The sequence below is a fragment of the Aphelocoma coerulescens genome, chromosome 29, assembly GCF_041296385.1.
Source record: "Aphelocoma coerulescens isolate FSJ_1873_10779 chromosome 29, UR_Acoe_1.0, whole genome shotgun sequence".
NCBI classification, from domain to species: domain Eukaryota; kingdom Metazoa; phylum Chordata; class Aves; order Passeriformes; family Corvidae; genus Aphelocoma; species Aphelocoma coerulescens.
The window spans coordinates 2750592-2885799 of NC_091042.1; the positions used below are offsets into that span (position 1 = coordinate 2750592).

Sequence of the window (135208 nt, forward strand, 5' to 3'; positions counted from 1 at the left end):
GACGCTCTGCATGTCCCAGGCAGCGCTGAAGTCTGGCCCAAAGCTTTTTCCTCCCCCTCCCTTTCCTTCGGCTCCAGGAGCATCCCGGGATGAGGCTGTCCCCAGCTGCCTCCTCGGGGGAGCATTTCCAGCAGCTCAGCAAGAGAGAAAGGCTCAGCGTGGGGGAGTTATATCATTTATATCATTCTTTATATCATCGTTGTTAAGAGTAGCAGGTATTGATGTACAATGCATCTGTCATCTTATTGTGCTTCCTATGAAAATGTGTGTACATAGTACAGATACCGGAGAGAATTCCACACTTTATACACTTGAAGGCATTCAGAGATCAGTAACAGAAAAAAAAAAAATGGCACAAGAACAAGGCCTAAATGCTACTGGATGGGTATCTACACTGGCATGATGCATATAGATATATATATATATATATGTACACATATATATATAGTCATATATATTATATATAAGAAATATAAAATGCCGATGACATAATAACAAAAAAAGCATTTTCTTCAACAGGTGAGCCTCAAGGTCAAATCCCAGCCCCATCTTTAAAAGCTTGAATGGGAAAGAGAAAGAAAGAAAATAAATAAATGAAACGCGATGAAACATTAGGAGAAATCCATAAGAAAATTTATGGATGTGGCTGACCCGTTGTCTTTGGGTGATCGCTGGATACAAAGGACTGACCCCCAGTTCCTAATTTTGGTCAGGAAGCAAATAATAAGAATAAAAATGACAAGAATAAAAACAAAACTGCAGTTTAGAAACAAAAATCACTAAAAAGACTTATTGCAAAAGCTCTTAAAGATAAGTAGCACTTGGGCCCGGGGAGGGCTCTGGCCTGGGGGCTGGGAGATGGGCTGGGGGGGCCAAATGGGGACCCCAGGGGGGAGTGGTGGGTGCTGGCAGGCCCGGGGGCCAGCGACTCGGCGGCCACGGACCCCCAGCCAGGGCAGGGCTGTGCCGGGGAGGGGCAGCGGCAACCCTGGGAACCCACAGACACCCCAAAGCCCCCGGGGCAGCGGCTGTCGGGGCTCAGCGGGGCTGGAGCTGTGGCCCCAGAGCCCCCTGTGAGCCCCGGGGGGGTTGGGGCTCTGGTGCCCACCCAGCCACGGTGGTGCCAAGGGGGTGTCCCCGGCTGGGCCGGGCTGGGGGCTGCAGCCAAATGGGGCCAGGGGTTTCCTTCTGCCTTTCTCCCCGAGGATGGCTGGGTTTGGGGCCACAGGGTTCCCTGGGGACGGGGAGGGACTGCGGGGCAGTGCTGGCACTGGCCAGGCTGCCCAGAGCCCAGGAGGGGTGGGTGGGGAGGGACAGTGCCCGGTGTCCTCAGAGCCGAGGTGGCAGCTCCCAGCTGAGCCCCCTCGGTGCTCCCAGGGCTGATCCCGGGGCTGATCCCGGGGCAGGGAAGACGTTCTGGACGGGTGGAGGAGCTGCGTCTTCGTGCCGGGAGCACCCGGGCGAGGCTGGGCTGCGGGTCCCGGGGACAGAGGCGCTCTCCTGGAGCTCCCGGCCTCTGCCCCGTGCCGGGCACGCCGGGGGCTCCTCGATGATCCCCCCACCAGGCACAGGGGGCCCAGCAAGCGCGGCCAAGGCGTTGGAGTAGGATGAGCATGGAGACGACGGAGGACAGACGGACAGGGCTGTGGATGGAGACTGCGGCCGAACGGCTGCTTCTTCTTGGCTTCTGGGTTTTAGTTAAAAAGGCCGAGGGGCGCCAAGGGGGAGCCGGGGCAGGCCCGTGCCCTGGCCCACTGTGCGTGTCGCTCCCGCTGCGCGGGACGGCCGGGCTGGAGCGTCCTGGAGTCTCTGAAGGAGCAGGGCAGGCGCAGAGCAGCTGCTGCAGCGGCTAAGCCGGGGTCTGGCGTTGCCCGACCCCACTGCCCGCCCCGAAATCCGAGGCCGTCGCTCTTGTCCGTGTCCCACCGTGCCGAGGAGCAAAGGCCCCCTAGATGTGTCTCTCCGCTGGCGCTGGCGGGGAGAAGGGCAGCTCTCGCAGGGCTTTGGTAGCTCAGGTTGTACATCCAGACGTCGGTTAGCAGGTGAAGTCCTCAAAGGTGCCCCGGGCCGGGTGGTGAGGTAGGATGTTGGCTGCGTACGTCATGCCTGCTGGGTGCCCCCGTATGCTTTCACAGGGATTCTGCAGGATAAATGGGATGTTGGGGTCGCTGGTTTCATCCAGGTCCTTGCACAGAACCCGGCGTTATCCTCCCCAGCATCTCTGCCTGGCCCCTCTGCGCCTTTTCCAAGCGCTGCCCAAAATGGTGACTGCCCACCCCACAGCAGCAGGAGGGGACAAGCAGGAGGGAACAAGCAGGAGGGGACAAGCAGGAGGGCACCGTGCTGTGCCCCACACTCACGTGGCGCTTCACGTCGTCCATGCTCAGCGCGACGCCCTTGTCTGTGTTGCTCCTCTTGTGGTTCTTGCGGCACTTGCCCCGCCGGCACAGCCGGTGCTTTATCACCTGCCAGAGCCGCATTTCAGCACCGTGGGGCTCGGGGGTGGCTCTTCCCCATGTCCCACACGAACACAGCCACGGGATGGAGGAGACGCTCACCTCATAGGCGTAGTCAAACAGCTCCAGGACTGTGAGGATACTGGCCCCAATGAACAGCCCCATCTGCCCTCCAATGTCACCTGCAGAGGAGAGGGAAGCCATCAGGGTGGCCTGAGTCCAGAGTCGGGTGGCAGAGGGAGCAGAGAAAGGGGCAGAGCTCGTCACCGCTGTGACCAGTGCCTGGTCATGGCAGAGCACACCCTGCTCCACATCCGTGCTGTCGGCACATCCCGGTGCCTTGGGAACAGGACCACGGTGACAGGGACAGCACCAGACCCCCTCGCTGGGGGACTCTGGCTGGGGACTGTCACAGGGCTCCCCACAGCCACCAACACTCACCCAGCAAGCCAGCCACCTCGTACGCCTTCTTCTGCTCGATCGTCTCGTAGTTCAGGGCTTCAAAGAAGATATCCAGCACCAGGATGTTCTCCCTGTGCAGGACAGAAGGGACATCAGGCTGAGGTTTGGGGTGGAGGGACCAGAGGCTGCCCCGCCGCCGCGGCCGCAGCGCGTTACCCGATGTACTGCTCCGACTTGTTGTACTTCTTGGCCAGGTATTTGGCCGAGGCCTTGCTGGGAATCTTGACCATGGAGAGCTCTTTGCCGTAGCGGGTCATGTTGCAGGGCATCTCGCAGATGCAGTACTCGTTGTCCTTCTCCACCAGGAAATCTGTGCAGGGAGAGAGGGGGATGGAGAGATGGAGAAACCCAACACCCGCAGCTCCGTCCCACGGGGCCGGGCAGCCTCACCTAAGGCCGGATCCGCACACTCCTTGTACTGCTCCGGGGTGCAGTAAGGGGCATCGCCTGGGGAGACACAGAGCAGGTTTTCCAGGTGGGACCACACTGGAGGGCTGGGCCAGGGCCGGGCTGGGCGCGGGGCTCACCTGGCATGTGCACCATGCGGCAGTTGCAGTTCTCCACCAGGTAGCGGGTCTCGCAGTCGATCCGGCAGGCCGTGATGCTGTAGGTGTCGTAGAACTCCGAGTCACCCGCCACGGCCTTGCAGTCGCCCCAGGGAGGCGGCAGGTAGATGAGCTGGAAGGGGAGAGAAGCCAGGAGTGAGGAGAGAAGCCCTCCCAGCCCTCCCAGCGTGGCAGGGGACAGACACCCTGGTGGCATCGGTCCCCAGGACCGGCTCCTCCTCTGAATCCAGTGTGGGGACAGGGGCACAGCGAGGAGGCTCTGCTCCCTCAGTGCAGGGTGGAAGGGGCCATCCCAGACCTGCCCAGTTCCTACCCGCTGCTCCTGGCAGGACACAAAGGTCTGGAAGCCGGGGGCCACCCCGAAGCCCAGCTGGTCGATCAGCGGGGGCTCGTCCTGGCTGTGGATCTGCACCTTGATCCCGGCTTCGAACGAGGTCTCATCTGTGGCAGAGAGAAGCGGGGTGAGCGTGGCACTGTCCCTGCTCCGAGGGGCTGTGCTGAGCCTGCTGTGAGAGGCACCACAACTTCTGCCTCCCACGCTTCCCCTGGGCCAAGTCATTCATCCACGTGTCCATCCATCTGTCCATCTGTTTGCTGCTCCACGTCCTTGCCCCCTCCACTTCACCCCGACCCCCCTGCTCCACACCCAGGAGCGTGGCAGGGAAAGTATTTGCCTCTATTTATAAACAAGTGATGGCTGCGTGTCTAAACGATGGGGAGTTGCCATGGCAAAGAGCAAAGACAAGGAGGAAAAGGGAAAGAAAAGACCAGAAGTGATGAGAAATGGAAGGAGGGAACAGGAGGGAGCCTCAGGGATGTGGATCTGTGGTCTGGGGAGCTGGGAAGGGGCTGGGCAGCACCCCAGGAGCTGCCGGTGGCTGAGTGGACCTGCTGGGGCAGTGGGTTACCTGTTTCCCCCCACACCGGCAGGTACTCGTCCTGCTGGATGTCCAGCATGATCTCCAGGCCATTGCCAGTGCCCCCCTTCATGGTGATCAGCCGGGGCTTCCCGTCCTGCCCCGCGTTGAAGGTGTAGCACTTCCCGTAGCGGGTGAAGACCTGCAGGAGAGGACACAGGGCTGAGGCTGAGCCCCTCTGCACGGAGCCAGGAGAGCGTCCCCAGCCCCAAAACTCAGCCTTCCCAGCCTGGGCATGGTCCAACCCGGGCTCCTGAGCCAAGGGATCTCTCAGTGTTGGAACTGCCCATCTTGGCCTTGGTGGAGGAGGAGATGTTCCCACAGGAATGGACTCAGAGGAGACACAGCAGATTTACAGCACCTCGGCCCCAGAGAGCCCACGGCAGCTGTGGCTCCCCGAGGTGGTGGCACTCAGCCTGATGCCTGCACCGGTGCCTCCTCCAAGCCCTCCTCCATCCCTACAGAGGATGGGGCTGGACAGGATCCTGCACCCTCCCATCCCTCCTCAGCCATTCCAGCTCTCACCTCCGGCAGCCAGCACGGCCCCAACACCACGGAGCTGCTGCCAGCCTGGGCAAGGGGCATGTGAGGGCAGAGGGCTCAGACCACATGGTGCCCCACAAGCCCTGATGCCACCAGGATGGAGGTGCCAGGCACCTCCTTAGCAAGCACAGCCCCGGGGATACTCTCCATGTCCTGCCAGCGGGTCTCCACAGCCGGTGCCATCCCCAGCTCTGAAATATCAGCCTGTCCCTGAGCAAGCTCCAAGGGCAGCATCACCTGCCGTGCCTGATCCGACACCGATCAGCTCCGGAGCTGCTCCCCATGCCGGGCCACCCTGGGGCTACTCACCGGCGCAAAGTCCCTGGGGCCGCAGCGCTGGCCGCGGTAGCTGCAGCTCAGCAGCATGTCCTCCAGCTGGTGGCAAGTGCGGTTAAAAAACCCGTACAGATTTAGGGGCTCGTCCTCCTCCCAGGGGCCAGGCTGGGCCGGGGTGAAGCCCAGCTCCATCCCAGGCTCGTAGTCGACCAGGGGGGCCAGGTAGAGCAAGTCCTCGTGGCTGAGCTGCGAGAGCCGCACACGGTTGATGTTGCAGAAGGTGACGGCGGGGAAGGTCATCTCGGGGCTGTCCTCCTCGCTGAGCAGCGTGACGTGGTGGTACTCCAGGTAGTAGGCGATGCGGTCGGCCACCTGGTAGAGGAAGACGGAGAGGGAGAGGAGGAAGGCCAGCGCCCACAGTGCCTGCCGGGCGCCCAGGCTGCCCTCCACGAAGATGTGGCTCAGCCCATGCAGGGTGCAGCTGCTGGCAAAGGCCACGAAGTCCGTGGTTGCCCCTGTGTCCTCCTCGTCCTCTTCATCCTCGTCCTGCCCGTATAGGAACTCGTCTGCTCCATCTTCTCCCTTCCCAGTGGCTGCAGCATCTTCTGGTCCTTCCTCACTGGAGAAGGAGATGGTGCAGAATATCTGGAGAGGCATTGCCTGGCCTGGGGGTCCCAGCTGTAGTGTGGAGGTCCTGGCTCTGGTGTGGGGGTCCTGGCCCCTGCCCTGCCACAGCCTGGGGGTCTTCAGTCAGTTCCTCAGTGGAGAGGGGCTGGGGAGAGCAGGGGAGGGGGAAGGGGCAAGTTCAGAGAGGAGAAACGGCGAAGGGAAAAGGAGTGAGGCGAGCGGGAGTGAGGGAGAGGAGCAGAGGGATGCTCGGGGTATATCAGGAGCAGAAGGAGGGGAGGAGGAGCGAGGGGCGGATCCGCGGGCTCCCCAGGCCCCCCGGGACCGGCCGGTTGCGGCTGCCAGGACGGAGCAGAGACGTTGCTGGCTCCAGAAGCGCTGTGAGAGCTCCCAGTGCTGCCTGGGGGCCCGAGGGGCTGCCGGGCTGGGGGCACACAGTGTGTGCGTGTGCAGGTACCCGGCACTGCGTCCCCACGCCATGCCCTCCATCCTTGCATGGTCTGGCCCTGGCAACCCAAGCGGCTGCTCCAGCCAGGCCCTCCCCGCTGGGTCCCCGGCTGTCTCCAGAGCCGCCGTATGCCAGGCTCTCTGCACTCGTCCTCAGGGCAGCTGGAGCCAGAGGTTTTCCCAAAATGCCTGTGACACTGTCCTGGTTCAGGAAGGATGCTGTGGTGTCCTCAGGCTCCTACGATGCTCCTCCCGCCCTGGCAGTGCCCATCCCTGCAGGCTCATCCTGCTGTGCCACATGAGAATCCAGCAAGTCCAACGTTTCGAGCGGTGTGAGGTCCGTCCTCCTCCGAGCAGGGCTGGTCTGGGCAGGATTTGGGCGCTGTTCAGGCAGTGAGTCCTTCTGCAGAGCCCAGGCTATGTCACCTCGTGCTTCGGATCCCAGTGGGGCACAGGGAACCACCTCTTCCCTCAAGGAATGGCATCCAGGCCTTGTGCTGCTGAACTGGCCGGGCTGGGGGTCCCAGGGAGCAGCTCTGGTGCAGGATGCTGGATGGAGCTGGCGGCTGCCAGGAGCACGGGCGTCTCCTCTCTGCAGCAGCGCAGCCCCTTCTCGTGGTTTGCTCTTTTCCTGTACTCAGCACTTTATAAAAGCATCCAGAGACCACAGAGCAATCTCCAGCCCCATCCCGGCACTGCCGTCACCGGCCCGGGGAGAGAATCTAAATCCGGCAGCACCTGGCTGTGCAGGGGCTGGATGGGAGGTTTGGGCTGCTGCCCAACCCCTTGGTTCGGCTGCTGTGTCTCCTTCCCCGTGCACCCTGCGGGGTTCCCAGTCCCTGAGCACATCCCAGCGCAGATGGACATCACAAACTGGGAGAACAAACCAGTCAGGAACTCGGTAAAAATCTGACCTGATACCAGCACAGTTATCTGCGATTCCTGGGCAGGTGATGCCAGTGGAACAGGCACTGGGGATCCCTGCCGGGGACAGTGATCCGTGATGTGACAGTGGGTTGTCCCATCCTGGGGCTCCCCAAGCTCAATATGCCCTTCAGTAGGGCCCTTGTGTAAGAGGGACACTGGCAGATGCCACTTGGGGGCTTGCAGAAAGGGTGGATGACCTTGGGGACGAGCACCAGAGCCACAGGATGAAATTTCATCAAGCCAAGATCAAGGTTACACCTTTTGGGAGCATCCCAGAGAATCTGAGATGAAAACTCCTGCTGGGAAAGAGGGTCAGGAAGGTGGATTGGGTGGCTGGGAGCCACCAGGACATGGGCGCCAGGTCACAAGTGCCCTGTGGGCACCTGATGGGGATGAGCTGCAGCTGCAGGGAAGGGCTGGGCTGTAACAGCAGCTCCTGGGAGGGGGTTTGGGAGAGCTGGGCTGGTTCAGCCCTGTGGGAGCAGGCTGGGAACACGCGGGGCTGATCCCACACAGACTGGCACTGGAGGATGCTCTTGACAGGGAGGAGCAGGTAGGAGCTGTCTGGGGCTGGGGTGGGATTTCTGGTGCTCCCAGCTCTGGGACTGAGTTCCTGTGCCATGGCTGTAGCGGGGAGAGGAGAAGGGAAATGGAATTAAGGAACTGCAGGTTGAGGGGGTTGTTTAGCCCCGTAGGCGAGCGGTGCTGCCCGGGACCAGCCGCCAGACCCTGAGGGTGCGAGCGAGGGGCGGATCCGCTCCCTCGGCGCGGGGAGGTTTAATGTGTCTTCTTGGGAGCAATTGCAGCAGGGAGAGAGCGAGAAAGATGCTGTAATGAAAACATTCCATCATCGACTGGGGCCATTAACCTGCCTCGCTCGGCTTAAACAGCTCGCGGGGAGCGCCAGGGCCGGTTCGCAGCGGGGCGGGAGGACGAGCGCGGCCCGGCTCCGGTTACCACCACCTGTCCCAGCGGCGACACCCGAGCCGGGGTGAAGGTGACCGGGGACGGCCGCAGCCCGGAGCGCGGAGGCACCAGCGCCAAGGGGAGAGTGTCCTGACCCCCAGATCGGGGACAAACCGCGGCCCCGTGTTGCAGGCAGGGGGTTGCGGCCCTGGTTTGTGCGAGTTTTGGGGATGCTGGAGGAGTCCTTGGGCTCGTTCCAGCTCCTCCCTCGCCAGGAGTTATTTTTACCCTCTCTCAGGTAAAGCTTTGGCGGGGGCGAGGGACGGGGGATGCTATAATTAGCCGTGACATCAGCCCCCGTGGCGGGTGCTGGGATGATGCCGCCGCACCCGACCCGGCGCTGGGACCGGGGAAGCTCCGCGCCCTCCTCCCCGCCCCAGCGAGAGATGTGGGATGGGAGAAGGAGATGGGTTTTTCCTGCCTCCAGCACCGTGTTTGGCCACTGTCCCGGGGCGGTTCGGCCCCGCTCGCTGTTCTGCAGCTCCTCACGGGCCTGGGAAAGGAGGTTCCCCGGAGCGGGGGAGCACGGAGGCGGCGGGGGGGAAGCGGGAGCGGGATTTGACGGCAGCAACAGCACATTTCACAGCCTGTCACGCTTTAATGGCAGAGGAGATCAAAGCCGGGATGGAGTTATTCATAGAGATAAACCAATCCCCGAGGAGGCGAGGAGAAAACAACATTGCGAGCTCTGTTATCCCAGGTCTCCGAGCCCCGGGGAGGCTGTCGCAGAAAGCGCCCCGGGAGCTGGACGCGCTCGGTTTTGTGACGGGCACTGCCCGTCCCTGCCAAAGACTGGCTGAGCCGGGGCTGAGCTGCCCACGTCATCCCTGGGGGTGCCCGGAGGTCGGAGCTGGCTGCTGGGAAGGGAGGGGGATGAGGTGCAGCCCCGGGGCAGCCAGAGCAGCACGTGGGGATGGACATTTGGGGCAGATGGAGACCCCACAGCTGGGCTGTCCTGCTCCCACCACGCACCCGGCTGCGCGAATCGAAAGGGAGAAAAATGAGGTTTTCCACGTGTCTTGGCCCAGGGATGCGCTTTGCAGCTCCCGGAGCTGCCAAGATGGTGGTGGAGGCACCGGCAGTGCTGCCGCCGCCGCTCCGGGCGGGATGAGCCGCTCTGGGACGGCTCCAGGGCTGCAGATCCCTCCCTGACCCTGGCGAGAGACAGAGCAGAGGCAGCCAAGCAAGGTGGGATTGCCCCGGCAGGCGGGATCTGTGCCGGGACTAATCCTGCGCCCCTTATCAGATGCTGCCACCTTGCCTCGGCTCGCTCCGCCAGCCAAGCCGGGCGCAGCTTGTGTTATCCGGCCCTTTATCCCCCAGATTAGACGCTTCACAGTGGATTAGCATGTCACATTCTAATGCAGAAAAATTGATGATTAAAAAGGAGTTTTTCCTCTGTATTATTCCCCACCTCCGCCTCTTCTCCACCCCGTCCCCGCGGGCCCACCAGCCCCAGCCGCGGGGACCGGTGATGCCGCAGCGCTGGGGATGCCGGAGTCGCATCCCTGGATCAAGCAGGGGATGGGAAACGGGAGCCAAAGGTGCCTTTTTCACGGCGCATCCCGGCTGCTTCTGGTGGCGGGGTCCGGTACTCCAGGTCCCTGTGCCATTCCAGCCCCGTGTCCCCGGCTGCAGACTCAGCACCTGCAGCACAGGACTTTAATAAAAAGCACATTATGGTGAGTAATGTGCTAAGTGGACTTCATTATAGAGCCAGGGCCTCCCTGGATCCCGTTGTTCCATATGATTTCATATCAGATGAGCCTTATCTCCTCTCCAAACGCTTCCATTTAAACTCTATTAATCTCTGAAAGCTTTCCTTGGGCAAGTTCTTTCCAGCCAGCCCTGCCGGGTGCCAGTGCTGCTGCCCCGGGCACTGAGGCCACCTGCAGCCACGCTGGCTGGCCCGGAGTCCTGGGGACCTCAACCGGGACCCCCCCGCAGCTCCGTGGGCAGTCGAGCGCGTCCCTGGAGCCTTGGCTGTGATCCGCCGTGACGGCTCCGCGGCCGCCGCGTCCTCCTCTCCAGGATCTGTTTATGCTCCTGTAATTGAACCAGTTTGTGCTGCTGAGAGCTTCCCGGTGATTTGCCCGCTGGCAGTATCCCTTTGTGCCACGGAGGGGTCACCAGGACTCTGCCAGGACGCGGAGGGTGCTGCCGAGGTGTCGCTAATTCCCGTGCATCCGGGATTATTCCTGTGGACCCTGATCCCGACGCCTTCCCGTGTTTCCTGCCGATCACGAATTCCCCGTAAGCAGGTTGCAATTTTTTCCGACATCCTTCACAATCGCTCAGGCAGTTCATGCAGGCAGATTCGAGCCGGCGGTTTTATCGGAGGGGGGAAGATACCCACGGTATTCCGGTCTGGTTTCCTTGCTGTGCTCGCTCGCTCCGGTTCCGCACGTATCACGCTTTTCAAATCTAATCTAATCCAAGCAGAGCAGTCACACAGCCCCGGCATGTGGTGGCTCTGGAGGGGTCTCCCTGTCCCTGCCGGCAGAGCAGGGGTTTAAAATCCCTGATAAAGCACAGAGTGGGTGGGAACAGCCTGCCCCAGCTCCGTCCTTGGGGTAAGAGCCTGGATGCAAACACACCAAACCCTCCATACAGAAAAAAACCCTCCAAAAATAAATAACTGGTTATAATATCCAAGTGTGGGGGCTGTATAAATAAATAAGAGCCAGCGAGGAGCTCCTTGAGCCCTGGCTGGAGCAGGAATTGCAGCGCTGCCTCGGGAGCCCCGGCCAAGCTCCACAGGCGATAAAACACAGGCGGCTCTAAACAGCCAGAGAAATTAAACTGAGGCAAAAGGCCATGAGACAGTTAATTTTCTGGTCTCCCTGTGGAGATCTGTGGCTCCAGAGGCTTGGGGGATCTGCCCCCTCCAGCCCGGCTTCTCCCCACTTGATATCAGGGAGAGTGGGAAAATGGCACCAGGAGGTTCCTGGGCAGGTCCTTTGGAGTCCTCAGAGAGCACCTTGCTATTGCCCAGCCTGGGGCTGGGAAAAACACCAAAGGGAGGCTGAGGGGAACAACTTGGAGCCCCTCAGATGCTGGTGTTGTCCAGGGCTGTGCTTCCAGCCTGTGGATCCCTTGGGACACACGTGCCCAGAGTGCCCTGTCCTCAGCCGTGAAAGCCTCACCTCCATTGCGGTCGGATACCACTTGAAAGCCTCCTCATCTCTTCCAGCAGCCACAGATGCCATTACAGCTTATTAATAATCATTAATAATTCATTTTTTAATGAGTCTTTATGTGCAAAGGCATTGCAAGAGGAACAGCAATGGCCAGAGGTGAAGCTGAGATGCTCTGAACTCTTGGCATGACACCTCCGGCTGTGTTGGACCCCTCCGGGCGTGCCAAGTGCTTTGGGAGTGTGCTGTGACACCTCTGGGTGTGCAAAGTGCTTCGGGGTGTGACATCCCCAGGTGTGCAAGGTGCTTTTTGTGTGTGTGACTCTTCTGGGTGTGCACAGAGCTTTGGGGGTGTGTGACCCCTCTGGGTGTGCACAGTGCTGCTGTGCAGGGGGAGCTGCTGGGGCTGGGCACAGCCCCTGGGCAGAGCCAGCGACTAAATTACACTGGCTGAGCCTGGTCCTGATCCTGCAAGTCCTTCTCCTCTAATCCCAGCGATGTCCAGAGCTCTGAGGTTCAGGTGGTGGATGCACCATTCACAGCTCTAACAAAGTGGCTGCGAGGTGCAGGCACGTGGTGGCCTCTTGCTGTGCCATGCCAGGGCTGTGTTCTCATCCCTCTTGTTCCTGACCCTCTTTTGCACCGTCTTGGCCAAGATCAGTCGTGGTGGGCTCAGTGGTGCTGGTCCCACACAGCCACGGCGCCGGGGCCGTGCTGTGGCATCGCTGTCCTGCCGCAGAGGGAGAGGGAAGTGCAGCCGGCTTCCCACAAGAGTTCCTGTCCACGTTCGTGTCGGTGTGGGGTGAGCAAAGCCACAAGCAGCCGAGGGCTCCCCAGTCCTCCCGCCTGGCCAGGTCTGGGAACGCTCGGGTGAAGCTGGGGCAAGGAGGCAGCCGAGGAGCAACGCGTGAGTGTCTCTGCTCCGTGCCCGAGGGCGAAACAGCTCACGGCTGCTTTCTGGATGATTTGCTTTGAGCAAAATACAGTGATGCCGGAAAATCTCTGAGCTGCCGAGCTCAGAACAGAGTCGGGGCTCTCCCAACCCGCTGCACTTCCCGGGAGAGCCGAGTCACCACCAGCAAACGGCTGCGGTCCCGTGCGTGGCGGCTCCTCTGCTCCATCACCTCCGATTATCTCGCGCCAGGCAGCCCATGTCCCGCTGGGTTTGCTTCATTCGTCTGGAAATCGGGGCAACCTCTGGGGTCAAACTCTGCTGCTGTTCGGCTGCGGAGAGAGGCCGATGTGGGGGATGAGCCCGGGTGGAGTTTGCCGATGATCCAGGTGGGGATGCTCGGCTGGGCCCCCGGGAGCACCACCAGGATGCCCGAGGTGAATCAGTGCTCGGAAACAATGGATACAAGCCAGCAGTTTCCAACGCTTATAAGTTATTTAGGAGCCTGTGTGCCGCTTTAAAAAGTGATTTGCATAAATCACTCAAATGTCTTACAGAATTTGTAAACGAACCGGCTCCGCTGGGGACCGTGGCGGGAGCTGCTGGGGCTCGGAATGCTGCTGGGAAGCAGCCCCAAACCAGGACGGGACTATCTGGGGCCAGTGGCCGTGCCTGGTGCCCACACGCTGTCCCCAAGTTGTTTTTCCAGAGCCAGATGGACCCATGCGGTTTGTTTATTAACTGTCAAAAGCTCCAGGAAATGTCTGGGTATCAGTAATTCCCGCGCCCGGTCTCTCCAGCTGTGTTGGAGATGCTTCTCACTCCGGCTCCGTGATTATCCACTAACGCTGCGCCGCGGGGGAGCTCCGCTCGCCACGGGGCTCCGGGGCTTGTGACTGCCGCGGGGCCGCGTGGGGCCACGGGGGGCTGTGGCTGGATTTGGGGTCCCCTGGAAGGGGCTGGCGCCTGGATCCTGCGGGGCTGAGAGCCAGGGGAGAGCAGGGGCCCGGCAGCACCCCCGGGCTGAGCACCCCTGAGCGTGTCCTACCGTGCCCGTCCCTCTGAGCTCCCACGGGTGCTGCAGGACACCCCAGCACCCTCCAACGGGGCAGATTTGCAGCACACAAGGGGTTTTTTTTTCCAGGGGTGTTCCCGGGGTGGCAGGAACAGAGCTCTAACAGCCCCCGGCTAGAGCGAGGTGGGCTGTGGGCTGAGCAGGGCCACAGGGGTGCAGAGAGGTTTTGGGGGAGCAGAGGGGCACACACTGGGGCTTAGCAGGGTCTGAGGGGCCCAGCAGGATCTGGCGGTGTCTAGTGGGGTTCACCAAGGTGCAGTGGGGTCAGAAGGAGGGTGGGGAGGCTCAGCAGGGAGCAGTGGGGTGCTGTGGGGAACAGGATCTGTTCTCCACCACAGGAGCTCCTGCACTGCTCTGGAGATGGGAGGAAGGAGGAGCGTGGTTGGGCTTTGCTGGGACTGCTGCAGACCCTTCCCGCTCCCTCCCTGCCTCTGTCTCTCTGTGCACCCGGTGTTTCCAGGGCAGAGGATGCAGAATCCAATGCAAAAGGCAGCGGCATGATCTCCACGTCAAACTCAATTCTCCCTAGTGCCAGCTCAGCCCTGGAGCCTCATGGAAACAGTCCAGAGGTCTTAATCCTCTCCAGCTCATCGAGGCTGTCCCGTGCACACTGCCCAGGGCTCCAGGCTCAGCCACTGTGCCCCACAGCAGGACGGCGACAGGGAGCTTGGGATGGGGCTCTCCCTGGGATGGGTTCACGGGGTGTGAGAAGGAAAAGCTGCAAATGCACATTGTGCCACCCCAGGCACGGCTGCTCCTGTCCCCCCTGGCTGCACCGACCACCCAAAAGGGGCTTTCCAAGCACAGGGCACCTTCCTGAGGTTTCCTGCAGCCACAGCTCCCATACCAGGGAGGAGGCTCATCCTCTGCCTTTCTCCTTTTTCCCTGGGATGAAGAGAAAATTCCTGGGGTTTAGAGTCCAGAGATGGGACCCCTGGGCCTTCCTATTGCTGGGTGAGACACAGATCCCTGTGGATGTGCGAGGCTCCAGGGGAACCTCACGGTGCGGGAAGGAAGAGCGAGCAGGGAGCCGGCGGGGCCGCGAGTTCCCGCAGCGGAGGGAGGACTCCAACTCATAAATAATGAAGTAGGAAGAGGGAAACATTGATCCGTGCTGCTAATGAGGGCATCAGGGAGTGTGGCCCTGAGCCGGGGCGACAGTGAAGGCCAGCCCCCTCCTGCAAAGGAAAACCTGTCTGTCCCCTGCCTGTCCCCTCCCTGTGTGAGGCTCTGGGCACGGCCCTGGGGATGGGGACAACTCAGCCCATGTCCCTCGGGGCCGTGTCCTGAGGGAGGTCAAGACTTGCCCCTCAGCTTTGTGTTTGCCTCTCCAGGCTTTAAGGTCATGCCAGGATTTTGGGACTGAGGGGAGGAGATCACAGCACCTCCCTGAGCATCCTTGTCCCTGTCCTGGGCTGCTGCAGGGGGGGAGCTTTGGTGGGCACCAAACACCACCCTGGTGCTGGAGGGGCTGTGGAGAGCCAGGGCAGAGCTGGGGTGGGCCAATGGTCCCCCCCGGTCTTTTTAGAGGGTTCACTCTCCAGTACGGGATGAGTCTGAGCCTGGTCAGCTCCACTGGAGTGTCCCTGCACAAAGCTCTGGGGAACACCGGCCGGGGGGCACATGGAGGGGGATGAGCAAGGCCGGGCCCCCTGATGTGGCTGGTGATGGTGTAGGATGAAAGAGGAGGTGGGAAGAGCTCACATCATCCCAGGATGGGCTTCCCCACAGCATCTGGCACGAGCCCCGTGTGCCGGGGGGCCCTGTCCTGGCTGCAGGTGATGCTGAGAGCTGACCTGGGGGGGCTGAGACCAGCCCACAGGCCCCCTGGGCTGCTCCCGAGCGGGTGCTTTGGGGGGCACACGGGCAGTGCCCCCAGCACGGGGGGTCCCTGCTGCGGTGCCGCTGCTCCCCCACCCCGGCAGCGCGAGGGGGGACCCGGGCAGGAGGCGGCTCCTGCTCTGCCTTACGGTCACCCCAGGTATTCCGGCTCGGTAGCCCCTCATTTGCACTCGCCACGGCTGCCCCGAGCCCTCCCTTCTGCCAGACACAGATGAGGCGGCCCCGCGGCGTTGGGCCCCGGCCAGCAGCGTGCGGCCGGCATCGCGCCCCCCGGCCGGCCCCATGGACCCCGGCTGGCCCCACTGACCTCCAGGCTGTCCCCATTGACCTCCAGGCTGTCCTCACTGACCTCCAGGCTGTCCCCATCAACCCCCTGCTTGTCCCCATCCGCCCTCGGCTGTGGGGTCTGGGCAGCCCCCAAAGCCTCCCTGGAGAGATCTCTCTCCGTCCCCTCTGGATCAGTGACAGGACAGGGGCAGCCCTGGCTGGAAAAAGCATCCCCGGACACTGACGGGGCTTCCCGAAGTGCAGAGGGGACCCAGCCCCTGTGTGAGAAGGTGAGGCCCCACCAGGGTGGTGTTGGCTGATGCTGCATGCCCAAGTGCTGGTCCCCAGCACCCCCCAGCCTGGCCGGGGCCACCAGGCCCAGAGCAGCACCGAGCCTGGCTCAGCCCGTGGAGGGAGCAGCAAGGCAGCAGGAATTTCCTGCTGAAACAATCCCCTAAAAGCTTCTGAGAGTGCCAGGACCCCATCCCAGCACCATCCCAGCCCCACCACGCACAGACCTGCCTGTGCCGGGCTGCAAGGGGACTCCGAAGAGCAACAGAGACGTAGCACAGAGCCAGCTTCCTCTAATCAAATCCATTAAATCCTCCCAACCTGCTTGCAAGGAATAATCCAGGCAGGAATAACAAACCAGCTGCGAGTCTGTTTGGCTTTTGCCGGTTGAAGGGGACGCAGAACGCAGGGATTTGGAACCACCAGATGAAGGGAGGGAGCTGGGATGAAGGTCCCTGAAGATGGTTCCGCGCAGAAAACGTGACCGTGCCCCGGGAAGAGCCGGCATCAAACAGGGCACAGGCTGGAGCTGGCCCTGCTCACCGGCCCCGCTGGAGGGGATCCAGCCCCCTCCAGGCTGCAACGTGCCTCCATTTAACAAATAAAATGCCTCATGGCTGACAACAGACACCTGCTCATGGAAAGAGCCCGTCACGGGAATTTAATGCCGGTGATTAAAACCACCCGAAGTGCGCTGGGAGCTGGGCAGCAGCTCCGCATACACCCAGCTGTGCTCGGCGTGGGGCACAAGTGAGACATCCCTGGGCTGGTGACGAGGATGGGGACCCCGAACAGCGCAGGGACACAGGCTCCACACCGGAGCTGCCCGGGAACAGCCGTGGCGGCTGCCGAATTGATTAGGCAGCACCCGAATAGCCGGCACTGTTTCATTCCCAGCTGGATGGGGCCAGGCAGCCGCAGGGATAAAGGCTTTATTGTGCGCTGGATCCACCAGCGCAAGAACAAGCTCCATGGCAGGGCACAGCGCTGAGCCACTGGGACCTGTGTTCCCAAGGGATTCGGCCATCCGTGCTCTCCCTGCTTTTGCACTGGAGCCTCCTCGCCATGGCAGCTTCCAGCCCGGCACGCACAGCCCTGCTTTGCAGAGCCCAAATGAGCTCTGCCCACGTGGGAGCAGCCCACGGAGCTGTACGGAGCCGCACGTGCTCCTGGGGACAACCTGGACCTCCAGAACCCAGCGGCATCCCCTTAGTGATGGTGCTGCCAGTCCTTTCCGAGCTGGAAGGAGGCAGGAGCAGCTACAGGTGGACAAACACCCTCCTTGCATGGGGGAAAGGTGGCACCGGGCAGGGCCCGCAGGTCACTCACCACTTTGAAGTCTTCGGGGGTGCACTGCTCCCCACGGAAGAAGCAGGACAGCAGCATCTCCCGGATGTCGTGGCCAGCCCGGTCGTAAAACTCCAGCATGTTGAAAGGTTTGGGCTTGAAGTTTCGGAAGTTCGCCTTGTCCTGCAGGATCTCCAGCTGCTTCTCGTCGGCCGTCTGGGTGTCTGGGATCTCGTATCTTGGGGGAAAGAGCAGGGAGAGGCTCAGGCCTGGCTGCGGCGGCTGCTCCCAGTGGCAAAGGCCATTTGGGGTTCCCAGGAGCTACGCCCGCCCTGACCCCGGCATGGGCTTAGCACAGTCCCACTTGGCATTCCAGGGCATCCAACAGCATAAGCTGGCCCAGAGGCACACGAGAGATGGCAGAGGAATGGATGAGGAGAAGCTGGGCAGTGGCCACGTTCCAAACCCATCCCACTTGCCCCATTGCTGGTCCAGCAGCACCAGCCCTGGTTGAGGCCACCCAGGCACCTGCCCTGTGCCTTTGGTGGCGTCATGATGAGGTGGTGGCCTTGCTGGGACATGGGCTGAATGTGCTGGGCCTCAGCTCTGCTGTCATGGCTGAAAACCCTTCCCTGAGGCAAGAGTGGGGACAGCGGTGAAGCCCCTTGGCGCTGGCATGGGCAGGGAGTGCACCAGGCTCTCAACAGCGGCTTGGCAGCACCAAGGAGCTGCCACAGCCACGGGTGTGAGGCTTTCACAGCCCAAGGAATGGCACCATCCTGGGCTTCACCTGCTGGCACCCCTGGCCTCGCTGCATGGACATGGCACTGGAGCCATGTGTGAAGGCACCCAGGACATGGAGCCAGGTGTGCTGGATCAGCCCCACAAGAACCCAGGGTGGCCCTGGCCTTGTTGCATGTGCTGCACGCTGGGGACGGGAGCTGTGCGTGCTGGATCCATCTGGGGCAGCCCAGTGAGGGAGCCACAAGCCCAGGAGCATCAGCAGGACCTGGTGGCTCTTGGCTGCATCCAGCTGCAGAGCTGGACTAACTGAGATGTCACCTGGGGCCACCTCAAGGCACCGGCACCCACCTGTTATTGAGCAAGGCCAGGAGCTCGCCAGCGTGGTACAGGTCATTCTTGGTCACTCGGCTGAACCGAAACTCGTTGAGGTTGCAGAAGGTGACGGCGGGAAAGGTGAGCCTGGTGGCCGCCACCTCGTCCAGCTTGGTGACGTGGGGGTACAGGAAGTAGTACTGGATGCGGTTGGTGCAGACGAGGGCGAGCAGCGCCAGCGAGCCCAGGAAGCAAAGTGCCCAGACCACGCGCTTCAGCGACAGCCGCTCGTACGAGAAGATGTGCGAGAGCCCGTGCAGGGTGGAGCTGCTGGCGAAGGCCTGGATGCTCACCGGTTGCCCGCTGTCCACCTCCTCCTCGTCCACTTTCAGGTCCATCATGGTCAGTGCCAGCACCCCGGGGTGGCCACTCTGCCGAGAAGGGAGCCCGTGGGTGCTCGGTGCCACGGTGGCCTCGTGGGTGCTGCGGGAGCCCAGCCCACGGCAGCCCCGGGCAGGGACGCGCCCGGCAGCGCCCGCGAGGGGCAGATGCTTTGCTGTGCCCTGCTCTTGCCCCCAAGCCTACATATATATATATATACACACACAGAGACACGCATTTATATATATATATATATATATACATAAATGTATTTCTCTGGATGCAGCCTCTTGCATTTCCTCCCCTCCCACCTCCTCCCTGCCCTCCCCATCCCACGGCAGGATTGGGGTGCTGTGTCCCCCCACCCCCCACGTTATCTCCCCCTCCCCTCCCACCTGCCCCCGCTCCCCCTCCGCCTCCCACAAATGGCACCGTCGCATCGACAAACAGATGAAGGAATCAAGGATGCAAACCTGGAATCAGGGCCGGCGGCCGTGGCTGGAGCTGGGTGCGTGCTGCTGTCGCTGCGCCCTGGGAGCCGGGGCTGGGATGAGCCTCTCGCCACCGGCTGGGAACACGGGAGCGGGAGACGTGCAGGCACCGAGAGTGCTGAGGCACCGAGCCCGGCAGCGGCGGGTGAACCGGAAAAGAAGGGGGGGGAATAAAAATAGCCTCGTTGGTACCTTGGTGCAAGCGTGGGAGCGGGGATGCGCCGGGGCCTCGCTCAGCGCCGCGCGGGGGGACCGCAGGCGACCATCGCTGGAGAGGAGGCAGCTGCCGTGTGCGAGGAGATAAGAGGAGGAGAAGGAAGGCGAGCAGGAGGCTGCTTCCCTGCCAAACACATGGATACCTCCCCCTGTGGCTATCTGGGAGCTGGTGATTTCTTCAGATGCATAATCCGCATGAAGTCATTGTCTGAGCGCTGGTGGGGCCGGAGGCCGCGGAGGGGTGAGGGGTGCCGCAGGCCGGTGGGCAGCGAGGAGGAGAAGGAGGAGGAGGAGAAGGAGGAGGAGGAGAAGAAGGAGGAGGAGGAGGAGGAGGGAGAGGCGCAGGAGCGGCGCTCCAGCGATTGCAGGCGCTGGCAGGGGCTGTTGGTGCTGCTGCCGTGTGCATGTGGGTAATGTGTGTGTGCGTGTGCGTGTGCCGCTCCCATCCCCCAGCGCCTTCCAGGGATGCTCCGGCTCCTCGCTCTGCCGGAGCCCCCCCGGTCCCCCCACTCAGCCCTGACCCGTCTCTGCCGGGCCACGGCCTCCCCCGCCCTTCAGGCTTCACCCGTGGTGGCCCCAGCGCCGGGGCGCGTGCTGGGACACCCTGGGGTTGGTCCTTTCGGGGGGCACCGGTGGCCTTCCAGCCCCTTTCCGGCCATGGGGCACACGAGTGTCCTCGAGTGTCCACCCCGGGCTCACCCCGTGCAGCCCCGCTCCGCTGCCTGTGGCTGGTCCCTGTCACGCTTGTCACGACGACAGGAACTGACCCTCCTGGAGGCGCTGGGCCCTTGCCCTGCTTCCGGACACGCTGCCCCTTTCCCAGTATCGTCCTTCTGCCGCTGTCCCCGGGTTGCTCCCGGGGCAGGAGGCACCGGCTGCCGGGTGCTCTGCTCCTCCCCGGGGCAGAGCGGGGGGGGTTGCACAGCACTGCCCAGATTCCCCCCAGTGCCAGCACATCTCCCACTGCCTCCAGCTGCACCCGTGACTGCCCCGGAGAGCGGGGTGCCCTCGTCACCCGAGCTGAGCCCCCGCGGCAGCGGCTCTGGGTGCGGAGGCTGCAGCAGGCGCCCGCCCACTGCTCCCAGTAAGGTGGCTGCAGTCAAATGGAAAAGGATGTTTCAATGTCCTCTACAAGTGTGATGTTGGAAAGGGACAGCCAGACCCCAGGGCTGTCACGACAAGCTGTGTCCCTGACCAGAGGTGCCTTCCCAGCACGGTGTCCCCACCTGAACCGCAGCAAACAGGAGCACGGGCACTTTGGGATCCAGCAGGGTGAGGCACACGTACCCCTGCCCCCGAATCCCACGGCTTGGACACACTTGGTTTGGTCCTTTTCTGGAGCATCCTCTCCCCTGCCCGAGCAGGAGCCCTGGGTTTTACAGTGGGACCTGCTCAGGCGATCTGCGGTGGGGCACAGGGACGCCCCCTGAGCCAGTGCCCCCCTTGCTGGGCTCAGGGACAACCCTGCCAGTGCTTGGGGATGTGGCTGCGAGGCTGGGAGAGCAGCATTAGCATTCCCAGTTGGCACCAGCTCTGCCTTTCCCTTCCCGCTCCGTTCTGCAGTCGGCATCGCTCCTTGCCGGGCCGACAGCTGCCTGCTGATAGCTGTCCCTCCATTAGCGCTCCTGATGGGAGCCCGGAGAAGGATGTGCTGCTGGGGTAAGGGATAAGGACATTTAGAAAGTGGTTGTTCCCCCCCTCCTTCTCTTCTTCCAGATCAGAAGTCGCTCTCTGCAGTGGTTTTATTGACGGTAAATCCCCCGGCAGCGCGGGCTGGGCAGGGAGGGAGGAGGTCTCAGGCTGGAGCAGGTGAGCACGTGGACGTTCTTGGGAGTCCTTGACTTCCAGGGCACAAGAAACCCCAGGGAAGAGGCTCTGCTGAGTCCCCTGGATGGAGAACGTTTCCTGGGGGTCTTGTGGAGCTGTCGGGACCCCAGATACCGCAGGACCCTTTTCTACAGGAGCCAGGGTGGAGGAGAGCGGCCAGAGGAAACTTCCTTACCGCTGGCCCTCGGCCAGGGAGAATGCAGCTGCATCCTTGGAATCGAGTGGAGCGTGGGGACTGGGAGCGTTTCCGTGTTATTTTTTGGGGAAGCCACGTGAGGGTTGTGTTAATTCCTGCTGGGAGAGACAGCGGAACCAGCCGAGGGCTGTGGGATGGGTGAGGAGGTAACAGCCCCAGGTGATAACTGCAAGACACGAACCCTTAAAGGGGTGGGTTAGTGAGGGCTGGCGGGATGTGAGTGGCCGTGGCGGAGTCCTCCTGTTATAAATGGGTGCTCAGAGCACGGATTCAATCGCCAGGGCTCCCCTCAGCGTGCCCTCAGATCTAATTAACGTGAAAAAAGTAATTAAGGGAAGGTGCTGCAGAGCTGAGGCTCCCAGAGCAGGCTCTGGCAGACAGGCAGGAACCCCGACGTGTCTTGGGAACACCTCGGGAGCTTGGGCCAAGGGATAACTCAGGGCCTGGGGCTCTTTCCTCACCTTCCCAGCAGTGCTTGTCCCTGCTCCACCACACACACCCCAGTTACGGAAACCAGCTCCCGTCCTGCTTCTTGGAAGAGCATCCCCAGGGTGAGGATGGATAAGTGATGCTTTTCCATGCTTTTTTGGGGTTGTGCCCTGCTATTGCTCCCTGCATGGAAGCAGCCCTGGCTTGCAAATTGCTTCTTTATCTGCACCCGCTGCTGTCCAGGAGGCAAATTAATTAATAATGGTCAATTAGTCCTGTGGGTGCTGGAGGTGCTCGGCACCGCTGTGTTCCTTCCTGGAGCGTGAGGCTCTGGGGCTGCCTGGCCCTGCAGTCCGGGACTGAATTTGTGTGTTTGAGAGATTTAATTCAGAAGCCACCATTGGCGTGTGGCGAAGCTGCTGGGGCTGCAGAGGCAGCGCTCAGGCCTTCACTCCATCCAGGACAAAAATTCCAAAGGAGAGGGGGGAAGAATTCCATCCCCCCTCAAACCTGGACTGAGTGATGTGTGAAATATCTTCACAGCCGATCCCCGCTAATGGGTTGCAAATTGCTTCCATCAGCTCCAGCATTACAGATTGCCGTCTGAAATTGCTTCCAGGAGCCCATTTTGGGGCCAAATATTTCCTAGCTTGGGGAAATAACCATCAGCAGCATTAGTGACAGTAAATTGTATTCAAATGAGGCACCGTGGGGCCTTATTAGGACTTCTCACATGTGCCTTTCTCGCTGGTGGGGCAGCTCCAGCATTAGGGACTCTTGCATCCACACAGAATCCTTTAAGTTGGAAAAGACTTCCAAGATCATCCTTCAGCTGCTGCCCCAGCACTGCCAAGGCCATGACTAAGCCACCTCCTCAAGCACCACATCTACATGTCTTTTAAATCCCCCCAGGACTGGTGCCTCCACCACCGCCTGCGACAGCCTATGCCAGGGCTTGGCAACATTTTCCATGGAGAAATTTTTCCTGTTTTCCAGCCCCAGGTGTTGGGTACCTGGAGAACAACTGGTTTTGCCATTAAAGACTGGGGCAAGGAAGGCTTCTGCCAGTCCCTGTTGGCCATTCCCATTGCTTTGTGCTGCTCCTCGAGGCATCGCCTCGCTCCAGCTCTGAACCAAGAGCAGCTCCGTTGCCTCCACAGAGATCCTGGTAGAGGTCCAGGGTTTCCTAATTCATGAGCACATCGTTAATTATCTGCTGGAAGCCAAAGCCCCAGCATCTTGGTGAGACTAACGAGGCTATTAACAGAGCTGATTCTTGCCATGCTGGCTTGGGCTGGCCCAGAGCATGGTGCCGTCCCGGGCGGGTGAACAAAGGCAGAGACAAGCTTTGCGTCGCATCCTCTGGCACTTATTTACCTTCTAAACCACATCTGACCATTGCTGAGACCTTTCCAAAGGAAACCACCACATCTAAATGCCGAGAACAGAGAACCCAGCACGGGCAGCTCGGTGAATCCGTGGGATTTCTAAATCGAGCGCATCCCCAGCGTCCACATAGTGGTAGCTGGGGAAGGGTCACAGCCAGCCTGGGTGGAGGGTTGAGCTGCAATGCCCAGAGCTGCTGCTCGCAGGAGGTCCCCACGGGGTTATCCTGAGTGAAAACACCACTGTTTAAACCCAGCAGTGGCTGCTCCGAGCCGCTGGGTCAGCGGGCCCCGTGAGCGGTATCTCCGTGTGATTTATGCTGTGTTGTGCCGTGCTCTTGCTTGCACCCGCTTGGCTCTCCCGGCGTGAGGAGCAGCCAGTCCATTAAACACTGAGTCATCCTCAGCAGCATTTAATTTTGTGAGGGGCAGCAGTTTGGATAATTAAAGGCCTCCATCGCCAATGCCAGCGGCTGTGGAGCGCGGGGCTGACGGGGAAGGCGAGGACACCCGGCAGCACCGGTTAACCCGCCACCGAGGAGGTTCAGCTCTCCCTCCCTCCCCTCTCCCCCTGCATTTTGGAGTGGGTTTTAACCTTTTCCTGCCTCAGACAAGGGCTTCCTTATTCAGGTGAGTGTGATGATGCTTTGTGCTGTTTCTGCCTGGATTAACCACATCCTGATGGGATCTCCCATGGGCAGATCTGCTATCTGGAGGCCTTGGCTTATTAAAAGGACAAGCTGTTCGGGGAGCTGGTAATAAAGCGATGAAAGCTTTTACGAACCAGAGTTGAAGGCACTAATATCGCTGTGCTCTGCGTGGGTGAGAAATTAGACAAGAGTTCCTCTGTGCTGATGGGGTTTTTTCTCCCCCCTATTCATCTTTCTCAACAATTATCTTTTATTTTGATATCTTTCTATTTAAACCTTCAGAACTGCTCTCGGGATGAAAAGGAGGTTGAACTGCTTAACAACCATGCACCTTGCGGTGCGGGGGACCTGGAGGCACAGAGCCATGGGGAAGGTGGCTCGGGCTCTCCTGGGGTTTTGGCAGCAGGAACCATCCCCAAGAGCCAGGCAGCAAACTCCCTGGGGATGGTATCCTGTGGGAGGGCAGGAACACCTCCTCACCAGCAGCCTTGGGAAGAGCCATAACGCTGCCTCTGTGTTGCACCAACACTGTACACCTGGGGCTGGATAGCTGGGAATTCCTCCTCCTGCCGCTCGTCAACCTCGCATCTGGGTGCCCCTCACTTACTTTGGGGCCGAGTGTATTTTTTGCAGCCCCTTCAGGGCTGTTTCTACTCTTTTTCCATCCCGGAATCTCGCAATCAATCAGCCGCATCTTTCCGGAATTGTGGACCGCACCTTAAAAACCAAAGGCGGATGGAAACCCTGTGGAAAATCACCAAGATGGGTGTGTGGCTTCATTAGCTCGAGCAATTAGCATGAGGCAATGCAAAGGCACTGGCTCCTGCTCAACCACTGTCCTGAAACACTTCCCCTGTGCCCAAATTCCACCTTGGCTGGCTCCTGCCATCCCCACTTGTTTCACCCAGTGTCCAGAGAAAGCATCTCCTGGGACACACAGAGCCCTGGGGCTGCTGCCCTGGACTGAAGGGGCTGAAGATGCTCAGGCTGGATGGGACCTGTGCCTGGAAGTGGGGGGCAGAGACTAAACAAAATCATTCCACAGGATGCTGGGTCAAGCAGGGACCTGGGTGGTTGCCAGCGGTCCTGCCGTGCTGCCCAAGCCCATCCCTCCTGGCTCCTCGCTCTCTTCCCGCTCTGATATCCGTATCAGGAGCTGGTTTGGAGCTACCTGAGCAGAAATGCCCCTGTTGGGCCACGCTGGTGCTCCCAGAGATGTGTCCAAAAGGCACCTTGCTGCAGCCCCAGGCCACGAGCAGGTCATGGCGCTGAGTGTGTGCGCACGGGGGAGATCCCGGGATGTGCCACGTGTGACAGGACAACAGGAATCCCCAGCCCCTCTCTGGGTGCGGATCCAGCCCGTCCCCTGTGCTGCCCCACTCATCCCACAACATTCCTCCACCCACGCTGCCCTGGCTTTGCTGGCGGCTGTTTGTCCTCGTGTCCTTGTCACTGCCGTAGAGCCCATCTGGATGACTTTTTCTTTTATTCCCTCTGACACTGGTTGTGGTCACAACAAAACTCATCTCATTACCGAAATGCTGAGGGTAGCTGGAAGGGGAAATGGATCCCTCCGTCTGGGAAGTGCCAGGTCGGCTGCGGAGCCGGGTTGGAGGAGGCAGCTCGTGTGTCTCGGGTGTGCAAAAGCTGCTCCAGCAGCTCGGGGCTGTGGCAGCCAAAGGGTTAACGCTGCCGGCATCCTCAAACGGCACCGATGGGAGCAGGAGCTTCTCCATCTCCGAAAGCTGGAAAACAAATTAAAGCAATGTTGCAACTAATGCGTTTCTTTGCAGCAGAGAGGAGGGGAAGAGCAGCTCCAAGGCTGCGGAGACAAAGGCGGTGCAGATGGGTGCTGGGGGACCCGCGAGCGCCACGTGCGCTGCTCCCAGCTAAGCTCGGATTTGCTGCTACGGCTCCGTGACAGCGGCTGGAATAACCTGGGGAGGATTTATGGGAGCCACAGCAGGGCCAAAGGGGGAGCCTGCCTGGAAAGGGCTGTAGCTGGGAATTACTCTGGTGTTGTTGCTTCTCGGTGCTCGTGTCCCATTTCCGCAGGAGGGATTGTGTGGTGCAGGGAGGGAATATGGCACTGGATGCTCCAGGCACAGAGATCAGCGCATCTTCTCCCCAGCAGCCGCCTGATATCCGGCAGTCCAGCATCTCCCACTTGGCTTCCTGGGCTCTTATTTGCGTTGACGAGAAATTAAACAGAGAGATGCAAATCCCCTTGAATGACATAAGGAAGATGACGGCCCCAGTGGAGCCAGGTCTGGGGCTGGTGGGTGCCCAGGGGGAGGAGGCTGGTTGGCAGAGTTTGGTGTGTGGTGAAAGGGCTGGGGGAGCTGGGCAGCTGGACCCACAGCCATTGTCCAGGGGCTGCTGCTGCTCCCCAGCATGGCCTTGTCCTTGTCCCCTGTTGGCAGAAATGACACATTTCTCACGAAGAAGGGGCTTTATCCCCTCCCGCAGCAGCCAGGCCCATGCAAGGAGCAGATGGAGCCCATCTTGAACGTGCAGTCTCAGCAAAAGAAAAGCCAATAATCGAGTTAATTACAGACGTTATGTGATCACTGGGGATTCCCAGGGGATGCTGGCGATGGAGCAGCCCTTTGCTCGCCATCCGCAGCCAGCGGGGCCGGGGCACCTGGCCGGGGGCTGAGCTGCCCTCCCTGGGGATGGCTCGTGCACAAACCCCCTCGATGGACTGACTTGGAGCTCCGTGGTTTTGGGCGTCGTATCCATCCCTTCCCCTGTGTTTTTCCTGGCTGTGTCTCCTGAGGCAGATTCACGGGGTGGCTGGAAGTGCCGAGCAGTGTCTGCTCTCCCCAGGAGCTGTGCCTCTGACTGTGCAAAACGTGACTGTCCCGAGGGCAGAGCATCGTCTGCCTTTGTCTCACTGCTGAGAAAAACTAGGAGAGAAAGTGCAGCAGCTCCTAAACTCCTCGGTTTAAAAGTGAATTTTAATTCGACTTGAAAGACCACAGACCCCTTACCTGGAGCCTCTGGGGCAGCTCTGCCACGTCCCCCAGCCGTGCAATGTCTGACCAGGGACACAAGGGACTTTCCAGCGGAAATGCCTGCCCGGAGGCAGCGCTCAGCTCTGGCAGCCAGAGGATGTGGATATGCTGGTTTGCCCTCTTGGTGCTTCTGCTCTGCTCCCCATCAGCTGAGCTAATAAAGTTTGGACTCGTTAAATCCACAAATGGTTTCAAAGTCGATTGCCCTGGGCTGGCTCGCAGCTCCCGCCCACCCCTCCCTTCGCCTCTCTGCTGGGGAGATAAGGATGGCAGTGGCTTTAATTCCTCACTTATGCATCGACTGCCAATTCTCCTGTCCGCTCACCCTTGATAAATATTGCACAAAGATTTGGCGGCCAGTGTGCCAGAGATAAAGGTCCAGTCCCACCAGATCTCCTTCCTCTGTGCCTCTTGTCTCGTTATGTGTCCAATTTGTTAAACAACCCACCTGCTGCAAGAGGCTCTTCCCGTCCCGGCTCCTGCCTCGGATTATTGCTAAACCTCTGCGTGAGCCTCCAGCCTGGGCTGGGAGCTGAGGACCAGGGAAAGGCGCTGTCATTTCCAGGCCTTGAGCTGTCATTGATCGGGGATCGATAGCGGAGCTGCCTTGGCTCAGAGCTCTCCAGGCCTGGCAGGATCCCCGTCGCTGGCGTCGTGCGGGGGCCGAGGTGCTGCCGTGTCATCTGTGAGCCCATCCCTGGCAGCAGAGCCCAAACCAGGATTTGGGGATGCTCGTGTGCAGCAAACCTACAAAAGAGAGTGTGCCAGGGGTTCTGTCTGGGTTTAGCCTTGCTAAAAACCCCCTTTGCACCAGGGAGGCCAGGCTGGGTGAGCACAGCGTGGGGTGCCAGGAGCGGGGCTGGTGCTGGGGCCGTGTCACTGGGAGCTGTGCTGTGTCTCGCCCACCCACCACGCCTGGGTTTGCTGGAACTGGCTCCCGCAGTTCAGAAATTCTCGAGGGGCTGAAAGCTGCCCTTGGGGGTGCACAAATATCTTACGGAGATGTGGCGCTGACGGAGCTGCTCAGGGGATGGGGTCGTGGCACAGGGAGGGTGCCCAGCGCTGCTGGTCTCCTCAGGACCACGCAGACAAACGCCCTGATGCTGCAGCTCCTGCCCAAGCCTCAGATTTCAGGGCTGCTGGAGGCGAGGGGACAGGCAGAGGCCATCGATTGGGGTGGAGAGGGAGAAACAGGACGGAAGGTCTCAAGAAACCTGATCACTGAGTATGAATATAGATCTGGTTGGTGGCATGTTAGAGCTGATATCCCCCCTTTGCATCCTCATCCTGAGTGTTGTCTCTCTTATGAGAAGATCAAATTAAAGAAGAGGTGCGTGTTGCTCAGGTCTGGATGTCTTTGAGCTCGATGTGGCACAGAAGTCTGCTATTCCTGCTGGAAGAGCAGCTGTCCCAGGCAGCTTCAGGTGCTGTTTAGCTTCCAGGTCTCTGGGCTCCGCAGTTTGCAGTGGCTCTGACAACACGGTTTGATCACTATCGTTTCTAAATCCATGAGAAATGTCATCTGAAGTGCAACAAATAACGGTCTGATTATCTGCTGGATCCTAATGCTACTCCCTGGAGATAACAAGCTGCAATTTTCCCCCTGGGCCATACAATAATCGCCCCAATTACTCCCAAGCAGTGGTCATTAAACTCACGGCATCGCTTTCGTTTACAAAGCAAAAATCATTAAGCAGGTGTGTGTGTGCATGTTCACTGCTTGGCTGGGAGTGACCGAGGCTGTTCCTGCTTTGTTCTGGGAAAGGAACTCTTGGTGGCTGTGGAAAACCTCCATGGTTTTCCCGCTCTGTGTGGCACAGTTCTGTCAGGAGCGGTGCAGAGGAGCCTCCGGATGATCGACCAAATAAAATGCAGTTGGTGTCTGTTAATGCTGGGGTTGGTATCCCGGAGGATGTAACCTCTATCCAAGTGTAACATGGAGGGATTTAGGGAGACGGCGTGGTTAGCGGAGCTGGGATGTGATGGGCATATCAAACACAGCCCAGGCCCTGCAGGAGCAGATGTGCTGCTGTGGTTTGCCTGGGGTGCAGGTGGCAGTTGCAGGGTGTGCACAGGACACCGGCGTCCCACGCCAGCACAGGCTGTGGGGTGCTACCCCTGTGCTCCATCAGCCTCCAGGTAGAGGGGACAAAGTCCCCGTACCTTTGTCCCAACAAGACCCACGCTGTCAGTGAGGTTGGCTGTCGCTGCCGTGTCTCTGCACACACACACACGATGGCTCCCACACGAGCGTGTCCTGCACCCACCGCACGCTCGGACACGGAGCTTCCAGCTGCTCCAGGAGGAGAGCAGAGAAAGCAGAGGGAGGGATGACCAGGACGAGGGAGGCAGTGCTGGTGAATTATGCATGACTCCAGGAGGGGAGCGTTATCTGCACGGACAAAGGCCTGTGCCAGCAGCCCGGCTCTGCTGTACCTGTGCCTTCCTTCGCCCGCGCTTTATCTCCGCTCCCAGCTTGTAATTCAGCCCAAATATCAGAGGAAGCTGGAAGATTAATTTTCTCTGTTTGCATGGCAAAGGAGAGGGGACACGCTCTCACTCCCGGCTCCCAGCTGTTTAATCCTCCACCAAGGCCTGCTGAAGGAAAAGGCAAAAAATTTATCAGTGTTGGCAAGTCGCTGGTGTGGGGAGGGGTGTTGGAGCCCGGGGTCCCCCGCAAGCGGGTCGTGGGCACTCACAGCAGGCTTCATGTGTGGGCAAGGTTTGGGGGGGACTAGGAAAATGCAAACCCTTCCCCCCTCCCCAGCATTCGGGTCCAGAGGAGGGTGTGGGGTTGGGAGAGCCGGGGTCATCCTCACGTGTCCCTCCGGCGTGGGAGCGTTCACGGCTGAGAGTCGCTCAAATATTTAAGAGATGACAACTGTATTAATACAAAAACTAGATAAAGATCCCTTGAGTCTAAAGCCAGAACCATCAGCTCAGCTCTTCTTTTCCAGCACTCTCCCTTAGCTTACTCCCTGGCTTAAATGAAATCATAAATATCAGCCCACAAAGCTCCTTTGTCACCGCACGCAGCTCCCGGCGACAAGAGGTCATTCATTAAAAGCCAGATGAAGGCAATAGAGACTCCCTTTGTTTTTTAAGGAGTTCAGGATAAGGCTGTGGCTTCTCTGCCGACATTAATGCACCGTTTCACTACGAGGAGCACAAAGGATGGGCGGCGGGTTCGGCTCATCCCATCCAAGTGCTCTTTACCCCGAAGCTGATCAGCACTGGAGGAAACATCCCGGCTTCACTCAGGTGGGACATCACAGATAAACCCGGCTTGTTGTTGGACTGATGGCAAAAACAGGGCCCCTTTGCCCCCCTCCCCAAAGACCCCATGGGCTCCTTTATCCCCCTCCTTGCGAACCCCATGGGCTCCTCATCCCCCTCCTCCCAGCCCCTGTGGACGTTGCTCTGGCCACATTTTGCCCTGCTGAGGGATGGCCGAGGCCCTGCAGCTCCCAGCCAGCACATGAGCCTGATGCCATCTGCCGGCCTCTGGCTCGGGCCAGCCGGGAGAAATCGGAAATTAATTCCCTGAAACGTCCATCTTCCTCTGGCTAAAGCCTGGCTGCCCTCCCTTCTCAGCCTGATGGATTTCTCCTCACACTACTGAATAACTCCTTTTGAACACCCCTGCTGTATTAATGCATCTAGAGAAGTGCACCTAAGATCGGTTTTTTTCTCCCTTTTATTTTCCCTGGGGAAATGTTACCGTCTCAAAGTTTCTAATTCCACTTGCTTTCCCACCCTGCTTTTTTTTTGGTTTTTTGAATGACTGCTTATAAAGACCATCGTGCTCTAACTGGTTTTGGATTAAAAGGAACTTAATAAAGGTTTCCCCTGAGCACAAAGCTGCACAAATGGGTTTGCAATTGCAGAGTTAATTGCGGGAGCTGGGCAGAGCGATTGGTGTTTGCAAGGCTTCACCAGAGGATGAGGCTGGCAGGGAGAGGTTTGGCTTTGCTCTTTGCTCACACAGTGAGGTGCTGGGGCAGGTTTCTTTCCATCCTGCCCCAAAAGATCGAGGCACGGGGTCACCAGGGATCCCTTCGGCATCAGCACCAATCCCAGTCACCTCCTGAGGTCACACACTGGGGTCGGCCAGTGCTGCCCAGCCAAGGGTCTGCGGTGGCTGGAGGAGGAGAACGGGCTGGAGACCAACCCAGCGAGGCTGCGGGAGGAGCTGGAGGAGAATTTCTGCTGCCTGAGAATGTGAAGTGCTTCCGCCAGTAATCGCCGGAATCATCAAATTAGCATAAATTCTATTAACGGTTTCCCAGATGAGACATTTCAAGGCTTCTCCCCCCCTTCCTGACACAAACAAAAGAGAATATAATTACTTTGCCATAAAGCAGCTCCTGAAAAGGCCCTCAGTCCTTCTGCCTTTCTTCTCCCTTGGAATAAAGCTCCAAATGAAAGGTGCTCCTGACCTCCCTGCTCTCATCATTCATCAGCTGGGGAGGAGGAAAGAGGCTCCACAAAGGTTTTAGAGCCTGGGATCGAGCAGGGGGCCCATTTGCCAGGTCCACATCGTACCACAGGTGGGGGGGGGAGGTTCTGAGAAGCTTTTTGGGGCGCTCAGGTCCTGCTGCCCTCCTGATTCTGAGGAGGATTTGGAAGGGCAATGGCTGAGCACGTATGGAAGAAATGTAATTTGTGTAACACAAGCCCAGCACCTACTGCAGTAACTCACTACAAGCACCGCGGGGGCAATCATCTAAAATAATGTTCCTTTTTATTGGCACGCGATTGCGGATGACAATTTGAAAGGGAACGGAATTTGCTTATGAGCAAAAGCCTCCTTAACTCTTCAGAACGACACTAAAACAACTCGCCTGCCTATAAATACGATCTGCCAATAGAGGCATCTTAGCTGTGAAGATTTAATTACAGGCAGGAGCTGCAGGAGGCCCGGGGCTGACACCAAAACAGCTGAGCCCCATCACCGAGGGGGATGTACCTGCACGAGAGGCTCTCCCCAGAGCCAGGTGTAACTTTCAACCTCCAGCTTCTTCCCAAACAGGGGAAAATTGGGCTTTGGGGTGATTTTCTGTTCCATAAGGTCATATACCAAGGTCAGAACCTTTCTCTTGCTTGGCCATTGGCTCAGGGGACGAGTTGTGCCTCTTCTAGGCCTCAGTTCCCCTATAAAACGTAGATAATTTTGGCTCTCTTCTTCAAGGAAGCCTCATTAATGCTTACTTTGCCAAAGATCTTGAGGCTTTTTACAATCTATTGTGAATTAATTATTATTACGTTAAAACAAACTATATACCCTAAATAAAGCAGTTCCAACAAAGCAGCTGGATGATGAGAGCAATCTGCTTTATGAACTCCCTTTTCCACTGCGCAATTTTAAGCATTTAGTTCCGCTTTCTAATTGCTAATATCCGTTCTTCAATTACCCGCTGTTTTGTTTCAGATTTGAAAGATTAAAGCACGTTGTTATTTTATGATTATGTGAATTCCCTTTGTGTAATTGTTGGGTTTTGGGTTTTATCCGTTTGCATATTAAACGCCTGCACGGGGAAGACTCGTATGTGGCTTGAAATGGGTTTCGCCTTTGGCGCAAGTTGCCGGCTGTTACTCAAATCAACGTTTAAAGACAAAAAAAACCAGGCAAGGCATCGTATTTCTCAAGCGACAACACTTAATAAACAGCCTCGCGGTGAATTTCACCACGCACCGGCTGCACCAAGCCCCCGGCACGGACCTTTTGGAGCCCTGCGGAACCAGCGCAGGGGGCTCAGGCCCATCCGCGCCCTGTGCCAATGGCTTTGCTCGGAATAACCACCAGGGCTCGGCCTGAGGACGACTTTTCCTTCCCAGAGCAGCCCCTCTGGTGCGCCGGGCAAGGAGTAGCCCCGGGTCTGGGGGTCCTGGGCCCACCCGGCGTCCCCGTTGCTAAGCAACGCGCGCTGGCGGCCAGCAGCCAGCATTAAAGATGGCGCCCGGCCGGCTTCAGCGCGTGCGCGGCCGCGCCCCGCGCCGGGGAGAGGAGCGGGCAGGCCGCGCCCTCAGCAGACATGGCGGCGGGCTGGCTTCAGGAGCCCGCTGAGCGCAGCCAATGAGAGCCCGCGGGGGGAGCCGGGGCGCGCGGGGATTGGCTGGCGGCGGGGATTCAAACCGGAGCGCGGGGCGGTTGGGGCTGCGCGCGCGGCTGGGGCCGGAGCCGCGGCCCAGGTGAGGGAGCCGGGAGGGCTGAGGGGGGCCTGGGGGGCTGAGGGGAGCCTGGGGGGCTGAGGGGAGCGCAGGGAGGGGCGGAGGAGTCTGGCCGGGAGCTGAGAGGAACCGGCGGCTCAGGTGAGTGCGGGGGATCGGGAGGGCTGAGGGGAGCGGCGGATCCCGGACCCGCCCAGGCCCCATCCCCGGTGGTCTCGGAGCCTCGTTCGCCCGGCTCGGAGGGGGCTGTGCGGGCTGGGCTGGTCCCTGCGGCCTCCCGGCCTCGGGGGTCGCGGAGGGCGAGGGGATGGTGATGCTGGTGCTGGTTTATGAGGCACCGAGCTGAGCGTGCCCCGTGGTGTGAGTTCGCGCTGCAAGGGCAGAGCTCTTCCGCACCTCGTGGTCCACGTAATACAGAAAGTATCGAGGTATCGGAGTGAAGTCCGTACCTGTGAATCAGGTACCCCAAAGCCCTCTGTGCTGGCGTGTTGTGTTCCCTCCTGGCACCTCTCCCATGCCTTCCAGCACCAGCTCGTTTCCCAGCCCCGGCCGCCCTGCCTGCCCCAGCCACCTCTTGCATTGGTGAAGTCATTTCTGTCTTGCTGAGCTGGAGACTTTCCCCTCCGCTGCCTCTGTTTATGCCGTTGTTGCTGCTGTTTGAGAGAAATGTGCTGACTGGTTGAATTTTAACAGCTATTTGCAGGAGGAGCTGTAAGTTAAAATGCAGCTAAATTTAAAACTGTATTAAAATTCCCCGGAGTGTTGCTCCTATTTTTATCTTACAAAGTGCTGAAAACTTGCAGGTTTTTAGTGGCCTATATAGTACCAAGTTATTTGTAGATAGGGCATGGGCTGTGTTCTCTACCCTTTCTGAAGGGGAGGACTTGGGATCCCTCATCTTGCCTCGGGTTCTGAGCCTCTGTGCTGTGCTGGAGGATAGTGGAAGCACTAAGGTGGGCAGATCTGCCTCTCTGCAAGGCTGTGTTATCCATAAACTGTGGAGGGCTGTGGATTTTCATTCCCAGTGGAAAAAAGTGGATGCACATATCTCCATAAAACATTTTGTTTGTGCAGCTTCTCCAACTCGCCTGAAAGCCTTACAACCAGTAGCTCTGAGGCTGGTTCTCTTTTCTTTGGGCTGGTTTCTGTTGGGAGGTGGGAGGGAAGGGCAGGGCTCCTTGTTCAGCTGTGGTTTTTTGGCAGGGGGATGGAGACTGCCATGGGGAACCTGCGGGGTCTGTACGAGCAGCTCACACGCCAGGCCGAGCTTCTGAGCGAAGGAAACGAATGCCGTGAGTTCTGCCTCTGAGGTGCTCCTGAAGGATGTGCTGAAGATGCTAAAACCAGTCCAGTCTGGGTTTTTCCTTTATTGAAAAACATGAAGTCCTGGCTGGACTTCTGTGCAGGGCCACGTTCTGCTTGTAGCAAACTGGCTTCGTGCAATGTCTCGTGTTCCAGCTCTTCTGCCTGGTGCTGACAGGAAGGGCTTGGTCTGAAAACTGGAAGAGCTCATGGACATCTCTTGGGTGGGTGGGTTGGCCCAAAGGCTGGGTTCTCCACCCCTCAATTGGGAGCAGGTTGTGGAGGTTCAGGTTGCACACCAAGAGGAATTTCTTCATGGAAAGGGTGGTCAGGCATTGGAAGGCGCTGCCCAGGGAGGTTTGGAGTACCAAGGAACATCCCTGGATGTGGCACTCAGTGCTCTGGGCTGGGTGACAAGGTGGGGATCGGGCACAGCTTGGACTCGATGATCTTGGAGGCCTTTTGCAACCTCAGGAATCCTGGGATTCTGTGTGAGCAGATAGCTGCTGCCAGCTGCTCCTCTCCTCGCCCTGCTAAGGCTTGGTGTGCTCTCTCCCCAGAATTTATTCAGTTAGCGAAGAACTTTGAGGAGTATCGGAGGAAATGGCAGAAAACGGAGCAGGAGCTCGGCAGGTACAAAGATCTCCTCATGAAGACAGAAGCCGAGCGCAGCGCCCTGGACGTGAAGCTGAAACACGCCCGCAATCAGGTGGATGTGGAGATCAAACGGAGGCAAAAAGCCGAAGTGGACTGTGAGAAGCTGGTGAGTAATTCCTGTGTTACCCAGGAGTGTGGAGTCAAGGTGATTCAACTGCATTGATCAGTGGCAAATAAGGACTGGCACTCATGGGAAGGAAAAAAAGAAAAAAAAAGCAAGGAATTGGCTTGGCTCCTCGGAGCAGCTTTCTGCTTTGATCTGGGAGAGGAGATTGGCTGCTGGTAGAGCTGAGCTGCCATTACCTGCCTGCAGCCATTAGCAGTCCATTGACACAAGTTCTGAGAGCTTATCTCTGGTATCTGGAGCACTTGTTCGGGTCTCACAGTAATTAAACCCAGTGTATCCAGCTGCTGATGTTATCTGTGTTCACAGGAGCGGCAAATCCAGCTGATTCGGGAGCTGCTCATGTGTGATGCCTCCGGCAGCATCCAGCTCAGTGAGGAGCAGAAGTCTGTCCTTGCCTTCCTGAACAGGCCACAGGCTTCTGTGGGAGGTTCAGGTAACAAAAGGTAGGGAAACAGCATTTTATCTGAGGTGTCAGGCATCAATCCAGCTGTCAGCCTCCGTGACACATTCCGCACCCATGTCAACAGTTTTCCTTTTTGTTCCGCTTTAAAATCCGGTTCTTCTGAGTCAGTGAGATTGTTCTGGAACTGTGACTGACTGAAAGCCAAACTGATACAAGCTTCTTCTAATTTTTGTTTTTTAGGCTGTCTACAATAGATGAATCTGGCTCAATTCTGTCAGACATCAGCTTTGACAAGACCGATGACTCACTGGTAATGTAACTCCACGTTCTGAAGTTCTCCTCCCCTGTAAAGCCCGAGGGGAGGGGGTTGATCTCCAGAGACCCTTTGTGTTTAGATTACTGGGGTATTAAACTGGTTGAGCTGATTTGCATTTCTGGGATGTACTATTGGCTAAAACTTGATGAAAGCCCTGGCCAGGGGCTGTGTGGCATTTGCCATTAACCAGTGCTGTGTATTTCCCTCAGGACTGGGATTCCTCGGTGGTGAAAGCTGTCAGGCTGAAGAGGAGAGAGAAGCGGGTACGTGGTTCAATTGTTCCCCGTCACATTGTTCGTCCTGGCTGCCACAGTGCCACCATCTGTCACCTCACAGCCACCTGTAGTGACCTCTGAGCCACCTACACAGTCAGACCTCACATGGATCTGCTCCTGCTGTGGGGGTTTAGATTGAAATTTAGGTCTGATGTCATTGTTCGTCTGCTGAAAATGAGTGGAGTTTCTGTATATCCTGTGCTGTTACAGTCTGGGATTTGCAAGAAAACACTTGGAGATTATTAACAGCTCCCAGATTAGGGGGAAATGGTGTAGGAAGTTTACATTTTTCTATTCTGTAAAGGAGCTTGTGGTTGTTCTGCTTTAATCTGCAGAAGATACAGGTGGGAAGAGCCTAGTAGAGCTGGGAAGAGTCTGGGACTTGCTTAGTCGCTGGTTTTTGTGTGTGTAGTTTGTGGGTTCGTTGGGGCTTTTTTGTCCTCCATTCTTAGGTTGGGTTTCTTTGTTTTCTGAACTGAATTATAAAGCTGGCCAGGAAAATTATCTCAAAGAGCAGCATATTAAGGTTCCCTAATTCTTCCTGGCACCTCCAAGGTTGCCATGAAGCTGAGGTACCACTGAAGGACTTGTCTGCACTCACCACAGAAGCATGAAGTGCTCAGTCCTTCTAATGATCCTGGACCAGTGTCATGCCAAGTTAGCCGCATTCCTGCTTCCTAGACAAGAATGTGCTCTCTTTCCAGCGCTCTTCCAGGCAGTTTGCTGAAGGCCCCCCAGGTCCTCAGAAGAAATCCAGATCCATTAGCAACACAGCAGACCAGGTATGGTGGTACCAGCTGGGTTTGTGTGCACTTGGTCACAGCTCCTGTGTGTTTCCAGGGCCACTGGAACTTCCCAGTTCTGTCATCCTTCCTGTCACTGATGGTGTATTTGTCATTACAGGCTAACGAATCCATAGTGGCAAAGACCACTCTGATGGTCCCCAACGATGGTGGCCCAATTGAAGCCATTTCTACCATCCAGACCGTGCCTTATCCTCGGAGGAGCCGGAGGAAGAGCGGTGGGTGTAACATCTCTGTCCTGCCCTGACACAGCTACTCAGGTCATCCTGAAATGTTAATTATTCCTTCCAGGACCTGGAAGCTGCTTCTGGTTTATGATGCCTATGCTTTTGGGGGCAGAGGGTGATTCCAGCCAGTCAGCTTCTTCCTCTTGTGTCTCCCAGGTCCTTTGCAGCCTTGGAACAGCGAGTCCAGCATAGGCAGTAAGCAGCTGGAGTCCAAGACGGACAGCGATGGCTCCAGCACCCCGCAGCACAACGGGGGAGTGAGGCTGCACGACTTTGTTTCGAAGACGGTGGGTCTACAGGCAGGAGGAGCTTGGAAAAGCATCTCCTTCTATCTTGAAGTGTGTGTGACAAGAGGCTGCCAGCTGTGTCAAGGGAGGGTTAGGTTGGATATCGGGAAAAGGTTCTTCCCCCAGAGGGTGCTGGGCACTGCCCAGGCTCCCCAGGGAATGGGCACGGCCCTGAGGCTGCCAGAGCTGCAGGAGCATTGGGACAGCACTGCCAGGGATGCCCAGGGTGGGATTGTTGGGGGGTCTGTGCAGGGCCAGGGGTTGGACTGATGATCCCTGCGAGTCTCTTCCAACTCAGGCTATTCCATGATTCTGTGATTACATCTCGGGTCAATATGAGCTGTACCAGTTACCTGCATGGATCAGGGAACTGTTATCCGGTTTGATTCCTGCTGAGTTACTCCACTGCACTAATCTCTACCATCTGTGTGCCCTGGATCACCAGGTTATCAAGCCAGAATCGTGTGTTCCATGTGGAAAGAGAGTGAAGTTTGGGAAGATCTCTCTGAAGTGCAGAGACTGCCGGGTGGTCGCTCACCCGGAGTGCCGGGAGCGCTGCCCGCTGCCCTGCATCCCCACGCTGACGGGCACTCCGGTCCGCATCGGAGAGGTGGGTCTGGGCCCCAGGCGGGCCCACCTTGGCTTGGGACTTGCTCAGCTCCAGCTTTGCCTTCCCCAGCAAACTCCTGTTGCTCAGAGCTGCATAATAACATGCAAATGAGCTTGCTAATGCATCATTCCACAAGCAGGGAGGGGGTGTAGGGGTGTGATGGTAGGAGGGCGTTGAGTGGGGAAGGTGGCAGCTCCGGGCAGGCGATGCAGCGTTGTGCTGATGGATGTGATGCTTCTTCACCAGTCCTGAGTAGAGCAACAATTCTTGTTTTCAAACCATAGATCTTGCTGTGAATTCCTGAGAGAGTATTTTCCATGTCTTGGTGACTGAATCCCTCTTTTCTTTTTTATTTTCCCTTCTCCCTTTTAGGGCACCTTGATGGATTTTGTCCCTTCTACTCCTCCAATGATCCCTTCCATCATCGTGCACTGTGTTAATGAGATCGAGCAACGAGGACTGCATGAGGTAAGAAGAAAATGAGGTGTGAAACAGTGCTAATGAAATGGGTTGTGGTGTTGGGGAAGCAAATTGTTAACCCAAATGCCCCTTATTTATGGTGTATATTGTGCTGCTCAGTGGGTGACTCAGGTGTGGAGAGAAAGTGGGGGTGGAAGAACATCACTTGACCTCCTCTGAGCAAAGCTTTGTGCCAACAGACAGGTCTTTACCGCATCTCTGGCTGTGACAAGACTGTGAGGGAACTGAAAGAGAAGTTTCTTAGAGCAAAAAACGTTCCTTTGCTCAGTAAAGTGGACGATATCCACGCCATCTGCGGCCTTCTCAAGGACTTCCTGCGCAGCCTGAAGGAGCCCCTTCTCACTTTCCGGTTAAACAAGACTTTCATGGAAGCTGCAGGTGAGGAATTGCTGCCTGGCATCTCCAACTCTTTTTCCTTAGGCTCGATGGTTGTGGTTTTGCTGTCGAGTGAGCCAGCAGGCCTTGGTGCTCTGTGGAGCCCTCGTGCCTGTGTTCTGGTTGGGCAGGATACAAGATTATTAGCACAGCATGAGAAGTTTCTGCCTTCCTTATTTCTCAGGGTAGCTGTGGCTGTGAGGGGAGTATTGGAGCTTCTGGGAGCACTTTCTTAGGTCTAAATATTGATTTTTTTCCTGCTAGAAATCTCAGATGAGGACAACAGCATTGCTGCTATGTACCAAGCAGTTGGAGAACTTCCTCAGGCCAATAGGGACACCTTGGCTTTCCTCATGGTCCACCTGCAGAGGTACAATCTGATGGACAGGGAGGTTGGAACCAGGTGATCTCGAAGGTCCCCTCGCAACCCAAACCTTTCTGTGATCTGAAAGGGGATGGTTACCCCACTGGTGCTTTTTCTAACTGGGTCTGGTTACTGCTTGTGAGAATAAATTCCTCATTCTGGAATAAATTCCTCATTCTGGAACAGACCTGCTCACTCAGAGGGGACTCGTATCACAAGTGAAGGGGTAAAGCTACATTCTCTCTTAATTTCTTTTAACGCAGGGTGGCTCAGAGCCCGGATACTAAAATGGACATCTCCAATTTGGCCAAAGTCTTTGGCCCCACAATAGTCGCCCACGCGGTACCAGATCCTGACCCCATGACCCTCCTGCAAGACACGAAGCGTCAGCCCAAGGTAGGGCAAACCTGGCTGGTTTTTTCTCTTCCAACCCAAATCATTCAGTGATTCTGTGATCAGTGACTCACAGGTGTCTCTGTAGGTTGTGGAGCGACTTCTGCTGCTGCCCATGGACTACTGGAGCCAGCTGATGATGGTGGAGCAGGAGAACATTGACCCAGCACACGTGATTGAGAACACCAATGCCTATTCCACTCCACGGACACCTGAGGTTCAAGGTAACCCTGGCTTCTGCTTTAACAACCCTCAATCCAAGCAGCCTGGGAGGCTCTCAGAGCCAGCCAGTCCTCGCTTCACGGAGGAAGAGGGAAAAGCAAAGTGTGCCAGGAAATGCCAGATTTGTCTAGTGCTTGTGACAGATGCCAGGGAATGTCTGATGTTCCCTGCATGGCAAAGAAAACTTCAGCTGTCCCCACACTGTGCTGCTCTCTTTTGGCAGTGAGCATTCTGGGACCTCTCACCACCCCAGAGCAGCAGCTCTCCAAGACTCCCTCGTCCAGCTCCCTGTCTCAGAGGGTCCGCTCCACCTTCAGCAAGACCACCCCCAAGTAAGTGCCAGTGGGTGCTGTCCTGCAGCGTCTGGAATGACTGCAGGTGATTTGGGTGGTCAAGGAGAACTAAGCTGAGACTTTTTGGGGCAGCCTGCACTTACTACTTGGTCAACCCTCCCTTAATCTGTGCTGTGGGAGCAGCAGCTGCCCGATGGGTTACAAACATCATCTCATGGCAGGGAGGGGAACATTGTTTGGGAGGTGGGTAAAATTTGGGTGAATGTTCCCTGGAAAGGGAGAATGTTGGATCTCTATATCCAAAATTCCAAACTGATATTTTTGTGTTTCTCTTGAATTAGATTTGGGAGTAAAAGCAAGTCAACAACCCACCTTGGGCATCAGGGTAACTTCTTTGCCTCTCCTATGCTGAAGTGAAGACCTGGGAGTTGGTCTTGTCCTGGCATTTGCACACCAACGCTCACAAGTAGAAGAAGCACAGGTTGTCTCCGTGGCCCCTGGCAGCTTATATTAAATGATGTTTTGCCTTTTATCTTTCAGCTTAACTGAGACTTTTAATGGGATTTTATAGTGCAATTTATTTTTATTATCTAATGCTATGCTGAATGTAGTATTGGTGAAGACAGTAACAACCAGGATTTGTTCAATGTTAATCATTAAAAAAACTCTAGAGAACTGGCATTTTCACTAACATCTGGTTTTCTCCCTGTGTGAAGTAGAGCAGTCACAAAATGAGTGTCAGTCGGTTGGTTTTTAGGACTGCGTAGGATGTTCTGGACACAGCAGTTGTCTGAGCTTTGTCAGAATCCTGGCTTTCCATCAGCACAGAGTCTGTAAGTCCCACCTGGTTGGTGGTGCAGCTGGAATCCTGAGGATGGCAGTGTTGGATTGGGCTGGTGGGCAAAAGCCTCTCTTCAATGAACTGCCCGAGGGACTGTGGCTCCTCTAAAGGAACATTTCCTGATACCGAGTTTGCAAGGGGTAAATTCTGTAGAGGACGGTGGAGATGCAAAGCCAAAGGATTCCTGGCTAGCCTAAAGGAATTAGTGCTGCTCGTGCTGCTGGTGAGGGGAAGGAGGGTGGTTCAGTGGGGGTGGGAGTCCTGCTTTCCCAGGTTGGGGGCTGGGGTTTGCCCAGTGCTGTGTGACGACACCTGTGGAATGCACACGAGTTTATGATGTGGCTGTTTTTATTGAGCTCTGGAAAACTGTCCTGACCGTGCAGTTAAGTAAATCCTGATGTTCTACATGACCCACGGTTCTGTGTTTTCCGGCTTTGATTTTGGTTTTAATCTGTGCCGTGTATTTTCACCCAGGCATGTGTGGCTTCACTGGAGGTTGAGGGGCTGCTCTCTGAGGAGCTCCTGCCCCAAGGACTGATCCCAGCCAACGTTGCTGCTGGGGGCAGGATCCTGCCCCAGGCTGTGGCCCCTGGCTTCAGGGGAGGAAGGAGGAGAACAGGTTTGGTCCCCACTATTGTGTTGGGAGGTGAAATAGCCTAGGGTGGGTGTGGGGGCCTGGGGTGTTTCTCTGTCCCCTTGATTGTGAGGTCTGGGGGCTGAAGTGTTTGTACACTGGTGCTGACCCACTGCTGGGGCCCCTGGGCACGGGGGTGCTTCTGGCCTCTGGGGTTCTCAGACACACCAGATGTGCATGAGAGGGGCACTAAGGTGTGTTCTCTATGGGCACGCTTGGTCCTTTCCCGGAGCATCTTCTCCCAGACTAGGTCCTTGCCTGTTCCTCATTGGAGCAGAAACAAGGTCACTGTCAGTGGGACCTGCTGAGGGACATCTGCCCTGGTCTCTGTGGCACTGCTCTGTGGGGACAGGTAGGGTTTGGAGACACCCAAGGAAGCCACCCCCACTCAGGTCCTGCTGGGCACAAAGGTGACCCTGGCAGTGCCTGGGGATGTGACTGGGGAGCAGGGATCCAGGCGGGATGTACAAGGACACGGCAGAGGAAGGGCCTGGGGGGATGGAGGGTGAGAACCGTGAGGAGAGGGCAGATCTTTGGTATTCTATGGTCTGGATGCTTCAGGCTGCAAGAAGACACCAACAAGGAGAAATCACACTGAAATATTTATTGATCAAAGAATGTTAAAAGCCTCACTTTGAGACTCCAGAACCAGGGATGAAAATGTCATTCCTAGCAGAAACCATTGCAAGAAAGCTCCTAGCTTATGCCCAGGCAGGGGCAGGGATGCATGTGCTTCTGAAATTACTGCAGATCAAATCTCTCCTGTGGGCTCCTTAATCAGCAGCATGTGATGCATTTGCACAGGCCAGTGACCATCTGTGTCCTATACAGAAAGGCTTCACCCTCGTCATGATTCTTCAGTGATCTTATGGAGGAATCCACCTCCTGGTTCGTTACAAATGGTAGAATTCTTATAACTGACGAGTTGATTTCTCACACTGCCCTAATCAGCATTCAGTTCTGATCAACAGCAGCTCCAGGGGAGAGCCACGGGTCCACGCCTGCAGAAGATTGTGCTCAGACCCTGTATGCCAAATTCTTCACCCTTGTTTTCATTCCCTCTGGCAGAAGCAGGACACAGCAGCGTGTGTAAGCTTTGGGCACTTGGTTACCCACGGGTGGGCCTGGGTTTGATGGATGAGCAATGGGACGATGCGAGGAGCTGACAGAACTATTATGTCCACGTGAGGGATGGGCTTGCTGTGCAGAGAAGGACGGTCCTTTTGGCCTTCTAGCCTTGGAAAAAGCCATGCCCTACTCTCTGATGGGGCTGGGGCTCTCCCCATCATCTAAACTGAGTGCAGCAAGTTCCGTAGGCAGGTGCCAGTCAGCCTCGTTGAGGAAGCGGAGGATGGCCTCGGCGGCGGCGGCGTCCCCATTGCGCTGGTAGAGCTGAGCCACCTTTCTCAGTTTGCGGTCACATTCCCTCCTCTGGTTTGTCTGCACGGAAATGCTGTAACCAGCCATGAACTTGGCTTTTGCCATATCCAGGGATCTCTTCCGGTAGAGGAAAAACTTTCCCCAGTGGAGATTCAGGGCTTGACGGCACCTGAGGCTTAGGGTGTTGATTTTCTCCTGCAGCTCCTTGTACATCTCTTCTTCCTGTGCTGGGTCTCTTTCACCAATGAACTCTGCCAACTGCAGCTTGACAAGTGTAAGGTCAAGGTCTGGACGTTTCTGAAGTATTTGCTGGAGGTCCTTGATGGCTGCATCCAGTATATTATTCTTGTCTTCCTGCTTTGCTTCAAGCCACTGTTGCTTGTAGCACTTGGCCAAGGCCTGGTAGAGAAGGTGGTAACCTGGGTCCTGCTGCAGGGCTCGCTGCAGGATCTCAAAGGCTCGCTCTGTCGACTGTGGCATCCAGAACAAAGCTGATGATTTGAGGACCTCGGGGTCAGAGCTTTTCTCTGCACATTCTTCAATCAAGCCAATTGATTTTTCCCTATCTAACTGTTCAAGTAGCTTGGCCAAATATATTTTGGCTCTGTAGTTATTTGGCTGCTCGTGGACAATTCTTTCCAACTCGATTATGGCTTCACTTGCAATATCAGGCTGCCGGAAGAAAACACAGGAGGAATAAAGAGCCATTCCAAGCCCGGCACGGAAAGATCTGTTCTCTGGTTCAAGCATCAAGGCCACGTCGAAGCACTCCCTTGCCCGTTCCCCGTTCCGGGCTCTGATAGCCAGGAGGGACCAGCCTTTCTGGGCCTGGATGTCCGGGATCAGCCGCACATCCCAAGGAGTTGGGCAGAGCTGCTGAATTCGTTCCAGGCAGCTTTCAGCCTCCTGATAGGAGGCCTGAAGGTAGTAAATCCATGCATAATTCCCGTAGATAATCAAAGAGCCAGCAGTAGATGCCGGCTGCTCCTCTTCCCTGTTGCGCTCCTCAGCAGCTCTGAGGCTTCGCAGAGCTTCCGTGCTCTGGTTGTTCAGCTGGTGCAGGTAGGCCTGGAGCCCCAGGAGGGCCACCTGGTTCTGGTGGGCCGTGTGTTTGAGCTCAACATCCAACTTCTGCAGGATATGTGGAGGATTGAAAGAGCTGACACCCATTTTCCAGGTGAAGTGACACTGAAGGGCATCCAACTTCTCTTTCAGCTGCTCCTTGCTATGAACAGGAAATGGTGAGTTAAGGAAGGGTGGGGACCCCAGGGAGAGCAGAAAAGAGGAAGGGAGGTGGAGGAGGGGGCTGTCTCTAGTTGCTCAACACATCCCTTGCACTCAGGCTACTAAAGAACCTGCAAATTGTTCAAATCAGCCCATTTCTCAGGGAACTATGTGTGAGCCTTCCCTTTGGAGAACAGCAAGCCAGCAATGAAGTCACCAGTGCCTGGAGCCAGGGCTGCTCTCTTACCTAAGACAAAGGCCTTGGGATAGACTGCAAAAAGGGAGAGTAGAGCCAGCCCCACCCACACTTCACCTTCTGTGGGGAGGAAGCAGGGGTTGTGTCCTCAGCTGAAGGATGAGGAAAAGGCACAACAAAGAGCCCAACAAGGTCATGAAAATGTTGGAGTGGAGTATCTCTTCCACGAAGAAAGGCTGAGAGAGCTGAGACTCTTCAGCCCAGAGAAGAGAAGGCTCAGAGGAATCATAGAGCTGTAGAAATACCTGAAGGGAGGGTGCAAAGAAGTGTCAGGCTCTTTTAGTGGTGCCCAGGGCACAAACAAGCTTAGGAAGCTCCATCTGGACATCAGGAAACTTAACTGAGAAGAGAGTCCTTGCACAGTTTTCCTGGAAGGGTTGTGGAGTCTCCATCCTCAGACTCCAAAGCTGTCTGGGTGCCTTGGACAAGGCGACCTTCAGAGGACCTTTCCAGCCTTAACCAAGGTGAGATTCTGAGCCAGGATGTTGTGCTGAGCCTTCTCCCCCCCACGCCCCGTCGCTGTGGGAGCTGTGACAAGAACGGATGCTGTGCACTCACCTCATTTTTGCTGCGGGCGTCGCGTCACTGTTGAGGGACGATGGCTCGGCTGCACCTCTTCCACACTGCAGCAGACCCTGGCTAGGACAGTCTGTAACCTATGGACTGAGCCTTAAATAGGGATGTTCTCTCCTGCGTGGAGTCTGACTAAACCACTGGTCTAGGATGAAACGAAAATGAAAGTGCTTAAACCAAAAAGAAACTATCCCCTCCTTGTCCCTGAAGTTATCACCTTCTGTTCATAAAATGACACTGGGATCTGGGTAGCTAAGATAGGGAACCCTGTGCTCAGAGCAGCAGGGTCTGAACTCCCTGCTAGAGTCCTTCTTGCTGCTGAAAAGGACTTTGGTGTTACAGCTCTTAGGAAGCAGCTGGTGTAAGATGATGGAGGATGCCGGGCTGCAGAAAGGAAATGCAACACCACCCTTATCAGTGAGGAGCCAAAGGCTCCATGTGGCTCTGCAGCACCTTGTCCCCAAGGCTCGTCTGGATCTGCCCTGGCAGCTTTGCTGAAGTTTCTCTCTTTGCCTGTAACAGCACCTGCCCCGCAAAAAGGGGATGGGAATTGCACTTGCACAGTTTTGTGTGAGGTGCAGCAGTGTCCCTGGGGTAAATCCCAAGTCCTTCCTTAAGGAGCAGGAGCTGCCGGCACAGCGCAGGATGCTGAGCTTGGGATGGCCCCAGGGGTATTCATGACTCACCAGGAATCCACTGCTGCCCATCGAGGTTTGGGCAGGTGACAGAAACCAGTGAAGTGACAGAAAAAAACAGAGGTAAAATGCAGGACACATGGTTTATGGTTTATGGTTTATCTGGGTGTAACGGGGGATTGCAGCCCTGGGAAGAAAGATTCCAGTGGAGAGAGTAGCAAAAAATACATTTTAAAAAAGTAGCCTCAAGTAGACTCTAAACAGAGATGGAAGAAGCCACCAGCCTTAGAATCCACTCCTCCCAGCAAAAAAGAAAAAACCTATCACTATGTCCCCCTCAGGATGCTGATGAGTCACTGCAGCAGTGCAAAGGAAGGAGGAGAATTTACTGCTGGAAGAGCAGGGTAGATGCTTTTATCTTCTGTGCTTATTTTTTTCCGTTGCTGACAACCTTTAATAGAAAATGAGTAATTTGGCTCTGAGTGCTAGCACTGCTGGATGAACAATGAGTGATTGCTCTATCTTGATTAGGCTGAAGCATTAATTAGACAACCAATAACGTCTAATTCTTGAATCCTCACATCAGCATCTTCTTTCAGCATCTTTCTGTACATTTGGGCTCGACCAGGCTGCTTCTCTCTTGCCAGTGGTGGCCAGGATGTGGCTGGGCGAGTTGGGTGCTGGGCAGATGTTTTGGCTCCCTGGGCTGGGGCAGAAGGGGCAGGATGGAGGAGAAAATTCACTGCTCCAATCCCTCAGGCCTTGACAACAGTTCTTGGCTACTTCTGCTAATATTAGGGCTGGTTTGAGGATGATTACAGTTCTGTGCAACAGCTATTAATATCATACAAAGCTTGGATGGAAGTCAAAAATAACAGCAAATGAGAAAACTACCAACCAGCAGCCAAACAGGAAGTGCAAGCAAGGCTTGGTGTTGTGAAAGATAAATGGTGGGAAGGAAAAGCAAAAGAGCTGCAATGAGATGCAGAGGAAAAAAAAATACAAATATTTTTGTTAGTGGTTTGAAAACAGTCCTTGGCTTCAAAACATTCTGTTACATCAAATAATGCTGATCAAATTCTGAGCTGATTGAAAGGAAATCCTGGTTTATTTGTCCAGAAAAATACCTGTTTGTTATAAAGTTCCTTCAGCTGATTCTGGGCCACAATGAAGGGGCTCTGAACCACCAGAGTGAGCTGCACCATGGAGCAGGAAAGACAGAACCTGGGAATGCTCTTCTGGAAATGGTGCCTGCCACGCTGGGAAGCTTCAAGAAGCTCCATCTGAGTGGCAACGGCCAGAACTAAAAATACTTCGAGGTGTGGCCACAGAATTTCCCTGACAAAGTTCGAATCCTGGCTGAACATCTGAGTTCTTTCTCTGCTAATTGTGTCTAACTTCCTTAACTGGAATTCAGGTACAGGTGAGGCTTCCACGAGTAAGAAGGCAGGAAATAAAAAGGTGTTTTCAGAGTTTCTATTGCACCTTTTCAGCTCCCCTTGGCTCTGCTCCCCCTGGCTGTGCTGCTCCCGGTGCTGCCCTTGGGTGCACTCGCTGCTCTGCTCTGGGTGTACAAACCTCTCCAGGGAAAGAAGGTGGCAAAAGCAGACTTTAAACACTCTCTTGGTCCTTGCACAGAGGTGTTAATTCATGGCTTTGTACAAATCCCTGGCCAAACGGCTGGGGTCTCCACCTGCTTGGAAAGCTGAGGAGAGAATCCTTCACTGTGATGGTGCTGAGGCCCTGGCACGGGTCACCCAGAGAAACTGGGGCTGCCCCTGGATCCCTGGAAGTGTCTAAGGCCAGGCTGGACATTGGGGCTTGGAGCAGCCTGGGACAGTGGGAGGTTGGAAGGTGGAACCATGGCAGGGGCGTGGAACTGGATGATTTTTTAGGTCCCTTCCAATGCAAACCATTCTGTGCCCTCGGTATTTTTGATGAGACCGAAACAGGTAATGTTTCTCCTAGAAAAGGGCTTATGAACTTCAGAGATGCCCGTTTTCCCCTCCTGGCCGTCCCCCGACCCTCCCGAGCACAGGCGGTGCTGCAGGACTCGGTGCCAGCAGATGGCAGAGGCTTTCCACGGATGATGCTGCTCGGGTGTTGCAGCGCCGTTTTCTCCCCGGCCTGTGGAGAAGAGCGATGCTTTTGCACCGCTTTTAGATTTCTGCCTCGCAGCTGGATGATTTTTTAACAATATTCCTACCCCCGCCCCTTTATTTGGATGAATACGTCTATATTTGGGAAAGTGGTGGGTTCCCATGGGCGAAAACAGGGAGGGAAAGCAGAGCGGGACCTTAGAGAGCGTCTGCTGCCTGGGGAGGGTGATCATCCTTCTCACAACTGAGCGGAGCACGGCCCAAGGAAAGGACTGGGCAGCGTTTAAAATGAAAAAGGAAACTTTTAAAATATAATAGATACAGAAACTGTGAGACCAACGTTGTTGCCTCAGCCCCGTATTTGCCCTCCTTGGTTCCAAACGCTTTGGATGTGCAGCGAGGAACAGCCTCTGTGCACACCCTGGTCCTTCCTCACCCTGATGGTGGCACTGGCATCTCCTGATTCCTCCAGATAGAGGCGGCCTGGACTTTCAGCCTTGCCCATACCTGAGTGCTGGGTGCCACATAACCACCAGAGCCTGGGTTTGCTGCCGTGGGGTGACGCAGGGAGCTCTGGCTGGAGCTGGCAGGGAACAGCTGCGCTCCATACACTCCCCGTTCCCCCCAAACTGGCCAGGGGATGCTTATGAGACTCTCCCAAAACCTGCAGCCAGAGCTGGGCAGCCGCTCAAGCAGAAACTGAGCTGTTGTGCATTTCAAAACCTTAGCCTCGCATACCTGCCCGAAGCGCCTTTCTCTCCTGAATTAATCCATCTCCAAGAACGTGAGGCTTTGCCTGCCTGTTTACAGCTTGCCGAGGCAATGAGGTCACTGCAAAGGCTCGATCAACACGAGAGGAGCGATTCCAGCGAGCAGAGCGCAGATGATAGCGAGGGGTTCAGTTAACTGTCCTCAGCCCCAGCCCCGGCTCCTCGCCATCCCCACACAGCGAGGGTGTGTCTGGAAGGTCTGGAAGACACCGAGATACCAACGGGAGGGCAGCTTATCTCCGAGAGCAAAGCCTTCCCTGCTATCAGCACCCCGAGAGACACTCAACTGTCTTCCAACTGCTCTGATGGGGCGATAAGCCCGGAACATTTGCTGCTCAGCCAGGCTGGGAAGCCCCAGAGCTGATCTGGGGCAGGGAGAGCAGCAACACCCTGGTCACGAGCTCTGGGAGAGGCTGGGATGTTGGGAGTTCTTAACTCTCCCTTTTGATCCACAGTGGGGAGAATGGCTGTTGTTTACTCCAGAAATGACCCATGAGGCGGTGACCAGCCCCAGCAGGAGAGGGTAGAGAGAATCCATGGGATTTTCAGTGCTGTTAACAAATGAAAGCCAGAGTACAAAATCAGATCCTCTGATTCCAGCAGCTGGCCCAAAGGGGGACGTGGCCCTACAATCGTGGCATAAAAGTAATGAAAAATTGCGGTGTTCAGATTTGGATAAGATTCAGCAGCACTGGTTCTCACTGGTAATTAATGGAGGAGTTTCTGTGTGTGGAAGGAATCAGTGGATCTCAGTCGTTCTCCAGACAAGAAGCGGATGGAGGGTAATGCCAAGAAGGCTGAAATGTGTCAAAACTTCAAAGGGTGAGGTGAGATGAGGATTATAATTGACAGAGGAGAGAAATTTCAATATAGTAAGGGGAAAAACAGGGTAGAGCTGCACTAGAATTCATTGTACACTGTCAGGTGATTTGGGCAATTCACTCAGAAGGTGCCAGAAAGACAAGAAGGAAACTTTCACTAACCCAGAGAGGATGAAAGATGGTCAAGGAAAAATGCCCAAGGTTTCTCTTAAAACAGAGGCTGAAGATGAGAGAATTATTTGGTGTTGGGATCTGGGAGAGCGGCGGAACAAGCACTTGAAGGCGTTGTTTGTCAGCACCAAAGAGAATGAGAAACTACAATGGCAATTGGGCGAGATCCAACCATCCCAAGCAAAGATAATTTAGCTAATTTACATCCACAGTGATGTTCTGAGCGCCGTGCTCCCAGAAGAGGCTGTAAATACATAAAGTTTTATGGCTTTTGATAGTGTTCCACATGGCCCATGAGAAAGCTAAAGAAACGCTTCGGATAAAATCACTCCAGAGCGCATCCAAGACTGCGACAAGCCCTGCACAGAGGAGAATCACCCGTGGTCTCCTGGCAGAGCAGAGGGGGAGAAGTAAAGTATGGTTTTGAGAGGTTAAAGAATTGGATTGGGAATGGTGAAACAGGTCCTGGATTGGGCAGGAGAATATTTCCTTCTCGCCTCTGTTGATGGAGGCTTCTGTAGATAGTTTGGGAAGGAAGATAATTTTAATTGCCATGAAATAAATAATTGCTCCCCCAACCAGGGATGGAGCAGAGAGATCCTGAAAAATCCCTGCTCCCTCAAATGATGTGTTTCTCTTGGGCTGTTGCTCTCCGAAATGGCAGCGCTCCCTTCTGAGAAGGATTTTATCCTTTGCCAAAGTCCCAAACAAGAGGTTACATGATGTGATTTCCTGTGCGAGCAGGACCGGCTTTGACGACCCACTGAACCTCTCGGCCTTGAAGGTTGAAGTTTGTTTTCTTGAGCTTTAGTTTGGCACCAATCCAGCCAAGTCTTTGTGTCCCAACTTTTATCTAAACACACGCACAAAGAAGAGGGAGAATAAAAACATGCAGTGTCTTCTAGAAAGAGAAAACAAACTCTCTCTCTCTCCCTCTAATTCTGAGTCTTCCTCCATCAGCTTTCGGGAAACGAAGTGACAGAGGTGAGTTGTTTTCTATAAACTATAATTACTGCCAGTGAGATGAGAGCTCCCTGCTCACTCCTCTGTCAAGCAGAGCTGGAGGTGGCCATTTCTCACCCAGGCACGTCTAACAGCCTCATCCATTCTTTTCTTGTGGCTTCTCCTCCTCTTTTTCAGCTCAGAGCACCTGAAGCCCTGAGAAGGCTGGCGGAGCCTTCCTGAGTGGTTTATTTTTAGCAGCAAGAGCACGCTCCAGGCTCTGGGGAATGCTGTGAGTGGTGCAGAAACACTTGAAAACACCAAACTCCCCCTTTTCCACACAAGTGAGCTCTTAAACCTGCCCAGACTTTCTAGTGGCTTAATCCAGTCCTTGTGATCATATTTCATTTGACGGGATTTTATTTGATGTTTCAGTCTCGAGATGTTTCTCCCCACTTAAATGTTTATCGAGTCCCTCGCCTCCCTCTCTCTGAAGCTCCAAAATCCTGAAACCTCTTGCCCTGAGGGGCTTGGACGAGTCCCGTGGCACCAGCTGACTTTGGCCCCGTGGCCGCTGACCCCGTGAAAGCAGAGCCCCTGATTGCTTTCCCAGACGCCGTTCCTGGGGAGCAGCTCCCCGGCCCCTCGCACAGGAGGCATTTCATCGTTTCATCCGGAGCTGGAACACAGCAGCCAAGCAGAATTTCCTCTGAGCTGCAGATAAGCAGATTCTGGTGATAGGGAGGCCCTGCTCAAGCAGCCCCCGGGCTCCCAGCTTTGAGAACAGCCTCGAGGGCCGAAGGGGAAGGAAGTGCTTAATCCTGTGGACATAGGACATGAAGAGAAAAACAACACCCAGAGATGCACCAGCCTTAAACTGCGCCTTAAACTGAGCCTTAAACAGCGCCCTGAGCTGCCCGGGGTGGGCATCCCAAAGCAGCCACGGAGCTGCACCCAAATGTTTTCTAAGCCCGTGTTTGGTGAGAATTCCTCAGAAATTGGCAACGAAGAGTCAACTCCTTGAGCAGGAAGCCTCGATCAGCCGTGGAGGAAGCGGATCACGTATTGAAAAATCAAGTTGTCTTTGTGAACAACATGAATGATCAGATTACAGAAAGCAAATCCCTGCAAAAAAAAACCCAACCAATTCCAGGCTCTTCAGTGAGAGCTGCAGAGCACGGCTCACTCAGTGCTGAGCCGTGAAACGTGTCAGGGCATGCATAGCATCACTTCTTAGAAATCACAGCTCTTCTCAGCATCAGCAGAATTTAAAAATATCATAATTTCCACTTCCAGAGACCAGAGAGAAATGGCACCCGGCGCTGCATGAGTGTTATCGGAAAGATGGAGCGGGATAACAAAGCTGTGGTCAAACCCAGCAGAAGATACTTTAGTCAGACTGGTTCTTGTAAGAAAATCTTTGAAAAATTGATAACAAATCAAGCCCAGCACGAACCAGCCAAGGACTCCTGGAGAAGAGCTCCCTAATTTCAGGCAGATCCGTCTGCACTCCAGCGACAAGAACTAATGGAGAGCAGAGAAACATGGGCCAGAAGTTACACCGTGGTTGTAAATGCACAGATTGGAGGGAAAAAACATGATCCGAGGGGCTCCTTCCTGCTTTCCAGGGACAGAGGAGAGACTGAGTGTGAAAAATCCTCGTTTTGGGGCCACCTCCCAGAGTAGCCGATGGCTGGGCCGAATATCCAGGAACAGACCTGGTCCCAGAGAGCCAGAACAGGATGATGATCTGCTGCTCAGGGACCTCGAATCCCAGCTCCTGCTGTGTCCTGATAGCTCCTGGTGGGATGGGAGCAGGATGGGGCCTGCCCAGCCCGGAGGGTCCCGGTGATGGGTGCGTCACCCCAGCAGAGGTGACAGAGGGACACCTCCGGCCCCATCCCGGGAAAGGTGGGACAGATGCTCTGCCCACACCTTCCCACCTTCCAGGAGCTGCCTCCAGATGGTGCTCCAGGCGGTTTTCTGGGATTGGAAAGGATCTGATTGTCTCACAGATGGCTTTTCTGGGCAGGTCTTTGCTTAATAGTAACGGAGGAGGGTGAACCGTGCTCGGGAGCCTTCAGCTGCCTCGGCCAAGCCCTTCCTTGCTGTGAGCAGCTCCTCGTTCCCAGCTCATGCACTGGGAGCCCCCGAGGTCTGCCGGGAATGAGTCACAAACAAGGTCCCTGTAGGAAAGGAGAACTATGGATTCATAGCCTTGACCGTTCTGGGTAGGAAAGGTTTATTTGTCCAGCTTGCTTTATAAATAACCCAGAAAGCAGCAGCTTTGTTTTCACAGTCTCAGACTCAGGAACCCCATCCAAGGCTTGGTCCAGGCCCTGGGAGTCCTGGCCAGGGAGAGCAGCCCCTGGGCGTTTGTTTAATGAGTCACAGTAGGCAAAACTCCCTGCAAGATAAGACCAAGGATGGGGGTCAGCGACTCTGCGGCGTGGCAGTGCTGTGGGGACAGCACTGAGGGCACCCCTGCTCCTGCTGGCCCTGGGATCTCACCAGTTATCCTCCATCCCTTCTGGGGGTCCCACAGGGCCTCCTCATGCTGCGACTGAGTCTTGCTATGTTGGATCTTGAACGAGGAAAAAGAGTTAAAAGGAAGCTGGAGCAATTTAGTGGAGAAGGGAAAGATTCGAGGTCAAAGAGCAAAATGTTCCCGGAGGGATTCATGCAGGGGACCTGTGGAGTCACCACCCAGGTGACTCTAGGGAGAAACTGAAACCCTGAGAGGAAAATTAACCCTGTACAGGCAAGGGTTAACCCTGGCATTCTAAATCTGTCAGCTGGGACAGTCTTGTAGCAGTCCTGTTTTACAGGGATGAGGCATCAGGGATGTTATACCGGGAAAAGTCGTTGCTGGCCGGGCTGGGGGGAGGCCTGGCTTCCCTGCAGGATGCCCTTGCGGAGTCAGGCAGAGATGCCACAGCCAGAGGGGAGCCAGGCCTCTTCCTGACTGCTGTCCCACAGAAGGCTCCTTGCTGCTCCCATTCCCAGCCCTGGAAATACGAGAATCCCTCCTGTCCCCGTGCAAGTGCTGTGGGGACAGGGAATGGTGTCAGGGAAGAGCTGCTTTTTATCACGTGGGGTGGTTTCAGTCCCTCCATCACACAGCGTTCTTCTCCCTTCGGCAGGGCAGGAACAGCTCCAGCTGCTTTTTTAATTCCAGGAGTGCCGGAAAGGGGCAAAGACACTTTTTACACCAATGCTAAGGCCGAGAAACCGTGGGATGTGTCAGGGATGGGCTGGGCAGCCCTGGCCCAGCACCTGAGCCCGGCACGGTCTGACAGGAGACTGCGCAGGGCAGCTGATGAGCCTCGAAACCCTGCCAGCCTCAGGCACAGAGAACTTTGCACAGTGAGTGGAGAAAAGGCGGGGGGCGAATAGAAAGGCCGTGCTCAGCACTTCGGGGACGTTCGGCCTCTTTCTCCCTCTGCAAAGGGCCCTTCCCCAGGCGGCTTCGCCTCCCTCAGCCTGATTTGCAGAGCACTCAGGATTCCAACAAATCTGTAAAACTGGATACTTCCCTCGCCCAACCCACTCTTCCTTCAGCCCTTATCTGCCCTTACCTGTCTCCACTAGGTCGCTTTAAAAGTCCCAGACACTTCCTTCCTTTGTTTGTCTTGGCCTGAAAGAGAAATGTCTTGTGTGTCAAAGGTTTAGTGCAAATTCCTGTCCAAGCTCTTTACTACCTCTGGCCTCAGTAAATCAAACTTCTTCTCCCATCTGGGGATTTGCACAGTGAATCAGATTCTCTCCCCAGATTCTCCCTCTCCTGCCTGCACACGGGATTGAGATGGAGCAGCAAAACAAGGGCTTAAATCCCTACAGGCTGCTGCAAATTTGGGATGGAAAAGAAGTTCTGGGTTTCAAACGTGTTTGCACAGAGCCAGAGTTTCTCAAGGGCTGTGCCACTGTCCCAGCTCTCCTTTCTCTTTAGGAAAACCACCTGGGCTTAGAGACCCAAAGCAGGACATGGAGGTCCTGGCTAGAGATGGGCAGGAGGCACAGCCTTGCTGAGCTCTGCCTGGACCCAGAGGAAGAATTTCTCCATGGAAAGGGTGCTCAGGCCTTGGAAGGTGCTGCCCAGGGAGGTTTGGAGTCCCCATCCCTGGAGATGCCCAAGGAATGACTGGAGGTGGGACTCAGTGCTCTGGGCTGGGTGACAAGGTGGGGACTCGATGATCCTGCAGAGCTTTTCCAGCCTCAGGGATTCTGCGATCCTGTGACTGCAGCGCTCTTTCCCCAGGGCCCACGGAGGGAGACTGACAGCTCCTGCCACCCTGGAAGAGTGAAAATGATGGTGAGCCTGAGACAATCCGCCTTCTACATAGGGAATCTGCCCTCCCATTTCCATCCCAGACCTCTGCCCGTGTCTGGCTGAAAAGCAGAACAAGGACCTGTCCCTGGGAGGAGCATTCGGAGGCAGCAGGTGCAGACCCGGAGCGTGGGGCCGAGTTCGATGGTGGCAGGGAGGGCTGGGCTGGGCTGCCACAAGCCGACCACGCAGGCGGTGCTTCAGTTGGGAGCCCCTTCCTTTGCAGATGAGCACCTTGATGTCAGCTCCCCTCTGCTCCTCCCGGCGCGGTGCGGTCGCTGCACACCTGACTGCGGCGGGGCCTGGGGCCGGCAGCTGCCGAAACCACAGCCCGGGGGAAGCCAGCTCCCTCTGCCTCGCTGAGAGCAGCCTGTGCTGCATGAAAACAAACCCAGCCGGGCTGTTCTCACCCAAAACTCGCCGGGCAAACAGGAAGCTGCGAGCAAGGGTGGAAGGGCAAGGGTGCAGGCTGGTGGGTAACACCAGGAACGGACCCCAGACTCCACCTGCGGATGCTTTCCAGGTCAACACCCAGGTTCAGCTGGCCGGCTGGTGCACTGGCATCCGTATCCAAGGCAGGGGATGAGCTGGGCCCTGGCATTGCCTCCAGACGAAACGTTAAACTGCTGCAGCACCTGCTGGAGCCGTGGCTCAGGTGCCAGCACTGCCGTTAGAACCAGGCAGGAAAACTGGTGAGGAGCCAAGAGATGGGGGCCAGCCCTGGGTCTCCTCCATACCAGTGCCACTCTCCCTGGTATCAGGCCTCCAGAGTAGGTCACACTCCCTTTCCTCCCCTACAATACTCCTTCCACCTCTGAACTCCTCCAGCAACGTGGAATAAGTCACAGAATCCCACAATGGTTTGGATTGGAGGGCACTTCAAGCTGCCCTCATTCCACTTCCCTGCCACAGACAGGGACAACCCCACCAGGCCGGGATGCTCCAAGCCCCTTCACCTCTCCTGGTTTACCCCTCTTTGGCAGCTCCAAAACGAACCACGATGGGGAAGAGCAGCCTCTCCCGCTGCTCTGTGCCAGGACCTGTGGCTGGAGGGGACAGGAAGAGGACACTGATCTCAAGCAAGGCACCTCTGTGGTTTTCCACCTCTGTTTTTCCATCCCAGTCCTGTCCTGCACTCCCTCAGAGAATGTTCAGAGGGTTTCACCACCACTCTTCTAAGCTTTCCATTACTGAAATTCCCAGAAGCAGCACTGCAGCTCCCTCGGCTCAGCACCTGCCTGTTGGTGACATTTAATCCATCTCTGGTGATTTGGGTCTGTCACAAAGGCACGGCAGGACGTTGTTGATGGCAATGTGAGAGCAAACAGCCGCTTTTGTGGGTATCCCTGCTGAGTCCAGCCTGAGATGCTCCTGGCCCTGGCACTCACAGGCCTCACAGGCTGTGACAGGAGCCAAGAGCCACCACAGGACACAGAGGGGATGACGGATTACAAAAGTGACCGGGAAATTTCTCATACATTTCCTGCAAATTTTGAAGTCAGGCCTCCCTGTATGACACCTCATCCCTCCTCTTCACAGCTGCTTCTCATTTCCCAACCGTAGTGGTCCTGTTTTGTTAGGTTTTTTTAATTGTTTTTTTTAATAAATCATTTTTTTGGGAAGGTGGGGGGGGCTGTGTTTAACAGCTGCACACAATTCTGCCCTGGCCATGCCTGCACCCATCACTATATATAGCCTCAGACAGGCCAAACAAATGAGCAGGGCTGGGGTTAATAATCATAAAATGGAGTTTGGCTGTCTCTGAACTGTGATTTACTGGGACCGAGGCCAGGCAAGATCCTCCTCACGCCCTCGCTGCAGAGTCGTCCGCAGGGACCGGCCCCTTCAAAAGAGGAGAAATGATTTGAAATGCCTTTTCTCCAGCCTGAAACTCAAGATGGGAAATGGTTCAAGCAGATCTGCTGGTGGGGTGAGGTCTCCAGGGTGGTGCTGGTGTGATGTGGAGCAGCACTGTGGGTGTTGGTGATGCCTCCCCCATCCTCAGAAGCTCAGAGCTGGGAGAACGGTGAATTTAACCTGGCCGTGCTCCCCTCTGGGGCTCGTGGTGGCTGCCAGTGGGAACATCCCCCCAGGAATCCGGGGTTGCTCTTGGGCAATGAGTGCATCCCACCGGGAAGGTCTCTGGGGTCACAGGAGTGAGGGGCACGGACATTTCATATCCAAAACGTTCTCAGTGTTTGTCACGTGGACAGAGAACTGGGGACAGCTGAGGCCTTGCCTGGCCTCAGGGGCACCGAGTCCCCGTGGGGGTCGATATCTCCGTTCCCTGCACAACCCCAGCACTGGTGTGAAGAACCTGCAGAGCACAGCTGGGGCTCAGGTCGTGCCCTAATTGCCAACAAAGAGGCTGAGCCGGGCTGCTGCGTTCAGAGCCTAAAACACGGGCACGAGGCAGGGCTCTGTTTGTGGGTCTGGGGCACCCCAGTTCTGCTCCTTGGGTGCACTGAACACCCTCCCTGCAGGGCTGTGAGGAGGCCACGGTGCCACACGTGTGGCGTTGCCACCTTTGCCCCAGACGTGGGGCACCAGCACCTGTGACGCGCTCTCCAAGTGACCTCCTGCTCTCTCGGGTCCTCGGGGTATTTTTAGCCGCCGTTTCTCGCAGCCATAACTCTTCTCCTCCCGCAGAAACAAACCTGCTCCTTCCCTGCCTTCTATGGAGAGGCAGCTCCCCTTTGGTGCCTCGGGCGTCTGCTGCTCGTGCTGCTGCTCCTCCAGCCACGGCTGCTCTGCTTTGTGTCTGAGGGCACTGCTGGCAGTTCCCTTCTCTCTCGGGCAGGGAGGGGATCTCGGGGGATGTGGGAGCAGGATTGTGGCTGCTGGGAGCGAAGATGGGGCTCTTGTCAGTGCGTCAGGGCAGGTGGGATGGGTGTGACTGGGCTTGGGACCCAGCAGCACAACCAGCTTGGGCTGGAAGGGAGGAGGTCCTGAAGGAGACAAAGTCACCGGGCTTTTCAGCAAAGCTCAAACTGTTACCCAAAGGTTTTCCAAAATCCATCTGCCCCTTTACGCTCCTAAACACCATCTGGGACCTGCTCTGGCCTCGCTGGTGGCAGAAAGAGCAGCCTGGATTTTCCAGCATATGAACAGGACCCTGCTCATCGCAGAAGGGTTTGGGTTGGAAGGGACCTGGAGGCCCCTCCAGTCCCACCCCCTGCCATGGGCAGGGACACCTTCACCTTCCCAGGTGAGCTCTTCTGGTCTCTTCACCTTTGAAACACAAAGATTTTAATCTTCCACCCTCTTTCTTCCTCCTGGGAGGCTTTGGTCAGTCATCTTAATTAGCCAGGACTGCCTCACTTCCTCAGGTCTGGAAATGTCTCTTTGTTAAACAGGGCAGTGTCTCTTATCTCCTCCTGGCCTTTGAGCAGCTCTGCTTTTGGCAGTTCCTGCCTGTCCTTACACCTAACATGCAAATGACGCAAAGATCCAACTAGGCAAAAGTTTGTAGCTCATTATAGGACCTGGCTCAGCCCTGGAGCAGGAGTGACCCTGTCCTGGGCACTCAGTCCTGCCTGGCTGGTGGCCAAACTCCCTCCCCAGCACATCTTGCCCACGGCCGATGCCTTTCCCCTCACATCTTTCCCTGTGATCTTTCTTTTATCTCTTTTTTTTTTTTTTTTTTTTTTTTTTGCTGTTTCAGAATACCAGGTTCTTTTATCTGAGAAGAGCGTCAGAAAAATCCCGTGAACAATTTTTTTCACCCGCGGGACTTCTCCAGGGCTGGCATCACTTGGCTTTTAGAGGTGGGAGAAGGATGACCGCGGTCCTTCTTTTCCACTGCCATTGTTCCCATTGGCATGAAAGGATAATTAGTGCTCGGGCTGGAAATTGCCAGGACAGGTTTTCTGTGATCCTGCAATCCAGGAGCGGGGCGGGGAGCCCAGCTCCTCTCTGGGGAGAGTTTGTGCGCTCTCCGCACAAAGCGGGGCAGCCTCAGCGGAAGAGGTGGAGTCCGTCCCTTTGGAAGGCTCCTGGGAGGATCCTCCTGGCCGCCGGAGATTTTCCTTCCCTCGGACAGAGGCAAAACCTGAAGCCAGTCCCACGTTAGGCCAGCTGCTGTTGTTGGACAGGGCTCGGGGTGAGGCAGGAAGAGATCACTGTCTCCTCCAGGAGCTGAACCCCGAAGGTGAAGGCTACGCCCTTGGGAAGGTTCTGGGGGTGGGAATTCCAGGTGGAAGGAGCCACCTCCTGAAAAGGCTCAGGCTTGCAAGCACTGAAGGACAGTCCCTCGGTGTTCCCCCCACTCTCCTGCTTTCCTTCTTCACTCATCATCCTCGTGAGCTCTTCCAGGCTGTGCTCCCGCCGTGGCAGCGAAGCTCAGGGCTGCAGAGCTGTTGAGCCGTGGCCCCAGGTGCCGGCAGATCCAGCGGATGATGCTGTCCCTGTCCCTCAGCATTTGTGCAGAGCCAGAGCAGACGCTGCTGGAAGAAGTTGGGCTCAGGAAGTCGCTGTCTTGGGTGGAAGTTCCCATCTCAGGCCAAACCTAAGGGCTGTCAGATGAGGAAACGGCGCTTTTCTCACCCCAAAATCCCAACGCTCGTGTCTGGGAAGTTGTGCTTCAGGAGCTGAGCTCTGTCCCTGGCTGTGCCCTGGGATGGGGCTTGGAGCAACCCGATTTAGTGGAAGGAGTCCCTGCCCATGGCAGGGGTGGAACAAGACAAGCTTTAAGGTCCCTTTCAACCCAAACCATTCTGGGATTTAGTGTCTGTACATTTTTACTTCTCTCTGGCCCTCATTTCCCACCTGCTCTCTCAGACTGCCCCGTTTCCCTTCGTTTCTCACTAAACAGCACAATTTCCCTTCCCACTGGGCCCGGGAGCGCTGGGTTAATGCCACCGTCATCGGGTGTCAGCGCTGCACAACCACTTAACCCTCTCCGGGATAGGAAAAACAAAAGGAAGAAGAGGAAGAACCGAGTTCTGTGCCGGTGACACTTTCTCCCGGCCAACAAACAAAAGTTTTACGAGCTGAACCCTCTGGATGCTGCATTCCAGCTTGGTAACATTTCGGTAACACATTGCAAACGTTTGACTCATAGAAACTTGGACGGCTGCAGCCGGGGGAGGGGGAAGAGCGTCACATTCCCATTCCCGGGCAGGGTTTGGTTGTCGGATTTTATTTTTTTTTTTTCTTTTTTTAAGAACTGAAACTTCTCTCTGTTTAATGAAAAAAAAAAGTGTTTGAGCCTGACGACTTCCACCGGTGCTCGCATTGTGTTTGGGAGTGAGGGGCTGGGGGGGAGGGCTCCGCTGCCAAGGGAGGGACCCGGGGCAGCTGAACTCGCTTTTCTTCTGCAAGTTTTTTTCTACTTTTTTTTTTTTTTTCCTCCCTCTGTGTTCCCAGGGCAGGGTTGGCTTTCTAGGTTTGATAAAGCATTTCCTTCCATTGTCATTCTATACGGCCTCTGGGCCCTGCGCTCAGTCCCTCCCCTTTGCCGTCCCCTCTCTTTCTCTCTCTCTCTCTCTCTCTCTCTTCCTGAACTTTAGTGAATCTTGAGATATAAAGAAAGCAGCTGCCTCCCTTAAGCACAGCTTGAACAATGAGACCTCCTCTCCAAGGGCTTTAACTCCTCTGGATGCAAGGACAAAGCCGGGGTGAGTAGCCTGCTGGTGGCTCTGCCGGTCCCCGCATCTGCGGCGCGGCCGTTCCCGGTGTCCGCTCGCGGCCGCTCCCGCAGCGCCGGCTCCTCTCCCTGTCCCCGGCTCCGGAGGGATCAGGTAGAGCAGGAGCAGATGCTGCGAGTGTAAAATCCCCCCAAACCCAACCACCACCACCCGAGGAAGTGCTGGCGCTGTCCCCGTGGACGCTGTCCCCATGGATGCCGTTCCCATCGAACGCGTGCTGGAGAAGGCTTTGCCACCCAGCCGCGTCCCTGGATTTGGGTCACCACAGGCTCCCCGCCGTGTCAGACCGGGCAAAACCTGGCTCTGGCCAAGGTGGGAGGAATCCTGACCTCAAAGGCAAAGGAAAACAAACATGATGCAATCAGGCGTGACTGAGCTGAGCTGCGGGAGGAAGATCTTCCCCGCGGCTTCGGGGCTGCGCAGTCCCGGGGATGCTGGAGTGGAATTTGGGATGGCGCTGGGGGGGAAACACCTCGGGCTGCGTCGTGCGGGTGCAGGAGGAGGGCAGAGGCGCAGCGTGCGCCGTGTGAGCGCTGTCTGGGCTCTGGCTTTGCCCCAGGGATCTGCTTGGATCGTCTCATGCACAAAAAGCAGGAGGCGAAACCCGGGACGCCTCGGCAGCAGCCTGGCGCGTGCTAATTAAGGGGGATTTGGGACAAGTGGTGAAGCTGCTGCTGGATGTGCATCTCCCAGGACGGGATCCCTCCCTTTACCCTCCCAGGAAACCGTAACTGGTTCGCACGGGAGCCTGTGGAGCGCCGGTGGATCAAAGAGCCGGAGTGGGATGAGCCCCAGGCTGAGGAGTGGATTTCACGCAGCCAAACACAGCCCAGATGTTGTTATTTGGTGGCCCCCGTGTCTCGGCGTCCCCCCGCCTTTGAGTCTCTCCTCTTCATCCCGCGCGTCCCCAGTGCCTGCTGTCTGTGATAAAACACGGGATCCTGGGCCTCGTAAACAGGGAATGATCAAACAAGGCATAAAAGAACATTTTTATTGCTCGTTAGGCCTTCACTAAGACCGTCTGGGGCTCTGTGTCGGTTCAGGTAGCTGCTGGAGCACGGCGTGTTCTTGTGGTATGAATCTAAAAATTCTCCTGTGTTCTGCAGCACAAAGCTGCTCAAAACACGGCTGGAAGTTCTTTAGGAGACCTGCAGAGCTCGTGGTTTGTGCAAAGTCACTTAGAGAGCCTGTGCAGTCTGTTGTGGGGAAACTCGGAGTAGGTTTGATAGAGTTTTGGGTTTTTCCCTCCATAAAATCCCATTTCTGCTCTACCTGGGGTGTTTTCCTTCCGTCCCAGTGAGGCTGTGTTTGTTTGTGTCTCTTGCTCTTGATCTCTACTAAATCCAGCAATTTTGGTCATTCTCTGGTATCTCTGACAACGGAGAGGGAGTTGTGGGATTTAAGGTGTGTGACAGGTTGACCTTAAATCCCATGGACTGAGCCGAAGGACGTGGATAAAATTGGGCTCTAAAGTAGCAGAATGAGGGGGGTGCAATGAGCGTGTCCAGGTTTGACACTGAATAGAGCTCAGGTCCACGGCTGGAGGAACCCCCAAAACGGCTGTGCTCCCTCTGGGATGGGCATTTCTCCAGCAGGTAGAAATGTGGATGAAACCTTCAGACTTAATGAAGCTTTTTCGAGGCAGAATTGTGTTCCCTCACTTTTCAGGAGGCAACGAGAACTTCACCACCACTGAAAGTCCCCCCACCTCTGTGCCCTGGTCCCCTCCTGGCAGCCTCCAGGAGCTCATCCGTGCTCCTGGCGCTTGCACAATGAGGAAATGGGCCAGCATTTCCATATTAGCCACCAACTTTCCAGGGATGTTGCAGGGATTTTCCAGCGAGGGGTGGAACAGCATCAGCCACGCTTGGATCCACCAGGCCACGGCTGAGGTGCTGCAGTGGGAAGGACCAGACATGGTTGGAAAAGCCTCAGATGAGAGTGTTCAGGGGGCAAACACCCACAGAGGCCTTTCCTGCAGCACAGGAGCTCTGGGTTCAAACCATGTCCTGGTGCTTGGACCTCGGGTGCTGTCCCTGCTGGGCTCCCATCCCTGGGAACACTCGGGGTCCCACTTGAGGGAGCTTCTTGGCATCTTGAAGGACTGCAGAGATTCTGTCACTCATCGTCCTTGGCTTTTCGGCCACATTCCCCTGGTGAAGCTGAGCTCGGGGTTGTCACATGCGGATGGGAAACTGGGGCAAAGCGCTTGGAAATGGCCACGTGGAGTTGGTGGCACACTGGGGTTGAGGTGATGGGAGGTGTCTGACCACCCTCATGGTGCCCAGGGATGGGAGGCAACAGCTGCCCAGCTGTGACATCAACAGCTGGACTCGATGGTCTTGGGGGCCTTTTCCAACCTAAACCATTCCATGACCTTATTTCCGTCTGCCCCTCGGTCTCTGTCTGCTGGACAGAAAGAGCCACGCTTCGTGTTTGCATCATCAGGAAGATGCACCTTAAAAAAATATTAATTAGGCTTGGCTAATTCATCAGGAAGTTTGCCTTCAAAGCAAATAAAACCAGCGAGCAGCCGTAGAGCCAGGAAACAGGTAAGGTTATTTATTGTCCCAACAAACCAGACGGGTGAGGCAACAAAAATCCCGTCTGAGCTCAGCATTCGCTGGTGGCTGCACCTGATGGTTCTCAGATCACCAGCAAGCTGCTTAATAATGAGGTTTTGTGTGGTGGCCACACAGAAAGACCCTCGTGGCCACACGCATTCCCCCATCCTTGGAACTGGCTGTCGGTGACTCTGGAATTGTTATTCCCTCGGTCTGGAGCTGGACCTGGTTCGCTGTTGTTTTGGCGCCTTTTAAATGCAAAACTCACGGGAGAAGAATTCCTTGTGCCTGTAAAACCCATCGTGGTACAAACCTACAGCAGAGCCAGGTGGGGTTTGAGGGGCTGCCCTTGCACCCCTGGATTGAGGGTGGAGCAGGAGGAGATGGAGCCTCGGGGTCACCAGGTCCCGCCTGGGGGATGGGGAGACGCAAACACAGTCCCAGGACAACCTCAGCTCTTTCATTTCTTCCTTTCTGTGCTCACTTCCATGCTGGGAGGGAAGTTTTTCCAGCCAGCCTGGCTTTGGAAAAGCCCAGAGCACTGGACATGTGGGGAATGAGCAATCCTGGAGCTTTGGGGCTCGGCCTGGGGGACCCCAAGCTGGATGGAGGGATGGACACTGGGAGGGATGGATGGATGGATGGATGGATGGATGGATGGATGGATGGATGGATGGATGGATGGATGGACGGACAGACAGATGTGTTCCTTCCCCAAACCCGAGAGCGGGACTCTCTTCCACATCCCTGGAGTGGCATCACAGCCCAGAAGTGCCCGGTCCCGCCTGCTTCCCGCGCAGCGAGGGGAAGGGCATGAAGGGCCTTTTCAAGGTTACAAGCCTCTTATTTTTGGACGCATTTCCCTGTGGCTGGAGCCGACCCAGGCTGGAGCTGTTGAAGTTTTCGGGCCTTTGTTTGTTTAATTGAAGTGCTGTTTGTTTTTGATCACGGGCATGAGATAGGCGCTTCCTCTGCAGGCAGGAAGCAGTGATTTCCTGTTCTGTCCCCGGCCAACTCTCACTGCGCAGGAAACCTCGCTCTGCTGAGTGGTCACTTTTTGTGCAACATTTTTGGAAGGTTTTACGCGGTGTTGTTTTGGTTTTTTTCTCTCTTTTTTTCCTTTTATTTTTTTCCCTTCCCCTGTGAGCGGCGCTGGTGGTGTTGTGTCCCTGTGGGAAGGACGTGTGGAGGGCCTGGAGTTGGCACTCAGCAGGCTGGGGGATGCTGTCTGATGAAAATGGGTCCATTTAGCCTCAGATCTTCTGGTTCTGTTGGGGTGCTCCTTGAAGTGAACGTTTTTGCTGGGTTTTTTCAGGGGAATGCTGCCCAGGAAGGAGTCAGGAATGTCCCAGGTCATTCAAACCACTTGCCTGATGTCACACGGAGACTCAGGGCAGGACAAGGACTTAAACCATACCTGGGTCACCCCTGCCAGCTTTACCTGCTTGTGTCCTTGCTGTGCTAGGAGGACCTTTAGGCAGAATTGGGGTTGTTCATCCTGGAGAAGAAAAAGCTTTAGGGTGACCTGACTGTTGTCTTCCAGTCCCTGAAGGAGCTGCAGGAAAGATGGAGAGAGACCATTTAAACAGGCCTGGAGTGCCAGGACAAGGGGGAATGGGTTTAAACTGCCAGAGGGCAGGGTTAGAGGGGATATTGGGAAGGAATTGTTCCCTGGGAGGGTGCTGAGGCCCTGGCACAGGGTGCCCAGAGCAGCTGGGGCTGCCCCTGGATCCCTGGCAGTGTCCAAGGCCAGGTTGGACACTGGGGCTTGGAGCAACCTGGGTCAGGGGAAGGTGTCCCTGCCCATGGCAGGGGTGGAACGGGATGGTTTTTAAGCTCCCTTCCACCCACGTGCCCAGGTCAGTCCCACAAACCATCAGAGACGAGTCAGGGATGGGATTCGAGCCGAGGGCTCACAGCCGTGCCGGTGTTTCTGGGGTGGAAGAGACGCTCAGGCTTTCCCCTCGAATCCCAAACAGGCGCAGCCGCGGCTCCTTGGCAGCGCGCAGCTCACGGGGATGTTGTTACCCAGCGTGTTCATCCCCCAGCAGCAAACCCAGACAGGCTCTCACTCAGCACCGTGCCCAGAGGTGAAGTGCTGCAGTATCAGATGGCTCCAGCCACAGGAAGCCCGGACAGACAGACGGACACTGCGGCACGAGAGCCGTGGGAGCCCCGGGGCAGCAGATGTGACCGTGAGCAGAAAGAACTGCTGTGCCCGAGGTTTTAATTATCTGGCTGCTGTAACGGGGGTCCCCCGTGGGGAGGGGGTTTGTAATGGCAAGAAGCAGCGGCTGCAGGAACAAAGCAGGAGGGGAAAGGCCGGGGAGGGGGAGCAGAGCCGCTCACAGCCCCGAATCCTGCGAACGCCCCTGCACGGAGAGGGGACGGTCAGCAGAGGAGATGGTCGGAGGCTTTAGCCAGAGTTGTGCAAGAGCAGCTGGCCGGGGCCTTTTGGCTGCTGGGGGTGCACAGAGGGAGGGCTGGGAGCTGGAGGAGGAGCAGGAGAGGGCAGGACGCTCTCAGCTGCAGCTGCTCCAGCCCCGGCGCAGTTGGGCCGCGACTTGTGCTCGAAGCCATCCAAGGAAAACTCTGCTTGGGCTGCTCTCATGCAGCCCCAGCCCTGTGCAAGCGTGTCCCCCAGCACCTCAGCCCCCTCTCCTGCCCCGCTCCTGGAGAGCTCTCCGTTCCCCAGGCCCCTCCGGATCATTGCACGTCGGTCGGTGACATCACCGCCGGTTGCCATGGAAAAGCCAGGCTGTCCAAAACACGACCCCTTGGCCTCATCCCATGTGTGTCAGGAAATGAAGGTTTTATAGCACATCTCTGCAATGGAGCAGAAACAGCCGGAGCAGGAACCGCAGCCCCGGCACCGGCAGAACCCCCCCGGTCACGGCTGCCTGGCCCGAGACTCCCTGGTGGGGAAACGGGGACCTGCTTCTTGGGGTTATGAGGCTGATTTATGTCTCCTGAGCTATTTCTGGTCTCTGAGCTTTCTGCTGTGGGCTGGAACACCCCGAGGAGAGGCAACCTCCTCCTTTAAATTCCTCCCTGTGAGGGTGCTGAGGCCCTGGCACAGGGTGCCCAGAGAAGCTGGGGCTGCCCCTGGATCCCTGGCAGTGTCCAAGGCCAGGCTGGACATTGGGACTTGGAGCAGCCTGGGATAGTGGAAGGTGTCCCTGCCCATGGCAGGAGGTGGAATGGGAGCTTTAAGGTCCCTCCCAACCCAAACCATTCCATGGTTCTGTGGCTGGGACAGGATGGATTAACAGCAGAGAGTGACGTTTCCAAAAGGGGCCGAGAGTAAGATGCTGCAAGGCATCTAAGTCTGGTAGGAACATGAGTTCCATGGAGCATCTGCAGGGACCGTGACTTCCAGGACACCTCAGCACCCGGCAAAAGCTCCTGGGAGGGAGCAGCAGCACTGGCACCAGCCCGAGGCAGGGAATGTGCACGTTGTGCCCATCTCTTATCTGAGTCATTTCAGTGTCTCAGGGGAAACCCTGGCACTGATAAACAGCTCCTGCTCCCTGCCTCCGCCTTTACCAACCGAAATCTGGAGTCTATTTTTAACCCCAAAACACCCACTGCAAGGGGGGGAGGCTGCAGCGGGGCGAGGGGTCGGTTGGCACCGCGGGGACGGGAGGGTGGCACTGCCAGCCCCGCTTTGTTCCACGCCCCGCCACGGGCAGGGACAACTTCTGCTATCCCAGGTTCCTCCAAGCCCCGTCCAACCTGGGCTGGAGCTTTCTGATGCTCCAGAGCCCTTTTCCCACAGTGACAACACGTTCCAAAGCAGCAGCTGGGGCCTCAGAAGCAGCCAAACCTCGTCTTTCAGAGCGGGGTGGCACAGGCACTGCTGGGCCTTGCAGGAAACCCGGCCGAGGAGGAGGTGCAGAACCAAAGCCCGGCGTGGGCAGCATCCCCTGGGCAGCACCCTGAGCACCCCAGCGGGGTCAGTGCCTCGGGCAGGGCAGGGCTGTGGGGCTGGGTGCTGCCGGTTGATCCAGGGCACTTTTTCGTGGCTGAACCCCTCTCTCCTGCGCAGCAGCAGCAGCAGCAGCAGCAGCAGCAGTTTCCTGTTTGACTCACACCTGACACAAGCCGGGGCCTCTCGCGCTCTCGAGCGACTGAATGGGGCTGTTTACAATTAGAGAACGTGGGATTCCCAGAAAGAGGCTCAGACCGGACGTCCTGAAGCGAAATACCCCGGGCGTCACCGGCTAAAAATAACCGTGGCAGAACAGTCACCAAACAAACAGCGCGGCAACGCCGGCCTCGGCTCCGGCCGCTCGGACCCCGTGGCACAGCGGGAGCACCCGAATTCCGGCTTTCCATAACTCCCCGGGGTCTTTCTTGGCATGACTTGGAGCTCCCCAGGCTGGTGGCTGCTCCTCGCAGTGATTTCTCTTGGTTTCTGTCGTATTTATGGGAGGGGGGAGCAAGGCAAGGGTTAAAATGTGAATAATCCGAGTTTCAGCCAGAAGTGGCTGATGGGAATCAGTTGAGCTCATTGAAGGGCTGGGGGTGGATGGGAAGGGAGGCAGGAGCAGCTGCTCGAGGACGGAGACTTTGCTGGGCAGCTCTGGAGCTGGTGTCCAGTAGCCAGCCCAGGAAGGCTCAGAACAGTTCAGGCACTGAAATTTTCCAGGACCTGAGTCAGAGCTGGGGACGGGGAAGGTGGTAAAGTCAGGGAATCGTAGAATTACTGAGTGGTTTGGGTTGAGAGGGACCTTAAAGCTCACCCAGTGCCACCCCTGCCATGGCAGGGACACCTTCCCCTGTCCCAGGCTGCTCCAAGCCCCAGTGTCCAGCCTGGCCTTGGACACTGCCAGGGATCCAGGGGCAGCCCCAGCTTCTCTGGGCACCCTGTGCCAGGGCCTGCCCACCCTCCCAGGGAAGAATTCCTTCCCAATAGCAAACCTAAACTTCCCCTGTTTCAATTTGGTCCTTGGTGCAGGGCTTGGAGAGAGACCGAGCTTGGCCTGAGCCGAGCCTTACTGTAGCCTTAGCCCAGAGCTGAGCCCTGCTGCCCTTGTGCCTCCCCTGATGCTCGTGGGCTGGAGGAGGACACAAAAGGTGGATCAGAGCAAAAGGGCACAGAAAGGATCCTCCAGAGGCAGCCCTGTAGCCCAGTGACCCCTTCCTAACAGAGATTTCAGAAGGCAGGAGCTCCCGTTAAGGCACTTATGCAATAGGTTCTTACCAGAGGAAGTTTCTCTTTAACCCCAGGCAGTTGGTGGTTGATTTATGTCCTGCAGCTTTAGATTTTCTGAGTTGCAGCGGTGTTGCATAAGAAGATAATTTGACCCTACGTTTCTTAAAACCCTTCTTCTCTTGGGAACCGTCCCTTTTCTCTGCCTCTCACGGACCTGGCACCTCGGGGATGTAAACGGGAGGACAATTACACAGCTCAGGTTGTCTCACCAGGAGAGCGAATCCCTGAGTTTTCTCGGAGGCAGGGCTGGATTTGGGTCTTCCTTCACCCAGGGACTGGACACTTTTCCTTGTGAGTTTTGTCCCCACAACAAGAGCTGCTCCATCGCCGTTTGTGCCTTTAATTTCTCCTGCTCTCTTCATGCAGCAGGACACAGCTGGTGGCTTTTGCTCCAAAGCAATAAACGCAACAGTGGGGAATACTCCAGGAATGGGATGCAGGGATGGACTGCTGGGGACAATTTGGCACCGTCTCAGTTCATGTAGAGATCAGCCCTGGACTTAATGGCCCTGGGACCACTTCCAGTGCAGGTCCTTCCAGGGAAGAGCTGTCCCTGAGTGGGAGTCAATTCGTTTCATGGCAGGGGAGAGAGATGAGTCTTGTGCCTCGTGGCAGCTTCACTTGGGCTCTCTCCTGATTTGCCATTTGCCTTTAACCTAAAGTAAAAGTTATTTAGATTAAAAGCACACATCAGTGTTTGTGAACAGAAGGGCAATTACAGGGAGAAAACCAATTTCCACCATCATGGTGGGGGACAGACACGGCCCCATTGTCTGAGCCACGGGGTCCTGCCAACACAAGGACCAGCCCAGGTTCTCCTCCTCCAGCAAGGAGAGTTGGGACAATTCCTGCTCTTTTCTGGCCTCCCCTGGTGCCCTCGAGGATGCCCTTTACACTCATCCTTGCAGAACTGGGGGACAGTGACCCCTTTCTCCTTCCATGTCTCAGGAATCGGAGCCGCTCCCTGGTCCGGGTGGTGGCCGTGGGAAATCTGAGCTGAACTTCTCGAACTGAGGGATTCTTCCCTTCCTGGCTGAGTGTGGGTGGCTCCAAGGCTGCTCCAATTTTAGCCTCCCCACACCACCCCGATGTTAAACTGGGCATCTTCTGCATCTGCTCCCGGGACATTCATTGTCCGGGAATCCCCGGGTGGCCAATTGTGCCAGCGGGAGCTTTCATGGAAACAGCCCGTTTTTTCTGTGGCAGCTCCAAGTGTTTGCAAAAGGCTGGTAGAGCCCCAGGAGCTTCTGGCAGCTTCATTTTATTTTGAAACCAGTCTGTCCCCAGCTGGGTGTGAGAGTAAAACGAAAGGATGCGAGATAAAGCCGCGGGTGCAGCGAGCGAGGGCAGCCCGCGCCAGGGCCCGTCATTCTGAAACCAGGCATGGAAACTGTGCCGAGGAGAAAAGCTCGAGAGCGGGGCTCGGGCTCCTCGCCACACACGGCACAGACCTCACCAGAGCGTGGCTCTGCCTGGGGACCGTCACGTGCACCGGGGCAGCCACGGGAGAGCGACGGGAGCCTCAAGGGCAGCGGCAGCTCTGACCGGGCCGATGAGCGGCGACAACAAAGGTACAACAACGGCCTGTCCTGTGCGGGCTCCCCTCGCCCAGCCCATCTTCTGTGTTCAAATGTCCCCGGGGACCGTCTTTGTCCTCTGCTCTCTGCTGAACATCTCTGTCCTCTCATCGCCACCATCTCTGCCCAGGGGGGTTTCGGCATCCGCAGGCCTGAGCTGCTCCGGAGGCCGAGGAGATGTGGCGGTGGAGGGAGCGAATGGAGAGGTTTGGAGGAGGCTCGGGTGGGTTGTTGGGGTGGTGTTCGCTCCGTTTGCTGCCTGCCTGAGGGCCTGGGTGGTGCTTGCCAGGGCACACGGGCGCTGTGCCTGCGGCTCCCACACCGGCAGGCCCAGATCGTGCCCTGCCCAGAGCACGCAGGGATTTAGGGACCTTCATCATAGAAGGGTTTGGGTTGGGAGTGACCTCAAAGATCAGCCAGTTCCACCCCTGCCACGGACCTGACTTAGCCTGGGCTGCACCGTGTTGTTCCTGAGGGCTCTTGCCTGCACAGCCCAAGGTCTCCATCCCCTGGGCTGCTCCAGGTGTTTTAGGCAGCCGTGAGATGTTCTGATGGACAGTAACAGGGTGGGTATGGAGATCTCCTGGGTGACACCAGCTAGGATGGGTGACAGGGCAGGTGGTTGTTGCTCATTGTCACCGTCGGTTTCTCGCCTCACAGCCAGGGACAGTCTCCTCACCCAGCTCCCCTCACCCAGGGGACCCACAGGAGCTGGGACATGGGGGGCATCTCTCTGCTTCCTTCATCCCAAGGCAGGTGTTCCGGCTTTCCTCCCTTCTCCTGCCACCCCCGGGCACTTCCTGGCTCTCTTTCTGTGGATGGGTTGGGAAATTGCATCAAGACTGAGAAGTGCAGCTCACGACACCGCGATTGGGGGAGGGACGCTGTGATGGAAGAATTTGTTGAGTTCTGTCCTATCTCAAAAGTGCTGAAACGGGTGAAACGCTCCCACACCCCCTCCTGGGAATTTCCAACCAAACCTGACTGGTTTTGGTTCTCTGGACTGTGGAGAAAGCTGAGCAGAGGCTCGGGGGGCCTGGCTGGGAAACCAGGAGGTGGACTGGAGGAGTTGGCACCGTTGAAGGGTCAGGACCCTTAGAGCTCAACCCTGTGACCTGCAGACATCTGACTACAGATGCCCGTGAGTTTGGAGGGTTGGCTTGGCAGCACAGCTCTGTTTTGGGCACCTCATGCCCTGGTTTGAGGGACAGAGGGGGAAAGGAAGGAGAGGGAAGGACATGGCACAAGGAGAGCTGAGCCCATCCTGGAACGCTGTTGAGAAGAGGGGGGGAAAAGGGGAGTCACTTCATAGACTGTGGCAGGAAAACTTTCAGTCCCAGGGTTCCTACAGCTGCTTCCAGGCCGAGAAAACACCTCCAGGGCTGTTCGCAACAGCTGGGAACAGCAGCAGATGGGAACCTGATGGTGGCCCGCAATTAGTGCAAATTAGGGTCAATCCCAGCCGGTTCGGGAGGAGCAGAGGAGATGCAGCCGAATCTCCCATCTTTCATCCCCTCCTTCTTCCTGTTTCAAAGTGCAGGAGAGGCAGCAGGGACCTGGGGTGGGCTCTGGAGGTGGCCAAGGAGGTTTTGTCACACCTGGGGGGGTGACAGCCTCTGATGCCAGCATGCCCAGCAGCTCAGAGCGGTGCCCAGAGCATGCCAGACGCTTTTGTTCGTTCTCCTGGTGTTTAGAAAATGAGAGTTTTGCCGGTTATTCTTCCCTTCTCTGGCTACAAACCCTCTGGGCTTTAAATAAAGGGAAATAAACAATTCCCAGTGACATTTGCAAAGCTTCTCCAACCCCTTTCAGTGAAACTGTTTGGTCCGGGCTTCTCTAAAGAAAAAGCTGAGGAAGAGGAGGGAGTGGTAAATGTGCAGGACTTCCCCGGCTTTGCTGCTTTTAGGTTATATTAAAAAGGCAGAAACCTATAGAAACCCGGTACAAGTTCCTAGAATTACAGACTGGCTTGGGTTGGAAGGGACCTTAAAAACCACCCAGCGCCACCCCTGCCGTGGCCAGGGACACCTCCTACTCCAAGCCTCGTCCAGCCTGGCCTCGGACACTTCCAGGGATGGGGCAGCCCCAGCTTCTCTGGACATGCTGTGCCAGGCCCTCAGCACGCTCACAGGGAGGAATTTCTCCCTAATAACCCATCTAAATCTACTCCGTCAGTGTGAAGCAATCCCCCCAGTCCTGTCACCCCCCGCCCTTGGGAAATGCCTCTCCAAGCTGGGCCGTGCCTTGCTGAGGGTGCAGAGAGGAGCCCACCAGGTTTTTATGTGCCTGCAAACCCCATCGGGGATGCCTTGGGGTGGATTGGGTTCCCCGTTATCAGGGAAACCTTTATTAAAGGCTCATTAAAGGCTCATTAAATGCTCATTAAAGGCCACCGAGTCCCGTCTGGGGCCGGGAGGGGGCGCGGGGCCGCTCGGGCTCGGTGCAGAAATTTTGAGTCACCCTCGGGGTGTTTTGGAGCGAAATTCGGAGCTGCCGCGGCCCCTTCCCGGCCCATTGTTGTGGTTTGACAATCACATTTTCCTGTTTTTAAAGCAAATGTTTTTCTCTCCCCTGGGGCCGTAACCGAAGCCCCGCGAGCGCAGCGGGGGAAGGTGCCCGGGGGGCTCTGGATGTGGAGAGACCCCCGGGAGCTCCGGGCCAGGAGAGACCCCGGGGACTGCGGACCGTGAGAGACCCCGGGGGCTCCTGACCCGGGACGAGCCCCCCACCCCCCGGCATCAGCCCTTCACTCCCATCTCCGCTCGCTTTGCGCAACGGCGGCAGCGGGAGGCTGAAGGAGGCAGAAGTGTGTTTATTTTTATTTTTTATTCATTCTTTCTTTTTCTTTTTTTTTTCTTTCTTTTTTTTTTTTTTTCTGAAGTCGACGGTTCCTCTTTGCCGCGCTGCGGTTTCACGCCCGGCAGCAGGACATGGGGGTATTTCTGTCGGTCTTATTCAAGGAGTGTCTATTTAAAACAAACTTTTGGGCTGCTGAGCACATGTTACCCCTCAGTGCAAAGCAGAGGACAGGGCTGGTGGGGAAATGGGGTGGCTGATGGCAGCCCCTGGAGCGCTTGCGCTGTCTGAGGGTGCTGGAGGTCTCCAAGTCCCCATGGAGGGTGGACCCACCGTGGTGCGGGCAGAGGTGGAGCAAGACACGGGAGTGGGAGGAGAAAACCCATTCGTTATTCAAGTTCCTGTATGCAGTGTCTGCACGCTCCCAGATTTGCATTGAAATAGGAATAGTTTGACTTTCACTGAATGAAAGTCAAGAAATTTTAATGCTGAGAGGTGGCCCTGCAGCCGTGCCCGGTGTTTCCAGGCAAGATGCAGCTGGGGCTAAAAACCACCAGGAGTTGCCCAGTGTGGCCAGGACCTGCTCAACGCTGCTCTGGCCCCGTTTCCTTCGCTCGGAGCTGTGCTGAGCCCCAGGGATGTGACACAAACCCCTCGGTGCTGGGGACACATCCCAGGACCCGGCGCTCAGTCCCCGTTTCCCGAGCGTCTCCTCCCCGCGTTGCCCAACGCAGGGTGTGAGCTGCTGCTCTCGTTTCGTACATCAGCAAATAAAGAAGGCACCGAGCTCTCTTGTGCCCCAGTCAGCAACTCGCCCACCTGCCTGCCGGGCCAGCCCATCCCGCTGCTGCTCCTGGCAGGATCAGCAGCTTCGCCTCCAACCCTCTCAAGCATCCCAAATTCCATCCCCCGCAGGGAAAAAATGGAGGGAAGAAGCAGAAAGTCTGTGCTGGGAAGGTAGAGGTTGGGAGGCGCGTGTTAATCCCTGCCTGGGCACCAGGTGGGCTCTCAGTGTGCGTTTGCTGATGTCCTTTTGGCACATCTTTAGGCAGGGGGATGCCAGGCAGTGCCGCACAGGGCTCTCCCAGCGCGACGCTGGGGCTGAGGGCAGTTCAACTTCCAGGTGTTCTCCTGGCCACCTCTGCCCACCGTGGAGATCCCGGGCAGCTCTTTGTTCCCAGGGCTCCGGGTGGGCCAGCCCCGTGCCAGGAGCACTCTGGCTGCAGCCCAGCATCCCATAAAGCAGGGCGGGCCGGGGACGCTGCGCTCCGGGAACGTCTGATCGAAACCGAGTCACTCCTCACCTGCCGCAGCCGCCACCTACGTGGCCTCTTCTGCTCCAGATGTTCCCGCTTGCAGCGGGAAGGGGAAGCGTGGGAAGGGCAGTGAGGCTGTTCTGAGCTCAGGGGGGGCAGGGGGGTGCCCGGGGGTCTCCGAGAAGCTCCTGGATGGGGGATGAATGTTGGGAGAGCTGCCGAGCACGGGGCTGCCTGTGCCCCCCATGCCCGGGTCTTCCCCTGGCATATTCTTGTGTCTTATGCCCTTTGGGAGGCCAGGCCAGCCCTGGAGACATCACCAGCCTTATCCTTGCATTTTCCAGCTCTCTGGCTCACCACATGACCTGGGAGCATGGGTGGGAAGCAGCAAAGCAGCCTGGCTTCAGAGAAAAGGCTTTGGTGGGGAACCACCACCATTTCCCACCCGTTTTCCCCCTCCCAGGCAGCCCGAGACCTTCTCCTGGCTCTCGTCCCCCACCTTCCATGGAGGCCGAGCTCTCGGGGTGCTGTGGGAGCCTCCCCACTTGCCCTTGGCCAGCTCTGGGAGCCTGGACGAGCCCGGGCAGCCTCGAGCGCCTTTGTCTCCTCCACCGCCGGTCTGAGGGTTGCACAACGTGTGGGGGTGAAGCACATCCATCTCCACGGATCAAAATAACCCCTTTCTTTCCCAACCGGCAGCGGGTTCTGCAATGTCCCCCTGCCTGGCACAGCAGAGCCCAGCCGGCCAGGGGAGGAGGGACTCCAGAAAGGGAAGCAGTGCCTTGTTTTCCAGGCTAAAAATACCGGCGGCACTTCCAAAATAATCTCGGTGCAATGATCTCCATTGCCCCCCAGGGCTGCTGAAATTCCCCAATAATTCAGTCTGAGCTCCTCACCTGGCTCAGGGAAGGTCTCGAGGGGATCTCTTTGCTGTTGGAGGCAGGTTTGGCTCTTCATGCACAGGCAGTTTTGGGATGGGATTGTGACGGGAGAAGCCAGGCTGCTGCTCCTTCCACTGCTTCAATTTCTTAATGGGATTGAGAAAACATTGCAAATTTCAAAGTTGAATACAGAGACCAGGAAAACTCTGGTCTTCCAGCCCGCCCCAAATCTGAGCTGTTATTTTGTAAGAGAAAAACACCAGCTTCCTCCAGGATGTGCCGAGGTAGATTCTCATGGGCTGTGGTGTGGTTTTTGGGGGTGCCCTGTGCAGAGACAGGGGTTGGACTCAATGGTATCCGTGTGGCTCCCTTCCCGCTCAGGGCATTCCATGATTCTATTCCATGATTCTGCACCAGAATGGAACGATCTGCAGGAATGCTGAGCCCAGCTTGTCCTTCCCAATGAGTTTGAGCCTTTGGAAGGATGAATTTAAGGGAATTCAGGGCACTGGACAGCAGAAAGAGCTCGATGGGGAGGAGGAATCCCCTTTTCCAGCTGCTGTTCAGGGTAAACCATAGAATGGTCCCCACCACTCTCACCTTTGGTTGGCTTCACTCAGTAATATGCAGATTTATGCAGAGTGGGGCCCGCTGGGACTTAGTCGTGAAGTTATTGACTGTTCTCAGAATGAGCTGTTAGTCACAAAAACCTTGTCAGGGCAATTTGGGTGTTGCTGGGGCTCTGAAGGGACCAGGGCTGAAGCTTCTGTTCTGGTGTTATTCTCTAAATCAGAGAGGCATTAAGTGTGACCCCTGTAATTGTGAATTATTAACAACGCTCCTGTCTGAACTGTCAGGTGCTGTTTGGGGGCTGTGCCTCTCCTCGGGTGAGTTTTTGCCAGGTTTCATTGTGGATCAACGAGCCTTTGGAAATGAAAGGGAAGGAAACGCTGATCTTGAAGAAAATGGGCATAAATTAAAGGGAAAGAGAAAGCCCCGGAGGTGGGTGAGCTGCACTGTGAAACCTCCCAGCTTCAGAGGGTGCCGAAAATAACTGCTCTGCAAGCAGGGTTACGAATGTGCCGGCCCCTGGGCTCGATGTGTAACTTCCCAGAGCTGTTTTGGTGTCATAAAAGCGAGCAAAATAACTCGGCAAAAGCACATCCCTGCCCACCCGTGTTTCGGTCTTGTCTCACTGCACCCACTGACCCCAGAGACTCCGGGGCTGCAGCTGAGCAGGGCTCCTCACCCCGGGACTAAACAGGGCTCTGCTCTGGGTCTGAAGTGATTTCTTCCTTGGAAAAGAGAAGTGTAATTCAGTGGTTGGAGAATCCCCCCGCGCTCTGGATTTCCTGGAAAAGCAGCTGTTCCCTCGCCGAGGAGCTGCGGCCAAGCAGCCGCCTGCTCCCCCGCTGGCAGCGAGGGAACCTCGGGGTCTCGCTGTGCTTTTGGACAGGATTTGAAGCCCCGGAGCACAGGCACCTCCTTCCTTCGCTCTGAACTTGGTTCCGTTTCTTTCTCTGTAGTGCTCGGTGCCCCCGGTCACTGCGTGGGGATGCTCCCGCTGTCCTGTGCTCACCTCATCCCGCGGGATGCTCCCGCTCTCCTGCCCCCGGCTCATCCCTGCTCGCCCCGGCGCGGTGGGAACTGCCCCGTCCCGGTCCCCCGGGATATGGGGGAGCCCGGGCAGGGAGCGAGACACCGGGAACGGGCAGGTGCCAAGTGGAAGCATCCGGCTCCAACTCGGTGCGCGGAGCTCCCCCCAGGTTCGGCCGTTCTGCCGCCCCTCGCCCAGCACTTTGGTGGCTCCGCCATCACCCGGGATGGACGGGCTCGGGGTCAAGTTCGGCCCCGATTCCCGCTGCCCCGGTCTCTCCAGCCGCTGGAAGTCGCCGCTCCCGGTCCCTCGTCGCGGAGCTCTGACCCGTAACGCTCCGCCCGCCCCCGGCCCGTCCGGTCCCGTCCCGTCCCGGGGGCGGAGCGGCACCGCCCGCAGCTCCCGCCGGGACCGCCCCGCTCCGCCCGCCCGGTTCCGGAGCGGCGGCGCAGGTGGAGCCGAAGCCCGCGGAGTCCCCGCGCGGCCCGGCCGGGGCCGCCCCCGCTCCTCCGCCCCCGCCCAAGGACGCTCCGGCATCGCCTCGGTCGCCGCCGCCAGCCCAAGGTAGGCACCGGGACACCGGGACAAGGGGACACCGCGGCCAGGGGCAGCCGCGGGTCTGTCACTCCCGGGGTTTTCCCCGCAGTGAGGAGCAGGGAGAGGGGTGGGCTGGACGGGGGTGTCCAACCCGGGGGTGTTGGATCCCGGCAGTGCCCGCCTGGGGTCTGCGGCTCCAGCCGGGGCTCGGTGGGGTGTCGGGACAGCTGCTGGCAGGGCTGTCACCCCCCGTACTGGAGGTGCTGTGCCGGTGCCGGGGGAAGCATCCGGGGATGGCGACTCCCAGAGCAGTTGATCCATCCCGGAGGAGCCCCTGTCCCATGGAATGTGTGCGTGTGGCTGCGGGGCTCAGCCTGGACAAGCTGCCAGAGCTGAGGGAGAGAGCTCAGGCTCACGAGTCCCGGACTCACCGGCTCCCAGCGAGGCCCGCGGACCCGTGGCTGCCTTCGAGAGCAAGTGTTCAGATGTGGCAAAGCCGAGCCTGTGGTTTGCTGGAATGTTTTTGTGCTAATCCTGTTGCCTTTCCCTTCGGAAGGCCGGCGGTGTGTGCAGGGAGCAGGGCTGCGAGGGCAGAGGAGCCGCAGCTCTGCTGGGTTTGTCCTTGGTGTCTGTGCTGCAAGGGCACCTCTCTCCCTCCAAATACCTTGTGGAGAAAGGATGTGCACTGGGAAAAGAGCTGCGGATGCCCCAAATACCCCGGATCCATCTGCCAGATCCACGAGCCAGTGCAGCCCACAGACCTGTGCGCCATCCAAGGTTTGCCCTGTGCCAGCAACCCCTGGGCTCCCAGAACACAGCTGCCCACACCTTTTTCCGTGGTGGAGTTGTTACCTGTGGTGTGGACGTGTTATGAGCTTTGCTGAGTAATGGGATGTTGGGAGACTCCTGCAGAGGAGGTGTGGGATGTGCTGGCCTCGGCTCGGGCAGGAGAGCTGAGGCGTCACCCATGGCAGACGGAGGGAAGCGAGTGGCCGGAGGGTTTGGATTCTGCGTTAGTGTTTTCCCGATAGGATGAGCCGTGAGTGGTCCTGCCCTGGGTTTGTTCCAGCAGATGGAGCTCCGGGAGGATGGGGAGTGTGGGCCCCGCTCCGAGGGTCCGGATGCGATGCCTCTGACCAGATGTTTGCAGAGGGTTCCAGGCGGAAATCTTAGCCTTTCTCAGGAGATCTCAGGCGCTTCCTGGTTTGCAGCGAGGGTCGGAGGATTTCAGCACTTCCTACTCTCTGCCTGATGTGAGCAGGAAGTGGGAGCATGAAAATGGCAGCAGAGGCTCTCGCAGTGGGGCTGGAAGCTCAGCAGGGAGCGTGTGGGGTGGCAGTGGGGTTACACCTGTCCTGAGCAGGGTCCTGAACCCTTCGGACGTGTCCTTTGGGAAGGGACAGGTCCCAGAGTCAGGGCTGGTCCAAGAGTGAGTCTCGTCGTGCGGCAGCGTAGCAGGGATGGAGCTGAGCGAGGACGGGCACACGGGAGCGTGTCTTTTCCTGCAGTTATTAAATGGCTTCATTGGGAACCTCCCCGGGGCAGGGAGAGGCTTTGGCTGGGTGCTGGCTGCTGTCCTGGGCGGCTCTGATCTGGCTGGGATGTTCCAGTGTGACACCGTGTTCTCTGTGGAGCAGCAAAGAGAGAAGCTCCGTGTCCTCCTGAGACTGTGGGCCTGCATTTGTGTTGAGAGATGGGGAATTCGGGTGGCTGGAGCACGAGTGGCTGGGCCTGGTTTCTGTGTTCACACTCGGCCGGCTGGGGATTGGAGTCAAGACCCAGATTCCATCAGGGGTTGGAGGCTGGCGGCTCAAAGTCCTCTGAGGCTCTGGGGATGTGAGTGGCCACATGGATGGCTTTGGGACACTTGATGACAAAAAGTTCCCCCACCGTGGGACACTGGGATGGGAACAATTCTGGGGGAGCTGAAAGGCAGCGCTGCAAAACTCTGAACCATTTAGAAACTGTTGAAAGAAAAATGAGGTTTGAAAACGTCAGTTGTAAGGAGACCTTGTGTGTTTGGAGTCTGTGGCTCAGATTTTCAGGCTTTTTCCTGTTCCAGCAGTGGGACACAATGGCATACGTGCTTTTTCAGTGAGTCTGGGAAATCCTGCAATCATGGATTTAACAGCTGGGACCTTGAGGAGGGGAAAAAACAAACAAGTGTGTTGGCAACGCTCCGAAACGAGGCAGCTCCTTCTGCCCCGCTGCCCGACTCCGGCAGGGGAGGTGGCGAATCTCCTCTTCCATCTCTGGTTCAAACATCAAACCTGGGTTGTTCTGATCTGATTTATTACCTTTTGATCTCCGTCCAGCCCCGCCGCTGCTCTCTGGGACAGCGCAGGAGGGAGGTGAGTCAGTCCTGGAGCTGGAGCTGCCGAGTCCTCGCCGGTGTCTGTGTCTCATTCCCTTGCTATGCTCCCCGGGGGCAGGAATGCATCCGTCCCGTTCAGGCTCTGCCGGCTCCCCATTAACAGCTTCTCTGCGGATTTGTGTGTCCCTGCCGAGACGGGGAGGGGACAGACGGGCAGAGCAGCGTGTCCTGCCCGTCCCGAGCGCGAACGGGCTGAGTGGGCTCGCGTCAGGCTTGGGCAGCCCCCTGTGACCGCGGCTCCGGCTCCCGCCTGGCACGGCCGGTCCTTGTCTGCGGCTCTGAGTGCCCTAAAAGTACCTCGGAAAGCCCTGCTGGGAGCAGCCCCGCGGCCTCGCCGGCGGCCGGGATGTTTTCCTGCCTTTGTTGGTGCCTTCACACACAGGGTTTGTTTCTGCTCACCCCACGCCCACCTCCTTGGACCGGCTGCTCTGCTCGGGTGCCTTTCCCGAAGGGCAGGGCTGAGCCAGGGTTTGTTAGGGACGATTCTGTCACTCAGAGAAGGTCTGAGTTGGCACATTTGCTGTCTGGTGTGACGGTGTCATGAAGCTTTCGAGAGAGTGTCCAGAGCTCAGGGGCGTGCAGGGCTGGTTAATGTTCACTTTTTAGCAGAAAAACCCGGGTTTTGTTAAGCTGAGCCAAGGAAATTTAGGAGAGCAGTGCTGGCCTGCAGAATGCAGGCAAGGGATTTGTTTTCTTTCTCTGTCTTGGAGAGCTCTGTCTTCCCTTGAAGCTGTCTTCCCGATATAGCAGCAGTTGCTAACTCTGAATGAATGCGCCGAATTCCGGCAGCGCTGAGCAGGATTTGGCCGCTTGGGTTTGAGTTTGGGCAGAGCCAGCAGAGCCGGGAGGCCTGGGTGGCACTGTCCCGGTCAGCTGTCACACTATAAATAGCAAACGGAGCCCAAGTGCCCGTTGGAGTGAGTTTGGAGATTTCCCAGACTCACCTTGGAAGGGGAGCTCGTGCCAAGGCAGAGCGGGGCTGGAGGCGGCTCAGCGCCGATGAGGTGGCAGAGCTGTGGGTGCCACACGTCCCCGTCACCGCGCTGCCTCTTGGGCAATATCCGAGGATGCTGAGGAAAGAGCCTTGAGTCAGTGCCACGCTGTCACCCAGGGAGGCCTCCAGCAGGGAGGGGACATCCTCAGGGTGGGTCTCCATTGAGGTCCTGGCCCCACAGAGGGGCTGGAGTGAGGCAGTGTCCGTCTGTCACATCTGATCCCTGCACACATCCATCCCGCCTTTGCATTTGTCTCCCCTCAGCCTAAAACTTCAGTCTCTCCATGCTCAAGGCCAGGTGTGGTGTACGGTGCCTCAGTCTGCTGGAAGAAGAATTAGGATGGTGTTTGTGGGGTTTTCCTCGCGACCTGGCTGCCCTCCCCCCCAGCACAGGGACAAACCACCCCCGTCCCCCGGATCCGTCGGGCTTTGTCCTGTGGGGTGTTGGTATCCAGGAGCAGGAACGGTGCCAGTGGGAGAATTGGCTCTTCCACAGGGCTGCATTGCAGAGCTGGATCAAAACACGGCTCACAGCAGTGCAAAACAAACCCTGCTGCGCTGGGCACGCTCACGGCTCCGTGCTGGAAAGGTGGGACCAAAGGCAGGGAACAGGAGGACAGACGTGCAGGAGCTGGGGGAAGAGCTGGGAACTGGGGGTGGCTCACACACCAGTGAGCCTCGTTTCTCTTCATGGAGAGAATTTTTACGGGTGTGGGGTGTTCCTGTCAGTGGTGCTGGCCCAGAGCATCCTCCCAGTGTTTCCCTGGGTCCTCTCCAGTTTCACTTGGGTCATCTGCTGCTCTGAAAGAAAGCAGCGTGTGCAAGGAGCCTCTGGAGCATCCTGCAATCCTGGAAGTGCCTCGGAGTTCAGCTCCGGGGAGGTGGAAGCTGGGCAGTTCTCCCGGGAGGAGCGACTCCCTGATGCTGCAGGAAGGAGTCGGGACGTGGTGCTGGGATCGCTTCCCTGGGGATGTTCTTGAGCCTTCAGGGAGGGAGGACCTCCCATGGAAGGAGGATCTCTCATGGAAGGAGGATCTCTCATGGAAGGAGGATCTCTCATGGAAGGAGGATCATCTCTTACGCAAGGGAGGGGAAAACTGTTGATGCTGAGGCTGCTTTTTCAAAAGCCGCTGTTGCGTAAGGGGAGCCTTGGGCAGCACAGAAAATGTGGAGAATTTCCTTGCAGTGCTGGAGACAAAGACAGGATTGCTCTCTCAATTTCTTTCTTCCTTTATGCTTTCCTAAACTTCAAGGCTTATGTAAATTCTCCAGGTTTGCCCAGGGCTCGATGCACTGACGATAACTTTCATATGTAGCCCAGGGGTGCAACTTCCACATGAAAATCGTCTCTTCTGCTCCTGCCTCGGCCTCTTTGCTCCATCCAGCTGCCTTCAGCAATTCTGGGGAGGCCACTGGAAGCAGCTGCTGTCGGGGTTATCTTCAGTGGCTGCAGGGTGGGAATATTCCCAGCAGAGCTGTGGGCTGTGTCCCTGCTCCCTCCTGCTCCCACGTCCCTCGCCTTGCTCACTCGCAGGTTTTGCCGTGTCCTTCCTGCCACCTCTGTGTCACCCTTGGTCCTCTGGTCTCTCTGTGCTGCTCTGGGGCCGAGGCAGGGCCTGGCACGGGGCTCCTTTCTGTCCCAGAATGGAGGCACCGCAGAGCTCCTGGATGCAGCAGCCTCTGCTTCTCCTGGGGTCATCTCCTGCCTCCTGCTGAGCTCAGGATCATCCCTGCCTCAGCCTTTTCCTTCTTCCAAGACTACACCAACCCCTCGCTGCAGTGGTGGACGCAGAGTGGCGGTGGCAGCGTCCCAGGGAGGGTCCCCATGCCGACGGGCAGTCCTTGCCACGGCGCCGGCACGGGCGGCTCTGTCTGGGCTCTGTCACCTGCTGGCACGGGGACAGCAGTGCTGGGCCACACGCTGGGACAATTGAACTGCACGTTAAGCAGATTTGGGGCTGCTGGTGGTTATTCAGCCTTTGGAAGCCAGGTTTAACTGAAAGGCCTTAACTGGCCGTCACTGTCGGGATGAGGGATGGAATCGGAGGTGCTCTGCTCCCCCTCATGGCCTGGGTAAGTTTTGGAGGATGTTTTTAGAACGGACGAAGCTGTTTGGGGAATTCAGTTATTTCATTGAATCATGGGGTGGTTTAGGTTGGGAGGTGCCTTAAAGCTCATCCAGTCCCACCCCTGCCATGGGTAGGGACACCTCCCGCTATCGCAGGCCGCTCCAAGCCTGGCCATGGACTCTTCCAGGGATCCAGGGGCAGCCCCAGCTTCTCTGGGCAACCTGTGCCAGGGCCTCCCCACCCTCACAGGGAAGAATTCCTTCCTAATTAGCACTGTAGACTCTGTCAGTCCCTGCTGGTGACTTACTCCTGACCAAAAACCCAGGAGAAAGCACATTTCTGGGATCTGAGTGAGCTGGCAGAGCACACTGGCATCACGAGTATTCAAATGCAGCTGCTGACGGGATGGACACGCTGTAAACTGGCAGGGCCTGGTTTCAGGTGCTGAGTTTGACCTCCAGAAACTGCAGCTTTGTGTGTTTGTTTTCCCAGTATCTAAGGGTTCAAATCAAACACGCTCCCAGAACTGCCATTTAAATTTCCCTGCATTAATCTTAATGCTGGTTCTTAACCAGGACCAGACTTTTCCTCCCCACATCTGGTGGCTGGGTGCAATCCCAGCCCTTCCTTCCAGGGGTGAGCTGAGTCTGGAGCTGCGAGGGGCTGCTTGGGCAGAGCTGGGGTTTGGGGTTTGGGGGTGCTCCGGTTGCCTCGGTCCTGTCAGCTCCCTTTGAGGCTCCTTTGGCCACAGCAGGATCTCTGCAATTCCTGCTCCACGGAGGTGCCTGGGCAGGCTGAACCTGTGGCAACAGGCTCGGCTCGACGTGGGCTGCGCGGTGTGGGCAGCACGGGAGGCGGGTTGTGCTGGGGTTTGGCTGCGTCCCAGCGCGGAGAAGCCGTGGCCACACTGGGCTGCGGGGCTCCAGCCCTGCACTTCCTGGTGGGCTCAGCCCTGGGGATGCTCAGGGGCTTTGGGGCTGGGGCTGTGCCTGGGGACAGCCCGCTCGGGGTCCCGGTGCTGCACACACGCCGTGGGCTGGGGTTGGGGGGACGGGGGTGGCCTCGGGGGCTGTCACAGCGTTCGCTTCGCCCCAAAGGCGCTCACAGCAGCCCTACCTGCTGCGAGCCGAGCCTCTCTCGGTGAGGTGAGAGTTGTTGTGCAGAGTTTCCTCTTTTATATCCTCTTATGTCACGCAGCCCCGGCGGCTGAGCGCGCCCGAAATAGCTGCCAATCCCGGGAGGTTTCACTTCAAGGTCTCTATTCTTGGCTCGCCGGCGTTACTCAGTCATGAGCTCAGGGACCGCGGCGTGAGGACCAGCAGCGAGTGCTATGCAGGGCTCCTGCCGCGGGCCCGGGCTGGCTCCGAGGGGACGCTGTGGGCACAGCCCGGCTCGGCAGCCGCGCAGCTGCGGGCTCTGAGGGACCCCGGGGGTGTGGGTATGAAATAAGCGCTGCCGGAGCCGCTGCGTTCCCGGCGGAGCCAGAGCCGCTCCGGGACGGGATGAGTCAGTTCTGAGAGGCTGCTCCGTGGCCCCGCTTGCGCCTGACCCAGCTCGGCACGGCTCAGATGCTCTCCCTGCTGCGCCGAGGATCGGGTGGGCGGCAGGGGTGAAGCAGAAGTGAATGTGGGATGCGGAGCCGCGGCTTCCCGGGAGCGGAACTCGCTGGATGTTCTCAGGGCGCTGCGCCGGGGCTGGAGATCTCCACCACGCTGGTGATGTTCAGCCCGTCCTGTAAGTGCCTCTCCCATCCCTGGGGATTTGCTCCCTCCCCGCACGGCTGTGAACCCTGGCGGGGCTGGGGGAAGGTGTGCAGGGAGCGTCCTTCAGGATGCGCACGGAGAGGGAACCCCGGGTTCGCTGCTGCGCCTGGGCTGGAGCTCCCGCCTGGGACCGGTGGGCACGGCCACCTCCGGGGCCACCACCGGGGCCACCACGGCCACCACCGGGGCAGGCGCAGGGCACTGAGGGTTGATGTCCTGGAGGAGGGTCCCAGCTCGGGGTCGCTGTGCAGCCTTGGAGCCACGGGAGGGGAGCGACAGCGGCGGTCGCAGCTGCACCATCAGACACAGGACAGGCTCCTTTGTCATCTGCATTTTCCGGCTCTTTCAGAGAGAACTAACGAGTCGCCCACCAGCTGTGCCCTGATCTGGTGAAGGCACTGCCTGGGGGGATGCAGGGGAACCCCTGGGCAGTGCTTCCCGCAGGACTTCGGCTGTTTTTGAGGGCGCTTCTTGGGAGGAACCTCATTTCCCACACTTCCTCACAATTCCTTCAACACTTTCAAGCTGTTCTGTCTGACTCCAGCCTTGCTGGGTTAGGTGCATTTCCACCCCGGAGTGGGTCATGCCCAGCGTGCCCGGCTTGGGGCACGGACAGCATCCTGCACCTGGGGGATTTATGGTGCGGGGGGGGAAAAAGCCCGTGCCGGGTGGGAAAGGTGCTGGCCATGGCTTTGGCTGAGCTGGGAGGTGGCTGGGGCTCTGTACGTGGGGTTGCTGGGGAGGGAGTGTTGTGTTCCGAGCTCGCATCCTGCCTACGCTGCGGGGAACGGTCACGTGCGCCGAGGCCTTTGTCCTGTGCCTCGCTGCTTTTTTTAAAACTTATTTTTAGGTGCTCTCTGGCTTCCTCTTCCTCCTGCGCCGCGCTGCACTCCCTCTTTCTAACTCCCTCTTCTAGGATTGCTTTTTGAACAGTCAGTTCCTCCTTAAACCCATTTTTGCAGGCCTTTGTCTGCGCTTGGGAGCCGGCCCAGTTTAGCATTAGCAGCTGCTGGCTCCTCTGGGTAAGCAAGAACAAATAAAGGTTTACACTGAATGAATCACTTGAGCCTTATCTGTCGTTCCCAGTCGGGACAGCTGTGCAACTTCTGCTGGAGTGCCTGGAGGGCACGGAGGCTCCTCGGAACGCTCCTCCTGCCAGTGGCCAGCCCTAATGGGCTTGTGCTGCTGATCCCAGCGTTGCCTCAGCGAATCCTTCCTGTGTCTCCGAGCTCTACCCCACGCTTGGTTACGAAGCTCCACTCTGGGATGGCTCCCTTTCCGTAAAGACTTGCTCCACTTGGCTGCTTCAGCCGTAAAGACTTGCTCCACTTGGCTGCTTCAGCCTCGCCGATGCTTCGGGTGGTTTGGTTGCGGGGTGAAAATGCAGAAGTGTCGTGGTGGGAGCCACATCCTGGTGAGATCCTGGTCATGGTGGGATCCTTGTTGTGGTGGGATCATCATCATGGTGGGATCATGGTTGTGGTGGGATCCTGGTCGTGGTGGGATCCTGGTCGTGGTGGGATCATCATGGTGGGATCCTGGTCATGGTGGGACCCTGGTTGTGGCGAGATCCTCGTGGTGGATGAGCTTTGAAGGCAGCCAGGGTGTGTGGGGCTGAGCTCCTGGCATCCCCCAGGGACACAGCGTGGCACTCAGGAGCTGTGGTGTGGCTTTGCTGGTTTAAGAGGTAGGATTTGCAGATAAGTGGCCTTATTTGGTTTAATAACAAATGTGGGAGGAGGGAGGGGACAGCAGATAAAGCCTTGGGCTCGTGCCTGGGAAGTTTGGATCCGACACCAAGGTGAGGAGTTGACCGGAGCTCGTGTTGGATCCTGGGCATGGAGGGCTCCTGAGGGATACCAGGGCCCTGGATCCATCACCCCCTTCCCTTCTCCCTGGCAGCTCCAAGTGCCCCGTGCTGGGCTGAGCAAACGGGGCCTGCACAACCCCACAAGGCTGGGGTGGAACCAGCTTTTCTCGTATGGCAGAGCAGCTCTCAGCCGCTCTGCCTTTTACCACGAGTGTGCCCGGCCAGGGCTTGGCTTTTGTGCCCTCAACTCATTTTTTAGCCATTAGGTGGACAGGGTAAAGGTGCTGCTGGGTTTGTCCAGGCAGCGTTTGTGGAGCTGTGGGGGTGTGCTGTGCTTTGAATCCTCATCTCCTGCGGTGGGTCCATCCCTGGCGGTGCAGGGATGCTGAATCCCCTCTTCCCCATCAGCTGCAGGCTCCATAAAGGGAGCAGGAATAATTCACCTGGATTAAACCACAAATCTTCCCTCTCCTTCCAAGGCTCTGCCGCCGTAAACAGCCGCGGGCTGGGGTAGGTGAGCGGAGGCAGCGCGGCTCTGCCAAGGCCTCGTGTCCACAAATGACTAAATCCTGCCTGAAAAGTCTAAGTATGAAAACATTATTTTTTGGGTTTGGCTGAGCCTCGTGGACTGCTGGGAACGAGCCACCTTGGCTGCCTCCGGACACTGCCTGCGGCTCTGCCCACCTTGCAGCCGGCGAGGAGGGTGGAGGAAGGCTGGAGATGATGGGGGGTGGGGCTGGCAGGGGTTTGGGGTGCAGGGGGTGTCTGGGGGGTGCCGGTTGTCACCTGCCCGCCCAGAGCTGGGTCAGGAGCCTCGCTGGGCCCTGAGGTGGCTCTGTCACCCCAGGCTTTGAGCACAAGCGGGGCTGGACCTGCCACTCTGCATCCCTGCTCCCAGATTGCTTCTCCTCCCTGTGCTCGCATCTCCAGCTGCCCGGGCTGGGGAATTTCCTGCTGCTGGAGATGGATAATGCTGATGTTGGGCTTTGTCTCCCATCGCAGCCTCCTGGGGGAAGCTGAGCTGCTTCCCAGCTTGCTGGGCTCTCCCAGCTCGCACCCACTGGCAGGGGCAGTGTCTGGCTGGATCCAGAGGTGGTTTGAGGGTGGATCCCTGATCCAGGATCCCTGCACTGGCCCTGCACCGTTCCCAGGTATCCGGAGCCGCCGGCACAGGGCTGGCAGCTGCCAGCCCCCAGTGCGTGGCCAGGCCCGGCGGTGAGACGCTGGTATGCGAGATGTAAACTCAATCCCAAAGTTTAGATTACAGCCCTGTGAAAAACATCAGCTCCCCTAAATGGAGCCCAGATGGTGGCGGAAGCCTCGAAGCCGAGGGCCAGGAATTGCAGGAACCGTGTGAGCAAAGGGCCCGGGGCCGTGGGGGAGGGAGAGGAAGGGAGGTGGGGTTGCGGCATCGAGGGTCAGTTCCTAAAGCAGCCTGGTTCATCCACCTCGTCCCCTTGGAAACAGCCGGCGATGACAAAAGTCTCCCGAGTTGCATCACGGCGAGCGCAGCCTTTCCAAAGCCGAGGTTTCCCACAGAGCTGAGCTCGCGGGCGTCGAGGGCTGGACCCGAGGCCGTGAGCACACGAGCTCTGCGCTCCCGGGAGCTCTGCCAGGGGAGGAGGTTCCCAGTGCCCTCATCCCAGCAGGTCCAGAGCTGAGCCCGGGCGAGGGGCGAGCGGGAGCTGGAGCTGGTTTGGGAGGAGGAGCTGCCCCGGGGCTGTGGGGACAGGCTGGGGCAGTCTGGCTCGGCCTCAGTGTCCTGCTGCTGTGGAAAAAGCGAATGTCCCAGAGCCCTGAGGGAGAGGCTGGGGGCTCCTTCCCCCTGCGCCGCAGGCACGGCTCCTTCTGGGAAGGCACTGAGTGGTTGGGAACATGGGGGAACCTCAGCAACGTCTGGGAGGGCTGGAGGCTGGGAAGATGGAGATGTCCAGGTGCTCTGGTGGTGCAAGAGCAGCTCATTCCCTTCCCAGGAGCAGTGGTGGCCTTGGCCTGCAGCAGGGACCTGCTCCGGGGCAGGATGGATCCAGCGTGGATGGGCTGGGAGATTTCTCTGGGGAGTCTGGCCACGTTAGATGGGCGTTGGGAAGAGCTGAGTGACCTGTTCCCTCTGAACTGGACAGCAGGGACACCCCTGCAGGTACCGGAGCTGTGGGTGAGCTCCCCCCACCCCGCTGCCCTCAGAGGAAGGCCCAGGTCCCTCGAGATAACTCTGTGTGTGCAGGAGCCACACGGCCCTCGCCAAGCAGATAAGGCTGTGTGCAGGCACAGCCCGGGGGTAAACACCCAGCAAGGCAAACACCCACCTCGGGCACCTGTAGGGACACCGGGTACCTCGTAGGGTCACGGAGCCCCTGTAGGGACACGGAGCCCCTGTAGGGACACGGAGCCCCCGTAAGGACACGGAGCCCCTGTAGGGACACAGAGCCCCTGTAGGGACACTGGGCACCTGCGGCCGTGCCCGTCCCCCCTGCAGGGCACAGCTGGGCCAGGAGGGCCTTTGGCACTCGCTGGACCTGGGTTTGAGTCAGAAAATCACCTGCAGGGCTCTGCGGTGCCCCAGAATCTGGGGATGCTCAGGGAGGGAGTGCAGAGGGAGCGCTCAGAGCCTGCAGCTCCCTGAGTTGCTCAGAGCATCCTCGTGCTCCCGGGGGAGCATTCCCTGTCAGGAGAGAGGTGATGCTGCTCCTGCCCAGGCAGTGGCTGTGCTGGAGCCCTCCAAAATCACTGCAGGCCTGAACCTCCGCTGAGGCTGTGCTTTTGGGTGGTGCCAAAAAAGCATCGGGTGGGAGTAAGGAAATGGGACATCAGGTGGGAGTAAGGACTCGTGACTCTTTGATGCTCTCGATGCAGTGTCAGCACTGTACTCCCCACTTCAGAAAGGGCAGCGACTGAAAAAGGCTCAAAGCTGCATAAAGGAGGCCCTGCCTCGCAGGGACAGGTGATGGTGAAGCCCAGGCTGGTTGGTTGGGCAGAGGAGACTCGAGGCCTCGGCTCCTTTGGCGGCTGCAGCAGAGCAGGACGCGCTGGAGGCAGGGGCTGACTCGTGGTTTGCACGTTGGCCTCGTCCATCCTGTGTGAACGGTCCCGGCGACGCCACATCTGATCAGGGCTCGCATCAAATCACAGCACCAGGGAGTCCCTGGAGAAACATCTGGAGTCGGCTCCGGCCCTGGCCAGGGCTCAGCAAGTCTCGTTTGCGGTTCCTGCGGGTTCCTTGGCTGCCTCCCTGTTTGTGCTCTGAGGTGTGGATTTGTATCAGTGCCGATGACGAACCCTTGAAAGCTCCGTCAGGAGCAGGGAATGGGAGGGTTTGTATTGTTTTTGTCTTGGTGGGACCTCGCTGTCAGGGCTGGACTCTCGGGGTGTCTGTCTGGCTTAGTCACGGGAACTGTGCCTGGGTGGAGGTTCTGTCCCAGCTGGGGCTGGGCTGGATCAGCGCCGGTGCTGGGGACGAGGGATGGGGCTTGGCTGGGGGGGAGCTGGGTGCTGGCAGGGGGGGCACGTCGGCTCCACCGCAGCCAGAACCAGCCCAGCCCCACACGGACGTGTCTGGGATGCGGTGCCAGGAGAGCCGAGAGGGTGCAGGGTGTGCCTGGGAGGGGCGCAGGGTGTAGGACGGGGTGCTGGCACATCTGGGGGTGGGACAGAGAAACTTGCAGAAGGATTTGTGGGCTCAGCCTGGTTGGAGCTGGGGCGTGTGCTGGATCTGCACAAATCCATGTGTCCTCCCCGCTCCTCCTGGATCTCCTGGCTTGGAGGGGGAGGCTGGAGCAGATCCTTGCAAAACCCCGCCACATTCCCTGTCCACGTGGCTTCTGTGGTCATCCCCTCGCAGCAGCTCTTGCACATTCCTGACCCTGGGAATGAGCGATGAGGCTTGGCCAGAGCTCTCCCACTGACCAGCCAGTCTGACCCCGACAGCCCAGCTCAGAGGAGAGGTTCCCATTCCTGTGCTGGTCCCTTTTCAGATGTGCTCAGCATCAGCCCATGGATCTTCCAGTCACAGGGATGGGGACGCCCTGAAGAAAGATCTCTGGGATGAGCAAAGCTCCCAAAGTGACATCTCATTACAAATCCTGGTGGTTTTTATTTTGTCAGATTATCCAAATTAACGGCAGGAACACTCTGACTTACGTTGACTTCATGGCAGGGAGGGGGAATCACACCCCAAAGGTCTGGCTGGGAATTGTGGCTTTCATTCAGGGAAGAAAGAGCTCCGTGAGGCAAAGGCTAAGAAGGGAATTGGGTTTGGGGCTGGGTCGGTGGATTTAAGCCCAGAGGGGGGCAGGGGGGGGCTCCGGGGAGGGTTTGTGCAGCCTGTGCTGCTCCTGGCTCGGGCTCCAGCTCTGGCAGGGCTGGGCTGAGAGGGGCGGCCAAACAGCTGGGAGAGGAGGTGCAGCTCCTCAGCCAGGCCTGCGGGAGCTGATTTCTCTGGGAAGATTCAAATGTGTTTTATCTCGCTGGAATCGTGGCCTCCCCGGGGGCCGTGCGAGGCAGGGGCTCCTCGCTCCAGACCCCTCCGCTCACCCTGGGAGCTCCTCCACCTCTGCCAAAGCAGGAATTCACCCGGGCACTGCCCTGTGCCTGCAGCAGCCACAGGGGTCTGAAGAAGTGGCCACAGCCCCTCCAGAGCCCGTCCCTCCCTCCAGAGCCCCCCCCCTTTGGTGTCACTGACCCTTGGGTGCTCTCGGAGCCAAGCGAGCTCCCAGCTCCCCGTTTTCCCTCCAGCGGCCCCTTCCACATCCCACATGGTTTTGGTTGGGTTGGGGGAGCCCTGGCAGCGGGAGGCCCGAGCGGAGCTCCCTGCCAGGCTCCGAGGGTGGACGGACCAGCTTTTCTCCTTCCCTTATCTCCTGGAGCTTCGGCAGCGGGGAAGCTGCGGCACAGCTGCGACCAAGAAAGGGCTCTTGGCAGCAAGGGGAGAATCGTGGAACCGTGGAATTGTTAAGGTTGGAAAAGACCTCCAAGACCATCAGGTCCAACCTTTGAAGGGTTGCAACGGCTGCAGAGGTTGGCAGCAAACAGGGATGAGCAGAGGAAGGGCTGAAACCCCTGGAAGGGGAGAGGTTTTGCTGTGGAGGGGTGGAAAATATGGCAGCACAGGAATGGTTTCCATCCAGGAAACCCTCCTCCACCCCTCCTCCATCATCATCCTTCTCCCAGCCCTGGTGGGTTTTTGGGATCTTGGGGGAAGAGTTTGGGTCTGGTTTTGCGGAAGGGCTGAGGGGAGCCCTGGGATGCTCAAAACCGGCGAGGTTTTAAGAGCAGATTTACAGAGCAAACTAAAATTGTTCTTCTTGCCTCTTCCTCTGTGGTGCGTCTTAAATCTTCTTGAGAAGGTTTTTAATTGAAACACGCCACATTAAAAAAGTGATCCCAGGTGTGAGCGGAGTCTGTCCCAGTTTAGCTGGAAACGTTCAGCAAACTGGTGAAGTTACGCCAAATTCTCAAGGGGTGTCTGGATAGCGCTGCCAGGGGTGCACAGGGTGGGATCGTTGGGGTGTCTGTGCAGGACTGGATGATCCTTGTGGGTCCCTTCCCACTCAGAATATTCTATGATTCTGTGATCCTATGAAAACATTTGTTCCTGAAATTGGAGTCATTCCTGGGATTGCAACACCCGGGCTGTGTTTCCAATTAATCTGCTGAAGTCGTCATGTATTTCCAAGTGCATTGGCTCAGCAGAGAGAAATCTGGCACTGGCTGGGGGCTGAAATGCCAGCTGGGATGTGCACGGAATGAAATGAGGGAATGGCCCCGGGGGCTGGCCCAGGGCACCTGGCCCGGGATCTCCGAGGGGCTCTGGTGGAGGGGGGATGCGGGAGAGGGCAGAGCAGCCTCCTCCGGGGAACGGGACTGCCTGGAATTGCTGTGGAGTTACTGCCGGGTTTCCCCTGAGCAGTTCCCCCCCGTTTCTGGGTGTGTGTTTGGTTTTGGGGCGAAGGGGAGGGGGGGTGCAGTGAGTTATGCTCTCTGCGTTCCTGCGCTGGCCCCTGACGGCCTCGGTGGGGACACGGGGGAGATGTTCAGGGTGGTGGAGTGACCTCTCCACCCCGGCCTCCTCCCAGGCCTCCCGGAGCTGCTCCTGGAAGCCGCGGGCTTGGTTTGGGAGGGGAGCGGTCTCTGGGGGGCTGTGGGGTAGTGTTGGGGTCAGTGTTGGGGTTCGGAGCCTGGTTTGGGATCCGGGGTCCTGGCGCTGCACCCCCACGTCAGAGCCGTGCCCAGGGGGCTGCTGCAGGGACAGACATCCGTGGATTTTCCCCTCCTTTGCAGCAGCCAGGATTCCCGCCCGCAGCTGGATGTGACCCTGCCGCATTCCTCTCCTCTCCCGGGGGATTTGCTGAGGAAAAAGGTTGGATCTGGAGCCGGGTCCCAGCTGGGTGGGAGCGGCCCCAACGCACCAACACTCACGGAAAGGCCGGGCTTGCGTAGAGATGTTCCCTTTCCAAAAACGAGGTTCAGGCTGAGGCCCCCCTCCCTCCGGAGCCAGCAGGGGAGGGGGACGGGAGCAGGGGAGGGGGACAGGGAGGCTCAGGGCGTCCCCTCCTCTGGGGTCACCGGTGGCTTTTCCCTTCAGGGCGACCCCTGTGAGCTGCTTTTGGGCCGGGAATGTGCCAGCTGCTCGGAGCTCTGGGAAGCAGAGCAGAGATGGGGTTTTCCTGCTGCAGCGCTTCCTTGGGAGCTGGGAAGCGTTAAGTGGCGATGGTGGTGACAAGACCACTCCCAGACTGGATCGGGGCCGTTCCCATCTGCGAGGGCAGCACGGGGCAGCGCATTCCTCGCTGGGAGTGCCGTGAAAGCCTGAGCAAAACCCCAGGGAAGCCAGGAGAGGAGGGGGAAGGCGAGTTTTCCGTGGATGCTGAATGCTTCAGTGCGTCAACATCACAAATTTCAGGATTCTGGTCTGACTTCCCAAGTTCTCCGCTCCCGAAATAGAGCTCTCCCCTGTGCCTGTGTTAGAAGAGGTCCCTGCTGTGCCGTTTTTCAGCAGTGAGGATGTGATCTTTCTATTTTTGCTTGCAGGACAATAATGCTGCTGGTTTCTATTTTTAACCCGTCAGCGGGGCAGAAATGCGCTTGGGAATGTTCAGGGAGCGGAGCAACCCCGGCCCGGCCGGGCCCCGGGAGCTGCCAGCGGCTCGGAGAGGGCCTGGCCCCATTTTGGGGCAGGTGAAGAGGGGCCAGGCTGTGCTGGGATGGTCCCCCTGCTCCGGGGGGCTCCGGGGGTGGTGGCAGGAGCAGGGATGTGTGCCATCATCCATCCCCCTTTTCCTCCTGTTTCCCTCCCTCCAGAAGGGCGGCTCTGGCTGTTGCAGTGCTCATCCAGGAGTGATGCCACTCCTGAAATCCCAGCTCAGGCCCTAAAAGCACCTCAGACCTTTAAAATATGTATGGCTTTGGGGTGTTTTTAAAGAAAAACTGCTTCTGTCACCACCTCAGTCATGCAGAAGGGCTGCGAGTGACAACTTGCCTTCTCAAAGCCCTCAGAAATGGGAGGTGAATGCCAAGACTGGCGCCGACTTGAGTGGCAATCCCAAATTTGGGGACTGATTCGTGACTTTGAGTGGTTCTGCTCCTGCCACCCTGCCCTGCTCAGCTGCCGTCAGCAGCGTCCTCGGCAGGCCAGGCTTGCGTGGGTCCTTGCAGGGTTTTCCAGCTGCTGACGTGAGCTGGAGCAGCTGAACTCGTGCACCTCCCATCTGGAGGAGAAAATAGGGATTTAGGGCGGGACCGGCTCCCTGGGGGCTTCATTTCACCCTCAGGGCTGGGTCTGGAGAAAGCATCTTCTGCCATCTGGGTGTCCTGGCTTTCCCTCTGCAGTGGAAAATCCCGCCCGTCTCGGCTTTGGTGGTGCCTTTGGTGGTGGCTTTGGTGGTGGCTTTGGTGGTGCCTTTGGTGGTGCCTTTGGTGGTGGTGGTGGTGTCACGTCCCCGGTTCCCGAGGCCGAGCGGTGACCGCGCCGTGCCCACGGCAGCCGGCGGATTTCGGATTGAACCTGGCCCTTGCGGGGGTCCCAGGTGAAGGCAGAGCCGTGCCCTGGATGGGGCAGCGGGTTTGGGGCTGCTCCTCTGGGGCAAGGAGGTGGTTTTGGCTCTGCCGGCCGGGGCTGCAGCTGCCCGGGCTCGTCCTGGCCGGACAATGGCCGGAAGCCAGGACCGCGTGCGGCTCCCGCGGCCGCTCCCGCTCCTCCTGGGCTATTTCCATCGCATTGTCCGCGGCACAGGAAGGATGTTTCCAGCCTTCTTCCTTTCTGCCTCAAAGGGATGTGGGGCGGGCAGGGAGAGGAGGGGATTTGTTGTGCAAGAGGCACAATCGCTGCTCCTCGGAGCTCCTCTGACGGACGCGTGCGGTGGGAGGAGGGAAGGGGAAGGTCTCCTCTTGCTTTGTGATGGAGAAATACGGCCACGAAAGGGGGTTCTGGCTTTTGGGGATGTTTTTAGTGTGGACAGGGCTCGGGTGGTGACAAAGGAATGCTGCAAAGTCCCTCCTGTGTTTTTGCACAGCTCCTGCTGCTGTGGCTGGGCAGAGTTGAGGCTCCTCACTGCGCTGGAGGAGGCCGAGCTCGCACATGCCAGGAGGTGAAAGTAGAATTAATTAAGACGGAAATAATTTTAATTTGTTCTGGCTAAATCCCTTTAGCACCAGTAAACCCCAAAGATCTGAAGCAAAGCTCTCGGTCGGGGCGCGGCCACACCCCTCCCGTGGCTCAGAGGTGGCCCTGACACATCTCTGGGGCTTCGGCTGAGTGGCAGAGCTCTCCCAGTTTTACCGGGGGGGTTGGTGCTTCCTGCTAGGAGCCAGACTGGGAAATGCCCATCTCTCACTGACCGGGATCCCAGCTGAGCCGGGATCATCCTGGGACAGCCACAAGAGTCCAAATCCAGCTCTCACATGTGCTGGCATCGAGTCTGCCCTGGCACAGCTCCAGCTGATTTTTCCATAGGGGAGCAGAAAGCTTTAAGGATCCTCTTTGGCTTTTTCCTTTGTCCCAGAGTGGACGGGGATGGAGTGTGGCTGTTTTATCCTCCTCGAGCAGCACCGGCCGTGCCTGGTCCCCGTCACGCTCTCGGGACTCCCTCCCTACCCCACTCCGGAGCTTTCTGACAGATCCCAGGGTCAGGGCCAGCCCCTGTAACCTGCCAGGAATACCGGGAGCTCGCGGATTTCGCTGCTGACAGGAGCTGTCCGGCAGTGCCAGGCCGATGGAGCAATGCCTTGGCGGCCGTCAGCGCCGGTTCTTCGTGCGAGGGAAAATCGCGGATGAGCCGCAGCCTCGTGCCGGCCCCGTTGGCCGCCGGGGTTTGGGGTGACGTCCTGCCCGCGGGCCCTGCGTGGTTTAAACCTTCCCGACGTGTGGGTGGGGGTTGGCCCTGCCCGGGGTCCCCGAGGGAGGAGGGATGGGATGGAAGGGGGAGGGGATCGGGCAGTTCTGCTGCGCTCTCCCTTCTCCCAGGTTTGGGGCTGTGGGCGTGGAGAAGGCAGAGGAGCAGCAGTTCCGTAAGCGGCTTCGAAGTGATGCTGGAGGAGCTGCTGCAATAAAATTCCACTTTAGGTTGGGGTGGAAGCTTTTCCCCACGTTTTGAAAATCAGAGCAGGAGTGGGGGGCAGCTTCCTTACGGTTTTATCCCATTCCCTGTTCCTGTTTTGCAAAGGGGAGAGGGTCTGGTGCTCTTCTCCAGGATGAGGGGGCTGGAATGGGCACCCCTGGGAGCAGGAGGAGGGCTGGAATTGTGGCTGGACGCTGATTCACCGTGGCTTTCCCCGAGAGACCTCGGTGTTTCCACCTGCTGCTGCCCGGTGCCAGCACCTGCCCGAGCCCACGCAAAACCTCCCTGTTTATTTTGTCTAAAAGCAAAATATCCCCCAGAGGGGCAGGGGGAGGGATGCCCGCTCTGCCTTAATTGCACTTAATGAGCCTGATGGGGCCGGCTGCCAGCGAGGGCTTTGCCAAGGCTCCAACTTGCCCGTGAGAACTGCAAGGGTGTGGTGGCAGCCGCGCCTGGGATTGGGGATCCGAGAGCTCCTGGAGCCGTGGGGCTGCTCTTCCCATGGCCTCGGTGGGCACGGGGACCCCAACGAGCTGGAGGGACGCGATGCCATCCATGGGTGAGTGTCCCAGGCGGGTGGGGAGCGTCCCTGCAGGCACAGGGGCCTGGAACAGAGGGTTTGTGTGAGGGGCACCTGGAGCATCTCCCGTCCGGAGCAGGGTCCGTGGGCTGGGTCCTGGTGTGTGCGTCTGGTTGTTTGGGTGCCAAATGAGCTTTAAAGGCCTGGATGTGTCTGGGATTCTGCTGAGCTGACACCAGCTCTGATCCTGAGAGGTTCTGAGGGCTCAGTCCCCAGCACGAGCGCTGATTCCTTGCTGTCCAAGTTATTGCTGCTGCGCTGGGCTCACCGGGAGCTTCTCTGCCGATTCCTTTTCCTCTTCCCCCGTTTCCGAGCGGCTCAGCAGCAGGATCAGCTCCTCTTTCTGGGTTAAACCCCCAGGGTAGTGTTGCTCCATGCGCGTGGAGCACCCACATGCCCACTGCGCCCTCGGTCCCCGCGTTCTGCCACAGCCTCGGCCTCCTCCAGGGCCTCTCCCGGCTCTTTGGGACTCCAGGCTCTCCTGGCACTTCTTCACCCCCAGCACTTGGTGCCTTTCCTGTAGCTTCTCCATCCCGAATGGAATTCCCCGACTCCGGCACCTCTTCCCAGCATCTCCCCGCGGCTGCCTGCAGGCACCAGCACCAGCACCAGCCCAGGTTTGTCCCAGGGTGGCTGTCCCTGCTGTCCCCGGGTGTGGCTCCGCACATCCAGGCAAGTTTCGTCCTCCTCTGCATCGAGGATTTGACACCTGCACCTTTCCCAGCTCCACCGATGCCAACGCGGAGCTTTCCCAGCTCCTCCCCGAGCGCCCAGGGAGGGGAGGCAGCGCCCGCCGGGCCCGTGGGGAAGGGCACCGGGAGTGTGTTTGTGCAGGAAACTGAAAATGTTGCGGCTTCCTCCCTGTGACAGAAATAACTCTCACCCTGAGCCCCAGGTCTGCCCTGGGGAGCTCCTCGGTGGCTCCTTCTCAGACGCCCGAGGGTCAGCGCGGGGCAGGTTTGGGGTGAGCCCGGTTGGGCCCTGGCCGGTGGTGGCTGAGCAGCCCAAGGACTGCGCAGGGAATTGAGTCTGTGCCTCTTTCCCTTGGTAGAGCCGGAGCTGCCCGTGCTTCTCCTTCTGCTTGCCCCCAGCCTCGGGTTTCTTTCTTAAGGTTTCTTTTCTGCCCTCCAGCCAAGCGCTGGACCTTGACCAGCGTTTGCCAAAGGGATTTCCTACTCCAGGCTCTTAATTAACGGGCAGGTCGCCTCGAGTAGCCACTTGCCGGGAGTGGGTATTGTGTGATTCCAGCTTTTTTGTCTCAGCGCTTCCAGATCAAGCACGAAGCCGCTTCGCGCAGCGCTGAGCCTTCCCCGGGGGGTTGTGACTCAAGCTGGGCTCTTGCACGCAGCAATTAAAAGAATAAATCGGTGCTGGTGCCGGCGGCTCCGGGGTCCGGCCCCGCCGGGTGCCGGAGCAGCTCCCGGTGGATGCTCCGGGGAGGGCTGAGGGCAGCGGGGACCCCCCGGCCGCGCTGCGGGGCGGGAAGAGCTGCCGAGCCCTCCGTCCAAACCGGTTGGGAGCGTTCTCCTGCGCTTGGGTAACCGAGGAGAGGTTCTGCAATCGTTTGATCTCTCCTCTGCTTCCCTTGGCGCGGCGGCCGCATCCTCCCGTGCTGATGTAATCGGAGCCGCTGCGGGAACGGCCCCGCGCCCAGCGGCGCTTCCACGGCTTCCCGGGAGCGCTTGGCTGCGTCCCGGGGCTGCTCGGCCTCCGCTCGCATCGTCCTGCCGGGAGAACCGAGGGCTCGGCCCGCCGGGAGCGGGGCCAGAGCCTCTCTCCAAAGCAGATCCGCGCCGGCCGCGGGCAGGAGGAGATGCCGAGCTTTGGGCTGGGCTGGTGCCTCTTGCCAGGAGCCTGGAGAGGGAGGTGAGGCTGCTGGAGGGCACAGGGCTGTTCCAGCTCGGCCAGAGCCGCGGGATTTGCCTGCCTGGAGGAGCTGCCTGTGTCCCCATCCGTCCCTGCCTGCGGCTCTGGGCGGCGTTCGGGCTTTTTTCACACACGAACCCCTCAAGGAGAGGAGCTGGGCGGTGCGGGGGAGCCGCAGCTCCCCTCGAGGTGTTTGCTGCAGGGAAAGGCCCTGGAGGAGGATCAAGAGGGGCAGATTTGCCTCTCCACCGGGACAGGGCGATGTTTGGGGGTCCCGCTGGCCCCGAGCGGGGAGGAGCCGGGCCGGTGTTCGTGAGCAGGTGACGGGAGGGATCCGGCGGGGCGGGATGCGCTGTGCGGGATGTTTCCCTTCTGGGCAGGGAGGACTTTCCCCAAATCTTGTGAGTTTCCGTGATTTGAGGCTGCCCTGGGGAGCACGAGGCGCTGCCAGGCCGCCTTGGCTCTCCTTCAGCAGAGCCCTGTGGTCACGACTTTCCCGGTGTTTCTCAGGAAGCGGCGGTTGTTGCGAGGTTTCCTGGGGATACCTCTCCCTCCTCCGCACGGCCTCTCCCGCGGGGGCTGCGCTGCTGTTTGGGATGGGCCTGGTGACCCGTGGGGGTGGGAGGCTGCAGGAAATGACTGCCAGAGGTTTCCAGCCGTGCCAGGGCTGTGGTGGGGATGGAGCCGCTCCGCTGTCCCTCGGCTCCCACGGCCCGGCTGCGGCTGCGGGAGATGAGCCCTTTGATCCCCCCTTGTCCCTGGTGCTGCCCACACTCGAACCACGTTTTGTGGGACCCGTGGGGCAGCTCCATCCTGCCCGTGCCCAGAATTTCCTGTGGTTTAGTACCTGGGTGTCCCTGGGATCTCAAATTTAGGCCCAAAAGCCGTTGCTGGGTTTTGCTGTGGGGTTTTGCCTCGGCACATTCGTGGCTGGGTGCTCTGAAGGCTTTCAAAGCTCATCCCTGGCAGAGGGGCAGCATCCAGGGAGCTCCTGCGGGTCGCTCTGGCTCCTCTGGGAGCAGGAAGGAACAGGAAGTTGTTTGGTGGTTTGGGCAGTGCCTGAGGTGAAGTCTGTGTCCCACTGTTAAGGTTTGGGGCTTTGGGGTAATTCAGTGGGATGTGGGGTTACCCTGGGATCCTCTGGACCACCCTCGCCCTGGAGGCAAAACACTTCCAGGGCCAATCTAAACATGGATTTGAGAGCACGTGGAAAACCTGCCTTGAAACACAGGCCTGGGCCACCTCCAGGAGCATCTGATTTAGTCCTGAAGAGCTCCCTGTGCCTCTCCCTTCAGCAGTGGAGCCCTGCCCGCTCCTCTCCGCGGATGCTGTGGGAGCAGCGTGCTCCCCTCGGATGGGCCTGGATGAGAACAGCGGAACTGGAATTTGGGCTGGAACAGGGAGCGTTAAAACCAGCAGCAAAGCCAGGCCCAAAGGTGTTTCCTCCTTGTCCCTGGACTCCGGGCTGGCCCTGAGGTTTTTGGGTCCCGGAGCCATGAGTTTCAAAACGAAATGTGCACATTTGTGGGGAGAAAATTCCGGGGAGGGCTATTAAGTGTCTGACTCAAAGATCACGAGCTGCAAACAACCAGAGAGAGCAATCAGGGGAAGCATCTCGCCCTGATCTGCCTCCCCAGGCCTGATTTGGAGCTCGTTTCCAGGCTCCAACGGGGAATATTCCCATTTTTGTGCTTGGAACGCCTAAAGAGCTGCTCTGCTCACAGGTGCTTGGCGGAGTTGGGTGAGTGGCTGAATCCTGGTTCGTGCCTTTGGTTGTGGGAAGGATTTTGTGCTGCTCTGGTGACTTCGCCAAACTTTAATCATCATCTGTCTCAGTTTGTTTTGTTTGGTTTTTTTTTTTTCTGGAAACTTTCTGCAGAAGGAAGTTTGCAAGAATCAGAGCAGAAAAATTTGGGTTTACCCTGGTGGAAAAACTCTCGGGGGGCTTTTCCTGGAGCAGCATCAGCCTCATCTCGTTGTGGAGCAGGAATTTGGTGTCTGGTGGGGAGGGGAGGGATCCACCCACATCTGGCTGAGGCGTAAAGCCCCTGAAACTCCCAGTCCATGAGCTCCAGAAAGAGTTATCAGAACTTGGCACCCGGCTGCTCCAAACATTACATCTTCCCTGAGCATCATCTGCTCTCTTATGGCTCCTGAGGGACGTGGCCGGCGCTCTCTCCGTGCGGGGACAGCTGAGGCGGCGCAGGGCTTTCTCTGGAGCTGCTTTCTCTGGAGCTGCTTTCCCTGGAGCTGCTTTCCCTGGAGCTGCTTTCCCTGGAGCTTCCATCCCCAGAGCTCTGTGCTGAGGCAAGGAAGGCGGAAAATGCCCCAAACGCTGGGATTTTGTGGGATCCTGCGAGGAAACTCCTCGGGGACACACGAGCAGATGGAGGTAGGGGACAAAGGGATGCGTGGGCACTGGGGAGGGGTCCCCGCTGTCCCCCAAAAGCTGGAGCTGGGCAGACTCTGGGTGGGTTTGGTGATTTTTGTCTCGTCGTTCCGGTCCCTAATTAAACCCAGCCCGGCGGGGTTAAACGAGGTACCCCAGCTCCGGGATTTCCTATTTCTCGAGTTCCCCCTTTGTGATCTTCGTGTTCTTTCAACATCGTCCTTTTAGTGTGGTTTCTCATTTAAGTGTTTTTAATTTGAGCGAGCTCCCTCCAGCTCATTCCCGTTCCTCGCGCGCGGCTCCGGAGAAGACCTTTTCCCTTTTATTGGAGAGGAATGTTTTTAATCACCCACATTCTTCAACCCGCCTGAACTCTGAACCTTTCACAGCAAATCAGCAGAAGATGGGAAACGTTTTTATAAAAGAGATGGTTTATTGAAAAAACCCAGCCTGGCTTTAACTGCTGCTCCACCTCGGAGCGAGCCGTGGGCAGCACCTCTGTGGCAGGCAGGGATAAACGAGGCTGCAGGCAGGGATGAGGGCAGTGATGAGGCAGGGATGGGGCAGGGATGAGGGCAGGGATGAGGGCAGGGATGGGGCAGGGATGAGGGCAGGGATGAGGGCAGGGATGGGGCAGGGATGGGGCAGGGATGGGGCAGGAATGGGGCAGGGATGGGACAGGGATGGAGCAGGGATGGGACAGGGATGGGGCAGGGATGGGGCAGGGATGGGGGCAGGGATGAGGGCAGGGATGGGGCAGGGATGGGGCAGGGATGAGGGCAGGGATGAGGGCAGGGATGCAAGCAGGGATGCAAGCAGGGATGCAAGCAGGGATGAGGGCAGGGATGAGGGCAGGGATGGGGCAGGGATGGGGCAGGGATGGGGCAGGGATGAGGGCAGGGATGGGGCAGGGATGGGGCAGGAATGGGGCAGGGATGGGGCAGGGATGGGGCAGGAATGGGGCAGGGATGGGACAGGGATGGAGCAGGGATGGGACAGGGATGGGGCAGGGATGGGGCAGGGATGGGGCAGGGATGCAGGCAGGGATGAGGGCAGGGATGGGGCAGGGATGGGGCAGGGATGAGGGCAGGGATGAGGGCAGGGATGCAAGCAGGGATGCAAGCAGGGATGCAAGCAGGGATGAGGGCAGGGATGAGGGCAGGGATGGGGCAGGGATGGGGCAGGGATGAGGGCAGGGATGGGGCAGGGATGCAAGCAGGGATGCAAGCAGGGATGAGGGCAGGGATGAGGGCAGGGATGCAGGCAGGGATGAAGGCAGGGATGAGGGCAGGGGTGCACAGAACAGCAGAGCTGGGATTCCACTGGTTTACTCCTCAATAATCTTCCTGCCCTGCTTTGTTTGCCTCTTGCTTTATTTCCCTCTTATATAAAGCCCAGCTCTGCTGACGGCTGATTCGCCTCTTCAAAAACAATCAGGAAATGCCGAAGCAAAGATTTCTGTGCTGGATTTTTTTCTCTTTTCCGGGATGGCTGGCTGGGAGCAGCGTGACCAGTGGTGTCCCGAGTGACGCCAGCCCAGCACTGCCACCCCCAGCCTGGGGAACTCACTGCCACCGGGTTTCAGCCTGTCCCAAAGCTCCTCAGGAGTCTGGGAGGTGCTGCAGTGCAAAGTGGGGCTCCCCACCCTGCCCGGGGCTGTCCCAGCCCTCCCTCCGTGTCTGTCCCACCTCGTGGCTGAGCCTGTGGCCCCTCGGCTGCGTTCCCTGCTCCGTTCCGTGCCGGCAGCCTGGAAAATGCTGGTAACCCGTGCCGGGGCCTGAGCACAGAGCCCTCATTCATCCCCGGCCGCAGCTTTCCCAGGGCACTCCGGGGAGACTCCGTGTCACAACCTCCCCTTTCCATGGAGGATCCACGGGCTGGATCTGCAGCCGCCGGCCCAGGGATGGTTTGTGCTATGAGCTCCTGGCCCCGCGGCTCTGTCAGGTCCCAAACTGATCCCAATCCCAGCCCAGGCATCCCAGTCCCAAACTGTGCATCCCAGTCCCAGCCACACGTCCTGGTGCTGGTGGCTTCTGAGGGTCCGCTGGGCACCGGCAGGGCCCTGGCTGGGTTGGAGACAGGGACAGACCCCCAAGAGCCGTGGTGGAGCTTTGCTTTTGGGTTTTTTGGGGCGGGGGAAGGGGAGGAGCCGCCGGCTTGGCCGCCGGCCCCTGGATCATGTGGGAGCCCTGGGCTGCGGGAGGGGGTTGTTTACTGTAACTCCTGGCCCAGGGCCCGGCAGCAAACCCCAAATGAATTCAAGCTGCAGAGGGAGGTCACAAACAGCTCCCGGGGCAGGAGGGGCTTTGGGAGGGGGTCCGGAGCTGCTGCAGCAGGAGGGATGTGGAGCATCCCCGAGGAGCTGCCACGTGCAGGGGCCTCACGCCTGAGGGTCCCCACATGGGGACAGCGGTTCCTGCCCGGAGCCCGGGTTCCTCTCCCAGTGCCACCAGCCCTCGCCCCGCGCCGCCCTGGCACTCGGCACGGGACATTTTGTGTTTCCAAGCTCTGGAAAGCCGCCCTGAGTTTGGTGGCCGGGAGCGGGAGCGTCGGGGCTGCGACAGCGATGTCACCTCAGGGCACGTCAGGCCAGACTCTGCTCCCAGGGTGCCTTTTCTCATCCCACCCTCCCTTTTTCCCTGCTCCTGAAAATCTGCTCAGACATCCCCGGCGTGGGGTGGGCAGAGCTGGGGGCCGTGGCAGGGGCAGGGTCCACGCAGCCTCTTCTTCCCTGGCTCCGGAGCCTCTTGGCCCTGGGGATGCTCGACAGCTTTTTCCTGGCTCCGGGTGAGTGGTGAGGAGTTGTTTTTCTGGCTGCTGCCCGGCCTCCCTCTCCCCCAGCAGCCCCCATCCCTCCCCTCTCCGCTTCCGCCGCCTCGCAGTTTGTTTTTATAGAGACTGAAACAAATGATGTAGAGAGAGATTCCCAGAGCCCCCGCCAGTGCTTCCCCCTCGGCTCTGCGCCGCGGGCTGCGGGCCCCGCTCCCTCCCGCCGCTGTCTGGAGCAGCCCCTCCTTCACCTGGGCTGCCCCAAGCCCTTCCCACCCCTTTTTTTCCAGGAAGGGGCAGCATCAGGCAGTGCTGAGCCCGAGGATGCTGCCATGGGGAGCTCAGACCAAGCCTCGGAGCTTCCCGTGGGCGTTTTTAGGGAGCAGAGAAAGGCTGGGACAACTCTTCGGGTGCTGTCACCCACGAGGCTGTGCCTGGGTGGGCCGGTCCTTCACCCTCGTACCCCCCTTTCCCACTGGAGTGATGACCCCAAAGACAAGCCCCGGCAGCGTCCCCAGCTCCTGCCCCTCGTGTGTGCAGCAGGACGGTGACATTCGGCTGCAGGGGACACGGGGCCGGCCGAGTTCCCGCAGACCGGCGGCGTCACGGGGCGGGATTTGGCCGGGCTGGAGCTGTCAGAAGTGCCCGATTCCCATCCCGAGATGTGCTGGTTACAGCCTGTCCTTGTCCGGCTGCCAGCAGCCCGTGCTGCCACCGCCTCTGCCAGCCCTGCTCCCGCATCCCCATCCCGCCGGCACCGTCCTCCTCCTCGGGGGACGGGATGAGCAGGAGGGGACAGCCCCACTCGCCACTGCATCCTTCAAAATCGAGGATGTTCAGCAAGGCCTGAAGCCTTCGGGGAGCGCTGAGGCTCCGGAGCAGAGGCAGGGGCAGCTTCCCAAGGCGGGGATTGTTGATCTCCATCAGCCTCCCTGTGCCGGGGTGCAGCAATTAGAGCCAGTTAGCCAGGGGCAAATTAAGTTATCAGGAGGTGGAGAGTGGAGTGAACCCTGTGCTGGGGTTTCCTGTCACGGCCTGAGGTTGGGGGTGTTTCTGTAAATTCAGCAGAGCTTTGGGAGCTGCTGGGGGAAAATCCTCTGTGGCAGTGGGTGCTCCATGATCGGTGAAAACGGGGCGTTTTTGGGGGTGTGATGCACAATTTCAGGCATGTAACTGGTGCTGTTTTTGGGATGTAACGCATGATTTCAGGTGTGTAACTGGTGCTGTTTTTGGGATGTAACGCATGATTTCAGGTGTGTAACTGCTGCTGTTTTGGGGATGTAATGCACAATTTCAGGCATGTAACTGGTGCTGTTTTGGGGGTGTGATGGACGATTTCAGGCGTGTAACTGGTGCTGTTTCAGTGTCCCCTGGGGGCTGGGGTTTCACCCCTCAGGGTGGGAGGTTGTGCAGGGAACGTCTTCACTCCAGACCCCTTCTCCAGGTGTCAGGGGAGAGGCGCCTGCAGCACCTCAGAGTCTCTCCAGAGGTGTGGAATTTACAGGAATCTCTTTTCCCGGCCGATGGGGGAGGAGGCTCTGCAGGCAGAGGATATTCGGTGGCAAATCCCCCTCGGTGGCAGGGACCAGGCCCTGCCCAGTGCTGTCCCTGCCAGCCCAGTGACTGAGCCGTGTCCCTTTGTGTCCCCACAGCTGCTGTGACCCCGTGCACCTCCCCGCGGGTGCCCCAGGCCGTCCCCATGGACCTGCGGATCGGGCAGCGCGTGGTCAAGCCCCAGGACACGGCCCTGCTGGCCCTGAAGCAGCAGCAGCTGCAGCACCAGCTCTTCCTGGCCAGCCTGCACCAGCAGCAAGTGGAGCAGCTCGCCCACCAGCACGTCAGGGTACGGGACAGGGCAGGGGGAGCCCACACCCCACTTTTGGCACAGTTTGGGGCAGGACTGGGCACTTTGGAGGGTGAATTTTGCCCCCAGAGCGCACAGCGGTGCCAGAGTTAGGGCTGGCTTTGAGTTCCTGTCTCTGGGCAGGGATTCAGAGGAAGAGGCTGGGAATCCCAATGCCAAGATAGCATTCCCAGGTGAATTCCTGCTTTTCCCTGAGCTGGAACATCTGGAGGGGTTTCCAGCCAGCCCGGAGACCTCTCTGACGCAACGAAGCTGCTTAGGGAGGCAGGTGGGGGGGGGGGGGGTTGTGTCTGAATTCCAGGCCAAATCCCGGTCCTGCCAAGGCCCGCGGGAGGGCTGGAGCCTCCCGGGTGTCCAGCCGCGCTCCAGAGCGGCTGCACGGGACCCTGCGGGCCGGGAGCTGCCCGTCCTGGGCCGCCGCTGCTGCTCTGCCCCGGGGGCGCGGCCGAGCCACGGGCACTCGGCTTGTCTGGGAGGTGTCACCGAGCTCCGGTGCCACCCGCAGCTCCTGCCCCGCGCAGGAATTCGCTGCCGGATTTCGCTGTCACAAAAAAAAAAAAAAAAAACCACGCAGGATTTTTTTTTTTAGCGGGGGGATTTAGCGGGGGATTTAGCGGGGACGGCTCCTCCGGAAGGCTTCGGAGGGAGGAAGGTGGGAGGACACGCCCAGGGAGTTGTGACCGTGCCCAGGGAGTTGTGACCGTGCCCAGTGACCATCTTCAGGCACCGAGATCCCCCTGCCCGTCCCCAGGGCCGCTCCGGGCTCAGGGCAGGGGTCAGTTCCATGGATCAGCTGGGATTTCCCTGCTATCATAGATTTTTTTTCCCCGTTTTTCCCCCGCTTTTTGTACTCAACAAAGGTTTTTATTTTTTTGCTGCGTTGCAACACGGCCCAGCTACAGCGGTGTCCAAACACCCTGAGAGGAGGCAGCGAGTGGGAACAGACAGGTTTTGAGTTTTACCGTGTCCCTGGGGTGAACAAAGCGTCCCTGGGGACCAAAACGCATCCGGTTTGTTGTGATGGAAAAACTTCACACCTTCCCGTCAGCCAGAGTGACACAAGGGACTGTCCCAGACGTGCTCTGTCACCGTGTCCCCTTGCCTTGGGCGGGGAGGGCTCAGAGGGTCGGGGCTGGGGGGTCCCGTGCCCATGTCCTTGTCCCCCGCAGGTGGCCATGGAGTCCCCGCACCGCGAGGCTGAGCCGGGGCAGCAGGAGCAGGAGCTGCGGCAGATCCTCAACAAGGACAAGAGCAAGCGGAGTAAGGGCTCCCTGCGCCCGGGGCGGGGGGAAGAGGGGCTTTGGGGAGGGGGCTCGGGGGGTTCTGCCCTTACCCAGACCAAGGTCTGTCTTCCCGTGGGGGAAAGGGGTGGGAGAGCATCCGCAGAGCTGGGCTGCAGACCCCGCTGGGACCCCCGGGCTGGGTTACGGACCCCACTGAGGTGACAGACCCCGCTAGGACGCCCGGGCTGGGTTACGGACCCCACTGAGGTGACAGACCCCACTGGGACCCCCGGGCTGGGTTACGGACCCCATTGAGGTGATAGACCCCGCTGGGACCCCCGGGCTGGGTTACGGACCCCATTGAGGTGATAGACCCCGCTGGGACCCCCGGGATGGATTTGCAGCCCCCCGGGCTGGGTTTTCAGACCCCACCCATCTGTCAGACCCCGCTGGGACCCCCGGGCTGGGTGCGGCCCCCGCCCAGCCGCGGTCTCCCGGCGCCCTCTGGTGCCGGCGCTGGAGGAGCTGCCGGGGTCTCGCTCCCAATTTTGGGATGCGCGGGGCTCCACATCGCACTTAATTAATGATTCATTAATTAATTAATTGCGCTCGGATGCTGGCACAGATCCGTGGAGCATCCCCACTCTAACCACGGAGCATCCCTGCTGCAACAGACAGATCGGGAGTGGGATGGGAATGGGCCCAGCTGTGCCCTCAGGGGGTCTCCAGCCATCCTGGTGTCACTCCTGGAGCCCTGGGGTGGGGATCGTGCCCGCAGGGACCCTTCGGAGCAGCTCTGAGCCCCGTGGGGTCACTGTGGTCACTGTGGTCACTGTGCAGGTGCTGTGGCCAGCACGGTGGTGAAGCAGAAGTTGGCCGAGGTCATCCTGAAGAAGCAACAGGCGGCTCTGGAGAGGACCAGCAACGCCCCCCCTGCAGCCCTGCCCTACAGGTAAAGCACTGTCCCTCTGTCCCTGAGCAGGACGTGGGACCCCCGAGGCTCAGGGGCAGCTGGGAAGGGGCTCCGGCTTCTCCCCACAGGTCTCTGGAGCCTCTGGACCCCGAGGGCCCCTCCCCTCCCATGCTCAGCACCTTCCTGCCCCCTGTGCCCAGCACTTCTCTCGACCCTCCCGAGCATTTTCCGCTGCGGAAGACAGGTAAGGCCTCGGGAATGTCCCCACGTCCCTGGTTCCTGGCTGGAGCCAAGGACTGGCCCCACGGAGCCCATCCAGGCAGGGCCAGGACTCACCCCCTGTCCCCGGCAGCGTCCGAGCCCAACCTGAAGGTTCGCTGCAAGCCCAGGAAGTGCCTGGACCGGCGCAAGAACCCCCTGACGCGCAAGGAGAGCGCTCCCCCCTCGCTGAAGAGGCGCCCACCTGAGGCCATCGGTGAGGGCTCTGCCTGGACGGGGCCGGGCTGGGGCAGCTCCAGCCTGCCCGGGCTCCTGTGGCACCTCTGCTTGGGGACCGTGTCCCCGGGGTTTGATGTGTCCTCCCCCGCGGACGGGGCCGTGGAGTGCGGGATGGGTGAGCCGGGAGGTGCTGGTGCAGCTGCTCCCGCTGCTTTTGGGGCCCAGGGTGGCCCTACAGGGCTGGAAGTGCCCCAGGCCCGGTGTGGAGGTGGCTGCTCAGGGTTCCCACCATGGAGTGGTGCCTCCCACGCTGCGGCTCCAAGGGGGATTTGGCCCCAGGAGGGTGGGGGACAGCGGTTGGATGGCAGTGAAGGGCTGGGCGGGGGCTGTGCCCTCACCCCGTGTCTGGCCCCTCCCAGACTCGTCCCCCAGCAGCAGCAGCACCCCCGTGTCCGGCTGCAGCTCTCCCAACGACAGCCTGCCCGCCGAGCACGGAGCTCTGCCCGCGGCCCCCGGTGTGGCCCACGAGGTGAGCTCCAGTGGCTTTGGGGGCCTGGTGTCCCCTCTGGGCTCAGGGGGACGACACGACCCCAGCCCTGAAGCCCCTTCCCTGCTCTCCCTGCACCCGGGATGCCCCGCGATTCTCTGCCCCGGGATGCTCTTCCCGGCCCGGCGCTGCTCCGACACCCACCAGGGTGCATTTCCCCTCTCCCACTGGTGTCCTGTCCCCACGGGTGTCCCCAGGGCTGTCCCTGATGTCCCCTGCCCTGGTCCCTGTCTGGGAGCAGGGCACCGATGGCTCATGTTTGGTGCAGACGCCCCTGGCCCAGCGGCTGATGATGCAGGAGAGCTCCCTGGCCCAGTTTGCCCTGCAGAGCGCGGCCTCCCTGCCGGCCATCACCCTGGGCCTGCCGGCCACCACCGGTGCCAGGGTAGGTGGCCGGGTTGTACCCCCAGCACCGGGCAGAGGAGCCCTGCGGGGCTTTCCTTTGGGTTTGGGCTTCCTGGCGCTGCCCGTGGGCACGGTGGGGACAATCCTGTGGCCTCCCGGTGCCGTGTCCCTGTGCCTGACCCCGTCCCCGTCCCCGCAGGGCGAGGCCGAGCGCCGGGCCCTGCCCAGCCTGGCTCACCGGGTGCCGGTGCTCAACGGGCCGGTGCTGCAGGGCACACATTCGCCCGTCTTCATCCCGGCCGGCCTGGAGCAGCACGAGGCCAGCAGCCCCCTGTCCCCTCGGCTGCAGCCCGTCATCATCCTCGAGCCCTCGGTCACCCACGCTCCGCTGGTGGCGGGTGAGTGTCCGGCTCGGGGACGTGGGGACAGCCGCGCTGGGCATCACCTCTGCCACCCCTCACCCGTCCCTGCTCTCCCCTCCAGTGCCGGGCCTGGGGACGGTCCCCTTCTCCTTCACACCCTCCCTCATCTCTGCGGAGCGCCTGTCCCTGCCCGGCCACCACAAACCGCTGGGCAGGACCCGCTCGGAGCCGCTGCCGCAGAGCCCCAAGGCCATCCAGCAGCACCTGGTGTTCCAGCAGCACCACGCGCACTTCCTCGAGCGACTCAAGCAGCAGACGCACCTGGGCAAGGTGAGGCCCAGCCTGGGCGTGGGGGTGGCACTGGGGGGGTGCGGGGTGGCATTGCCGCCGCTGGACAGCGACTGCCGGGCGTCCCGGGGGAGGTGACGCAGACTCACAGAGGGCAGAGCTCAGCTTCCCGGCTCCCTCCTGCTCCTGTCCCCCACCCCGGCCTGGCCTGTCCCCTGCCACCGCCCCCTGCTCATTTGTCCCCTTGGCTGCAGCGCATGGCCAAGTCCAGCGAGAAGCCCCGGCTGCGGCAGATCCCATCCTCGGAGGACATGGAGGCCGAGGGGACGCTCCCGGAGGCCGCGGCCGAGGGCGGGGACCCCACCAGGACACGCGTGGAGCCCCCCCGGCCCAGCAGCAGCGGGAAGGAGCCCGAGAGGACGCAGAAGATGGGGCAGCCCCAGGAGGAGCTGGTCCTGCAGCAGGTACAGGAGGGATGGGGAGCCCTGGGGAGGGGTGGGGACACGGGGACCGCGTCTGAGCCTGCCTGGAGCCCGGGGCAGCTCACGGGGACAGGGGCAGAGCTGCGGCCACCCCTGGTGTCAGCACAGCTGGGCATTGTCCCCACATTGCTGAACATTGTCCCCAGATTCCCGGACTTTGTCCCTGACATCGCTGCTGTCACTGCGGGGCTGAGCCGGCAGGGAGCAGCAGATGCTGGGACAGTCCTGTCCTGCCCTGCCCTGCCCTGTCCTGCCCTCTCCTGTCCTGCCCTGCCCTGCCCTGCCCTGTCCAGCCCTCTCCTGCCCTGCCCTGCCCTGTCCTGTCCTGCCCTCTCCTGCCCTGCCCTGCCCTGCCCTCTCCTGCCCTGCTCTGCCCTGTCCTGTCCCAGCTCTGAGCAGCCGCTGGATCCAGCTCTGGACACGCCGAGCAGGGCTCTGGCCCCTGGCCCCTGGCCCCTGGCCCCTGGCCCCTGGCCCCTGGCCCGGCCCCTCACGGTGTCCTGTGTCCCCAGGCCTTTCTGTGGGACTCCTTCCAGCGGGTGCAGCAGCAGCTCCTCAAGCGCCAGCCCTTGGCCGACACCCCCGTGGTCCCCCCCGGCCACACCGGGCACCGGCCGCTCTCCAGGGCCCAGTCGTCCCCAGCCACGGCCACCGTGTCCCTCCCTGCCCAGGACACCAAGGCGCTGTCCCTGCCCGTGCAGGAGCAGCCGCCCAAGCCACATTTCACCACAGGTACGGCCGGGCCTGGGGGCTGTCACAGCTGCGCTGGGGACAGGAGGGGTCGTGGGAATGTCCTGGGGCAGCTCCACATCGATCCTGGTCACTCCCGGGCTCTCGGGAGCACCAGGAGAGAGCCAGGGGGGCCCCTTCTCCTGATCTCGGGTGGCTTTTCCAGGCAGGGTTTGCCCGCCTGGCCCCGTGGCTGCATCCCTGGGCCACCTCTCCTGGGAATGCAAGGCAGGATGTGCTTCCAGCAGCTTGGGGAGAGAGGCCACAGGGATTTAGGGCAGAATCTCCCAGGTCTGGGGCAGAATCTCCCATGGTTTGAGGGAGGTTTCGGTCAATATTTGGGGGTGTTTGGGGTCTTGGAGCCCCTGCCGAGGAGCTGAGGGAGCAGCTCTGCAGCTCTGGCGGTGCCTGGCAGGGCTGGTTTACGACTCGGTGATGCTGAAGCACCAATGCTCCTGCGGGGACAACAGCAACCACCCCGAGCACGCCGGGAGGATCCAGAGCATCTGGTCCCGGCTGCAGGAGCGGGGCCTGCGCAGCCGCTGCGAGGTGAGCTGGGAGGGGGCTGGCCCCGCCTGCATCCCTCCCGATCCCACCCCTCATCCCTCCTGATCCCACCCCATCCCTCCCGATCCCACCCCATCCCTCCCGATCTCACCGCTCCCGATCCCACCCCACCCCATCCCTCCCGATCCCACCCCATCCCTGCTGCCCCCACCTCTCCTCTCCCCGTTTTTCACCATTTCTTTGGTGATTCCCGTGCCTGGTTGGAGTGTCCTGGTCTCACCATCTCCACCTGGGACGGCAGCAGTGTCGGCCCTGCTGGAAGCTGGGTGCAGGGAGAGGCTGATCCCCCCAAACCAGGGCCTTTTGCCAGCTCAGTGCCAGTTCCAGTCTGGTAAAACCCTGCCCTGGTCCGGCTGGGCTGGCTGGCTGCAGGGAGGGGGTGCTGGCAGCTCCTTCCTGGTCCCTGACCGTAATTTGGGGGATGCTCAAGTTCCAATCCGAGGGGTCCTGACCCTTTGCAGCTGCCCCCGACACAAGCTGCGGCTGCAGGGGGACAGCAGGACGGGCCACCCTTGCCCCTGGGGGCTGGCACACAGCGGGGGGAAGCCCCTGCGTGTCCCCCCCGGTCACAGCCGTGTCCCACAGTGCCTGCGGGGCCGCAAGGCCACCCTGGAGGAGCTGCAGTGTGTCCACAGCGAGCGCCACGTGCTCCTCTACGGCACCAACCCCCTCAACCGCCTCAAACTGGACAACGGGAAGCTGGCAGGTGGGTCCCCACCCCGCCATCCCCCGGCCCTGCTCACCCCCAGCCCTGGGAATGGCTCCCAGCAGCTCCCCTGGACGCTGGGCCCAGCCTGGCATCCCCAGTCCCGTTTTCCCAGCCCTGAGGTCCCCACTGTCCCCTCTCTCCGCAGGGATCTTGTCCCAGAGGACATTCGTGATGCTGCCCTGTGGAGGGGTGGGGGTGAGTGCTCCATCCCTGCCCCGGGTTTTGGGAGGGGTGGGGGTGAGTGCTCCATCCCTGCCCCGGGTTTTGGGAGGGGTGGGGGTGAGTGCTCCATCCCTGCCCCGGGTTTTGGGAGGGGTGGGGGTGAGTGCTCCATCCCTGCCCCGGGTTTTGGGAGGGGTGGGGGTGAGTGCTCCATCCCTGCCCTGGGTTTTGGGAGGGGTGGGGGTGAGTGCTCCATCCCTGCCCCGGGTTTTGGGAGGGGTGGGGGTGAGTGCTCCATCCCTGCCCTGGGTTTTGGGAGGGGTGGGGGTCAGGGCTCCATCCCTGCCCCGGGTTTTGGGAGGGATGGGGGTGAGTACTCCATCCCTGCTCTGGGTTTTGGGAGGGGTGGGGGTCAGGGCTCCATCCCTGCCCCAGGTTTTGGGAGGGATGGGGGTCAGGGCTCCATCCCTGCCCTGGGTTTTGGGGCAGGGCTGTTCCTTTTTGGCCCCTCGGGGGGTCTCAGAGCAGCTCCCGAAGCCTCCGGGCTGCCCAGGTGGGGGGGGTTGATGGAGATGTTGGATCAGAGCTGCTCCTGGTCCTTGGAAGGTCTGAGCATCCCGCTCTGGAAGGGGATCCTTGATCCAGAGCCCCCTGAGCCGTTCCCAGGGCATCAGGAGGGGCTGGCAGGACGGGGGTCCCCACTGAGGGAGGGCAGCGGTGACGTGGGGACAGCAGCTCATCCCTTCTCCCCAGCGCTTCCGAGGCCTCTCCATTCCCGGCTTTCCCTCCTGGTTTCTCTGCATTCACTGCCTTCTCCTCTCTTCCTCTCCCTGTCCCTGTCCTCTCTCTCTCTCTCTCTCTTTCAGGAAGGGGCTCCCTCGGTGCCTTCCTGCTGCCTCTTCTGGTTCTGCTCCTCTCCTTGCCCCCCGTGCTGGGCACCAGCTCTGCTTTCCCTGCTCTGCCTCCCCTTCCCTGCTCTGCCCCTGCCCATTCCCGGGGCTGGAGCTGCCCCCTCTGGGCACGGGGAGCTCACACATGGCCCCGATCAGAAGAGACTTTGAGTTTTCCGGCTCTGACGTGGTGCTGATCAAACCAAGATGTTTGGTTAAACACTAAAATAAGATAAAAAAGGTAAAGGAGGGGGCTGGGCTGGGGCTGTGGCAGGAGGAGGATGTGGGGTGGCCCAGTGGCACCCAATGGCACAGGACACCAACCCCTGACGGGTGAGGCTGCGACTGAGATGTCCCCTGGTGCTGTGTCCCCAGCTGAGCAGTGTCCCCCCTTCCAGGTGGACAGTGACACCATCTGGAACGAGCTGCACTCGTCCAACGCTGCCCGCTGGGCTGCTGGCAGTGTCACCGAGCTGGCCTTCAGGGTGGCCACCAGGGAGCTGAAGGTAGGTGGTGGCTTGGGGGGGTCCCAGGGCTGCGTGCCACTGGGGGTGTGGTGCGTGTGTGACCCTGGCGGTGGCAGCTCTGACCCCTGACCTTTGCTCTGTCCCCAGAACGGCTTCGCCGTGGTGCGGCCGCCCGGACACCACGCCGATCCTTCCACGGCCATGTAAGGCCCTGAGGCACCTGGGCAGCCCCAAAAGCAGCTCCTTGGCTCAAAACCACCCCCCAAATAACCCCCCCAGGAGCCATCCCTGCCCAGGCCCCGGGGGAAGGGAAGGGGGCTCGGGAAGGGCCCCGGAGGTGACTCCCACCCCTCTTCCCAGGGGATTCTGCTTCTTCAACTCAGTGGCCATCGCTGCCAGGCAGCTGCAGCAGAAGGGGAAACTCAGCAAGATCCTCATCGTGGATTGGGTGAGTCCTGTCCCCTGTCCCCAGCACGTCCCTGCCCTCCCCAGGATGTCCCCAGGAGCTGTGCCTGCTCCAGCTCCATGTGGGAACGTGGCTGGAACCCCCCGGCGTTGTGGGGCTGGGGGAGCAGGAGCAGATCCTGGGCTGGGGGACCCAGACCCGGCTGGTTTTGGCCGCGTGAGGCTCTGGGGCCACCCTGCAGCTGCCAAAATCCTGTCCCAACGCCCTCCCTGCAGGACGTCCACCACGGCAACGGGACCCAGCAGATTTTCTACAGGGACCCCGAGGTTCTCTACATCTCCCTGCACCGCCACGACGACGGGAATTTCTTCCCGGGCAGCGGAGCCGCTGACGAGGTGAGAGGGGGCTCTGGGGACCAAGGGGACAGCAGGACACGGGGGGCTGAGCAGGGGCAGTGCCCTGGGGGCTCGCTTCTCATCCCTGACCCTGCCCGGGCCACCCGGCTCCGGCTGCGGATCCCAGCACAGGGATGGAGACTGATGGAAATGGCAGGGAAATTCCACTGGTTCTGGCACTGCTGGGCACTGGGCAGGGGGCCAGGACCCTCAACCTGCTTCCTGTGGCACAGGACAGGGGCTGGGACCCCCACCTGCCTCCCCCAGGCCTGGCAGTGCCGGAGCTGGGCCCTTCCCTCCATCCCTGCGGACACATCCCGGCCTCACCCCTGTCCTTGCTCCCTCACAGGTGGGCGCTGGCCCCGGCGAGGGCTTCAACGTCAACGTGGCCTGGGCTGGAGGGCTCGACCCCCCCATGGGGGACCCCGAGTACCTGGCTGCCTTCAGGTATTGTCCCCACGTCCCCCCTGCCCGTGTCCCGTGCTCCAGGTGGGGCTGACCCCACTCCTTATCCCCCTTTTCCCCCTCAGGACCGTGGTGATGCCGATCGCCCACGAGTTCTGCCCCGACGTGGTGCTGGTGTCGGCCGGGTTCGACGCGGCCGAGGGCCACCCGCCCCCCCTGGGTGGCTACAAAGTCTCTGCCAAGTGTAAGGAGGTGGCTCGGGGTGGGATGTCCCCCCTCGGGGACGACCCTTGGGACTGGGACCCATGGGGAGGGGTGGCCACTCCAAGGGGAACCACAGGAGATTCTGGGGGCTGGATTTGGGCAGGGGGAGGTGACGTTGCTGGGGTTGTCCCGCAGGTTTTGGCTACATGACCAAGCAGCTGATGAGCCTGGCGGGGGGGGCCGTGGTGCTGGCGCTGGAGGGGGGCCACGACCTCACAGCCATTTGTGACGCGTCCGAGGCCTGCGTGTCCGCCCTGCTGGGCCACGAGGTGAGAGCCGGGGCTGGACTGGCACTGACCCGGTGCCACCGCCGCAGCCCGGGCACAGCCCCCCGTGACCCCCCTGTCCCCCACAGCCGGAGCCGCTCCCGGAGGAGAGCGTGAGGCAGAAGCCCAACGCCAACGCCGTGCGCTCCCTGGAAGCCGTGATCCAGGTCCAGAGTGAGTGTCCTGGGAACGGGGGCTGGAGGCGCGTTGGAAGGGACCTTAAACGTCCTCACTGGGCATCAAAGGTCCTGGGGGGGACGGGTCCCCATCATCGTCCTCCTCACAGCAAGGGGGGCCCAGGCGTGCATTCACTGCAAGGGGAGCCCAGAAACCTGGGACACCCCTGTCCTGGGCTATGCCTGTCCTGGGCTATCCCTGTCCTGGGCTATGCCTGTCCTGGGCTATCCCTGTCCTGGGCCATCCCTGTCCTAGGCTATCCCTGTCCTGGGACACCCCTGTCCTGGGACACCCCTGTCCTTGGACACCCCTGTCCTGGGCTATCCCTGTCCTGGGCTATGCCTGTCCTGGGCTATCCCTGTCCTGGGCTATTCCCTGTCCTGAGCTATCCCTGTCCTGAGCTATCCCTGTCCTGGGCTATTCCCTGTCCTGGGCTATGCCTGTCCTGGGCTATCCCTGTCCTGGGCCATCCCTGTCCTAGGCTATCCCTGTCCTGGGACACCCCTGTCCTGGGACACCCCTGTCCTTGGACACCCCTGTCCTGGGCCATTCCTGTCCTGGGCCATCCCTGTCCTGGGACACCCCTATCCTGGGACACCCCTGTCCTTGGACACCCCTGTCCTGGGCTATCCCTGTCCTGGGCCATCCCTGTCCTGGGCCACGCCCCGTCCCGGTGTCCCGCAGCCCCCGATGTCCCTCCCGCAGGTAAATACTGGGTGGCCGTGCAGCGCTTCGCCTCCAAGCTGGGCTGCTCCTTCCTCGAGGCTCAGCACCACGAGGCCGACGAGGTGGAGACGGTCACGGCCCTGGCGTCCCTCTCGGTGGCCGTGATGGTGGAGAAGAGGTGACATTCCCGGGGTTCCCCCACGCCGGGAGTCGCTGTTGGGGGGTGGCAGCAGGGCAGGGCAGCGTCCCCCTGCCCTGGATGAGGTTCTGGAGCTCAGGTCCTGGATGGGCTCCTGGGAAATCCATGCTGGGCTCTTCCCAAATGAAAACCAGACCAAATCCTCCTGCCTGGGGGCTGGGGGGGTGTCAGCTCCTGCCAGCAGGGTCCCCTCCTGTCCCCTCTCTTTCGTCACCGTCCCTGGGTCCCCGCAGGGGCGGGATGTGTCCCACGGGCCTCTCACGGGTCCCGCTCCCGTCGCAGGGCACAGGAGGAGCCGATGGAGCAGGAGGAGCCCATGAACCAGTGACAGGGACGGTCCCCGGGTGTGGCCGGAGCCCCGCGAGGATCCCGGTTCCCGTTTGTCCCCCTCGCTCCCGAGGCACGGCCCTGGACGGGCCTGGACTCCTGGAAGGGACATTCCCGCATCCAGCGGCACGGGACCATGGAGAGCCCCGAGCCCGGACCGTGCCCGCAGCCCCCCACCCAATTTCGGGACCCGGAACCCCTCGGGGGAGGGGGTGAAATGCCCCCAGCCCTGCGGCACAGACCCCCTGCTCCCGGGAAGGGCTGGACATTGGGATGGACGCTCGGACCACTCATGGGACGGCTCCCAGAGCCCCCTCCCCGTGCCTGGGAGGAGCATCCCGGGGTTCGCTCAGGGGGTCGGGATCTCCGTGCCCTCCCCCAAGGCTCCCTGGCTCCCCTTGCCCTGCTGGGGCCCAGGGACAGAGCGGCAGCCACAGGGGCTCGTTGGGCACGGGAGGGTTCGGAGCATCCCGAGGAAAGCTGGGAGCATCCCGAGGAAAGCTGGGAGCATCCTGAGGAAGGCTGGGAGCATCCCGAGGAAAGCTGGGAGCATCCCGAGGAAAGCTGGGAGCATCCCCGGCGAAGGAAGAGCGCGGCCGGAGCGCGGGCAGTGCCCGGGGGGGCCCCTCCGGCCCTCCCTGCCCACTGCCCCCAGCGCGGCCCCCGGGCCCGGGGCTCTCATTTGCACTATGGACCCTGGCAGCGCTAATGTGAACCCGACTCCTCTTCCCGGGGGAATTCCGGGAACCATCCCCTCCTGCCTTGAGCCCTTTCCAGCGCCCTGAGGCGCTGCCTGGGTGTCGGTCCCTGCAGTCCCAGCCCCTCCGCGTTCCTGTCGCCCCCTGAGCCCCCTCCCCAGCCGAGGTTCCACAGTCCCCGCTGGGCTCTGCTGGCTCCCCCAGGGATGCCCGAAGCCCCTCGGTCCCGTCCCCGTCCCTGGCCTGGGGTGACAGGGGCAGAGCCAGAGCCTCCGAACCGAGGGCTCCATCCCCGTTTGCCTTTTCCCGCTTCCCGCAGCCCCAGGGCACCGCCCCGAGAGCCTTCCCTGCATCCCGAGGGTGTTCCCACAAGGAGCGGGCCCTGCCGGGGTGTCCCGGGGCTGGGCTGGGCTCTGGGGACGGAGGGGACACGGGCCCGGCTGAGCTGGGGGTGGGGACAGCTCCGGCTGCGGCAACGGGAGGAGATTTTGTAAAAAAAAAAACAAAACAAAACAAAAACAAAAACAAAGGAGAAATTGAAAAAGAAAAAAAGCCTTCGGAGGAATCAAACCCTTCGTGTGTCCCGGGCCGGGGGTCCCACGGGGGGTTCCGGGGTGGGGGTCCTGGCAAGGGATGGGGCAGGGGATGGAGGGACCCCCCGAGCTCCCCCCTGCTGGATTTTACCAGGAGGAATCCACCACGCACGGACTTTTTGGGGGCTTTTTCCCCCCCAAAAAAGGGGGTCAGAAGGGTTGTTAGGATGTTTCTCTCATTTTAAGGGGTTTTTGCCCATTTTAAGTCAATACAGGGATTTTTTTAAAAAAAACAAGATGCAGCAAAATATTTGAAAATATTTTTTTAATATATTTTACCTTTTTAAAAAAAATTTTTTGGTTGGAAACCGGAGTCTCACTCCACAGATGGGTCTTTGCCCTTTTATTATTATTTTTTGAAAGAAGATTTTAAGTTCTGAAGGCGATTTCGTTTCTCAGCTGTAAAATCCCTCCCGTGAGGCGCTGAACGAAGCCGCCACAGCCCCGTTTTTAACGGAGTTTCTGACTTTTTTAAGCACCTCCAGATTTTCTGGAAGGCTGCGCTCGACTCCCCGGAGCAGGGGATCCACTCCCACTGCACGTAAAAATTGGGAATTGGCTGGAAAGAGTCACTCTGGGCCTTCCTGTGGCTCCTCCGTGGATTCTCTGATCACAACTGAACTCCTCTCCCATGGAGTGTTTGGGGGCTCAGGCCCGTTGCAGCCTCCCTGAGAGGGATTTTTTCCCCCTTTTTCTGCCATAACAGGCAAAAAAAAACCCCAAACGCTGATTTTCTTTTGCCTGATTCCAATAAAAGCGGCGCAGCCGAGGGAGGTGCAGGAGGGACCCGGCAGCACCATTTCCGTAGGAAACACAAGGATTGAACCCTGGAAAAGTCCCCCGAGCTTTATTGGGGTCGTTTTGGGCACCCCCAACACCTCCATCATCCCCTCCCTGCCCTCTCCGCGCCCCCAAAACAGCCCAAACCCCCTCAGAGTTCCCGAGACGGCCCCAAATTCCCCCATTCCCGCCGGGTCCGTGTCCAGCCTCCATTTCTGATAAATTCAGAGGAATTGCGTGGTTCCACCGGGGCGTTTGCGAGGCCCATCCGTGGGGCAGGAGTGGCTGGGGGGTGCCTCAGGGTGGTCATGAGCCCCCAGATGCCCCCAAATCCTTGCCATGCTCCTCCATGGGAACACAATCCATGGGAACATCCCGGCGCAGACCCTTCGGAGCGGGATAAAAGTGCAGGGACCCCCGAGGTCCTTGGAGCCAGCGCGGGGGGCTCCAGCCCTTCCCTCATCCCAGAGGAATTGTCCTGCCCAGTCCCGGCTGGAGGCAGCTCCAGGAGGCTCCGGGAAGGACTCGGCTTCCCGGCAGTCCCGGAGGAGGAAACCGGGATCATTCCTTACCTGCGAGCCCACAATAAATTCCAGCCCCCAGAGTTCCTCCGGCAGCTCCAAACCAGCTCCTCCCAACCCAAACCAGCTCCTGCTGCGGCTCCCTCGGGCCCATTCCCAACGTTCGAGGGCTGTCAGGGGCTTTGGGGGTCGTTCCCTCCTCTCTCCGGGGAGGCTCCTGGGGTTTTTCGGGTGCTGGAGCTGCTTCCACCGAGGCGGAGACCTGGGGGGAGACAGCAGGGTCAGGTTGGGCTCAGCCCAGCTTCCCAAAATCCTGCAAATCCATCCCCTGTGGAGCCAGCGGGGAAGAGCCGCCCTCGGCCGCTGCCTCCGGAGCTTCGCCTTCCCGGATTTCCCTGGAGCCGCAAGCGATGTGCCGGGAAACATCCCCACACCTGAGCCCAGGAATTAAAGAACCCCAAATCCCAGTTTTTCCTGCAGATCTGATCTCTGGGAGCCCTCCCGGAGCCGGGGCCGTGCAGGGATGGCGGAACGGGAGCCAGGCTGGAGGATGGAGCAAGGAATCGGCTCCTGGGAGAGCTCGGGAACGGCTCCGGCAGCTCAGGGGGCACGAGGGGATCGATCCCTGCGGGGCAACGGCTCCTCCTTCCCAGCCTTGGTGCTCCCGGCGCCCCCGGCGCTCCGGGCTCATCCCATCCCCTCCCGCTTTGTCCCCGGCCATTTCCTCGCGCAGTCGCCGCGACGTTTCCCTCCGGAGAGGGATAAATCGAACTCTCCAGGAATTCACCCCCGGGAAGGGCTGAGGCAATGCCGGGGGTGGGGGACAGAGGGGAAAATGCCCCAAAGGCTGATGCGTCCCAAGGCTGAGCCCGTGGGATCGACGATGGGCACATCCAGGGGCAGCCAAAATGGCCAGGCAGCACCATCTCAGCCCAGCCCACGGAAAAATGGATCAGCTCCCCTCGCTCCCTGAGCCCAGCGAGGTCTGATCCCAAAAAACGCACTCCCGGCGGGATTTCAGCAGCTGCCGAGGGCTGCGGGAGCCTCCGGAGGGTTGGACAAGGTTTAACACCAAAAAACCCTCAGGGGGGGATTTCAGGGCTGCCCGAGGGCTGCGGGAGCCTCCGGAGGAGCTCAGCCCTGCAGGATTTGGGATGGAGAAGCGCACGGAGCTCCCCGAGCCCATCCTCCCCCTCCCTGCAGCATCCCCACCTCTGTCCCCAGGAACGGGAATTGATGCCGGGCACGCAGCTCCCGAGCGTTCCCGCAGCTCCCGCTCCCCCTCAGCTCCCGGGTGCCTTCCCTGACAGCCGGGATGAAAAACGGGCTCGTTCCAGAGGCATTCCCGGAGCCGAGGCAGCTCCAGCGAGCTCCGGCTCCTTGCAGGGGCCATAAACCCGGAGACATTTCCACGTTCCCGAGGGCCGGATCCGTGATTTTATGTCTGGATTAATTTTAACTAATCCTGAGCAGTGCGGGGACCCTGCCGCGGAGAGCAGCTCACGCTCCCTGGGTGGTTTTTTCTCTTTTTAATGAAAACATGGAGGTTTTTGCTGGAAAAATGAATCCAGCAGCTCCGGTCGTGCCTTTGACAATTCCCTGCAAGCAGCCCGGGATTTTGGGAATGTCCCACATCCCTCATCCAGGGCGGCTCCTCCTGCCCCTCCAACATCTCCCCGTCCATCCCGAGTGGAAATGGCGGCTCCGGGAAGAGCAGCTTTGGGGGAACCCTCTGGCCTCCAAACCTGCTCCGTGCCAGGAGCCAATCCCAGGAGCACCGACTCACCCGGGAACAGATTTCCCGGGATTTGGGCAGCTCCTCACCTCTCCTGGGAACTTAGCCCCAAAGTGGGGATCCCGGACCACCCTGGCCAGTTTAACCAGGGGCTGGATCCACTTCTAAGGGACCGATCCGGGGCGGGAAGGGATCCCTGCTTTCCTGCCGGCTGCAGAGGGATCTGGGAGCAGCTTTTAAAGCAGCTCGAGATGGATTTCCTGAGCTGGGAAATAGGGAATAGGGAGCAGAGAACAGGGATGGGAGCTGTTCCCGAGCTCCCCCAGTGCCCCGGAGCAGCGAGGGGTGTTTATAAATAAAAGCAAATGAAGCAGCCGCCAGACAAAGCCGATTCCAGGCGAGAGCAACAGTCCCCAAAGGGAAGATTTATCCAAGGTCTTTCAGGAGAGACAATTAAGTGAGGGCAACTCGAGAGAGGCGATAAATCCAGGGAGACAAATGAAGGGCAAGGAACATCAGCCCTCGCGGCTCCGCCAGCCGCTCCCCCCGGCAGTTCCAGCTTCCAGCCTCATTTTCTCCTCCAGCAGGGAAAGAAACCATTTTAATGTGCTCAAGACTCTGCCGAGAAAAGCTGAGCTGGGGGGGACTTCAAACGTGATTTCTGTTGCCTGAGGGCTCCATCCCTCTTTCCCCGGCTGATGTCTCCCGGTTAACGAGGGCACATCCACATCCAGCTATTCCAGCCCCCTTTGATATTTAATAGGCCGAGTTCCACTATCCAGGGGCTGCTTTCCATTAGGAAATCCCAGCCCCGTTGCGAGCGCCGGGTTCGTTCCCTCCCGGGAGCCTTCCCAGCCCGGCACCGCTTCCCCCACGGCCCTTCCCTGCTTTTGGGGCTTTGCTGGGAGAATCCCCGTCCCTTCCCCTCCCGGCCCAGCTGCGATTGTTCACCGGGACCCAAAAACGCTGCAGGTTGGCCCAGGGAGGGGGATTCCCTCCCCAGCTGGAGGATGGAAGCACGGAGCCACTCGGGATCAATTTTAACGGGAATGATGATCCCGCTGCGCTCACGGGAGCTCTCCAGAGTGACTGAAGGGTCTTTAATCCCTCTGTTTATCTCGGGAGCACAGCTCCTGCCAAGAACTCGGCTTAAATAAACAGCTCTGGGAGTCGGTGCCGGCCACGGAGCCGCGTCGGGTTCTGCACGCAGAGGGAGCAAAAATGGGTCTGGGGGTGCCGGGGAGGGGGCTCAGCCTCCCCCACCTGCCCAGGGCAAAGGGATTTCAGTCAGGCTTTGCAAAATTCGGGATGAAGCCATGCCAAGCAGCTTCCCTCTCCTTTGGGAGCACCCCCAGAACACCCCCAAAACTGGAGAATCCAGCCCCAAACTGCCAAACCCAAAAGAGGGTGCCCAGAAGAGGGTGAGGGGTCCAGGGAGTCACGGGGAGCTCAGCATCTCCAGTGGTCCTGGAGGATTTTGGGGATCCCAAAGCGAGGACAAAGGGACACATGCTCCTCCTCTGGCCAGCCCCAAGGGGAGGTGACCCTGGTGTCACCCAGCGAAGGGCAGCTCCCAGCAAGGACAGGATTTAATGTCTGAAACAGCAGGGTCTGCCCCCAAATATTGAGATCTATGCATGAATTTAGCATAGTGCCAGATTTCCTGCTGGTTAGGAGGGATCGGGCTGGGAAAGGGAGTTTCAAGGTGGCCCATCCTCAAACGAAATCCCCTGGGAGATGCTCAACCCCTGAGCCAGCGCTGGCACCTCCACGGCCTCGAATTCGGGGCTGTTCAGTGCTCGAGGAGAGCCAGGAGGAGCCCTGGTGCTGCCCGGGGGGGGGGGGGCCTCTCGGGAGCTGGGCTCCCATGAGGTGTCCCTGGAGCTCCCAGCTTGGGAATGTCCTCTGGAATTTTCTGCTCCTGCTCTGCGGGAAGTGCCAGCGCGTCGCCGACTCCGCTCCTCCTGTTCCTGATTCCTCCCGGCCCTAAAACCCTGAAAACTGAACTATTCCCCTCTCAGCGTCCTGAAGGACACTCAGGGGGGTGGCTGGATGGAGCTGAGTCCCTCAGACTTCCCCATGCAGTGCAGAATTCCTGCGGATCCAACGCGATCACGGATCCCATCCTGCCTGCAGCGCTCCACGAGAGGAACAGGGGGCAGCCGGGCAGGCTGGAGGACACGAGGCCACCCCAGGGCAGGGTGGGTTTGACTCCTCAGCAGCCCCAGCACGGCCAGGACGGAGTCTGGGAATAAATCAGATTTTTAAAACCCCCTTTCAAAACCCTTCCTGCCGCTGCTCTGGAGCAGACCCCGCTGAGTGGGATCAGCTCGGAAACCACCACCTCCTCCCGCTCCGGGGTCCGGTAGGACAAATCCCTCGTCCCTGGAGCGCCGGGCGGGGATCGAGCCGCGGGGACACGGCGATGTCCCGGCCATACGTACCCGGCTCAGTGGGACGCCGACATGGACCAGGCGCCCTCCATCCTCCACACGGAGAAGGCGTAGCTGAGCCGCTCGTGGGCCAGGAAGTTGCAGCTGGTGGCGACCTTGTGGTCCAGCTCGTCGCTCTGCAGCACCTGGCACAGGAAGTCGATGTAGCGGGCGGCCAACTTGAGCGTCTGGATCTTGCTGAGCTTGTCCGAGGGCAGCGTGGGGATGATCTTGCGCAGCTCCGCGAAGGCGTCGTTGAGGGACTGGGTGCGCTGGCGCTCGCGCACGTTGGCGATGACGCGCTGGGCGTGGGCGTCCTCGGGGGGCTGCGGGGCCGGGCTGCGCCGGCTGCGCTTGCCCTGCGGCGAGGGGGCTCCGCCGGGGCCCTGCCCGCGCTTGCGGCCGCTCTTCTTGGGCAGCCGCTCGGCCTCGTCCTCGCTGGTGGCCGCGCTGCCCTCGGGGGACTCCGGGGAAAGGTTTTCCTCCTTCATCTCCTCGGCTCCCTGGGCTGCGGAGGAGCCGGCGGTGGCTCCCGAGGCACGGCCCGGAGCATTCGCCCTCGGGGCTCCCCGGGCGCCCCAAGCCCCGCAGAGCTCTCCAAGGAGCTCCTTGGCTTTTCCTTTGGGCCAGGAGAGGAGGGCGCTGGGATGACTTCGGGAACGGCTCCTGCTGATAGGGCGAGCGGGGCGGGGGCGGACCAGGCGCAGACCAATGCAGGGGAACGCCAGCGGCTCTGGAGCTTATGGGTTCCAGATTTCCTCTCTCCCTCCCCACCGCCACCCCGAGCCCTCAGGCACAGATGCTCCGGCTGCCGCCCGGATGTCGGGGGACGTTCCCGGTGCCAAGGGAGCCCCAGCCATGGAGCTCAGCGGTGCCTTTTGGGGGGGTTGGGCCTTTTTTTAGATTATTTTTCAACCCAGTTGACCCCACAAAGAAATATCCCCTTCTCTGGGGTGGAGGAGGAGACTTTCACCTGTGAGGGATGTGGAGCCACAGGAGCTGCAATGAGCGATTCAGGAACTCCCAAAATCCAAAGGAAGAAGCAGCCAAAGGGAGATCGGCATCTGTAGGGCTCTTGAGGAGCGGCTTCGGCCAAAATGAGCTTGAGTTTGTGTCCATTTGTCCATCCATCTGTCCATCCCTTCATCCATCCACCCATCCATGCATCCATCTGTCCATCCCTTCATCCATCTGTCCATCCATCCATCCCTGCCTTCATTCCCACCATCCCACATCGCCCTCATCACCCTCACCCATCACCAAATCCCTGTCAAGTAAATCCAGCAGCTCCTGGAGGGAAGGGGAAGGGGAAGGGGAAGGGGAAGGGGAAGGGGAAGGGGAAGGGGAAGGGGAAGGGGAAGGGGAAGGGCAGGACCTCTCTGCTCTCTGGGGCTGAGAATCCCCTGGGAGGGTGGGATCGGGGCCGGATCTGGGGCTCCAGCAGTGCTGCCGAGGGCTGGGGAGCTGCCACCAGCTCCAGCTGAGGCTCAGGCTGTGCCTGGCCTTTATTCCTTAATTATTTCTTTTTTTATTGTTTTCCTTTTAAAAGAAAATAAAATTGTATTGAATTTCGCCGGGAGAGCGGTTCTGGTCGGGGGAGGGGAGGTTTGGGATCGGGGCTGGGATCCCAGAGCAAAGGGAGGAACACAATGAGCTTTGAAGTGCAGGAAGGAGCAGCCCCACACCCCAAGGGGCTTTTGTCCCCACATTTGGAGGGTTTGCGGCTTCTCCCTCAAACATTTCAATTTGTTCTTTCAGTGAGTGTTTTTCTGGAAGGATGTTCATCCAAACTTCTCATGGAAAGGTCACAAGGCACCAAAGTGGTTTCAATAACTCCTCCAGCTCGCTGGGGGTTCTTCTGGTGCTGCTTTTGACACATCAGGGAAAATTTCAGGCCTTAAAGGAAAAAAACCAACTCAGCCAAGGCCAGCTCACTTGACTCAGGGAGAAGTCACCAGATGGGAGATCTGAATTCCCAATTCCCACCAATTCCTGGCCCCTCCGGACACGTCCCCTCCTGGTTTTCCCCCAGCCCCTCACATCCATCACCCCTCAGGAAGCTTTTGGGGGGGGTCTTCAGGGGAATCTCCTCCCAGGGGACAAGGGACAGGACAGCAGGAAACAGCCTCGAGTGGTGCCACCAAAGGTTTAGGTTGGATATGGGGAAAATTCCTCCTGGGAAAGGCTGTCCAGCCCAGGGCAGGGGAGGAGTCCCCATCCCTGGGGGGAATTAAAAGTGGAGGTGGCACTTGGGGACGTGCTTGGGGTGGCCTTGACAGTGCCAGGGAAGCATTTGGTGCCCTCAGCGGGTTTGGTTTGGTTCTGTTTTGCTTTGTTTGGGTTTTTTTTTTTCTCCAAGCTCCTTTTCTTTGTTCCAGAAGACAAAAATAATCCCCGTTTCATCCCGCGTGAAAATAAAACCAAAAAAAAAATGAGGATAACGCTGATAAATGAGGAACATGAAAGGGAGCCGGGAATAGCCGCTGCCCCTGGAGGCCGGGAAGCGCCTTGGGACCCGCAGGTTTTTCCAGTTACGGCGGCCTCGAGTGGAAACAGCTGCGGGGCGGCCAAAAACGCGGAGCATTCGCGCCGCGTGTGGTTGCCGTGGCAACCGCGGGGAATTTGGGGCGCGGGGATCGGGCTGGGAACGGGAACCCGCGGGGTGCTTTGATCCCGGGCTGATGGATGGCCCCAGGATCTTTTTCCCCAGCCCAGTGACCTCACGCTCCCGGAACGCGCCGGGATCCGTCAGAACTCAGAGATGTCGGCGAAACGCGGCCGCTCCGCGCTGCCCCTGCGGGGTCGGGGGGGCTGAGGGGGTGCAGGGGGTTCTGGGGGACTGGGAGCGATCCCGGTGTTTTCCTGAGGGATGGGGTCGGGATGAGCTGCGGGATGAGGCGAGGGAAGGAGCCCGCGGGTGCTGCCCCTCCCAGGCCAGGCCCATCCTGTTCCACTTCATTCCAACACGAAAAATTCCCCTTTTTCCTCCCCATCCGCTCCCATCTGGCCATCAAAGGGGTGAAGCACCAGGATCGGGGTCTCACTGCCAGGAGCTGTCCTGAGCTCTCCCAGCACGGAGCTGGGAATGTTTGGAATGTCAGGATCAGTCCCAGATGGATGGAGGGAGGCATGGATGGATGGATGGATGGATGGATGGATGGATGGATGGATGGATGGATGGAGGGATGGATGGATGGACGGATGGATGGATGGATACATGGATGGATGGACGGATGGATGGATGGAGGGATGGATGGAGGGATGGATGGATGGATGGAGGGATGGACAGATGGATGGATGGACAGATGGCTGGAACCACATCCCAGGGAATGCTGAGTTATTTTTGTGGGAGCAGCTCTGGGATCCCTCGGAGCTGACTCAGGTTCCTGCCTCTCTCCTGGGACAAACTCAGAAAAGCCCCTGGAGCTGCAAACCCCACCCAGAGCCACCACCCCCGGATGTCCCCAAAGGCCTGGGTGTCCCCAGCCCCTCGGACTATCCACGGTGGGGGTGTCTGGCAGGAGCCCCTCAGCTGCCCCGGAGGGAAGGACCCCACTCTCCCAGAGCTGCCCCGATCCCGGAGCTGCCCCACCCCCTCCCAGCCCCACAGCACATCTGGGACACCCCCGGAGCCTTCAAAGCCGTGTCTGGGGAGAGACGAAAGGCCCGGCTCAACTCCTGGCTGGAGATGAAAGGAAAACTCTCCCTCGGCGGCTGGAACGAGTTCCCGGTGCTTCGGAGCAGGGCTGCCGGGGCCCATTCCCTGCGCTGCCTTTCCAGAGGGATTCCGGGGCAGATTCCCGGGGTGGCCGTGGCCCGAGTGGGCTCCGGGCTCCCCACGGGGCTCCCGCGATGCTCCGTGGGTTGGGGGGGATGAGGGGCAAAGGGACGGGGAGGGAAAACTCCTTGAGGACGAGCCCGGGGCTGGGGAGCGGCTGCTGGGCGGATGCGAGCGACAGATTTTCCTCATTTCATCCCAGGAAATTCTATTCCGATTAAAAGGCGTTTGATCTCCACGGAGCAGGCGGGGGGGGCGGGGTGGGGTTGGATTTCTCTCCGATTGTTGGGCTTTATGGGGCTCATGGATCAGCTCAAAGCTCCCAGGATTTCGGGGCTGCAAAACGTGGAGTTGAATTTTGGGGTTTATGAAAAGGTGGAGGAGGAAGGGTCGGAGCCACGAACACCCCGGGGTCCCCCCTCTCCTGGTTTTCCAAAAGGTTGATCCCTCTCCATCAGGGAAGGGGAATCTTCCAGCTCCACATCTTCTCCATCATCAGGAACAAAAGGGTTTTTTCCAGGCTGGAGAAGGGAAACGTCCTGGTGTTGTGGGAGTTTGGGGTCCTCAGAGGGGTCATGGGGGTCTCGTGGGATTTGGGGTTTCCTGAGGGCTGGAGGGGATGGATTTGGTTGGGGTTTATTGGCCTAAAAAAGGGGTACAAGCCACTTAAAAGTGAGGCAGAGCCACCACAAGAGAAAGGCAGGAGGAAGGGGCCGCTATTTCCCTCTGGTCGTTATTCCAGCCCACTCCTGGCTTTCCAGCCCTTTTCCCCCATCCTTCTCTCCCGTTCCCGGTCGAGGAGGAAGAGGAGCATTGACCCTTCCATGGGAAGTGGCTCCAGCCCAGCTCCAGGCTGCGAAGGAGCAGAGGGACCCCCCGATGACCCCTCAGCCGAGCTGTGCCTTGGTCCCCTCAGGCTCTCCACAAACCCCATCCCGAAGGCTCTTCCCAGATATCCTAGCCCAGGGATTTTCAGTCTCTTCGTTAAGCACTGGGCCCATATTGAACCGTTTTATTCCCTTGGTTGCTCTCCAAGCTGAGAATTGTCCTAAAAATAACCATTCCCAGTTCTGTGTGTGATGTTCGCCCCCCTCTCCCAGCCCTGGCTCCGTCCCAGCTCCCCCAGCTCTGGTGAGTTCATCCCGACACCAAAACTGCTCTGTTGGGGACCTTCAATCCCGCTGCCACTTCCTACCCAACCCCCTGGCTGGAGCACGGATTCCCTCGGGAATGGCGGCAGGACTGGGCTCGTGTCCGTGTGTCCGGCGCCCTCCCAGCTGGCCACAGCCCCTGGGAGCCAGGAGACTCCTCTGGGATTCCTGGCTCCAGCCCCAAGCTCTTCCTCAGGGACTCTTCCACACCGTCTCCCTTGTCCCATCCTCTCTCTCCCTTCCAGACCCTCGGGATGCCGTGAGTGAGGTGGAATTTGGGGGATTTTCTGCTTTTTCCCATCCAGGGAACAAAGGGCAAATCCAGGCTGAGCCAGCGCTGTGTCCAGGCGGATCCAGGGAGCAGGGACACCATGGTGGCATCACCGTGTCCTGGAAGGCTTGGGGCACACTCCCTGTCCCTGGCTGTGCCTGGCACATTCCCGCTTCCAGCCCCCGTTCCCAGGGAACGGCGCAGACTTCCAGGGGAAGGATGGGACCCGCTGCAGCTCCATCAGGATTCCCCTGGGAACAGGGACCCGTGACCCTCCTGCAGGTCGCTTCAGGCCCGTCCCCGAGCTCAGCCTGTCCCCAAGGCCAGCCCCACCCCTGGGCCCCTCTGGAAGCCCCAGGACCCCTCTGCTGCAGCTCCCGGAGCTGAGGGACACCCCCAGAGCCACGCTGGGGACACCCAGCTGGGATTTGTGTCCCTGCACACGAGGACGGTGTCCCCAGCACCTCCCTCCCCCAGAGCCTCCTGGAGGGTCCCCCCAGCCCCACGAGGCTCATCCGGAGCCTTTGAGGCGCCGCTTCCGCCCTCGCCACATCTTGAGAGCAGATTGGGAAAATGCAAAAAATCTGTTGTTTTCCTTCGGGTGCCTTTGAATCCCTCCCCGGGCAGGAAAAGGGGGATCGGGGCCACCGCCGGACCCTCGGGAGGTGACGAGACCCCCCAGTGGGTCCCAGTGAGGTGCTGGTGACAGTGGGAGCCATGAGGGCCCTCCAGGAGCTCAAATACCCCCTAAAATCCAGCAGAGGCTCCCCAGTTCCTGAAGATTCCTCACACTGTCCAGCACCAGGGAGTAAGGAACGCTGCAAAGGGAAAATTAGGCAATTCCATGAAAAATGGGGCTGGGAAAGGCTGGTGCAGCTGGAGAACGGGGCAGGGCGACTGGGACTTGGTGGGGCCTGTGGGGAGAGAAGGGGTCAGGGCGAGGGGACAGATTTGAGACTCCTGGGAAGCCTTTGGAGCCACTAGAACCTCTGTCCCCTCCTGTCCCAGCGCCAGGGAACGGGCAGGGAATTCCAGCCGGGAATTCCTTCCCTCGAAGCGAGACCTCACCCCAGGGCCGGGTCACTGTGGGGACTCGGGTCCCCCCTGCAGGGCCACGCTGAGCTCCTCGGTGGCCCCCGGGCACAGGGATGTCCCTGTTTTAGAGACGTCCCCGTTTTTGGGGTGTCCCAGGGGGTTTTGGGGTCTCGCTCGCGCCCCGCCCCCGGCCCGGGCTGGGCCACTCCCGCCCTCTGGCGGCTCCTGCGGGCCCTGCACCCGAGGGGTCCCGGGGTGTCCCCGCTGTGCCCCCTCCCCCGGACCCCATCTCACGGTCAGTGATGGGATTGGGAATGGGAACTCACTCAGGGCTGACCCCAAAGCCCCCCTGGAGCCCCCCCTGCCCCTCGCCCGTTTCCAGGGAAAAGGGATGGAAACACCACCGCTTCCCCAAAAATTCCTTTGGGCCGAAATCCCCGAATCCCAAGGGATTTGTGAGGGGAAAAGCCGCCTCAGAACCCCCTGTGGATGAGGAAGCGAGCAGCTGAAAGCTCCCCATCACCCCAAAAAGCCAAAGGTGCCGTTCCCACCCGTCCTTCCCAGCTCCCGCGGCGTCCCGGGATCCCAGGGAATTCCAGTGCAGCCAGGCTGGTGAGGGAGCGCTGTATTTGTGGTGGCACAGGGTGACAGCGAGGGTGGCACCGACCCCGGCACCCCCGAGGAGCGAACCAGGAGGAATCCATGTAAAAATAGAGAGAATATTTACACACAGGATCCTTTAAAAAGCCGGGATGTGAAGTGGAAACTCCAGGGCTAGAACACGGCCCAGGGGCTGGGTTTAGGGACTCCAGCAGGTCACAGCCTCACCCCAAAGGTGCTCCTCGATCCATGGGGTCACCTGAGGAGCCCCTGTCCCCTCCCCTCTCCTCCTGCTTCCACAAAAACTTTTCCCTGTTTTTCCCCAGGAACCCTCTCCCTGAGGCTCGGCCAGGCCAGGCCTTGGCCCTGCACCCCTTTCCCCCAGCCACCCCTCTCCCCACACACCCGCTGCTGCAACTTCAAGCGTTAAATACGGCATTTATGGTTAAACACGGGATCCCACTCCTTTTCCAAACGACCCCGGAGAGCAGCCGGGAGCAGCATTCCCAGCCCTGCGAGCTTTGGGATGAGCTGCGCTCCTCCCCCAGACCTCGGGGGAGCCCAAACCCCAAAACCCCGGAGAGGCAGGGCCCGGCTGGGAGCTCCCGGCAGGAGCACAGAGGTGACAAAGGAGCAGGGCGGTGACACAGGCGGGGACTGCCAGCCCCGGGAGCTGCCCTGGGGTGGCACAGAGAGCTCCGGGCTCCCGGGACACCGAGTCCTTCCCTTCCCTCCCCCCTCCCACGGAACGAGCAGCGATGGGTGAGGAAAAGCCAGCAGGAAAAAGCCCCTGTGCGGACAGACAGACAAGACAGACAGACGGACGGACACCCCCGCGGCGCCGGGACGGGGGCTCCTGCTCCGTGTCTGCCTCTCCCCCCTGCTCCGCGCCTCTCCCGGGAGCTCAGAAGTCGCTGAGGATGCTGATGTCGGCGAACTCGGCGCGGTACCGGTGCGAGTAGAGGCTCAGCAGCAGCGCCCACTTGAGAGCCATGAAGCTCCACACGCACGACAGGTAGTAGCTCTTGGGGTCAGTCAGGGCTGGCAAAAAAAAAAAAAAAAACAAACCCCAGGGATTCGGTGAAAATTCCAGCCCCTGGGAGCTCTGCACAGCCCCCGTGGGCAGCACGGCGCTGTATTCCCTGGAATTCCACTGGTATGGGACGATTTCATCAGCTCTGCCACTCTGCCACCCGCCCTGAACTCACCCAGTTCAGGGATCAGATTTGTGGGAATTCCTGGATGTGGCTCAAGGAAACCACCCCGAGCTGCAGCTCCGTTCTCAGCCCTCTCTCCCTCCTCTTCCAAAACTTCACATCACGGGGAAAAAAGAGGAAAAAAAAACCAATTCCTCCTTCTAGGGATGCATTTCTTGCTTGGTGGGATCGATATTTAACTTCCATTAATATTCACTGATCCCCTGTGCAGGTGGGACCAGCCCCCCTCGGGGAACACCAGGAACAGCCTCTTTTGGGAGAAATCTGCCAATTTCCTCTTTGTTTATCCTAAAGCTGCCTCTTCCTTTGAAGCCAGAGGGGGCTGGCTCTGCTTTTTGAGGGCACCTCAGCGGTGCCACATCCCCTGTCAACGTTTGGGGTTGTTTTGTCACCAAATTTGAGGGACGCTTCCAGAACCGGGTGGGGAAAACAATCCCAGCTTGAGCTGCCTGGGGGAAGGTCACCAAAAAATGAAGACGATTGGTTTGAGGAACGCACAAAGCAGCGTTTTCCTGGTAAATTCCAGTCATTCCATGTCCCAGCCCTAAAATCATTCCCTCGTGCAGGGGTTCTACCTTGCCCCAGATTAGGACTTTCCCTAAAAAAAACCCAATTTTCTCCCCAAACAGTTTTTCCTCCCATCTCCAAGAAAGGAGGGGAATGCAAATATTTGGTTTTCCTTTCATATTTGTATTTTTAAGGATTTCACACATGGATTTTCATCCCTTTGCACCAGGAAAACTCCACGGGGAGTTTCTTTCGGCTGAGCCAAGGGGTGTTTTTGGGGTTGTGACCCCACACAGCTTCTCCACCTCCCCCCCCTGGACAACCACGTGGGGCTTCTCAGCAAACAACAAACACAGAAAACCTCCAAGAAAACAACCCCCAAACGTTCTCCCTTTGGTCTGGGGCCAAGGAGATCACGGGAGGGATTTGGAGCTGTTCCTTACGGAATGTTCAGGGGTTTGGAGCAGGGAATGCTGAGTCAGCACCGAGGCCTCGGGCTTGGAGCTGCTCCAGGAGGGATGGACTCGACCTTAGTCATGGAAAGGAGGAAATTCCCAGGTTTTTTGGGGACTTTGCCATGGAAATGAGGCAATTCCAGGTGAGATGGCTCCTGTGGCAGCAATATCCCAGCAGGGCAGGGAAATGCGGTGACATCCCTGCAGCCTGGCCCCAAACGAGGAGGTGGCAGGAGCACCCCCAGCCCTGCTCTGTCCCCTGAATCCCCTCCCAGTATTCCCAGTCTCTCCCAGTACTCACACTGGTGCTGGGTGATGGCCAGGGCCAGGAAGGCGCAGAAGCCCAGCCCGGAGAGGGCGGAGAAGAGGATCCCGACGCAGAGGAAGAACCTCAGCCCTTTTAACCAGGTCCTCCAGTAATCCTGCAGGTACATCACATGCGTGATTAGGGCCCAGAGCGCCAGCACACCTGTCCAGGTGACAGCAGGGACATCAGAACGGCACCCATGGACAGGTAAAACACAGCCCAACCCCCCCAGAGCACCTGGGAGCTCCAGGGAACCCCTGGCAACAGCAGGACACCTGTCCAGGTGACAGCAGGGACATCAGAACGGCCCCTCAGCCCCTCCTGCCCAACCCATCCCTGTGGCTGCTGCCTCTCAGCCCCCCATGGCCACATTCCCTGCTCAGGACAGGCCAGATTCCCACCCTGGGACCCCCACCAGACGCTCCATGACCAATCCCCCCGTGCTGGGGGTCCCCAGGCTGGCAGGAGGGATTTGGGAGCAGGGCAGATGCAGAGTCATCTGCCACAACTGCAGAGTCATCGCTCCCCAAACGCTGTCCCAGGGTCTGGTGACAGAGCTGAGCCCTCAGCTTCCCCAAAATCCACCTCCCCCACTTCCTGCTGCCCCGGGCTCCAGCGCTTCCAACCCACATTTCCGACAGAAATGGGGAACTTGGGGTTTTGAGTCAGCAAAAAGCTGCTCCCCGCTGAGCCGGCCCCGATGACTCAGCAGAATGGACCCAAATGCTGAGTCAAGGTTTGGTGTTCCCACCCCAAAATCGCCGCTGCCGCCCCGAGCTCTGGGTGGGGAGGGCAGCAGCTGAGCCCCTCGAGTTCCCCCGACCCCGATCCAAGCCCTGGCCCAGCTCCCCAGGGGCAGCTCTGGGCCAAAACACCACCTCAAAACCTGAGGGTTTCAAACGACTTTTCCAGGGAAATGAAATAAAAGTTGTGACTTATTGAAAGCTTGGGGTGACTGGCTGCAGGAGCTGCAGGTTTGCACCTCAGGGATTCCCCCCAGATTCCCTCCTCCTTCCCTAAAGCACTTTGTCCCTAAACCCTGAGCCACGGGACAAAACCCCGGAGCAGCAGCAGAGCCTGGACAGCTCCAGTCCCACCCTGGGTTAAAACAACACCCAAATACCTCCATAAAAACACAGATCCCTGTGGATTCACCCCACACCCGAGGGCTGCGGTGGCCCTGGAGCAGGAGCTGCTCCATCAGACACAATCCACAAGGATTTCCGACAGGGAAGCTCCCTCTGAATCCAACCCCAATTATCCCGGGGACACAAAGCCCCAGGAAAAGGAAACAACCCCAAAGAGCCCTGCCTGAGGCAAGGAGAGAGGAGCTCGCAGGTATCGGGACTAAATCAATTCCTGGTTAAAACACAAAACCCTCCCAGCGCCCCTGGGAGGAGCTGGAATAAATCCCAGAAGTTCAAAGCAGGCCTGGAAGCCGGGGCACAATTCCCCCCCCCAACCAGCAGACCCAAATATTTGGATAATATCTGGGTTGTTTGAGCTCGAGGGAAACAAACTTTCCCTCTCTGCAAACATCCAAACAAAAACTGGGACAAACACCAGGTTTTGTCAGTCGCCTGCTCCTCCCCGAGGAGATCCTTCAATCCCAGGGAAAGCAGGGATGTTTGTTGGGAACGAGCTCAGCTCCACGTGCTCACGGCAGGGCCCCGTGTCCCACACGGAGATCCCGGGAAAAAACAACAAATCTGCAGCAGAGGCCAAAAAAAAAATCCTCAAACAAACACAAAAAACCACGGAGTTATTCCACAAGGAGCCCCCTGATTTCAGCACTCCTGCAAGGAGCATCCCGATTCCAGCTCCAAACGGGTGGTGATGGCAAAGAAAACGAGGGTAAAAATGAAAAATGACATTAAAAACTCCCTGCAAAGTCCCAGAAAATGGTGACCAATTCCAAGGCATTTTTTTCCCCATGTGTTTACAAAGCCTTCAGTCCTTTTCCAGCTAAACAAGTCCCTTTTATCCACTCCAGCTGCAGCATCAGCTGGAATGAGCTGAAATCCCCACTCCAACAGGAGCCGGAGCTTTGCCAACTGAAATGCTGCCATTTCCATGTTTTCCAAACTTTGCCTCTCCTGGGGGATCCCAGGAGCCTCAGCTGGGTTTGGAATAGGTCAGAAACGGGGGGGTTTTCCTGCCAAAACTGCTGGGGATCCACACTGAAATATTTTAGGGAAACAGCTCCGGAACGAGAGGAACCTTTGGAATATTCTGGTGTTGCAGCTGACCCCGAGTTCAGCTTCCACTCCTTCCGTTTCCCAGGTGTTCTTAAAATTCCAAGAGTCTCCAAAGCCCCCACGACTGGGTGGAAATGGAATGAAACCCCTGGGGAGAGCCAGGGAAGGACTTTCTGGGGTCTGGGATGGAGCTACAGCCCCCGCCGGGAGTTTCTGCCTCCAACAGGGCCACGGGGCCGGGCTGGGATTTGGGATGATCCCAAAAGTCCCAGGTCTGCACCACGGAGATCCTGGGGATTGGGGAGCTGCTCTTTCCAGGCAGCAGTGGGGGATTCTCACTCCCAAAGCCGACTGGAAGGACTGGAAAGGCTGCTCAGCACCTGGAATTCCATAATTACAGGGCTCCAGTCCCAGCCTCGGTTTCCCTCCGTGGAACTTTAACATTAGACTTGGGTTTAATAAAGGTTTGACTGTAAATAACAGGGAATGAGTGAAATTTAGCGCAGGCAGCACTGGAGGGCTGATTCCCAAGCAGGAAAGTTTCTCTGGGAGATAAGGGGAGTATCAACAAACTGATTGCAGAGACAAAGCTGGAGATTCCTCGGGATCAGGAGGAATTCTTCCAGCCAGGAAGTGTGTGGATAAACATCCCCAAACACAGATCCAAAGGCACAGCGGAGGCATTAAAAATGAGATAAACATGGACCAACAGGCAGAGCTTGGCTTAATCAGGGCACCTTAACGAGGATCTGCGAGTTCCGCTGTCAAAATTCCACTGTCAGAATTCCTCCCTGAACACAAAACACAGCAGAAAAACCCTTTGTGTGCTCTTTCTCCTGCGTTTCTGGTTCAAGACCCCCCAGCTTTGTGCCATTCGCCAAAGCAAAGTGTGGGAATTCACTGCTGAACCCCAGTTCCAGCTGGAATTAAAAGCTTTTTTTTGGAGGGAGAGGAAACAGAGATGAGCCCAGTCCTGCACCTCATCCCTGGATGCTT

General features: G+C 58.9%; 6 protein-coding genes across 11 annotated transcripts in view; 2 read left to right on the forward strand and 4 right to left on the reverse strand.

Moving 5' to 3' along the window:
* Positions 1–1611: 1611 nt before the first annotated feature.
* Positions 1612–18915, reverse strand: ASIC1 (acid sensing ion channel subunit 1). Of its 2 annotated transcripts, XM_068997662.1 has the most exons (12): positions 18889–18915; positions 18071–18465; positions 17021–17216; positions 4393–4543; positions 3798–3925; positions 3446–3596; positions 3309–3365; positions 3075–3228; positions 2898–2989; positions 2559–2638; positions 2361–2465; positions 1612–2140 (listed from the first exon to the last, which is right to left on the reverse strand). In XM_068997662.1, the coding sequence occupies exons 2-12, from the start codon at positions 18433–18435 to the stop codon at positions 2036–2038; spliced, it is 1584 nt and encodes a 527-aa protein (XP_068853763.1). In that variant the 5' UTR covers positions 18436–18465; positions 18889–18915; the 3' UTR covers positions 1612–2035. The 2 variants fall into 2 exon arrangements, with proteins under 2 accessions (XP_068853763.1, XP_068853762.1); XM_068997661.1 differs by lacking the exons at positions 17021–17216; positions 18071–18465; positions 18889–18915 and adding an exon at positions 5254–5877.
* A 13858-nt stretch (positions 18916–32773) lies between these two features.
* On the forward strand, positions 32774–41164 carry RACGAP1 (Rac GTPase activating protein 1). 3 transcript variants are annotated; one of them, XM_068997584.1, is made up of 17 exons: positions 32774–32818; positions 34001–34089; positions 34660–34862; positions 35190–35326; positions 35527–35596; positions 35812–35865; positions 36582–36659; positions 36781–36898; positions 37064–37194; positions 37640–37804; positions 38177–38272; positions 38464–38662; positions 38924–39029; positions 39287–39419; positions 39505–39640; positions 39862–39970; positions 40273–41164. In XM_068997584.1, exons 2-17 carry the CDS (start codon positions 34005–34007, stop codon positions 40346–40348), a joined length of 1896 nt encoding a protein of 631 aa, XP_068853685.1. In that variant the 5' UTR covers positions 32774–32818; positions 34001–34004; the 3' UTR covers positions 40349–41164. The 3 variants fall into 3 exon arrangements, with proteins under 3 accessions (XP_068853685.1, XP_068853686.1, XP_068853687.1); XM_068997585.1 differs by lacking the exon at positions 32774–32818 and adding an exon at positions 32921–32938; XM_068997586.1 differs by lacking the exon at positions 32774–32818 and adding an exon at positions 33219–33225.
* Positions 41165–42008: 844 nt separating this feature from the next.
* LOC138099984 (interferon-induced protein with tetratricopeptide repeats 1-like) lies at positions 42009–48441 on the reverse strand. 2 transcript variants are annotated; one of them, XM_068997634.1, is made up of 3 exons: positions 48312–48441; positions 44825–44984; positions 42009–44011 (listed from the first exon to the last, which is right to left on the reverse strand). In XM_068997634.1, exons 2-3 carry the CDS (start codon positions 44827–44829, stop codon positions 42661–42663), a joined length of 1356 nt encoding a protein of 451 aa, XP_068853735.1. In that variant the 5' UTR covers positions 44830–44984; positions 48312–48441; the 3' UTR covers positions 42009–42660. The 2 variants fall into 2 exon arrangements, with proteins under 2 accessions (XP_068853735.1, XP_068853734.1); XM_068997633.1 differs by lacking the exons at positions 44825–44984; positions 48312–48441 and adding an exon at positions 44324–44805.
* An 11648-nt stretch (positions 48442–60089) lies between these two features.
* Positions 60090–115974, forward strand: HDAC7 (histone deacetylase 7). 2 transcript variants are annotated; one of them, XM_068997707.1, is made up of 25 exons: positions 60090–60222; positions 104496–104686; positions 105877–105967; positions 106771–106882; positions 106972–107087; positions 107196–107318; positions 107701–107810; positions 108097–108213; positions 108373–108571; positions 108657–108865; positions 109078–109287; positions 109818–110037; positions 110450–110583; positions 111187–111307; positions 111456–111505; positions 112761–112868; positions 112977–113032; positions 113190–113277; positions 113511–113630; positions 113980–114077; positions 114161–114279; positions 114435–114568; positions 114655–114739; positions 115448–115586; positions 115890–115974. In XM_068997707.1, exons 1-25 carry the CDS (start codon positions 60204–60206, stop codon positions 115933–115935), a joined length of 3015 nt encoding a protein of 1004 aa, XP_068853808.1. In that variant the 5' UTR covers positions 60090–60203; the 3' UTR covers positions 115936–115974. The 2 variants fall into 2 exon arrangements, with proteins under 2 accessions (XP_068853808.1, XP_068853807.1); XM_068997706.1 differs by lacking the exon at positions 60090–60222 and adding an exon at positions 83424–83849.
* A 2228-nt stretch (positions 115975–118202) lies between these two features.
* Positions 118203–123448, reverse strand: LOC138100014 (twist-related protein 2-like). Its single transcript, XM_068997680.1, has 2 exons — positions 122706–123448; positions 118203–118788 (listed from the first exon to the last, which is right to left on the reverse strand). Exon 1 carries the CDS (start codon positions 123182–123184, stop codon positions 122711–122713), a length of 474 nt encoding a protein of 157 aa, XP_068853781.1. The 5' UTR covers positions 123185–123448; the 3' UTR covers positions 118203–118788; positions 122706–122710.
* A 6090-nt stretch (positions 123449–129538) lies between these two features.
* Positions 129539–135208, reverse strand: part of SLC48A1 (solute carrier family 48 member 1) — a 6683-nt gene continuing 1013 nt past the window's right edge. The window contains exons 2-3 of the mRNA XM_068997676.1: positions 132009–132176; positions 129539–130569 (exon numbers count right to left, since the gene is read on the reverse strand). Coding sequence (XP_068853777.1) covers positions 130433–130569; positions 132009–132176 — 305 coding nt within the window. The 3' untranslated portion in view covers positions 129539–130432. The remainder of the gene's footprint in view (positions 130570–132008; positions 132177–135208) is intronic.

Bases quoted from the DNA above. Each gene is read 5' to 3' on its own strand.
- ASIC1 (XM_068997661.1), bottom strand. From the start codon at position 5,877: ATGCCTCTCCAGATATTCTGCACCATCTCCTTCTCCAGTGAGGAAGGA. The intron at 3,366-3,445 runs GTGAGCCCCGCG...GTGTCTCCCCAG, and splicing joins CCGCATGGTGCACATGCCAG to GCGATGCCCCTTACTGCACC. The intron at 2,466-2,558 runs GTGAGCGTCTCC...CGGCTCTGGCAG, and splicing joins TGTTTGACTACGCCTATGAG to GTGATAAAGCACCGGCTGTG.
- RACGAP1 (XM_068997584.1), top strand. From the start codon at position 34,005: ATGGAGACTGCCATGGGGAACCTGCGGGGTCTGTACGAGCAGCTCACA. The intron at 36,660-36,780 runs GTATGGTGGTAC...TTGTCATTACAG, and splicing joins TTAGCAACACAGCAGACCAG to GCTAACGAATCCATAGTGGC. The intron at 39,971-40,272 runs GTAAGTGCCAGT...CTCTTGAATTAG, and splicing joins TTCAGCAAGACCACCCCCAA to ATTTGGGAGTAAAAGCAAGT.
- LOC138099984 (XM_068997633.1), bottom strand. From the start codon at position 44,403: ATGACCTTGTTGGGCTCTTTGTTGTGCCTTTTCCTCATCCTTCAGCTG. The intron at 44,012-44,323 runs GTGAAGTGTGGG...TCCTGTTCATAG, and splicing joins CTGCTTCCTCCCCACAGAAG to CAAGGAGCAGCTGAAAGAGA.
- HDAC7 (XM_068997706.1), top strand. From the start codon at position 83,747: ATGCGGAGCCGCGGCTTCCCGGGAGCGGAACTCGCTGGATGTTCTCAG. The intron at 107,811-108,096 runs GTGAGCTCCAGT...TGTTTGGTGCAG, and splicing joins CCCCCGGTGTGGCCCACGAG to ACGCCCCTGGCCCAGCGGCT. The intron at 114,740-115,447 runs GTGAGTGTCCTG...TCCCTCCCGCAG, and splicing joins AGCCGTGATCCAGGTCCAGA to GTAAATACTGGGTGGCCGTG.
- LOC138100014 (XM_068997680.1), bottom strand. From the start codon at position 123,184: ATGAAGGAGGAAAACCTTTCCCCGGAGTCCCCCGAGGGCAGCGCGGCC.